The 115,005-nt window shown below is 33.0% G+C and overlaps 1 protein-coding gene across 2 annotated transcripts; it reads right to left on the bottom strand.

Annotated features, from left to right (window-relative positions):
- Window positions 1-570: 570 nt before the first annotated feature.
- Window positions 571-89,023, bottom strand: LOC140443817 (cGMP-dependent 3',5'-cyclic phosphodiesterase-like). 2 transcript variants are annotated; one of them, XM_072535280.1, is made up of 12 exons: window positions 88,864-89,023; window positions 77,215-77,338; window positions 65,292-65,513; window positions 54,214-54,490; window positions 31,881-32,279; window positions 24,934-25,256; window positions 8,876-9,189; window positions 5,310-5,487; window positions 4,970-5,101; window positions 2,184-2,270; window positions 1,938-2,110; window positions 571-909 (listed from the first exon to the last, which is right to left on the bottom strand). In XM_072535280.1, the coding sequence occupies exons 3-12, from the start codon at window positions 65,487-65,489 to the stop codon at window positions 693-695; spliced, it is 2,298 nt and encodes a 765-aa protein (XP_072391381.1). In that variant the 5' UTR covers window positions 65,490-65,513; window positions 77,215-77,338; window positions 88,864-89,023; the 3' UTR covers window positions 571-692. The 2 variants fall into 2 exon arrangements, with proteins under 2 accessions (XP_072391381.1, XP_072391379.1); XM_072535278.1 differs by lacking the exons at window positions 77,215-77,338; window positions 88,864-89,023 and having other exon boundaries at window positions 65,292-65,915.
- Between the last annotated feature and the right edge of the window lie 25,982 nt (window positions 89,024-115,005).

The following is a 115,005-nucleotide window of genomic DNA, read 5'->3' as shown; positions in this document are numbered from 1 at the left end:
CTTTCAAAGGTATCATCTACAAAACGAAAACAATCTAATAATTGTTTTCTGAACTTTGCATTAACCGAAATGTACAAAATAAAGCTTCCAGAAAGATTTCTGTAGCTTCTACATATATAAGCTTACGTGTAGAGCTATAGAAACTTTTCTGGAATATTTATTTTGCAGATTTGGACTACAGCGATGGAAAGAAAAGAATAATTATTATCGTCAGAGTAGATAGCACCTCGGTAAACTACCAATTTAATGAAAAATACGTATTTACACCTTGGGTATCTTACTGTTTGGAGTTTGTAAATACCTGTGCATATCCGATGATAGGCAATAACCTTACATTTAAGAACTCGCAAATATATACAAATACTGGCAAAACGTTGTGCCCCTGAGACATAGACATACATCTAAGCTTATAGAAAGTTTTTCTGGAAGATTTATTTTGCATATATATATATATATATATATATATATATATATATATATATATATATATATATATATATATATATATATATATATATATATATATATATATATATTCGACTCACTCTAACCACAATTTTTAACATAAAACAACATGATAAACATTTATTAAAATATAACAAAAATAAATGTTGCAAAAATGCTTTGTATGTATATACACAAACACAACAGCACTACAATTATTGCACAAGTTGTACTTAAATATACATGTATTATTCTCCATTTGGACCTTGTTGTTCCTCCTGGGTCAAATTTTGTAGAGCTTCTTGTACGGCATTTTCGAATTCATTGCTTACTAACACTTCGTAAGATGTAGTACCTTCTACACATAAAGCACTGAAAACATTTTTTGATACTTCCCAGGCTTGAATATTTTTCAGTATGGCATCTACCAGACATTCTGCACTTGAAAATATCTTGGCTAGAATTCTATTAACAAAATAAATTGTAAATAATTTGTAAAAAAAGTATACAAATAGTAAATAAATGATAAATAAATTCAGTGAACAAGGAATTAAGGACACCTGTATTATTATTCTCTCTTCCGGGTGTTTCGTTCGTAGTTCTAAACCAGTTGGTACTCCATTATACTATCTCTCTTTCGCATATTCACCGTAGAGTTCCCTTCATATTTTCACACCAAGGAATCTCTCGAAGTTTTCTGTCATATGCTGTCTCAAGATCAATGAGTATCATACGAATATTTGTTGCTGTTTGTTATTGTCTCATTGCCATTAAAATTGCTATCTGTGTTGACCTACCTCACATACATCTAAACTAATTTTCGTTTTCTACTCCCTAGCTATTAATTTCTATCTCATATTTTCATATTGTGCATTTTTATGGCCCTCTAATGTGTATACTATTGAACATCCTCTTTGTTTTTGCATACAGGTGCTGAGATGCTCTCTATTCAGCTGGCATTTGTCCTATTTCTATAACTCCTAAAACTTATCCAATTTTTTGTTGGCCTAATGTCTTTACTTCTCTACTGATTTCGTCTGATGTAATCTTCCTCTATTTTATGTAATGTTTGTGCAGCTTCCTAATTTGTTATTTTGGGCACCATTAAAATTACTGCTTGTGCTGTATAATTCTGAAATTATTTTCTTACGGCATTTTTATATTATATACTAGGTTTTATGAGAATAAACCACAACGATTGATTGTAAATAATATGATTGTAAAAATGATTGTAAATAATATTACTGTAGGAGATTGCACGATGGTTGAAAATATTTTTTTAATAATAAGATCTACTGATTGTCTAGCATATATTCTGAGAGTAAGGATTTGAATATTGTAGTGCTACGTGTTGAAGAATACCACCTTGGTGAGCAAAGAAAATTATAGAAATAAATATAAATAACAGTTATTATCAAACAAAGATACGAACAAGTGTAAAATAGTTTAAGTATCTCTTTGTATATTGAATGTGGGTAAGAGAACAAATTTACCTGTATATACAAATACAGCAATCCGTCAAAAATTCCAACTGGTGATCAGGAATGGAAGCTTTTTCTCTATCCATCATATTGTCAGGTTCTTTGCCCATTTTCTTCATCATATCACCTTGAGTGAAAAATTCTGCGTATATCAGTTGGGCAACACTTTTAGTCTCACCCCAGTCCTAAAACAATGGACAAACATTATTAACTAGAGCATTAGTATTATCAATAATTTACAATAACATTCTACAATACCTTGGTTTGATCTGACAAATCTGCACAGGTCATCAGTAAACTGCATAAATAATATCTGTGTTCGGGATCTGTATTGTTATAACTCTCCTGAAAAATAAAAAATATATACAGTGCGTTCAGTAAGTGCAAATACGTTCAATTATGGTATGAATTGATCATTTTTTCCGATAAAGTTAGGACAGGTCTATTTTGTATTTCAATTCTCATGCAAACTTTTTTTGCAAAAAATTAATAATTATTCCCGCTACATTACAATTCATGACATCTCATGTCATTGATATTGATTTCAAACGGGAATGACACATTTTTCATCATTATTCTGGCTTTACGACGCGGCGTGGGTCCTAGAGAAATACACCTTGCTCCAACTGATTATGCAGGGAAAGATCCAAGGAAAGAGAAGCATACGGAGGCGTAGAATGTCATGGCTGCGCAACTTTAGAGAGTGGTACGGATGTACATCAAATGAACTTTTCAGAACAGCCGTCCCAAAAGTTCGAATAGCTATGATGATTTCCGACCTCCGCCGCGGAGAAGGCACTTGAAGAAGAAGAAGAAGTGGGTCCTAGCCTCATCAACAATTTCTCTCCAGTCGTCCCTATCCATCGTCCATGGGAGTCCATCGAATATGGGAATACGTCCTCCACCAAGCACGTATTCCCATATTTCTCATGTCTTCATCGATGTTATCAATGACACATTTTTATATCAAAAATTAAAAAGTACTGTTATGTTTCATTTTATCAATTAAAGATAAAATAAAATTTTTATTTGTTTATAGAACGCGGGCACATAAATTTGCAACGCCCTGTATGTCGAGTTGTAAATATTTGTTTTAAGTTAGTTTTAAGCAGTGGGTTTATACATAATGAGTTTTACCCTGAAGCACTGAAAAACATTAGTAAATATTTAAATGTGAATAGACAATTGTTTCCCAGTATTTGTAGATATTATATTTTAAAAGCCTTTTGTTTTGTTTCGCTGGAAAGGCAAAAGTCACCAGGTAGTTCTTGTATTTAGAAAGTATAAGATAAAAACGTTATCATTTATCAAAGAAATTTGTTTAGAAGCGATGCTTGGGGTTTTTCTGATGTAAAATGAGAGGTGGGATATAGTAATTTTCTGATTGGTTAGCGAGTTTGGAATGGAGATGAAAGAGAGTGAATGTTTGAAAGTTTGGATTAGAAAAGAATTATTATGTGATGGTCATCCGAGATCAGCAAGTGAAGTTTTGGCAACTGGTCCGTTAAGAAGAAAGTACCAGTTTGTTAATAGTGAGAAGTGGTTGGCTGAAAGGTGGAACGAGAGATAGGTCAAAGTTGAGAAGTCGAATACCTTCTTGATTCTATAAAGTCAAGTGAGTAAATCACAAGAACTATAACTATTAAAAATATTTGCGACACAAGTTAAAAAAATACTTGGGTATCAGGAGATTGTTAGTATATGAAAGAGAGAAGAGAATTTTGGAGTTTGTTTGAACGAGTACTGGTAAAAGAGGGCTGCTCGTGTTTTGGAGAAAGAGTTGCTGGCATGCTGATAGTTGGATACTTAGAACGGAGAAGGCTTTGATTGGTAGCCTAAAATAATCAACAAGAGGGAGCTGTTTTGGTCGAAAGGAGACATCGTCGTGTGTGATTTAAAAGGTCAGTCATTTATTTCTTGTGACAGAATTTTTGTATGTTTCAAATAAAAGACTCTATACCATCAGAAGATCAAAAATGATTGCTAGTTTAAAATATCATAAATTTTATAAAAAAACATTTTTACGTCAATGGATAATTTATTATGAATATTGCTTAATAAATTTAAAATTTTTCTTTTTATAATATTCAGAATTTTATATTTTTTGAGTACAAAAACATATGAACAAAGATTCCAATTTTTCAAAATTTTCATAGGAAATATAATTATTTTACGAATATTCAAATTTCTTATTTATGTTGTTTTATCAATGTTATAAAAAAACAAACCCATAAATATTTGGTAGATTAAAATTAATTTATGTGGTACAATTTTCATCAAATCTTAATATTATTTCTTTTGATAATAAAAGATATTTATTTCTATTTATTTCCTTTTCCTATTTTATCCCGATAAGGAACAACTAAGATATACGGGAAGCCACGAGAAAAGATAAGTATAACCTAAGCTGATTTAATTTTTTTGTATAATAAAAAGGCACCCTTAGATTATTTTTTTATGTATGCTTTTGCGACAGTTAGATAATTAATTAAATAATTAATTAAAGAAAATAAATAGGTAAAAAGGTTAATATAAAAGTAAGAAAAAGCAAATCATAATAGTACATATTATCTTAAACATAAAAAGTACATGTCGTCGTAGTAACTGCAATCAGTCGTATGGAAACAAGTTGTTTTCGGTTTACCAAACACTCTTTATTTTGAACGTGTTTACGGTTTCACATACCTACAAAACACTGCTAAGACCGGTCCTCGCATAAGGGCGGAAACATGGACTATAACGCACAAGGATGAAAGACTTTTGGGAATATTTGAACCTAAAATATCCCTCAAAATATTTGGAACTACAAACGGCCAAGGGCAGTGGCGCAAAGATATAACTTCGAATTATACTGTACCGTACATAGTGATCTAGATTATGAAGAACTAATTTTGGACATCGTACACAATAAGATCGAAGGGTCCGTTGCTCAGTAACGGTAGATTATGGGCAGGATTGTTCATAGAAGTGAAAAACACAATAAAGAATTGTTATAAACTAACAAAAAAGAAACAGGGAAGATAATAGAAATATATTTTGCTTACCTTCGCCATAGTTAACTGTCGTGAATGTATCCTATAATGGACGGCAAGATCGGTAGCGAGAATCATATTTTTTATCAGATCTAAACATATAATGTAGTCTTCCCTGTTTAAATTTTCTAGAAAATTGCATCCCTGAAACAAATAATGTAATTAAATCGATTACCAATGATATAAAATGAATGAAAAAATAAAGAGAGTTCGTGGACACCCTGTATAATATATTTTTTTTTATTCGTACGCTAACGATTTGCGGATATAAATTTTTTATTTATTTTAATGTTAAATAAGCACGCAGTTAAACTGAAAACATCAATTTGATTACACGTATAATACAACTTACCTCCATGTTGAGTATACACAATGTTTGTGATAGATGATGTCTTTCCATCACTGAACCTTCGCTAGAATATAAACTGGCTAATACGGTATCTGATTGTTGCTGGAATGCATTCGTTGTTCCTCTATGATCAATATCATGGCACAAACATGAGATTAAATAAGCCAGGGATTCCAATTTTCTATAAAAAATGTGGTTGTCATTAATAAAGTTAACATCCCTAAAACTGACCAGTTTTACACTAGTCACAAGTATTGCATAACTTTAAAAACATTAAAAAAAATAAAATAAATATCAATGTTAAGAACAACACTTTCATATACATACGGGGTTGGGATAAAGTATGGAACCAACTAAATATCTTGGCCCGTGAGGTAGTGCCATAGAGCCATAACACTACCTTATTTTTGCACAGAAACATATTTTTAACTTTAAAACGTCTTGATGCCAGTTAATTTTTTGTGTGTATTTCTTTTTATCTTCGTAGATTAATAAAAATCTGGCAACTGTGTGCGTCATACAAGCTCCGCCACTCACAGTGAAGGTTATTCGACGGGATAATCTTGTGCCATTATCGTATTGGAGCGTATGAAAAGAGAAAGATTTTTCGAGCATTCTATGTAAGTGACACAGATAGAGCTATATTGGAGTTTTATTAATACGATAAATGAGAATCTTTGTGCCGGGCTCAAGAAGCAGATCGACTATAGATAAAGTCACGTTGAGATGGCAGTGTACGGATATAGGATAACAGCGTTGCCAATTCTACTGCCATTGTAAGTTGTGCTACTTTTGTAAAATAAGCAGGGCCAAACTCACGGTAAACTAAGATATGTTTAGGTAAGCTAAAGTTGTTAATAGAAAATTCGTGAATGAAATAAATGGTAATAATTCCTAAAATGCTTTTATACATAATACCGCAGTTAATAGGGAAAAAAATATGAAAAATATTCTACAGGTTTTTTAATGTTCTAAACGGCAGATAAGGGATAACTGATGATAATTCCTTGAAGAATTACAGCCAATTTTGCTTTGTTTATTTTTTAAAGAAAGATGAAGTTTGGAAAAAATCATTTTTTTGCCTATTTTGTTCCTCGTGCATTTTAGGGAAAAATGTTTCAAATAAATGTTGCAGATCTTAAACAGTTTTTTAATTTTTTAGTTTGTAAATTAAAATACATAAACAAATGACTGAGATAATTGCAAAAAACCCCTAATTGAGGCCCCTAGAACACAAGGGTGTAAGTGCAGTTGCTTATCACTTAGCAACTGATATCTAACAACAGGCACGTACTTTTGGCTTCAAACTTTCTACATTAACAACAATAACACCATCAAAAATTACATGTCATTGAAAACATGCTGAAAACTGAAAAAGTGCTACCTAGGTTTTTAAATTTATATCGAACTTTGAACAAAGATTTTTCAAAACTTTGTTTTTGGCACTTACACCCCTTGTGTTCTAGGGACCTCAATTGTGCACTAATTTATTAAATGTTCATAACTTTATTTTTTGCATAATGACGTCTAATATAACTACTTGAAATTATGTCGATTAATGAGTTATTTAAGTGTGCTACATTTCAACCAGATCAACTAAATATTTTATTACCTTTACTGAGAAAAGAATACCCCCGAAAAACAATTTTCAATCATCTTCATTTTCATAATCTAGTTCATCTTCAGAGTCATCGTTTAATGAAATTCTAATAGGTTCAATGTCATCTTGAATGTTGTCTACTGTCCAAAAATTATTCTCCAATTTTATAACATGGTTTCCAATGTCCATTGTTCTGTACTTTATCATAACCTTCATAAATCAATGTTTTAACGTCGTTTTGTTTGAAACTTGAATTCTTAGAGGACACGTACCGTTTCACTTCACTCCACACCATTTCTATTGGGTTCAGTTCACAGTGATAAGGCGAAAGTCTTAAGATATGTACATCTACGCGGCATTGTTCGTCACTGTGATTCCTGTATTTTTCACCAATACAATCAATTTTGTATTTGTCATAAATATTTTTAAATACATTAGCAGTTTTCAGAAGTTCATTTTTTAAGTAATCTTCTTCAAAATAAATGTCCTTTTCATAGAGCCACTCCTTAATTTGACGTTTCACCCAATATTGTTTGGGAAAATTTAATTTCCTAGAGTGATAAGATGCATTGTCCAAGATAATGACATTCTTTTTATTTTTTGGGAGATTCGGTATTAACATCTCTTCAAACCATTTTTCAAATAGATCTCCGTCCATCTCTTCATGGTAATCTTCAGCACCTTTTTTGGCAAGAAAAGTGATGTCAGCACCTTCAACAAATCCGTCTTTGTTTCCTGCATGGACTAAAACAAATCTTGGTCCTTTTCCGGTCGGAGTTTTTAAACCTGTGGTAAGTCCATTTACGAAAGCCTGTCGGCTATTTTTTATTGTTGTATCTTGCCATACTTGCCCATTGGTTATTCCAGTATTAACCCATGATTCGTCCATATAAATGATATTGGCTCCTTCGTTCCTCAGTTTCTTTATTTCCCGGAGATAGTGACGCCTCCAAGCGACTATTTCTTGTTTTTCTATTAATATTGAATTTCTACCTTGTTTGCCATATATAAAACCCATGTCGTGCAATAGTCTTCTCAACGTACTCTTGGAAAAATTAGGAAGATGCTCCATTTGCTTAATTTTTTCTAGTACTACGTCAAGGGTTGGAGGAATATTGTCCATAAAAAAACCGTGCACTACTTGTCTTATTCTAGACCGAGTTGCTTCATCATATCTATTCTCACGACTATTCAAATAACCGGTTCTTTTTTTTCTTATAGGAGTTACGAGTGGACCATTTTTACTTTCACTTCTATATCGGAATATCGTTCGCTCAGAGACTGCAGTCATAGCAGAAACTTCCCGCACTATTGTTGACACACTTTTATCATTATTACTGTTTGATAAATAGTTAAAAACATTTAACACTATTTTTTTGCATTCACTATTTAACAAATTACCGTTTTTGAATTTTATTACACTCGCGGCCATTTTGACACTGACACGACACAAACGTCTGATATCAACTCAAAATTCTTTTAATGACTCTCAAGTATTTACCTGAATTTATAATTGCTGGCATTAGACAATAATTTTGAATTTATAAATAGGTATATTTTTTTAATTCTAAATTATTTTTTAATGTCTGTAACTGTCAATGCAGGTAGAGAAAGTGTGTCATTAAAAGGACATTAAGATCAAAAACGGATTATACAAATAATTATTTCATTTCCACGAATTGTAAACAATTTTGAACAGAAGATATAATTCCGAAAAGACCAGATTTCCGAAATATAACTTTCTATTTTTAAAATACCAACAGAAAAATTATATAATTAAAAAAATGTAGTATTTTTCCGTTTCACATTCATAAATATTTCCGAAATTATAATTCTTTTATAGGAGCCGGCCCATAACGTACGATTGTAGGTACGATTAAAAACTGACAACAATGTAGTTATTTCTGGCATATAGTGAATGTGAATTATAGTATAGTAGTTGTGGTACATTATATATAAAAGAACTTACGTTAAATACTTTTTTTCCACCAAACTGAAATTCTTCAAAGCCAAATAGGCAAAATGTGTGGTTGAAAAAGCGTGAATCCAGTTGTGATACGGTAATTCCCTATAACCTTTTTTAACATACAGTAGAAATCTTGTAAGAACATCTCTTTTAATTCTGAAGTGATCGAATAGATTCAAATTATCAAACATTTTTAGTATATAACAAGGTATTTCTCTGTGAAGTACCCTTCTAGGTACAAATGAAAAACTATCAAAATCGGGAACATTATGATAGCCTTCACACAGAAGAACATCAGCAACATCTTGGTCAGTAACCTAAAATTAAATGAACATGATTTAGAATGGCTTCTAATTGATATGAAAAACATTTCATTAAAATATATTAATTATTATTAATAACGAAATTATGACAACAAATTAAAAAAAACTCACTAAGCTACGGATCGCCGAATAACATCCTGTATCAACAGAAATAGGACAATTATATATATTTTAATAATTTGAATAATAAACTATGGCTGTATGCAGTAACTACTACAACATAATTATTTTTATTTCTACACAGTATTTCCACTGTGATATTCGTCAGATATTCAATTTTGTTTTTTAACAACTTTTCTAACTTTGTTAATTGAACTAAATTTTTAAGTATCAGTTAATTTGTAGTTATCAATGTATTTCTTTTATTTCATACCGTACATTCATTTTACCCTTTGAAATATTATTTATATTATTATCTCTTTCAGATATATCTTATGTATAATATGTCGTGTTTTTAGTGTTTACCGCGGGATAAATAAATCATAGTTTATTAAAAATGTATTGCAACTTTTTTAGATTATGATTAAATCTTCTAAATAACTAGTCATATTTGTATAGCAGTTTTAATATTATTGAGTCAGGCCCTGATCCCACCGCCACATTGGTATGATCGTTAGCCATACCTACTGACGCCGTTTTTAATACACACGTTAATATGCTCATAGCTTCTCCATAGATTTTAACTAGAAGGGTGTAAGTGTGTATGTGTATGAATGTTCAATCAAAATCTACAGTTAATGACAGCTGTTGCTGCTATGTCATGTACTCAGTTGATCCGAGTATTTATTTGGCTATATCTAATTCCCACCTGTCCTATCTATCTATCTATATAAGGATTTTTACAGATGTCGCCGCCTTCCTTCTTTCAGCCAACGTCTCCAGTCCTTTCTGTTCTGTCATTCTCATTCTCCAATGTCTCGTCTTTCCATGGCCTCGTCCACTTCATCCCTCCATGATCTTCGGGGTCTACCTCTTTTCCTCCTTCCTATTGGGCTCCAATCCGAAATCTTTGCTATCCACCTTGTATGATATGTTCTTCTCACATGTCCATACCAAATTAAACGTTTTTCTTCGATGTAGCTGAGTATATCTTGTTCTACTGCCATTCTTTGTTTTATTTCGTCATTTCTGATGCGATCCATTTTTGTCACTCTGCAGCTTCTTCTCATGAACTCCAGTTCAGTTGCTGTGATTTTGGACCTGTTTCGTTTATTTATTACCCAATTCTCTGCTCCATAGGTCATTATACTGCGTAAGGAAGGTGTTATAAATTCTCTTCTGTGTATTTCTGGTAATCTGTCTATCCCACAGTACCCCGTTCATTTGTTTAATACGTGTTCTTGTTTGTGCTAATTTGCTGGTTATCTCTTGCTCGGTGGTTCCATTTTTTGAGAGTATGAATCCTAAATATTTGAATTTGTCAGTCGTTAATTTCCCTATTATCGTCCATTTCCAAGTTTCTCACTGGTTCTTGCTCTGTTGTTAAATATTCGGTCTTTTCTAGATTTATTTCCAGTCCATTTTTTGTGTATTCCTTTTCTAATTTTCGGAGCATATAGCACAGATCTTTTTCATCTTGAGCCGTTACCACTTGGTCATCTGCAAAGCTTAATGTGTACAAGAAGTTGTTCCGGATTGGTATTCCCATCCCTTCACATTTCCTTTTCCATGGTTTTAATATTTGTTCAGGTTTTATTAGGTTTATTCAGGTTTTATTAGTCTTCTTCAGGCATGCAGGACTTTGTGGGAATATACTGTAACGGTCACGTGGGGAGCAAAAATCCAACCAAAAAGCCAGGGAATGATTCAAAATTACTTCTGTTGCATAACATTTTTTTTGTAGCAAGTTTCCACTCTAAACTTTATTGAGTATTGAGAGCTAAAGTACCAAATCACTGTCAAGTGGTCATTCGTTAGTTCTACTTGTTTATTGGCATACAGTTTCTGTATGCTATGTACTAATCTGCATAATAATTAAAACTAATTAATAATAAACTATTGCAAAATAAAAGTACTTTTCTAAATTTTTCTTAAAAACAATGTCAGAATTTCTACGAAATTACTTAAAACTGTACAAATATTTGAATATTAATAAGAAGTCATAAAACCTGAGAGATATATAAAATGTTAAACAACAAAGGTTGTTTAACAACTGACTCCCTAAACCTAAAACCTCCAACAAATTTTAACAGAATTACCAAACCAGTCGCAGACACCAAGACAGATTTTGTCTAAGAAACCAAAAAAGAAAGAAAAATAAGCCCCGAAAAAAACAAAATGAAAGAAAACCATGGGCGCTATGAACAAAAATAATAAACCAAGGCTCAAAAGAAATTCCAGACATAACAATAGACGAAATACATAACACCCCTAATAAGATGAAAAATGTCAAAGCGCGGGAAAAGAACTGATAAATAAAATACAGAAACTATTTAAGCTAAGTCTACATAAACAAGAAATCCCTGAAAAATAGAATAACGCCATATTGATCATCCTCCTCAAAAAGGGAGATCCAGCTGACCATGGGAACTACAGACCATTAGCCTTAGATCAGCTTTTTAAATTATATACACGCATAGTCACCAACAGGATGTGAAGAAAACCCGATTTGTATCAGCAAATACATAATCGCTAGTCCATCATCAGAAATATATATGAAAATTCAACAGCTACTATAAATCTTTACGGGACAACCAATAAAATCGACATCAGGAGAAGGCGACACTATGTCCCCAAAATTGTTCTTAACAGCATTAGAATATGCTTTCAAATTAATGGACTAAAAGGACAAAGAAATCTTCATTAAAGAAGAATACTTAAATATTTTCGGATGTCTTATAAGAAGCTGAAGACATGCTGGAACAATTGATTTCATCAACATTAAAAGTGGGTGAACATTCCCAAATTCTAAATCATTGGACAGAAGATGGTAGTAAGAAATGTCAAGTGATAGAATCGAGAGATAGATGGTTATGCAATGTGTGCATCATTAAAAGTACTAGATTAATACTGCGGTTTTGACCACCACAACAGAACACAGAACTAAGTTTTTAAGAGGTGGAACTTCCCTAAACAGGATCCCACCTCTTGGGTTCCTCTCCCAGCTTCATGTTCACTTTAAAGTACAGTAAATAAAATGTTGACTTCCTTTTTAATGTTAGGAATGTATGTATTTATTTTTAAAGCAGCGCAATCAGATTTTGCGAAACAAGAATATTTTTAGTATAACCATAACTACTACAGCGTTCAGTTAAATTCAAGGAGTGAACTGCAATTGGCAGAGTTGTGAAACTGAGCGGTGAAAAAGTGGTGAAACTTGAATTTGACGAAGATACTTTTAAAATGTGGCACCCGTGGCGTGATAATAATTCTGCAGCTGAAGAGCCAGTGGAACCCTCTAATCAATTGGAATATTTTCAAAGCTGTGTAGTAAAACGTAAGCGACATTTTCAATACCTATCTGATGATCCCAAACATATGCTGAAACATGTTTATGAAGGATTGTGTTCTAAATTGTCTAAATCAGAGGCAAATGCAGAAACATGTTTTTTTTAAATCAGAGTGCCCAAAGCAATCTGCTACAAGATTATAGGAAAACCTCTTCTTCTAGACAGAGGATGAGAGGAGAAAGGATTGTGGCAAATTCAGACAAATAGAACCATACTTAAAGAAACCTATAATCAGAATAATATGCAAAATGGATGCGGCTAATATTTTTCCAACTATTGGAAGCCTTCGAAGTGAACTGGTTCGAAAAGACATTCTCTCGTGTTCAGCAACAACACTGATGATTTCTTAAAACCCATAATTTTAAGTATTTTTTTTTGGCATAGACTTTTAGTCATTCAGCCAGACTCAACATGGTAGAAAAAAGGTTGTCTGAGTTTATATTAAAATAAATATACAAAACAGTAAACAGGTAAACAGGGTCACTCTCTTCTCGCCTAGGGGCCCATCAAGGCATTTTTTTTACATACAACACTAGGCCACGGTAAGAAAGGAATTTAAACAATTGGGTTAGAGACAAAGGTTACGTTATTAACTAATGTATAATTATTTACATGGTTATTTTACTATCTTATAAAAACATAACTAATAAATCATACACTGCTCTCGAGTCTAATGATAATAGGTACTGAAGGTTCCAAGGGGCTAATATATTGTGTTTATGTAAATTATTTATTAATCTGGATGAAATTATAGTATTTCTGGGGCAACTGAAAAATACATGATCTAGGTTTCCTTTTTCTGTACAAAATTAACATTGATCATTATCTAAAACCTTAAGTTTAAATAAATGTTTGGGGTAACAAGCATGCCCAAATCTCAGTCTTATGATCGTGGTAACATATTTTCTAGGTACATTAAAAAACTTATACCAAGGAGTTTTAGGAATATCTGTTTGAAGAGAAGTGTATCTATTTGGGCTAACAATGGAATATTCCTTCCATATATTATCCCACCTTTCGTATAATCTTAATTTTAAGGAAGCCAGAAAGTCGCAAGCCGTGATTTTATACGAAGTTTCTCTACCAGACATAATACTTTCTCTTGCTAATTGGTCTACATGTTCGTTATTTTCCAAACCTATATGTGCTTTAATCCAAACAAAAAGTACATTTTTGCCCCTTGTTACTAACTTTTGTTTGATATCCTTAATTTTGTAAATATAAGGGCAACTGTACGTATTTGGCAATCCCGGTTTCCCAATAGAGTTCAAAACTGATAAAGAATGTGATAATATCACTATATGGTCCGAGTTACTTTCTGTTGCATAAAGTAAGGCCTCATATATTGCAAGAGCTTCTGCTGTAAAAATAGAGATCTGGGATTTCAACTTAAATGTGCGTTCTATTCATTCCAATGGGATAAAAAAAAGCGCATCCAGTGCCGTTTGATGATTTGGAGGCATCGGTATATATAACGACGGAGTTTTCGAATTCCGATAATATTGAGTGAATAATCTTTCTATTTATGTGTATACTGTCACTATATTTTGGTACCATGATATCTGCATTTGAACCATGATATGTTGCATATGAGATGTTTTGAAGTGTATACGTAGCTTTATCTATCTCTTTTAATGCTTCCATATTATGTTGCAGAGCTTCGCAGACTAAAGGCGATTTCTTTTTTTCCCAGTATTTAGTAGACAAATCATAGCAATTCAGAGTGATGAGCTTTGTGTAAAACGATTGATTTTTTATATATGTCTTTACCAGAAATTTTTCGGTCAGGAAGTTTCGTCTGATATTTAAAGGTGGTTCCAAGGCTTCCAAATACAAGGGTTGAATTGGTGTGGACTTCATAGCACCTAAACATGTACGTAGAGCTGAATTGTGTATTACGTTAATTTTATTTAGCAATACATTACTGGCTGATCCATAAAATATGCTTCCGTAATCCAAAATAGAGCGAATATACGCTCTGTAAAATAATAAATTTACGTCTACATCAGCACCCCACCACGTTTTATTAATCGATTTAAGGAAATTTATTCCCTTGTTGCATTTGTTTAACATATCCTCAATGTGATCCTTCTAAGTCAAATGTTTGTCAAGTGTCATCCCTAAATATTTGACCTTATTTTTTTAGTGGATTTTGATGCTCTCTCTAATTTTAAGTAAAAAACTATAGACAAGCGCCAAACACTAATGGAAAGTACTAGAATAATTATTTCTTTAAGAAATAATTATATCAGACAGATAACTGAGTATCAAAAAATGAAACGAAATGTTGTTTATTTAGATGAGACCTGGTGTGATACTCATGACAGGACAGAGAATTATAATTTTACACTGTGGTGGAGAAAATAGATGGATCGACGATGTATTATTAATATCTGCAAAAAAATTAAAGACGCGTCTCTAGATTATCATAAAGATATGGAAAGTTTAATTTTTGAATCATTTATTAAGTATTTTACAAAAAAATATATACATATAACTGTTTTCCAATACCAAATAAAGTGTGAAAACTTAACTTTTTAACAAGAGTATTTAAAACTGTTGTAACGGGTTATTTGAATAATTAATATTTGAATAAATAACTATCTTCAATGATGTTAGAATCCTGAATTTATTTATTCAACCCCAATTGCTGCATAAAATTATTCAATGAAATGTATGGACATTAAATTTAATTATAATAATCAAATATGTAGGTAAACGTTTATGTTCAAATTACAGTGTATGGTAAAATTAATAAACCATTTCATAAATTCAGAATTCTATTTTGGTTCGCTCTATTTTAGACTAACTATAAATAGTTATATCGATAAATCCAGATCTCATTCATGCGATGCATAATTCTCACAAACTGAGCGGTAGCAAATCGCTTAACGAAAGTATTAAAATTTCTATTCAAATATGGTATATTTAACAGTATAATGCTAGTTAATAATATGAACTTCCGAAACTGCTTCCTTATATAATCCGCTTTTATTCATTTAACTTATAGACGGTAGAAATATCTTCCAGAAGCAATAAAAAACATTGATTGAAGCAATGAGGATGGTTTAAAGGAAAAAATTGGGGAAAGTTTCTAATTAGATATAATACTTCAAGATACCAACACTTAATACGAATATTACGGTTGTAACTAAAACAAAAAGCGAATAACAAAGAGCCGAAAATTAAGGATGATACGATCATTTTAGAGCAGCGTTCCAGAAGAAAATATTACAACCTGTAAAGCTGTCAACGAAAGATATTTGTTGCATTCTAATAATTTCTCTTGTGCTAGCCACATTATAAATATAGCGTCGGTTCATGATCTTTCCGGTCTAAAATCTTATTATCCACAAGGAAACAAAGTTCCTGTATTTGGCTGTATACCATATATTAAAAAATTTTGAATAAAATCCTTTATAAAAAGGTATATAAAAAACCCAGTTGCTTTGACAAAGTCCTCGTAGACATACCGTCTCAGGACTCGCAACTAATGTAGAGTCATATGTCGCCATGTTACCAATCCAACGGTAACTTTAACATCTTAACTGTAAATTAGACATAATGTAAACCAAATTTTATTTAATAATTTTTAAAGGGTTTTTACCCACATATTTAGTGGCTACATCCATGTATGTTTTGTCAATTCAACATAGCCCAACTGGGTTTTTTATATACCTTTTTATAAAGGATTTTATTCAAAAATTTTTAAAATCTTATTGTTCTTTTGCTAGTTATAATTTCGTTCAGATTATCCCGGACAAGGGTCCGACTTGTATCGCTTTTTGAAGATAGGTATTGTGGTATTCTGTTTTGTTTTATTATTTTTTGGATTATTTTTAATAGTTGTTTGGTCCTATCTGGTCCTCCGTACTTTAGGAGATCGTTCGATATTCTGTCCTCTCCTGGTGATTTCCTATTTCCTTAATGCTTCTTTACCTCTTCCTTCTCAATGTTTATTTCTTCTTTTGTAGTCACTAAAGTGCTGGTAGTTCATTATCGTCACCTTTAGCAAATAGTGAGTAGTCATTATTGTCACCTTTAGCAAATTAAGTGGTCTGCCTATGTTTCCTTCTGAATTTGTCTTGTTTTTACTAGTTCTTTTATCGCTTTTCTTTGTCCTCCGATCATTCTCCATATTTCTCTTTATGTTCCGTAGAAGTCGTGTTCCATTTGTTTTGAGAAGCTCTTCGAGTGTTCCCTTTTTATTTGTCCGGCTAAACTATTCGTTTCATTTCGGATTCCTTTATAGTGGTTGTATGCCTGTTGTATATAAAAAGACTTTCTTCTTTTCTTCATATTTTGTCTCTCTAAACCCTGGCGTTTTCTTTTTTGACATATTAGTGTTCGTTACTTTTCTCTCTCTACGTGCTTCTGTTGCTACGTTAATTATGTTATTTTTGACTTTTTTCCGGCTTATCGTTTTCTAATATTTCATTCTCAGCAATCTTCTCTGATATTCTTTTTCTGTATAAGTATTCGGTGAACTCCGTGTTTCGTCATTCGCCTCTTATTTTTGTTTGTGTTGGTGCCGCTTTCTTGGGTGTAATTTATTTCATGATGATTCTTATTTTACATAATACCTGGCTATGGTCGCTACCTACATCACCTGAGTTGAAGCATCTTAAGTCGATTATTTTTGATGGATGTATATCTCTGTTGGTTATAAAATAATCTATCATATATATTTGTCAACGGATGTTATTGAATGTATATTTGTGTTGGTCAAAAAATGTGTTGTTTATTCTTATTTATTCATCAGTTCTCCATTTTCGTTTTTAACGTTCCCATTATGTTTTTGCTTAATTCCTGGTATTACTTGGTTGCCTATTCAAACGATAAAATCGGCCAGTATTGTCATCTTTCCTCTGACTAGCTGTACTATTTGTTGTAATTCGTATTAAAATCCTTCTCTTGTTGTTTGAGGCTTGTTATTTTCTGGCCGTATACTCCAACGATGTTCAGGTCTTTCTTCTCCATTCTGTATTTCTGTATATATTCTGTAAGAATGTATTGGGAAAACTCCGATGATACACATAATATTTTAGTAACGAATTCTATGAGACGCAATAGATTTGAAGAGATATTTAGATTTTTTCATGCTGCAGACAACAACCACCTTGCCGAAAATGATAAATTGGCCGAGATTATACCTTTCATCGACAAATTAAATACAAAGTTTTTAAGATTTGCACCCATTGAAAATCAAATTTCTATCGACGAATTTACGATTCCTTACTTTGGTCGTAATGGGTGCAAACAATTTATTCGTGGCAAACCAATAAGATTTGGCTATAAAGTATGGGTAATGGCTTTATCAAATGGATATTGCCTAAATTTTGACATATAGCAAGGCCGAAAATCAACAACTGGTGCTGATAAAAAGTGTGGATTAAGAGAAAGTGTGGTGTTGACCTTTGCAGAGATTTTGCGAAACACATACACAGATATAAAATTTTCCTTCTATTTTGATAACTTCTTTAGGAGCATATCTTTGATATCATCAATTGCAGAAATGGGGTTTAGTGCCACTGGAACTGTACGCGAAAACAGAACAGAAAAGTTTCCTTTAGAAGATAAAAGAAGTATGACAAAACAACCAAGAGGATATTATTGTAGCTCTTTTGACGACAGCACTAAAATTGCGTCTGTAAAATGGAAAGATAATAATGTTGTCACCATATTATCTAATGAGCATGGAATTGAGAAAATCCAAAAAGCAAGCCGATGTTCAGCAAAAGAAAAACAAAAAATTCAAATAAATCAACCATTTGTAATTTCGCAATACAACAAATGTATGGGAGGAGTCGACTTGATGGACAACAATATCTCGAACTATAGAATAAAAATACGTGGAAAAAATGGTACTTTCCAATATGGATATGGATGTTTGTGTAACTAATGCTTGGACACTAACACGATAATTTGGATATAAAAATTAAAACTTAGAATTTAGAAGACATATAGCTCGTACATTATTGTCTAATTATGGGAGACCAGCCCGTTCTACTGGACCTCAAAATATTGCAATAATTCCTGCTCCATCCACATCAACACAGCATCTAATTATTACTGGTGCTCAAAGAAGAAGATGTCGTGTATGTTCAAAAAAAAAACTACAAAAGCATGCGATAGATGTGAAATTCCACTCCACGATAAATGCTTCAAAGATTATCATACAAACTATTTTAGGCCTTAATAATATATTTTATAAATAATATATAATTAAATTATGCCTGCTTCATTGTTTTTATTTTAGGGAGTAAATGTTTAATTTGCACAAAAGGTATTATTTTTATTTTGTACCCCTATGTGCCCAACGGGTCGTTAACGACCCAGCCTGTTTTTCAAATATCAGTTTTTGAAAAAAAATTTTAGTAATTTTTCTATGCATTTTAGGGTATTTTATTAAATTCTTGAGAAAATCATTAATATATTTCACAAAAATAGTTGTGGGCATAAATGAGCTAACGGAAAAAATAAAACTAACTTCTATCACAAGAGTGAACTATAAGTAAATACTTCAACTTGGCTTAAGTTGAAGTAGTTATTTATACATAATAAATCCTATACATCGTAATACTTTAACTTAAGTCAATGAAAAAATTAAATAAATACCAAACATTCAGCATACTTATGTATTAGTAAAGATTCTATCCATGCAAAAGGAAACTACTTCAAAAAGCATACGATATAGTCCGTAGATAAATTCTGTGGTGGGCGCTCAATAAGAAAAGAGTCGCCTGTGAATATGTGAAAATTGTGAGATATATGTATTAGGAAATAACAACTAGTGTTCTGACCCGACGGGTTTGAATTACAGGTCTGGATGGATGAAACAGTCTGATAATAACCTGTTTCAATTAGGTTTCAATGTTTAATAAGGTCAAACGCCCGAAAAAGTTTCTATTATGAGAGGAGTGCTACGGGGATGTGTGTTCTCTCCGCTTTTGTTTAATTTATATACAGAAAAGGTTTTCGGAGAAACTGTGAAAGACAGAACAGAATAATTGCCGAGGTAGTAATCGTCAAAAACTTAAGCTATGCTGACGATACAGTTTTCCTAGCAACAAAAGAAATAGTAGAGCGAACGCAATCATTCAAATATTTGTGCTGTTGGGTGAATGAAAAGGGTTACTTATCTTAAGAAATCAAAAGCAGAATAGAGCAAGCCGGAACCACAGAATAATAAACAATCAGAATGCCCGCTCTGCTTGTCAAGATAAGTACGCGCATCTCGTTCGCGCAGACGGAATCAGCCATGTTTTAAACGGAACCAGTGCTGTTTATTATTTACGGCAACCATAGACATAATATGCACTATTGATTCGTACTTTTAATTGAAGAATAATAATTACAGTTCCGTCATAGCTTGTCACAAATTTCTCAATCCGAGTCTATGTTTCCGTTTAAAATATGGCGATAGCGTGCTGACACAATTCAAATTCGGCATCTGAGAGTGGGCATTCTAATTGTTATTTATTCTGTGCCAAAACATCATAAGAAGATGCAAAAGGTATTAACCAACAGAGCGCTAAAAATTCCCTTAAGAATGCGGTTATTACGTTGTTATGTCTTTAGCATTCTGCTATATGGAATGGAATCATGGACTCTCAACTGAAACAATGTCTAAAAGCATTTAGTGTGTGAGATATTTTCTTAGTCGATATTTGAAAAATTTTTATTAGAATTTCATTAAAATATATTGTTGCTACTACCTGCCGTTGCTACGCCTATGATGGAAGAAACTCGAATGAACGATTCAAGTACACGTGTCCTGACGTCACGAGTAACCTGACCGAACCGATGTCTAATCTAGAGAATTCAATTGTGACTCGAAGCAGAATCGAGAAATTTCGATTGAAATATAGGAGCGGTTTACAAAATATACAGTACGTAAATCTTTCAGCTGGACATAGGTAATCTACATTGAGGTAAGTATGGCAATTGCGCTTTCTCGAATCTATGCCACACTAAGCGATAGCCTACAATGCGATTGATAACTTAATAATAAATTGAAACAGTGAAACGAAGAGTAACGTTTTAAAATGTTTATTTACACTTCTCCAGAAAAGGTTCAAATAATTAGATGGTATTATCAAGGTAATTCTTTGACAGAATGTGTAGATTTAATTGATATTACTTTCGAAAATAAACCCATACCTTGTAGATAAACAATTACAAATATTGCAAATACTTTTGAAACACATAATTGTTTACAAGATTATACAAAATGTCACAAAAAAGAGATGTCTCCGGAAAGACAGCAGGAAATCGAAAGGAGAGATGAATGTATTTGTGCTACCATTGAGGTGGACAACTCCAGAACCACTAGAAGTGTCGCCGAGGAGTTGGAGGTCTCGTATACCACAGGTAATAAAGTGTTAAAAATATGGCTGTAAGAGTTTTAAATATTCGAAAACTCAGGAGCTATTTCCCGGAGATCAATTTCGTAGAATGGGGTTTTGTGAAGCTGCAATGAATGCATCTCACGAAAACGATAATTTTATAAAAAATATCCTTTTCACAAATGAATCGTCATTTTCAGTACGGGGTCATCACAATCCTTCCAGAACGAGGAAAGTCTTCCCAGTCTCAGGAAAATTTACATCAAAATAATGTATGTAGTTCGTCCATTTTTCATTGAGGGAGTTCTAAATTCAGCTAAACTATCTTACTCTTTTACGAGATAACATTATTTTAGCTATTTCGGATCTCCCATATGTACTTTTAGAAGATGTCTGGTATTAACACGATGGCTGTTTCGTTAATAATGCGCGTATTGTGAGAAATTATTTAGTTAATTACAAATTAATAAAATTGTAAAATCGGATACCAACTTCAAATTTTATAGAGGCGTTTCCAATCTAAATGGGTCACCCTGTAGGATTAAATTAATGTAAAGACAAATCCAAAAAATAATCAACGTTCATATACAACGAATGAACCACTTCGAAACATTAATTTTGAATAGTACATTACTTTTTGTTTTGCAATAATTATTCATCGAATGGAACAAAACTCAATCATCGAAGAAAGATTAGTTTTTATAATAACAGGACTTTCGCAAATCATCTGCCAATCAGCCCGATTTGGTACCGAATGATCGGGGTCTATAAGCTATATTCCGCAAGTGTTCCTTCTCAATGTCAAAACCATGAAATAAAAAATGTGCAATTACGAAATGTAATATCCAGCTTTTTACGACCAAATAGAACACTCAAGACACTTTTAACTTTTAATTAAATTAAATTATGAAATAAAAAATGTGCAATTACAAAATGTCATATCCAGCTTTTTACGACCAAATAGAACACTCAAGACACTTTGAACATCTAATTAAATTAAATTAAATTATAAGTAATGTGTACTTGTTAATGTTATTCTTTAATAAATTTGGAACGAATAAGATAGCATTAATGAATAGGAAATATGGAAGGGAACACTGGAAAAAATATACAATGTGTACCATTTAAAAATATATCTTTACGTTATTTCATAGTAATGGCGCACCCGGTATATTTCTAATTTACTCATACACATTGCTTAACACGTTAAGCACGGGTGTACTAAGTAAAAAAAGTTCCGCATGGACGGGAGTTTTTTTTTATTTTTTGTTAAATAGAATGCTCAATATGTATAACTGACATATAGTTCAGTTCTAATATTGCAAAATTTTACGTATTTTTTATCATTTTTCTCGTGACATCACATTAATGTCTCGCCGTCTTTCCGAATATATCGGCCTACAGAGACGGCGAGACATGAATGTGATGTCACACTTTGCGCATGTCAACAAGTTGGTTTGTGTTTCTGATTTCATTGACTACGCACATTTCATCATTCTAAGTCGAAACATCAAGAGAGCAGCATGGCTAACGGTGATTATGAACAAGAGCAACGTAGGCTGCAAACATTGTGGGATGAATTGTTATCTGATGAAGACGATAAAATAAGTGAATTTGAGGACGTTTATTTATTCGATGAGTATGTACCTGATAGTAGTGACGCAACCTGTAGTGATGAAGAAATTCCTACAAAACGTGCAAAAAAATTTGAAACCACTGAGGCGATCAATGTTGAAAGAGAACTTGCTCCATCCACGTCAGTTGAATGTATCAGTGAACTTACAACTGAACACGACAACAGTATGGTGAGTAAGCTTAGTTCAGATCTTTCTTTTTTGTTGGCGACATTGCTATTATAAATCAATTGAAAAATTTTTGGATCACAGCAGTTATTTTGTTACAGATTGATCAAACTATTGAAGATGTGATAGCTCGAAATATATCCGAAGACGCCGATGAAGAAAATAACACTACCCAGGATACTCAAATAGTATGGGGACCCGTTGATGGTACTTCACTAAGAACGTTTGATTTCTCTAGTGTTGATATTGGAATTAAAGCTGAATTCTACGATAAATATGAGCAGACTCCATACGACTTTTTCAAACTATTTATTACAAATGAGATTATTGACCATATGGTGTACCAAACCAATCTTTATGCCGAGCAAGTGTTGAGAGAGAAGCAGAAGCCAAAAGGCCACGTAAAGGAATGGGTTCCCACTGATAACACAGAAATGGAAATATTTCTTGGTGTAATTATTTGTATGGGTTTAGTTCAGCTACCACGTCTAAAAGCTTATTGGAGCACTAATTTTTTATACGCTAACAAGGTAAAAGATCTCATGCCAAGAAACAGATTCGAACAACTCCTTCAAATGTGGCATTTCAACAATAACGAGGATGTGAACTTTGCAAATGATAAACTTAGAAAGTTGACCCCACTGATCAATAAGTTGATAGAAAGATTTCAGTACGTTCTTGTGCCAGGACCAGATGTATGTATTGACGAAACTCTTGTTCCTTTTAGAGGTCGTTTAAAATTTAAACAGTACATTAAAAACAAAAAGAACAAATTTGGAATCAAATTGTACAAACTTTGTACAACTGGTGGATATACCTAAAATCTACAAGTGTATTGTGGAACTGATGGTATCAGTAATGCAACAGCGAATGTAGTCATGAGTTTGATGGACAATCTTTTGGACAAAGGTCGAACCCTCCATACGGATAACTACTATACTAGTGTGGATTTAGCATCTAAATTATTGAACAGAAAAACACATCTTGTTGGAACTGTAAGGACGAACAGAAAACTGAACGCGAAAGAAGTTGTGGCAAAAAAACTAAAAAGACATGAAGTATTTGCCCAGGAAAGTGGTACAGGTGTCGTTATGATGAAATGGAAAGATACGAGAGATGTGCTGCTATTGACCACCAAACACACCGATGAGGTAGTGGGAGTGAGACAACGTGGAAAAGAGATAGAAAAACCAAAAGCCATCGCGGATTATAACAAAGCCAAAGCTTATATTGATCTTTCGGATCAATTGAAAGCATATTCGCATTCTCTTAGAAAGGGAACGAAATGGTACCGGAAGTTAGCAATCGAGTTAATTTTAGGTTCTGCTTTAGTGAATGCATACTTGTGTTATAAGGAAATAACGAAAAATAAAATGCAGATTACTGAATTCAGAGAGCATCTTGCCTTGACACTTTTAGATGTAACTCATGAGCTTGTATCGGCCAAGAACATCCAAAATGATGAGCGTCATGTATTACAAGAGCACGCTAAAGGTCGATGTGTTGTGTGCTATGCTTTAAAAAAAGAAACTTTAGGACGGCAAGAAGCACAAAGCAAAACTCCAAGAACGAAATGGCAGTGCACATCTTGTAAAAAGAGTTTTTGTGTTCCAATGTTTTTTTGAAACGCATTCTGCTACAAAATCAAAGTAATGCGATTTTTTTTTCATTTATATAAAACTATGTCTTTATTTTGTAACTGAGTTTTTGCTAATAAATGTTTTGTTTACTTTATATGCATTTTATTTTTGAAATACAATATCTCCTCATTGATGACACTCAGTTGACTGTAAGTACTGAATGTGTCTAAAAATTCCAGACCGGTTCACATTAGATGTTTCTATAGACGGCTATTTATCGCCTCCCATAAATTTATCATTATCGTGTGACTTTACAGTGAGCCACGCCGTCTTATTTTCTGTTTGACATGAGACGTCTATTGGTGTCACGCCGGCCTAAGTTTACCGGACAGTGAGACATTGCGTTGATGTCTCACCGTGCTTAACGTGTTAATTTATTTAAAAAAAAAACATTGAGAGATTTTTTTGTAAACCTGTCACGAATCGAATTAATAACAAATTTTGGTATTTTTTCTACACAGCTTAATATAATAAGTTTTTGAATTAAAAAAATACATACCCGCATATGATACATCATTAGCTCATTTGATAGCTGACTCCTGGCCTGTGTGTCTTGTATTTTCTTGTAAACAAGACTGTGCATTATAGAGATACCGCAATAAATACTGAAAGCGTTAGCGACCTGTTCGTCAAAATAATCGAAATTTCCGTCAATTTTATTACAAAGTTGTGCCACCCCAACGATACCGTCTTCATCCCTAATTGGAAAACACAGGATGTTTCTTGTTTTGAAACCTGTAGCTTCGTCCATTCCTTTATAGAACAATGGATGTTTGTAAGCGTTTTTTATATTAAGCGTTTTACCTGTAGCTGCCACGTGACCTAGAAATAGAAGTATGACACATGTTATTCCAATTAAATTTTGTATAATTATGAACAGCTACTGGTGCAAAATAAACTGTAAGTAGATGTAAAAATTATGACGACTGTAATCACGAGAGTCTTTGTAAAAATGGAGTCGTGAAGGTATCGCTTTAAAAATAACCGTCATTTTAAATTGACATGAAACTGGACACACATTGTTCATAAACTTGCATTAAAAAAAATGAAATTCTGTATTTCTGTTCTTTCTACACATTCCCGTAAAATCAGTACGCCACTGGCAAATTAAAAACTTGTTCATTCTTACGCCATTTCTATCATCAACAAATATTTATTGTCCATACGATATGGTCATTCAATTACAGAAGCACTCAATGGTGTACAATTAGCTTCTATTTTGAAAAAACATACAGATGAACAATTCCCCGTTCATCCCAGAACTATCCATAAAATATGTTTCTCTCCACTTTTACAAATAAGCTTACCAAGCTCTTCAATAACTTACAAGTTAAAATTGCCTTAAAAAAACACCAGAACTGTAAAAAATTTGTTTTCGAAAACCAAAACTCTATTGAGTCCTTTAGAACACACTAATGTTCTACCACATACCCTGTGCAAAGTGCAACTCCTGCTATATTGGCCAGACCAGGCGCTCACTTTAAGGTCCACAAACTTCTCACAAAAGGGACATTAGGACATCTAAATCCACTTGTGCCCATGCACAACAATGCCATTTCAACCAAACACCAAATCAACTTCACAAATGTCAAAATACTTTGTAAACAATAAAATTATCAAAGAGATTCTTCCTAGAAATGTGCAAAATCCTATTAAATCCAAAAATCCAAAATAAAACATATTTGAGTCAGATGTATCATTCTCTCAATAAACAACAAATAATAACCATTTTATAACTCTATTTCTTTTTAAAACACATAGTCAAAAATTGTTTTGGCATACAACTTTCCATATCGAGTCAATTATTGCACGAACCCCATATCTTGGTGTGCCTATCCGTTACGAATGTTGGCGATCATCATGGCAATCTTTATCTTATCTGCAGCAGCACGGAAAAGCTACACAGATGTTGTATTGAACCAGATTCTGAGGTTCTTTAACCAAGATGTTCTTCTTCTTCCTGGACCTCGTTTTCCAAATATTTTTCCTTGCAGGATGGCTTGAAGGAAAGCATATTTGGATTCGTTTCGCATATGTCCGAAGAATTGTAACTTTCGAGATTTGATGGTGGTCAGTACCTCTCGATTCTTATTCAGTCTTCTGAGGGCCATTTGTGACTCGGTCAGTCCACGGGATCTTAAGTATTCTCCGATATAGCCACATCTCAAATGCTTCCAGTTTTCTGCACATATCTTCGTTCAAGGTCCACGATTCAACACCATAAAAAAGGACAGAGAAGACGTATGTATCCCGTATACCCGTTTGTATCAAGAGAAAGGTTGTGACTCTTAAAGAAGGCCCCCATCCGATTGACGGTGGATCTAGCTTTTCCGATGCGTGCTCTAATCTCCTGGTTGTTGGTCTATTCTTCATTTATTATGGTGAAGAGGTGGTTGTAGTGCGTCACTCTTTCTACAGGGGATTGGTTGACGTAGAGTTGACCTTCTGTTATCCTTTTCTTGCTAATTATCATAAGCATTGTCTTCTGAATGTTTATATTCAGTCCATATTGTTGACTGTAATACGTGATTTTGTTCATAAGAACTTGTAGGTCTTCTCAAGTTGTCCGCAAATACTATGGTGTTGTCTGCATATCTGATGTTGTTTAGCCGGTAACCATTTAGTAGAATACCTTTTTCAGTTTCGTGCAAAGCTTCGTTAAAGAGTACAGATTGAAGATTAGAGGAGACAAAATGCCTGCCTTGCCTCACTCCATGCATGATTTTCACATAGTCAGTGCGTTCACCTTCAACTCTGAGATTTGCTGTCTGATTCCAGTAAAGATTTCTAATTATTTTCAGATATTGGTTGTTAATTCCTGCATCTTTTAGTATTTGCATCATCTTTGCGTGCTGTACTCGATCAAACGCTTTCTCGTAATCAACCAGACATGCGTATACGTCGCAGTTGACGTCTCTGGATTTCTGGAATAAGACTTATACAGAGAACAAAGCCTCTCTAGTGCCAACAGCATTTCTGAATCCGAACTGGTTGGAGAAAATTTGACATGAGGCTTATAGTACCCTGCATTTTTTGGCTCCTGGTTTTTTTGGAATTGCAATAAACTCAGATTTCAGCCATTCTGTTGATATTTCTCCAGAGTTGTATATTATGTTGTTGATCTTTGCGATTATTGCTAGTGATTCGTTGTCCAGTTTGAGTAGTTCTGCTTGTATATTATCAGGGCCTGCCGCTTTGCCATCCTTTAACTGTGTTATTGCGGAATAAACTTCCTGCTGTAATATTCTAGGTCCATCATTTAACCCCATATAATCTAACTGTATTGTCTTCCATAAGATACTCTCACCTACCTCTCACGAAATAACGAATGGACATGCGCATTGCACGATCGTCTTGTTTACCAACGGAAAATTTCCAAATTCAAGTACTTAGCGTCTTTTTTAACATTGATTAATGAAGCCTTCGGTAAAAGATAAACCACAAAGACAAGAATTAATGAACAGTAGTGCTTGTTTTTCGTTGAGAATGTTTAAGTATTCTTTACGAATATATTAAAATGTGTGGGGGACAAGCAGCATTCTTGCTTTAATCCTTTCGTAACTGTGAAAGCTTACGTTATTTCGCACTAACTTTTATTTTGGCCTTAGTATGGAGATATAGGTTTTTAATTGCTTTAATTATCTCAATATTTATATTGGTTTCTTCAAATGCCTTTCACAGCTTTTGGTGTGGAACACTGTCGTATGCCTTTTTTAAGTTCAAATAAAGCAAATGAACTTTTTGATCCAACGCTGTCTTCTCAACCACTTGGATTACACAGAAAAAGTGGTCTGTCGTGGAATTTCCTGCTCCCAAACATGCCTTTTCTTCAACTTCCATATCTTTATACTCCCCTTCAATCCAATTTTGAAGGTTCTTTCCTATAATCTGCTAATTGTGCTGGCAACCGAGATAACGCGGTAGTTCGCGAAGTCACTTCTGCTGCCTTTTTTAAGAATTATCCAAATTATACATAGTTTCAAGTCTTCAGTTCTGTTTCTTTGAAGATCTGAAATAGTTGGGCTAGAGGATAGTACATTTAACAATTCCGGTTCGTATTTGATGAGTTCTGCGGGGACACAGCGGCGGGCGAGCCCGACGACTGCACGGGACTCCAAATTTTGAGAGGCGCCGAAAATTCTAAAGATACTGGTGCACGACATGAAGCATGTACGTTATCAAAACAAACAGGCAAATATTCATTTCTAATATTAATAGTTATTTAGTATGATCTGTTGTCCCAGAGAAACATTGTTAATAAAGCCTTACAGGCCAATTTAATGCATTTAAATGCTGTTAATTTATTACAATATTGTTCTAAATTGTTTCAACTTAATTAATCTCGGTCCTTCGTCACTAGAACTTCAAATGCGCTCGTTATGATATTCCATATCGCTACCCTAATGCTGATAGGTCGTAACCCAATTTTAGAAAATTTTACAAGAGGCTCAAAAAACTGTATAGCATAATTATAAAAGATTGCTTGTGTAATGTTTTCTTAAATAAATAATTGTGTAATGGCTACTAAGTGAGTTTATTGTAAAAATATAAATTTGTTTAATTTTGATCAGGGTACTAAGGGATACGACATATTGTAACCAACGTCATGGCGGCTTACGAGTATATCGAACTCTTAGAAAATGTAGTAAGTTATTATAACTCAAGGTGTTCTCATAAAAGTCTGGTTTACGTCATTTTAAATCATAATCCTTATTTTTTTATTTTTATTAATTTCAAATACAAACAGATACAAATGTGTGTTTACTTTAAATAAAATGTAGCAAACTAAGCGAATACCATTTAAACAACGTTACATTTAACATTTTTAGGAATAATTAAAATAAAACAACTAAATAAAAGTTTAAATCTTGGCTTTCTTTTTTTAATTTTTGTTATTGTCTTTGGTGATTAAGTCTTCGTGAGGCAGCGTATCATAGAAGTAGTGCACATCTGCAGGTAATACAGACTTTAGATCTTGAAGGTCCTTCGATTTCTTTATGGTTATTTTTAATCTATTCGAACAAAGCTGATCGTAAACCAAATCGTGATTGACGGTGTTCTTTCTCTGAGGAAGGAGTTCATATTTTTGATCATGGGCCACTTTGTATACCTAATATATCCCCATTTGATAGGTATTTTAAGCCTCTAAGATCTGTTACCTCCAAATCTCCTTTTGATTTACCTGGACGAATTGAGCTGTAGCGAAAGTTTTTAGAGTCATTGTAGTTTAGAAAAAAAGTGTGGGTGAGATAGGATACTTCCAAAGGTTCAGGATTCTTCCTGGCTTCTGATATTACCGAAATATAGTCTGAGGGTAGGAATATTTGCCGATTTTTTAGTCTTCGTTCAATTAGACTGTGGGTAGAGTCACACTCCATCTGAGTGTGGCCTCTTTCTAGAAATTTTTGCTCAATCTCGACTTCATACTTGGAAGCTAAAACCGATAAACCATTCGCAAGGACGAAATTCCTATTCTGATAACCACAGCCGTCCGAGAATATTATAACATTTTTCTTTTCAACGGTCAAATATTGTTCTAGATGTTTTATTAAACACGTAGTGAATACAGATGAATCAAGGTCTGCCTCAGTCTCATTCCAAACGAAATTCATGCTGCGATGGTTTTCCAAGTTATATACTGTAAAGTTATGTACTTGTAGCTTTGTTTTATAGTACAAAGAACTAGTCTGTAACACTGGACACAATTTGACTGCCTGCACATCAACGACAAAACAGTAAATTTCTTTATGGATGGCTCTGGTTTTATCGGTTTCTTTTTCGACGCGTGCTAGGTCTTTTGCTCTAATGTGGGATGCGTATTGTTCACCTGTAACCTGTTTCATCTTGTAAGATGAACATATATCACATTGGTCCTTGCGTGGTTTAAACAATGCTAAATTCATTTCGTCAAATTCTGTAGAGAATTTACAATTTGATAATGGTACCTCCCTGTCTTTACATTGTTCTTTATAAAGATTATATACTTCAGTTTTCGATTTGAAATTATGTTCCAGGTATAACTTTCCAGTAGACTTGCGGCAATAGTGGCTCTCTATTTTAGGCAGCCTGTTCAGAAACTCTCGTAAATTCTGTACTCGCAAAATGTCCTGTTTTGCTTTTGGTGTAGACTCTCTTTTTTCTTTGATCCTTGTTTGCATCATGTCACAACTTTCTAGAAATCCATCTTTTCGTGCCGCACTTACCCAGTTCTGTACCATCTTTTCACCTACTCCTAGTATGTTAAGAAACATCAATTTGCAGACTTGTAATTTATCGCCTTTTACTGTCAGAAAGTATTCGTAGGTACCACTTCGCCTGGAAGGTCCATCTACATAACATCTTTTTTCTCCTTGTATGTAACCATATGAGCGAAGAACATCCTTTTTTGTTCCCAGGACATTTCCCAAAATTTTAAAAATATTTATTTTCTTAAGTTTTCTGATATTGTTTGGCAAAAGCGAGTCGGCGCGGTAGCGCAAAACTTCGAGACACAGGCTGGCTTCATTTTACGTTCAGGGCGTAGAATATCATGTTTCACAATGTTTTGTATCCTTCTATAATCAGTATATTCCCTTCCTAACATTATTGACTGTTTTGTCTTGTTTTTATCCCAGTTCTCCGGATTCGCAACTTTGCGCCTTTTCATTAATCGGACTTCTTAATCTTCTGAATCTTCGATGTTTTCTTTGAGCCTCTTACTTTTTAAGTCAATATCTTCGGGTTCTTGTACATTTCTTTGACCGCCCAGCTCTGCGTCATTAGCTTCTTCTGATCCTTTATCTTGTAAGTGTTCATTGTTGATTTCTATCTCGTGTTGTTCGTTGTCTAAATTTTCATTGTCAGTTTTTCTTTTGGATCCTTGATCTTCATTTTTATAATGGGAAAATCAATGACTTACCTATTTTATAGCTGATTTATAAACTAATTTTAAAGGTCAAACGAATTACTACCAACACGCTTTGCCATTCAAGCTACACTGTGGGATAAGATGAGTTGGAAGTAAACAAACAACGCGAGCGGGTTAGGACTTGTTAGAAATCGCGGGAATGGCCACCTTACTATTTTATTTAGGTTACGAGAATTTAACAGCATATAGGGATGCACGGTTGGTTGCCTTTGAAACAAAAATATGAATTTTCAATTTTTTGTGGGTTACGATCTGTCAGCATTAGGCTATCGATATGTTGCATCACTTGTCAGTAAATAACAATAACTAATTAAATTTTTACACAGTTCTTTATTGTGTAATTTTGATTTTTTGCCTTTTTTACTATTTTGTTCAAGAATTTGTCAAAATTCGGGGAGATTAAACCGAACTGTATATTAAAATACTACAATTAATAGTAAAATATACTCATAGAATATAAAGATCATTACATTCAATAGAAAGCACCAGTAAGATTAAACCAATAAAAAAACCCTAAATTAATAAAAACAATGAATTACCTGCAATACCCTGATCCTTCGCTATTCGCACTTCAGTACTTTTATCCGTCGGACTCACACCATCAAAAACTTTGGCTACAAGGTGCATATGATCTGGATCTAGAAGGAAGAGGGAACATCTTTCGGCATTCGTAAGTCTTCTGGCCTCTGACATAATTTCTTTTAAAAGATCATTTAAATGTCCGAGATGAGAAAATAGCCTTCTGGCAACTGAAAGTAAACTCTGACATTGGTTCTTTAATCTCTTTTCTTCTTCACATTGTCTCGTATTTAACAGTAGTGTCAATGTATAATTTAAGGTTTCATTTACTAACTTCGTTACAAAACAGGAATCTTTTGGAGTATTTACGAAACATATTAAATATACGGGACTAACGACTAGCTTTTTGGTAACGTTTGCTGGAAAAAATAAAATTTAATGATAACAACAAGGTTTACTATGATAAAATTCTATTCTATCTTCACAAAAATGTGGCATTGTTTAAAAAAAACGCAGACAGAAGTGAATACTTCTTATAAGGCGTTATTACTGTATGTAGGTTAATGAAATTTTATGTCTTCTTATTACTAAATTGTTAATATTTCTTTATAATAACACCACACATTTAAGTTCTTTAAAATTGTAAATAATAATAATAATAATAAATTGCTTTTATTTAGTCTGTAAAAATTTACAAACAAGAGATACATGAGGTGAAGTCTAGCTAGAGCTACTCCACTTAACCTCAAGTTTACAAAGTCAGTTTGAAATAAGTAGAACATTAAAAAAAATGATTTATAAATTGACATAAATAATAATATAATATTGAAATGGTAGAAATAGTCATGTGGCTACTAGAAAAATAAGATAAAGAAAATAATTTGTGATGTTATGTGATAAATGATATTAATGATAAATAAAAACAAACAAAAATTCTAAAAATTCTAATGGTAACAATAACGACAACAATATACTATATAATAATAATAACGTTACTGCGATTGTAGTAAAAATTTCTTATAATGCCGCTTCATGAAATCAAGAGATTTACCTCTTAAATTTTTTGTTAAACTATTAAACACTAAAACAGCATTGTAAGTAAACGATCGCTGGACAATAGCTAGTCTATATCTTGGCAGCATAAGACTATGAGGATATCTCAGATCCAGATTATGAGCGTCTCCACGTAAAAATCTTAATTTTATCTTTAAAATTTTTTTTTTTTTTTTTTTTTAATTTCATTGAAGTGAATACTTATCGCTCGGTATGCTTGTTGAACAAGCCCGAAATAATATTCAGCGTGATCGAGATTCGTGTAGCAACCTTGCGGTATACAGTAATATCTATCTATATAAAAGGCTACGATAACACTTCACACGATTTGTCCAGTAAACTAACGGCGCCATCTAGGAAAGAAATATAAACTACCATATTTCAATCATATTTTGCTCTTGAAACGATACGTTTAATTAATAATACTGTATTAATTACATATTAATATAATTAGTAATTAATTTTAATAACATTTTTAAGGTAGAATTTAATACAAAATAATTTTAAACTTTATATTAGTTTAGATATAAAATACTAATGCCATATGAACAAAGAAATCTGAATTAATCAATTTTGACGAAAATTGCTAAAGATATAGGTTACTGTAATTATAAGGTAAGATCAATGACTTATAATATATATTTATATGTCACTCGGTAAGATAAACATACACTAAGTCGGGTTGACACGATCCAAGTGTACTTGGTTAAAGTCTGCTTGGACGTTGCTCGCGCAACACTTGGAAGCTACTTTGATCGTGTCACCTATTCATTCAAGTACACTTGTATCAACAGGTTCTATCCAAGTTAAGTAGGACGCTGGCCAACTTCCTTGAATCCAAGTAGTGTGGTATTGTAAAATTAAAATGGAATCGGTGTCAAAAAATTGAAAAGCTGAGGAAGCATTATGGAATGTACGAATAAATAAGGATGCTAGAAGTGCGGAACTTTTTCTTTTTTATTCCTTTTTTCTGGATTTCAAGATCATGTATCAACATATCAGCAACCACTAGAACACCTTCCACAATCACTTCCGCTATCTTTACAATGGTAATTTGACATCCATATAATAAGTCATTTAACCATAGCAACCAACTTGGTACAAGTACACTTGTACAAGTCCACTTGGTCCAAGTTGGAATCCAAGCATTATTGGTTCGTGTCAACCAGCTTTTACTATAAAAATACACTCGCGATCATAAAATCCGGGTCATCTTGAAAATTTCAAGTTTCTTAAATATTTTTGCTTTTGGTGCAGTAATAACCTTTTTTTTTTGGCTAATGTATTTTTTATTTGTCATCAATGTTTGTTTTGAAAGAAAGAAAATGGTTTTTTATTGTTTTTATTAAAAAAACAGAAAACAAATCAAATTGTTGATAAAACAGACATACGAAAAAAAATGGAAAATACAGAACGTGGTAGAAAATCAGTGAAATTTCAATGACCAATATCATGCATTGCCTCATCTTGCTCTAATAACCTCTTGCAGACGACCGGGCATACTCTCAATTTTTCTCCGGATTACATGTTGTGGTATGTTATTCCACTCCCTCGCTAACAGATCCTTAAGCTCCTGTGCGTTGTTAGGAGGAGGTGTATGGGTTTGAATACGTTTTTTTAAATCGTCTCAGAGATGTTCGATGGGATTCAGGTCCGGAGACCTAGCTGGCCAGGGTACCCTCGTAATTCCAACTTCGTTTAAGTATTACATACTGACCCTGGCAACGTGCGGTCGCACGTTGTCCTGCATAAAAACGGCGTTTTCTCCAAGCCCTGCCATATTGGGCATAACATGTTCTTCCGGAATCTCCGTAATGTACCTTCGTGCAGTTAGGGACCCATTTTCGATGAAGAGTAATTCTGTGTGGAAGTCGGAAGATATACCTCCCCAAGCCATGACCGAGCCTCCACCAAATGGCATTCTTGGAGCAACGCAAGCTTGTGAAAATCGTTCACCGGTTCTCCTCCAAACTCTTACACGTCCATCGGATCCAGTTAGGCAGAAACGGGATTAATATGAGAATAACACTTTGCTACAATCGTTAATTTCCCAATGCGCGTATTGTCGAGCAAAAGCTAGTCGTGCAACTCGAGGCACCCGGCGAAGTGGCGGTCCTCTAGCCATTACCCGAGAAGATAGTCAAGAAGAATGAAGTCTTCTTCTGACTGTTGCAACACTAAAATTGCGATTTCGTACTTCCTCTAGACGATTTTGATGCATAACCGCATTTGAGGTCCGGTTTCGTAAAGTCTGAAACACAAGGAAACGGTCATCTAGTGCCTTGCTCGTTCTTCTTCGTCCAGAGCCAGGTCGCCTGGTTAGTAAACTTGCCTCCTGAAAGCGTTGAAGCACTCGTTGAAAGGCTTACGCCAACAATTCTTGCGACTTGCCGTTGAGTGTGACCGTCTTCCACAAGTGCAACAATTTGTGCCGTTTCAACAACAGTCAAAGGCATTTTTGTCAAAAAATAAACACTAATATTGGCACTAATAAACACTAATGGTGGCAATAATAAACGTTTGTCCGTTGCATTTGAACAGAAAGTCGAAGTACAAACGAGACATTTAAAACAAGCGGAGTTAAAGGTAGCGTTCATTTTGGGAAGTGTGCACTTTACCGCGAAATCGGCACTATTGGAATTCTTTGTTACAAAGGAAATCGCAACAATTCTCAGAAACATGCATTAGTTTGTATTTGTGTTATTACTATTTACGATAAAGCTCGTTAAAAATAAAATATCTGAGATTTTCAAGGTGACCCGGATTTTATGATCGCGAGTGTATAATGACTTTTAACAAACGTCAACGCTTTACCAAAATAAAATAAAAACTAAATAAGATTAAATAAATTAAATAAAGGTAAATAGACTTAAATAAAATTAAATCGAGTTTAACAGAATTATTTTTTTGAGCGTTTTGTGGTGGGGGTAGAATAGTTCGTCGGATCGTGACGTATGATACATCACTGGAAAGCAGAAGCGGTAGCGAATATGTAGACAGAAAAAACACACATTGCGGATTGCTAAGAGGACATTACATCATATCTCTTTTGTGTTTGGTCCGATTGGAGCGTGTGATACGTTAAATGAAAGGGAAGGATATCACGAATATATTAAGATAGAAAAAACAAACAAAGTGACTACCAAAATAGCACTACACAGTATCTTGTGTAGCGATGTATATGAGATATCATAAGGCACTATGGATAAACATAGATTTACCATAAGACAAATTTTGATTATTGACTTACAGAAGACCTCAGGCTGAGTACAAAATAAACAACTGAAAGAATCATAACATGCAACATAGCAAATAAAAGGGAAGGATATAACGAATATGTTTAGATAGAAAAAACAAACAAAGAGACTATCAAAAGAGCACTACACATCGTCTTCGTTATTATTGAGCGTATAGCGTCATACGACATATCACATGACACTATGGATGATAATAGACATATTTGCTTTACCTATATATAAAGCATAAGGTAAATTCGCTTTATTGACCTGAACAGGGCTCCTGACTGATTACAAAATAAGCCATTGCCATCAATACATATATATATATATATATATATATATATATATATATATATATATATATATATATATATATATATATATATATATATATATATATATATATATATATACAACGTATAGTAAAAAACCATGATAGGTCAGAAGTGCACTAGATCATACTTTATACTCGAGAACGACTGGATCAATTTGGTAAATTTTGATTTTGAAATATTTGCAGAAGTCTAAGGAAGTTTTAAAGTGTGAGAAAATATGATGAAATTGCAAGAAAAATTTTAAAACAATTTTATTTTCACATACAAACAGGTATATATACTTCTTTGGATTGACATAACTAAAACCGGGGATACCTTCAGGTATATTTACTGTTTTTTACTTTTCACGTGAATGACTGGCGTTCAATTCCCCGCTGAGGAGAAATTTTTTGATTTTTTAAATCCATTAACTTATAATCTTTTATTATTCTGCCGCGTATGTCATTCACTTGATGTTCCACTTCTGTTTAGAGCTTTCCGTAGGTAGATAATGTGATGCCTAGATATTTAAACACCATCACTTGTTCTATTATCTGACCTTCCAGCTCCAATTTACATGTTGGTAAATTTGCTGTTGTAACCATACATTTTGTCTTTTTTGGGGAAATTAACATGTTAAGTTTTCTGGCGCTTATATTAAATTGGTGCAGCATACGTTGTAAATCATCTTAACTTTGAGAGGGTAGTATTGCGTCGTCTGCATAGCAGATTATTTAAGCAGACTTTATTTTCAGCAGAATTTATCCCATTTGGTATCCTTTTTCAGTTTTTACCTTTTTTATTATTTCATCCATAATCAGGTTGAACAATAGAGGACTCACGGAATCTCCCTGTCTTATCACATTACAAGCTTTAATAGGGTCAGTTGTTCTTCTTCTACTTTTAATTTTATTGTGTTTGGTAGGTATTTTCGATCGTTTTGATTATTCCTAGAGGTATCTCTCTTGCGTCCTTTAATTTGACCCGGTCAAATGCCTTCTTAAGGCCAACTAAATATAGATACACCAGTTTGTTCTGTTTTTTAATTTCCTTAATGTTTCCTTTACCTCTTCCTCCTCAGTATTTATTTCTTCGTTTGTCGTCACCTCTGGTATTGGTGGTTCATTATCGCCACCTTTCCTTCTGAATGTGCTTCTTTTTTATTAGTTTGTTCATCTCTTTTCTTTGTCCTCTGATCATTCTCCATATTTCTTTTTGTGTTCCATAGAAGTCGTGTTCCATCTGTTTTGAGAAGCTCTGCCAGTGTTTCCTTGTTATTTGTCTAACCAAAATATTCGTTTCATTTCTAATTCGTTTATAGTGGTTGTATGCCTGTTGTGTTTTGTATTATAAAAAGGCGTTCCTGATATTCAGTTAACGAAATTCAAACGACTATAACGCTACTGTCATGTAGACAGACAAAAATTTTCTAAGATGAGGCGTTTTAGACTAAGTAAACAAAACTAATATAATTTTTTTTTTAATTTCATATCAGTAAGAAAGAAAGCTGAAATAGTTTTTGTTTATTTTCTCATTAGTAAGGCCAACAGGGGAAATAAGCACTGAGTCTGTTGTAGCAAATTTTGTAGTAAATCTTGCAAGCGGACAGATTGATAAATTAATCGACAAGGGAATCAATAATTTGCATTCCACATGTCGTTCATCATGGTAAAAAATCTTAGTTAATTTAGTTCCTGGTACTCAAAACCGGGTAAAGAACTAAAACAAAAAGACGGTATTAGATTTAATTTCGACGCAGCAGAGCAACTGCATATGTCGCTCTGATGAGACCTAATGAGGTTGAAATACGTATAAGCGGCTGGCGGATGCCCTGTATCGAAATTAAATCTAATACCGTCTTTTTGAAAAGTTTTTATTGCAAAAAATAGCAACTAAAAATCCAATACCAATCGACGTGTCTACGCGTTTTTTTTAACACGCCCCCATTTATTTCTTATCGAATTTATTCCATTTGGCTCGAGGTATTAAGGAGTATAGAACACCGCTGAGTGCTAGATTTTTATCGGTAAGTTATTCAATATACATTTTTAGCCATGAACTACATTTACTTCATATGATAAAATATAGGTATTTCATTATCTTAAGCAAAGATAAATCTACTATAATAGTTCCATACTAATTAAAAATCCATTACAAAGAAAATAAAAAATATTTCGTTTTATAATCTACATTTTGTGTAACGGAGATTAAATTTACACTTCAGCTAAGTATATTTGAATTGCTAGTAAGTGGATAGTAATTATCAGTGAAAACTTATAGATAAAAGATATCAACAATGTATATAAATTTCCAAATATTTCTGTGCAAATACCTACTTGTTTCTGATTCCTGAGTTTAAAGAACTGTCAATTTACAATGATCTCATTCAACAAAATAATAAAATCATAGAACGTGAAAAGTCACAAATCGTACACTTTTTTTACTTCTCCGTTTGTGAACGAACGTAAAATTCACGTAAAATTCTCCAGATCTTATTTTTAAAATACGTAGACAAAATATTTTACAACTTTCATGAAATGTCAAAATAAAAAAGGATAATGAAATTGCTTCAAATATTAAAATAATTTGGTATCGATATCAGAAACTTATGCTTAAAGCGAAGGCCGACTGTACCAATAACCAACGAAACCTCACACGAGTTTACTGTTGTATTTTATCACCATAATCATTACTCATCACATTAACACATACTCATATTCAGGCATACCATCAGTAGAATAGACGAGACATAAAATTCAATGGTGAAAGTATTAACAGTTTACGACTTACGGACGTTAGCGTCTTAATTTTCCTAAAGAGAAAGATGGGATAAGCTATGATTTACTGGGAGCTACGGACGATAAACATTATGGTGTATATTCGAAACATTAAATGGTTTCCTACTTACTGCATCCAGTAAAAATAGTACGCATGAAGTCTTCTTCTTTTTCTTTTTATATAGACATGACTGTTTGTTTTTCAATGTGCCTTCAGTAAGTTGTCGTTCCATCGTTTTCGTGGAACTTTTCTTCCTACAGATCGTCTTCCTATTGAGGAACCGTCTCTTGCCGTCTTTACTACTCTGTTGTCATTCGGCTTATATTATCGTTCCATTCTACTCTTCTATTTCTTACCCAGTTCTTGATGTTCTCCACCTTGCATCTACATCGTATATCTGTACGTCTAGCTCTGTCCCATAGTGTCTTACCATCAATTTTTTTCATTTCTGCTGTTTCTAACATCATTTTTACCCTCTCTGTGTCAGGTCTTGTGTCTGCCGCGTATTAGTCCAAGATCCCAGAACGATCAGACATAACTTATTTTCACACAGATGAAACCTTAGAGTCTCAGTAGCGTCTCGCGTGATTTGAATACCTGCGTATTTATGAAACTTGCTGAGTGACACCTGGGCAGTTACCAGGTGAGAAAGGTAACTAAAAATAAGAGCTATCTTACTTAAATTTACATAACTGATTTTTATACATATTTTGTAGAATATTATTTTGAAAATACTGCAATAACTGTCAGACACTTGTCATGGACCAGAACTTTTGTCAGACGCTTTAAAGCTCCACTAAAATTAAATTAACTTTACTTACTTTTACATGTCTGATTTTTAAATATGTTAATAATGGAACTATAATAAACTTATATTTAATCAGTCAGACAAATTAGAATGACCAAACATCCCTTAAACACAAAAATTAGTTAACCCGAAGTATGAGCGCGAGAGTGCTGTGCGCATAAGCCTCAGAGTAAAAAATTCAAACACATTTAGGATACTTCTGTTTTCGATCCGATTAGATATTTTTGCATCTCCATTTTAATATAATGAACTCTAGCATTAAGATAAATATTAAAGTAAATTAATGTATTGAATATATTTGGGATAATTAATTAATTCGGAGCAATTTGGTTTCATAAGAAATTATATTTACTTTATTGTAGAAAAGATACCAGTTAGGATAATTAAAAAAAAATAATTTTTGTAAAAAAATGTTCAACTAGGATTAATTGAAACAAACATTTTTTATTTGAAACAATCATATTCATTGTCGCAATTATTAGAATTTTCATCATTCAACCAATCATGATGCTGCTCATCCGAGTCATTATCTTCATCATTATCCGTTATGTTGTTGCTGACTGGTTCTTCTGCAAAAAATAGTTCAAAGAATTAAAAAGCAGAAAATCACAAACATAATGAATTCTAAACCTGAAATCAAAATATAATACCTGAAGTTTGAAGGAATTCACTAACGTTTGCTGGTAATTGGTCACCATCAAACCAATGAAAGTGATATTGGTTTTCTTCTACTCTCCACCCATTGTTTTCATGAGTTAAAATGGTTGGTTGTTTTGCATTTGCATTATTCCATATGCTAGAAATGTAATTAGCACGGCGGAATTATTGGAATAACTCACTTTGGCATGGTGGTAAACTGCTAGCATCAAAATTTTTTAAATTTTTGCGGTCGAATTCTTCGTTAATATTAGATACGCTGTAATTATTTAAAAACAATTGAAGCCGGGCAGCATTAATGTTGCACGTATCAGGAACACTATAAATTTCGCAGATAAATTTTTGGATTATTTTGAAAATATCTTTTTGGATGCGCTCATCGATAAGCAACTCTGATTCTCCAAACTGCATGAAAGCTCGCTGATATTCATGTTTCTTCATTAATATATTGAATGGTCTTTGTTTACCCTTTTTAAAAAAGGCGGGATTAAAGTCACATCCAGTTAGAGCGTGAAACCCTGGCAAACTTCTACATAAAGATGGTCCCAAGTACTCGTAAACCTTTGTCAAATTAATGTATTTCTGGTTATTTCCGGTGCCTGCGTTTAACCATACATTCGAATCATTTTTTAAATTATGCATATGTCCTAACATAATTATCGCAATGTCAGTATCAGAACATCTAATAACAAAATTTGCTTTAACGTCTACATTACAAATATGAAAAACTATTTTAGTGTCAGCTTCTTCATGTTCAGGACACGATAAATTGTCATCAACATTAGATACAACTTTATTATTATGAACGATGTAAGAATGACATTGTTTAGAATTAATTAATATTCGTTTTTTCTCAATAAATGGCACCATTTCATCAGATGCCCAGTGTTGAATAAAAAAATCAACGAGGGCCTGTTTGAAATTGATATTTTTAAGTTCTTGCGAAAAATCTGACGGTCTAACTTGATCGGGACCAGAAATGTTGAAATCTAATTGAGTAGACTCACGACGAAGGCCTCTTTCGTAGCCTTTGATCGAAGGAGAGAAATATTGATCAAAAATAACGTCGTATCTTGTCGCTTTTAGCTGCGTTACCATTAGAAGCATTTGTTTAGAAATACCTCCAAAAGTTTTTGAAACATTTCTCATGGTATGAAGCAAAAAGAAACCATCAATTAATAAAATATCTATTTGAGTAGGTGAGTCGTGCTCTACACTTTTCTCCAAAGATTTCATCAAAGTTGATTTCTGGGTTTTGCAAATGAATCCATCAATATGGCACATTGATAATGGCATTGGAGTAATAGGATAGGACAAAATTTTCTCCATATCTACTTTATAATCTATAGATATTCCAAGAATTCGTCCAAAAAGATCTCTTTGCATTCGTACCTCTTGCACTTTACCACCTGCTTTGGTTTTTTTCTTTTCGGAGTAATCCAGTGTAAAGTTTTCCAATCGTGTCTTCTTAATACTTCTTTCGAATCTACTAATATCCAATTCACACTCAGAAATGAACGTTTGACGTTTAGCTTCACCATTTTTCTCTATATGAAGCAAAAAATTTTCTACGGGCTCCGACGCAGCTTTACCCGATGATATATTCATTAATAAATCTTTTGGCATTTGTGAATCGAATGGGTTTATAAATAAATCAAAAGTTTCAATAAATTTTTGCAACAGCTTAGCATTAATTTTTATAGCATGGTTGGTGCATGTGATGCATGGTTGATGAAACATCTTGCTCCTTCTGCAGACCCAAATCTTTGTACACTGAACTGATTATTGTAGATCTAATATCATGACTCCGGGCCCATCGTTGACGTGCAGAAATTGAATTCGTAAAATGTATTATACCAGTGAGTTTCCTTGCAGCATCAGTGTTTATTGTTTGTTCAAGAACAAGATCAATAGGTTGTTTAGAAAAAGGCTTATTGGTTCTTCGAATGCCAAAAAACCTTCTTGGAATTCTTCGTACAAATTAGGATGAGTTTCAGCAACGTTTAATAAATTTGAACAATACCTAACAGTCCAACGAGCATAGTTTTGTTGATTAAAGATAAAAAACAAATTCGTGATCTTTGGTAATACGTACTTGAAAAGATCAAAATCTCCATTTCAAATACTTCTAGATAGAGTTAAATAATAGTTGACCAAGTTTATATATATTAAATAAAACTGCGCTGTTTTACCATTATCACCGTTCAAAGTCTGTTGTTTGTAAATGTAATAATTATTTAATAGTTCTTTCAAATCGTCATTTTCAATTTTAAAAGATGACACGAGTATTTTGCAGACGCGTAAGTTCTTTAATAATTGTATCCGATACTTCTACATTTTTAATATCCAAAAAAGATTTAAAATGTAAAATCTCCAGACCTACTGACATCAACGGATGAAGTCTCTTACACCGATTGAAGTGTTTCCCTTCCTGAAATCCAGCAACTGATCCCGAAGCTAACAAATCACTTTGCACCATCACGTTCTACAAGCCGCAATCTGCTATAAATTTTCCTATAGCTTTGAAGTATGACATCATGATATGGAATGGTCCCAAATGAATAAATAGGTTGTCAAACTTAGGTGCTTCAGTAGCTTGAATTTGTAAGGCTATTTTGACAATTGCAAGATCATAAGTAACTTGAATGCAAGATTGTTCAACTTCTTCGCAAATTTGTAAGCTTTGCTCCATTGTTTCCAAAATAACCGATGTATTTGTAGGCGACGAATTTATCGGAGATAAGCTTTTTAAAGCCATTCCGAGCTTAATATGCTTTGACGTCTTACATTTACCATTAAAGACAGCATATACAGCATCCTGGCTCAAAGATTGAACTAATCGAATACATTTCTTATTATTTTTTCTTTGGCTGTTACTTCCTGCAATCAGAGTAAAATAAAATTGAGATAAGTTTTCCGGCACTGAAACTTCACCGTCTTCAAGATTCTGTACAGATACTTTAATAGGTAACTTTTTGTTCTCAGCTTGTAGCACTGATTTCCTTAATATTAAAGCAGCTTTATTCAAAATGTCCTGATCCTTTAAATCATCCAATAACTCCTCATCAATAACATAAATGTGTTTTGGAGCAAGTATCTTCTTATTTTGACACATTAGGAACTTGATCTCCTTCATAAATATTTTGTTTATTTTTGTCTCTAAGTTATGAGGAGTGAAATTGCCCATAATTTCTTTAGAATTTTCTGCTTCGTCGTTAAATAATTCCATGTAGTGTCTGTGGACATAAGTAAGAAAATAACATCGTCCTTTTTCTATAACATTTTTTTGTATAAAACTACAAACTTCATCAAAGACAGCTTGATGACGCTGACGAAGAGTGTGCCAAGGCGTTTTAGTTGTATTTTTCTTTGTCGATATGTTGTATAAATATTTCAATTGACATTTGTTGTGGTAATATATTGTTGAATCCGTTACAGCTTGCACTTTCTCAATTAATTGCTCTGAGGCTTCCTCGTCATCTTTTAATTTTTTTAAGAAATCGTTTCTATCACACGCATGCAAAGGTAGTCTCTTCAGTTTATGTCTTTTAGTTTTTTGGTCACAATAAATACATGTCTGGTTTGTGTCAGTATTCATATCACTTTTAAATAAAATATTATGAAAAGAGGAATCAAGATCACATTCAACTGCAATACTAAGATCTTCCAAATTACATGACACTGGTTCAACTGATTCTAATTCAACACTCGACTCAACACTTGGCTCAGGTATTATAATAGATTCAAGTATAGTACTAGCTGGACTTGAATTTGACACTACATCTAAATCAAGAACTGTAGAATTATTTTGTTGACTTGAGGTTGATGCTGTACATAAATCATTATTAATATTAGAATTACTTGGTAAGCTTGATGTCGACGTAGCTGATATATTTTCAACAATACTCGATGCATCTGTTTTTATAGCACTTTTTGATTTTTCTGAAATGGCGGAATAATACTTCTTTGGCAAAGCAGTAAAATTTTTGTAACATTCTCGATGATAACCATTATTATACGTATCATCCGGTAAAACTAAGTCTTTGAATTTTAGGTTATGGATTATTCGCTGTTTTAATACAATTTTCATTTTTTTAAATGTCTCTTCAGTAAATAACTTTAATGCATTACTGGATTGTTTACAAAATATACATTTTGAATTGTTTTCTTCCATGATTTTCACTAATGCAAATAACTTAATATTACTCACAAAGTACACGATATAAACAACAAAAACATGTGCTCTGACAGATTCGAATTAAACTATAATAGATATTATAGGTTAGGCGCAAGGGGCACATACACAGTAGAGTGACAGATTGTGAGTTAAAGAAGGAGAACCGAGATATTATAGACGTCTCACTAACTCTGAAATGCAAGCACAGCACTCTCGCACTTATATTTCTGATTAACTAATGTTTGTGTTTAAGGGATGTTTGGTCATTCTAATTTGTCTGACTGATTAAATATAAGTTTATTATAGTTCCATTATTAACATATTTAAAAATCAGACATGTAAAAGTAAGTAAAGTTAATTTAATTTTAGTAGAGTTTTAAAGCGTCTGACAAAAGTTCTGGTCCATGACAAGTGTCTGACAGTTATTGCAGTATTTTCAAAATAATATTCTACAAAATATGTATAAAAATCAGTTATGTAAATTTAAGTAAGATAGCTCTTATTTTTAGTTACCTTTCTCACCTGGTACCTGCCCAGGTGTCACTCAGCAAGTTTCATAAATACGCAGGTATTCAAAGCACACGAGACGCTACTGAGACTCTAAGGTTTCATCTGTGTGAAAATAAGTTATGTCTGATTGCTCTGGGATCTTACTCTATATGTCATTATTGGTCTGATGACTATTTTGTAAATTCTGCCTTTCGTTTGTTTCCCAATGTTTTTATTTCTCCATATTGTTTCATTTAGGCAGCCTGCAGCTCTGTTTGCTCTATTCACTTGATCTTCCACTTTAGTTTCGAGCCTTCCGTAGCTAGATAATGTGATGTCTAGATATTTAAACTCCATCACTTGTTCTATTATCTGACCTTCCAGCTCCAATTTACATCTTAGTAAATTTGCTGTTGTAACCATGTATTTTGTCTTTTTTGGGGAAATTAACATGTTAAATTTTCTGGCGGTTATATTAAATTGGTGCAGCATATGTTGTAAATCATCTTCACTTTGAGATTCATATTGCGTCGTCTGCATAGCAGATTATTTTAAGTTGTTTTTCTCCGATTTGGTACTCTTTTTTAGTTTTTACTTTTTTTATTATTTCATCCATAATCAGGTTGAACAATAGAGGACTCAGGGAATCTCCCTGTCTTATCCCATTACTAGCTTCAATAGGGTCAGTTAGTTCTTCTTCTACTTTTACTTCATTGTGTTGTTCTGGTAGATACTTTCGATCGTTTTGATTGTTCCTAGAGGTATCTCTCTTGTGAGATTGCGAAATGCTTTCTTAAGCTCCACGAAACATAGATATAGCCTAGAATTATGTAAAATGAGAATCATCCTGAAATACTTCCCACCCAAGAGAGCAGCGCCAACACAAACAAAAATCAAAGTCGAAGGACTAAATACGGAATCCACGGAATACTTATACAGGAAAAGAATATCAGAAAATATCGCTGGGAATGAAATATTAGAAAACGATAACATCGGAGAAAGCTGGGAAAAACTCAAAAATAACATAATTAACGCAGCAATAGAATCACTTGAAGAGAGGGAAGTAACTAATACCAACATATCAAATTCTTTAGTTAGACAAATAAAAAGGGAACACTGGCAGAGCTTCTCAAAACAGATGAAACACGACTACTACGGAACACAAAAAGAAATATGGAGAATGATCAGAGGACAAAGAAAAGAGATGAACGAACTAATAAAAACGAACACATTCAGAAGGAAACATGGGTAAACTACTTTCGATCCCTATTTGCTAAAGATGACGATAATGAACCACCAACACCAGAGGTGACGACAAACGAAGAAATAAATATTGAGGAGGAAGAGGTAAAGGAAGCATTCATCATCATCAGCTGTTTTGAGTCCACTGCTGGACATAGGACTCCCGTAAATAATTCCAATGCATTCTATCTTGAGCACCTGAATTCAGTTGTGCTGAATACGCTTGATGTCATCTGACCACCATCTGTTGGAGGAAGTCCTCGATTACGATAAGCATCGTGTCTAGGTCTCCATTCCAGAATTTTCTTCGTCCACCTTCTATCTTTTAATCCTGCAACATGCCCCGCCCAGTTCCATTTCAATGTTGTAATCCTTTGAACTGCGTCAGTAACACCAGTTTCTCTCCTAATTATTGTATTTGATACTCTGTCTCTGATGGATATATTCAGTATTGACCTCTCCATCGCTTTCTGTTTCACTTGTATTTTATTGATTACTTTTCTGGTAAGGGTCAATGTTCAAAGACCTTCCTTTACAAGCACATGGAAAAATCTGATCTAAAGACTTCTCTCTGTTTTCCGTAAGCCGCCCATGCCAGTCCTATTTTCCTGTTTAGCTCCTGTTTAAAGGAAGCATTAAAGAAATTAAAAAATAGAAAATCACTGGAAGAGGACAGAATACCGAACGAACTTCTAAAGTACGGAGGACCATATCTGAACAAACAACTATTAAAACTGATCCAAAAAATAATAGGACAAAACAGAATTCCTCAAGAATAGAGATCAAGCATGCTAATACCTCTCTTCAAAAAGGGAGACAAATCGGACCCGGAAAATTACAGAGGAATTAATTTATTAATCAAAACACCAAAATTAAGGCATAATAACAACAAGGTTTTAGGTCAGGAAGATCATGTACCGACACTATATTTATAATATGGCAAGTGCAAGAGAAATCATTAGAATATACATGAAGTGGTCACCAAAATCGAAGAGATTACCGAGATTAACATATATAAATCTCTAGCCACTACCTGGAAGCCAGAAATAGTAAAGACTCATTCACACCCTACTATATACAGCGGCGACTTCAACAGCCACCACGAAATGTGGAAGTAAATATGTATGTAAAAAATGGGGAGGCACTTGTCGAATATCCGAAAAGCAAAACACATATACAAGCACATAGCTTGATATGATCGTTCATGGGTAATCTTTCATTTTTCCGACTGTATCTAGTTTTTGATGCAGGAACATTTAACCCTATACTGCGCAATGTAGCAGATTTGCTACACACTTTTCAGCTGTGTAGCATATACACAGTTGTGTATATGCTACACATTGTTTTCATACACAGCTAAATTTAACAACAACAATTCCATCATTTAGCTGCGTAGCATATTAGATAAATTCTAATACATATGACAATAAGGTTGAATATCGTGAGTGATATTACTTGCACCTAAAATCGGTTAATTTGCTTAAGCTATTTGACTTGTGTTGAGAACGTATCAAAAGTGTCACTAAATTTTCATTGTTTTTAATAAGTTGTTGATTTAATTCTACTTTGAATCAAAGTTTACATCAAATATAAAAGTTATTACTTATTTTGAAGTTACATTACTGTCGACAAAATTTTATGATTATTAAGGTTGTATCATCATCATTCAATCTTCGCTTATCCACTGCTGGACATAAATCTCCCTCATAATTTTCCATCTATTTCGATCTTGTGCCTCTTGCATCCAATTCCTATGAAAACGTTTTAGATCGTCAGTCCAACGTGTTGGTGGACGACCTCTGCTTCGGTAGGCATCATCTCTTGGTCTCCATTCCAGTATCCGCTTTGTTCTTTGTTAAGGTTGTATACAGGGTGGTCCTTAAGTAATTGTACAAAAAGAAACAGTAGATTCTACACTTTAAAATATTACGATTTAAGCCAAATTGCTTTAATAAAATGTTGATATTAAGAAAGATACAGGGTGTTAAAGTGCAAAATTAAAATTTTATTTTTCGCTATAACTTTCATGTTTGTAAACATTTATGTACAAAAATTTAGAACTGGGTACTTTTAAATATGAGAAATTAAAATTTGATGCATACTTTAATGTAACTGATAGAGGGCGCCACTTATGCCAGATATGTGATATAAATTTACACTTAACTTTTTTGCTCTTTAAGTTACCTGTATTTGGGATAAAAAATATTAAAGTTTCATTATTTTAACAAAAAAAAAAGGTATACTTGTTAATAACTTCAAAACTCAACAGTTTTCGAGATAATCGCATTTTAAAAATCAGCTGCATAGTTCTGATCTAAGGCAATTACTCCAGGCAACGAAGAAAAAATAGACAAAAACATTAATACTTCTGAATTTTGGTATAAAATACCTTTAACTAAAGTTGATAGTGAACGAAATATTAAATAAAATAAATATATCAGCAGGATAATTAATAATAGGATTTGACAAAATAACAGAATAATAGGATTTTACATCAAACATTTTACGTTTTATGTTAAATTAAAGTCATAATCAAAACATTTTGTTTACAAACAAAATTAAGAAATAGTTAAACTAAATAACATAACTTTTTGTCAAAGTAAGTGTTCGATATGTCCACCATTTTCTTTAATTCATTTGTCAATATATTCCATAAAAGATCGTTTCATATTAAATAGCATCATTGGTTCTAAAGAAACTGCTGCAGTATTTATTTCTTCCCATAGTTGGCTGCGAATGTTTATGGGATTCTTATAGACACGTTGTTTTAATGCGCCCTATACACCAAAATCAAGCGGATTAAATTCGGGGCTACGTAATGGCCATAATGTATAATGGATGAATATATCGATGACATTACTTATTTATATAATTACGTTACAGCTTATGAGTAACTATAATTACATCTCGAACAAATGGCCTATTATGATTTACTAACGAACTAATATTATGCTGAACTAAATTGCCTATGTGTTTACTATATTTATAACAATATCGGTTATTAGAACAACGATGACGTTTTTGTAAAAATGCTGAGTCTTTCAGGTTAGATTTGTAGCAAAAGTATTATGAAACAGGACACATATGTGTTATTAAATACCTGTGCTCTAGTTTCTATTTGTCCTAATAAAAATGAGTAAACAATTTACGTAATGAACAAGAAGTATTCTTTCCAAATTTTTTATGAATTAAATAATTATATCAATATCTCACCACATTGCCAAGGAATATGACTACCACGACCAATCCAACGGTCAGAGAAGTTGTATTTAAGTATGTTGCATAAACCACATATTTTGGGTTTTTAGCATTTTACAACAGAGAAAAAGTAATACAACGCCATTATAGAAACTTAAGAAGCGATAGCAAAGGGAAATTGTAAACATGATGACGGCCAACGTCTGAATACGGACACGGCACCTAAAGAACGAGATGAAATATCTTTTTTCCAATAAGGCATTGGATATATAACAAAGCATTTTGTGATTTTACATTATTATCTTTAAGTTGTTTTAATAAAAAAAAACTATGAATTATGCTTATCTACAGGTATTCAGTGTTTTACTGCACAAATATCAAACTAAGAATTATTGTGTAGCGGACTTATAAAATGCATTTATCTCGAAAACGGTTGAATTTTCAGGTTACTATCAAGTATACCTTTTCTTTGTAAAAATAATGTATCTTTAATATTTTTTAACACAAATAGAGCTAACTTAAAGAGAAAAAAAGTTATGCGCTAATTTATGCCACACATGTGGCATATGTGGCGCCCCCTATTAGTTGCATTAAAGTAAGTATAAAATTATAATTTATCCTACTCAAAAGCATTCAACTGTAAATTTTTGTCCAAAAATATTTACAAACGTAAAAGTTATAGCGAAAAATAAAATTTTAAATTTCCACTTTAACACCCTGTATCTTTCTTAATATCAACATTTTATTAAAGCAAGTTGGCTTATATCGTAATATTTTAAAGTGCAGAATCTACGGTTTTCGTTTGTACAATTACTTAAGGACCACCCTGTATATAGTGTTTTTTGTAGGGTAATTAGGACTACTAGTAGGTCTCTGGTAGTAGGCTCTAGAGCGACTGTGAAAGTCGTCGAAAAAAATTTTGAATAAAATCCTTTATAAAAAGGTATATAAAAAACCCAGTCGGGCTATGTTAAATAGACAAAACGTTTTCGGAATAAATATTCCATCATCAGTGTCTATAATCTATTTCTAATGAGTGTAGAGTAATAAAATCTCATGAAGTATTCAAAAGCGCTACAGGGTAATCCGTCAATAATCCGTCAATAAATTCCGTCCGCATTGCAAAATTCTGTCGTTTCATAAAGAGCAGGTAGGTATCACCCTGTTTTAAGGGATTAGTCCATTGTTATCGACAGATAAACACTGAGCCAGAGGCGCGCTAGTGGGTTAATTGACAAAAGAATATGCATTCTTAAAAATCATATTAAAGGAAATAAAAATGTAATACAGCAGAACAGTGTTATTAAAAAAATATAAAATGTAACAATAAAATATATACGAACCGAAATCGGGAAATACTCACAAACACACACGAATGAACTTTACATATTGAAACACTTGTGGGGAGTTTAAATCAATTTATTCACAAAAACTACAAAAACTTTACTGGATACGTTATTACAATTCTACATCACTATAGTCTTCATCCGAAGAACTGTCATCATCCCCTGGTGTTATAATTATAGGGTCAACCACCTGATCGACCAAGTTGTCCAGTTCCCACATTTTATCTTCCTCTTTTAAAACATGCTGGATTGCTTTTTGCCAGTTTTCTGATGTGATTTCCATAATGGCTTGATCAAACAATACCTTGACATCTTTCATTTTAAATGTGGTATTGTGCCTTGCAACATATCCTTTAACTTGTGCCCATATAAGTTCTATGGGATTTAATTCGCAATGATATGGCGGTAGGCGTAGCAGTTACTTTATACTTTTCTGCTACATCTTCTACCGCATATTTTATGAAGCGAGATTTATGTTGTTTTACTACGGCTAGTAGTTCCTTCTGTATTGAATTCGTCTCAAACTGAATACCTTTATTTGACAGCCAGTTAATAATTTCTTGCTTTCTCCAAGCTGAAGTTGGTACCTTCTCTATGCGCCTTGAATGGTAGCTTGCATTATCCATAACCACGACCGAATCAGCTGGAAGAAATTTTAACATTTCCCCGAAGTAGTCTTCGAAGACATCCGAATTCATGTCCTCATGATAATCTCCCGTCCGACACGACTCAAAGCTTAACAAACCTTCTTTTAAAAATCCTTCTTCGCTTCCAATGTGAGCAATTATAAGCCTCTTCCCTTTTCCCGAAGGCACTTTAATACCCGTCGAAAGGCCTTCTATGAAAGCTTGGCGAGCACTTGTTACATTTTTATCTTGCCACATTTTTTGGACTATATAACCTTCGTTTATCCACGTCTCATCAAGATAAAAAATTTTCTTGTGCTCTCTGCGGTACTGTTTTATAGTTCTCAAATATTTTCGTCTCCAGCAAATGATTTCATCACTTTCCAGTAATAGTGCCTTTCGATTGTGCTTTTCCCAGGAAAAATTCATACTTTTTAAAGTTTTCCATAAAAGTTTTCTGGATATCAAAGGAATATCGTTATCTTGGCTTATCTCCATTAGTATTTTGTCAAGGGTGGGTATTTCCTTTTTAAAATAAAACGAATGAACTTTTCTTCGAATGTCACGTTTGGTGTCTTCACCTAAGATTTTTATTGGTCTTCCTGATTTTCTCTTGCATGGACTTAACTGGCCTGATATCTTTCTTTCTCGCAATAATTTAAAAATCGTGGACTGTCCAATTCCAGTCATTCGGGCACATCGCTCAACACTTTCTTGCACAGACAAACTAGGGTGATCGTGTTTTATGCAATCATATACATTTAAAATTATAACTTTTTCACTAACAGATAGCGGAGAATTTTTTACACCTCTTTTCTTTGGAGTAAATGTCGCCATTTTATCACTTTTTCACTATTTCTATATCACAATATTACTGTACGTTTAATTGGTGTAGTAACAATTACTAACTCGAATGTCGAATGTCGAATGATAATAATAAAATAAAAGAGGGATTATAATGAAAGTGTAAGTAAAACCTCATTACGCGTTATTAGTCTTCATGTTGATTTATTTTAGTTCTTAGTAATATTAGGAGGTGCGTCATACCCTTATCAGTTTCTTCTAATGCTTTTATTCGTTCAGTAAGGAAGTGAATTTGTTTTTATAAATAAAAATGTAATTAGCTTTAATGACCATATAATGGAATACGAGTTTGAAGAATAAGTTAATCGAAAAATTAAATAAAATTGGTTATCACAAAATATCCAAAATATGATATTTTGAGGTACATCAATTTTTGACGACGAAGTTGACATCCGTCCATTTGCCTACGCCCATGACGACACCGAAATTCAGGCAAATTTTATGACACTTCATGATTTATTACTCTACACTCATTTGAAACCAATTATAGTTAATACATGGATGTAGCCACTAAATATGTGGGTAAAAACCCTTTAAAAATTATTAAATAAAATTTGGTTTACATTATGTAATAATTTTATTTAATAATTTTTAAAGGGTTTTTACCCACATATTTAGTGGCTACATCCATGTATTAACTAGACAGTGATGATGGAATATTTATTCCGAAAACGTTTTGTCAATTCAACATAGCCCAACTGGGTTTTTTATATACCTTTTTATAAAGGATTTTATTCAAAATTTTTTAATATATTATTGTTTTATATTTTTAATAAGTGTAGGTAATATATTTTAAGTGTAATTGTTATTTTTATCTTATTATGTATTAATGTTATAAATTGATTACTTTTGTATGTCTTAGAGCTTTCCCTATTTTTGAATAAATAAACTTCTACTACTAAAAGGAATCCTGGAAGCTCCGCAGAAGCAGCTCTTTAAGACTACCCCGACCAGTACTGAGGGGCACTCCAATCACAGGTTCGGGTCCCACAGGCAGAGTAGATGAGCCCTGTCTTGCCAACGGGTCACCCCGTTGGTTCCCTTCCAAGCCTGTGTGTCCTAGTACCCCTACAAAGTTAACTCCATTATTCAGCGCAATATCAGCAAGTGCTCTCTTGCACTCAAGAATCAGTTTAGAGCTAACTTTGGGCACTTCCAAGGCCCTTAGCGCTGTTTGACCGTCAGAACAGATAGAGATGGTCCTGCCTGAGCAAGCCCTATCTATTATTTCTTGAGCACATATCAGGATTGCAAATATCTCGGCCTGAAAGACTGATCCTTGACTCCTCAAAAACTTTCCTATATTTGTCAAAGTGTAGTAAAGCCGATAACCATCAAACACCAGCTAACCATAACGGAGCTTTAAGTATGTTTCTACGTAAATATAATAACATTCCTTGTATCGGCATGTATTCAACATTCATATAATTTAAAATTCTGCACCCTTAAAAGTGTACACATATAATATTGGCATAATTTATACATGTATATTTTTTATCCGACAGCACATTAATATTGGCAATTTTATATTATTATTATTATTAAAAATAAAAACAACATACCTTTCCTCTCTTTGGCAATCACAGGAACAATGATAAGATTGTGTTCTCCTTCATCCTTTATAACCTCATCAATCATAATTTGTATTTTTGGATCTAAATTATCACATTTTAACCCGCTATCTTTATATACTACTAAGTTGCTTATTGTGTCTTCACATAAACAAGATCTTATTGGAGTTTCTAAAATTTTATCTTGCACTACTTGAATTATCGCCTCATCTGACACAGTAAATAAATTTATAAAAAATACTTTTTTAGCGTCTACTTCAGCTTGAAACTAAAAGCAAATATTCATTAATTGGACAAAAAATTCAGTTAAAACAAACAATACACATATGATTTACACAATATACATATACATTTTGTAATAACATGTCTTATACAGGGTGTTGCATTACTATTTGAAAATATTTTAATTTCAACAATTCACTTTCCCATTTCATACGCCTCTGGTAGCAACCAGAAATGTTTATTTAACATAATTTAGTAGATTTTATAGTAAATACAACGCCCTGCCAAGTATGACAAGGATATGTCAAATAGTTTTAAAGTACTGGGTACAAATAGTTTTTAAATTTTTAAATACAACACCCTGTAACTCAGTAAGGAGTCACATTAAGTGATTTGGGTTAAACCCTAATATTTTAAGCTCAGGAATCTACAGTTAAAATATTTCCAATGACTAATGAAACACCCTGTATGTTGGAAACTACCGAAAATTCATATCGGTGTAACCTTGAAGGTCTAAGGCATTAATACTTTTAAGATTTCTTTCCTTCTTCAGGAGCTAAAGTACAGGATGAGAAGTACGGGGAAAAAAATTAATTAGAAAACATAAGGTATTGTCTATTTAACATTCATTTTACCTAATCTTATGGGAATATGGTCCTTAACTATACCCTATCCAAGGTCGCGTGATCACTCAATGCAAGCATCGACAGGCGCTCGAAACTAGACCTTATGGGAAACTGTTTACACCGTCATTATTTGTGTTATGATACTATAACTTAAATGTTTTATGTATCATGATTTGTGTTTCACTTTCGCTGGCTGGTGAATTTTGTGAAAATGTTTAAAATTAATGTAAATCAATAACCTCTAAAAAACGGTATAAATATATTATAGCAACATTGTTAGTTCGTTTTTGTTGAGCGGTGTAAACGTGGGAAAAGTGAGAACATAAAAAGAGGAATATTTAAGAGTGCGTGCCATTCACATGATCCTTCCATCTTTTCAGCGGCTCAACTATAGACAATAGACGATGTCTACTATCTACAATTTTTAATCATCTCTTACATTAGCTTTTTACCCATTCAGTGTAAGAAATTGCTGCGATGTTCTCGCTATGAGATTTATTTCTTAAAAACAAATTTTTCTAGTCACTCACAGGAGATGTCAATCATGCGTCATGCGATCCTAAATGTTCATAGCTAGATTTCTTATCTTTACAGTATTTACTAACTGGCAATGGCTCAAAAAAAATTATACTCCGGATCAAATGGTTGCAGCGCTTCTAGCTGTTCGAAGAGAAAGATCAGTTGATGGTAAGGAAACCAAAAGAGATACCAAATTTGTAAACGGAAAGCCTGCGCCAAAAAGGTATAAAGGTTTTTAGGTAGGCATCCTGAAATTTCTGAAAGGATTACACAAGCTTTAACATCAGTCAAAGAAGGGGTCACAAAATTACAGATTCGAAATTTGTTTGAAGAAATTAAGAGATACCTTATAGAAATAATATATTGTATATTGCTAACCAACCACACAGACTTTTAATGCGGATGAATCGGCATTCTTCCTTTTGCCAAAAGGAGATAAAGTTTTAGCAAAAAAAGGGCGAAAAAATGTTTATTATGCAGGAAGAGATGAGAAGGAAAATCTAATCTAAGAGAAAATTGACCGATTAGGTTTGTTCTTTGTCGATGGCTATGTTTCTCATATGACTTTGCATCTGTCAACTTTTTATATCAAAAATAGAATAGAATTGATCGCTCTGTACCCCAATTCCACGCATTTACTACATCCAATGGATGTAGGTGTATTCCGGCCGATGAAGAGTGCCTGGAAAGATGAAGTACAAAAATGGAGCCTAAATAATTCTGGAAATAAGTTACAAAAACAACATTCTGCACCATTATTGAAGAACGCATTAAAATCCATTTCTCAGCAAACCATCGCGAATATGTTTAAAGCTACTGGTTTGTGTCTTTTACTGTTGAAAATGTCAAATTAGTAACAAAGGTAAAGCAAAGTAAGAAATAGTAGGAGAAGTAGATAGTAGAAATTAGTAAAGAGAAATTACAGCTTTAAAGATTGTCTTTCAAATTTTGACTCACTTCAACGATGTGGTGAACAACGACTATATATTTTAGACAAAAATATTTTTATTGATAAATCACTGATGCTTTGGTATGAAAGGTACAAAACCTTTCATAAATAAATAATCTATTCCCCACCGTTATAGCACATTTTTCGTTCGTGTCTCATAAGCCACCCTCCATCAATTTGTATGTAAAATGTATGAGTAAAATTGTATATATATTTCAAAAACAAGTTACACAGTACAAATTATAGCATAGCTGGTACCTAGGTGTAGACTGTTAACTCGTATTTTGTATTTTTTAAGAAGACAAGAAATAATGTTGAAAGCACTAAAACCTTAACCTTAAAGGGTACACCAGTGTGAATGTGCAGGGCTCCTCAATGTATAAGACTTGTAACTAATCTGCAAAGATTATGTTAATAATATTAACAACTTAAATTAAATAAAAATATCATCACTAGAGCCTGAGATAGTAAGTCTCTGGAGAGTTTTCAAACACACTGGGTTTAGGTGCAAAATAGAAGAAAATAGAAAAGCCTTATGTGAAAGAGCTGGTGTCATTCACAAAAGAATAAAGTTTCTAGGAAACTATAATAATTTTTAAAAAGAACACGCTTCATTTGTTTATTTAGACAAAACATGGATTTTTGCTAAAGGTGGAATAAAACGGATTTGGCAGGACGAGAGTAAAAATCCATAAAACACACTGATATTGAGGGAAAAATGTATAAAACAGTTGGTGATCAACTTTTTGTAGCAATCCATAAACTAATAATATTTATATGGCAGAATGAATTGGTACTAGAAGAGTGGCTAAAGGGAATAATATGTTCGTTGTATAAAAAGGGTGATCAACTGGAGTGTAAGAACTATAGAGGCATTACTCTGTTAGCATCTGCGTATAAAATCTTCGGCAATGTATTGTTTGAAAAACATTTTACAAAGGATATTGTTGGTCAATATCCAATGAGGATTTTTTGCTGAAAAGTCAACTACACTTCAAATTCAAGCACATACGCAGAGTCTAGAAAAGTCACTAGAATATAACATAGATACACACCATCTCTTCGTCGACTTCAAAGCAACCTATGAAAGTGTAAAAAGAACTGCATTATATAATGTATTGGGATCCCACCTAAGTTAGTTAAGTTGACCCAACTAAAATGCAAAACGTAAGTTCATGCGTTAGAATTGAAGGAGAAAAATCTTTGTTCTTTGACATTAATAATGGTCTAAGACAGGGGGATGCGCCGGCGTGTCTCCTCTTTAATATTGCCTTGGAAAAGACAATTAGACAATTAAATATTAGAATGAATTTAACTATTTTTAATAGATCGACGCAAATTCTCGCATTCGCTGACGATATAGTTATAGTGGGCAGAAGTATGAGAGACATGGTGCAGTGTTTTACAAGACTTGCGGACGCGGCAAGTGAATTAGGACTTGTAGTAAACGAAGAAAAAACTAAATATTTGTTGGTTTCTAAAAACCCCCGACATATCCAACAGAGAATTCAAATTAATAATCATATCTTTGAGCAAGTCAAAGAATTCACATATCTTGGATCGCTAGTAAACGCAACAAACACGACAAGAGACGAAATAAAAAGACGCATAGCAATAGCAAACAGAACTGTTTACGATCTCCAGAAACATTTAAAAAATAAAAATATAAAACGTGCAGTAAGGCTCAATATATATATATAAGACCTTAATAAGACCGGCTTTGATATATGGGGCTGAAACGTGGGCGTTATCTCAAAATGATAAAAGACTTCTTGGTACTTTTGAGAGAAAAATTCTTAGAAAGATTTTTGGGGCCGTAAATGAAAATGGGATTCTATGGCGACGAAGACACAACTTTGAACTATATCAGTTATACATCGATCCAGATATTGTGAAATTTATTAAAGTCCAGAGACTTAGAAAGGCTGGACACACTGATAGGATATCAGATCACGAATACACGAAGAGATTAACATTTTCAAAACCAGAGGGCACAAGAAGTAGAGGACGACCAAGAAGGAGATGGATTGATGATGTGGAAGAAGACCTACAGATTCTACGGGTCAGAAGATGAAGGGAAGTTGCCAGGAATCGACAGGAGTGACGACTTCTTTGTGGGCAGGCCAAGATCCACAATGGATTATCGAGTCACTTATGATGATGACTGAGAGAAAGAGACATATTGCATGCGGGTGGAAAACTTGCTTTTATTGATGAAGATAAGTCTTTTCGTCAAGAAATGGGGGACTTAGCCTCACGTTCAGTACTGGTAGTTTTAAAGAGCTTCTTCTGTGGAGGTTCCAGGACTCCTGGGCCAGTTGTGGAGGGATGAGACAGGCTACGCTCCACATACTGGGGCCATCCAAAAAGTCTTGCAGCCTAACTTCTCCTTCTAGACTGTAGAAGATGGTCTCTGATGGTCAGTATGCTTAGCAGCCACTGTAGACTCAGGCGGCACCTTCATCTGCTTGGATTAGCAGATGGTCCACAATGCCGTCTTTGTAATGAGGAAGAGAAAACCTCTCACATATCCTCTGGAAGTACCCGACACTGGTCTATCATATGTGGTAGATCCTGGGTTCAGTCTTTATTAAAGAGACTTGTGTCTTTCTGTGAGACCACAAGGTTACTAAAGGATTAGGCGTTAAGAACTGCAGGAACGGATCAGACATGGAGCTGATTATTGCAGATACGAAGATACCAGAAAACACTCACTGTATATATCTAGAGAGAACTCTATTTGAAGAAATCCTCTATCAAGACAATAAACAACTTTCTTTTAGTGTCTTTCCTTTCATGGTTGTTACTTAATAGTCTGACAATATTGTAATTACCACTATTTTTAATTATTGGACTTATATTCAGCTTTAAGAAATAATTTAATGTATATAAACTAATTCTGTAAATTGGCTGAAAGACTTCTGTCAATGGCCTTTTGTTACATAGTATTAATAAAGTATATTTTCTATCTCTCTCTCTCTCTCTCTCTATCTATCTTTATCTCTCTCTCTCTCTCTCAAAATGGCCTGATTATCATGATAACATGAATACAGAGATCTTTGTGAAATGGTTGAGAAAAAAACAGCTTCCAAGTTTACATAACCGTCTGTTTTATTTTCGGATAATGCCAGATAATTCCCCTGGTGATGACGGAGTAATGATCGAGGTGATTAACATAGGTGGAAATAAAATTATCCAGGCTTTGGTCAGATTTTTCATTGAATGCATCTGCCAAGGAACAACTCCTTCTCAATGGAACAATGCAGTCATTGTTTTATTACACAAGCAAGGAAACATACCAGATCTAAAAATCTACCGTCGTATCAGTTCTTTCACACTATAAACATTTCATAAAAATTATCAAAAAAGACTAGACGCTAAGTTAGACTTTTATCAGCTTAGAGACCAAGCTGGATTTAGATCGGGATACAGCACTAACGACCACTTACTAGTGATAAAGAACCTGATACAGAAGTCTGCAGAATACAACAAACCGTTGGCACTGATATTCGTGAACTACAAGAAAGCATTCAATACCATAAGCCATCAAAAAATGTTAAAAGCATTGACAGAATGCCGAATACACCATCGCCACACTAACATAATCAATATATATTTATCAAAATGCTACAGCTAGCGTAAGACTATCTGAACAAGAAACAAATAAATTCTGTATTTAGCGAGGAGTACAGCAAGGAAACACCGTCTGTTCAAAGCTATTTAAGACGCTTTTAGAACATACTTATAGGCAGATCTGAACGAACATGGTATCAACATATATGGAGAGAAGCATTTGAGATTTGCAGATGACATCGTCTATATAGCCGATCATATGGATAATGCAATAATAATGTTTGAAAAATTATATCATGCTTCTTTGGAGGTCGGCCTAAAGATTAATATAAACAAGACGCAAATAATGACTAATATGATGCTACACCGAAATATTGCTGTTGATGGAAGGGGATATTGTGCAGACTGCATCAGGATTAGCCTGGGCAGCGTTTGGTAAATTAAACTACATATGTATTTAAATCTAACCTGCCCATATGCCTCAAAAGGAAAATCTTTGACCAATGTGTTTTACCTGTACTCCCTTATGGAGCGGAAACATTAACACTCACAGAAAAGGTAGTGAATAAGATACGCGTGATTCTCAAAAGATGAAATACGCCATAGAACAAAAACAACAGGTGCCGATGGGCAAAACGTATTATCGAGTGGAGACCAAGACAAGAAGCACTATGGAACAAAGGACGCCCACCAACCAGATGGACTGACAATCTGAGGCGTGTTAGCAATAATGGTATGCAAGCCGCACAAGATAGAAACAGTTGAAAAGAGCTGAAGGAGACCTATGTCCAGCAGTGGACGCACACAGGTTGATGAATGCCCCATACCATTCAGAAATTTTAAATAAGTCACCAACAAATTCCTCTAGAGCAGATAAAAGAATGGTTAACGAATGAAAATATTTTGGTTGCTCAGGACTCTTTCAAGCTGGAATTACTCCAGTTAGCCAAAAGGAATTAAAAACTGTGTTAAGACCATTGTGACTTTACCATTGTGAATTCAATCCCATTGAACATATTTGGGGACTATGCAAAACTTACTATGATAACTGTATTGGACATAAGAATTAAAGTCACGCAGCAGTTTTGGAAACATGGAAAGAAGCATTGAATACTGCTACTCCTGCAATTAGGGAGAAAGTGTACGGAAATGTGGGAAGTTAATAAAAGAATGTTGAATGCATGAAAATGAAATAAATGTAAAATTAATTTTCAGTTAAAACCGTGTTTTTGCTTGTCCTTGACAGTGCTTCAAATATTTGGAGAATTTTAAAACTAAAATAATAGGAATAACATCATGGCTCTCAAAAAAATAGATGAAAAAAATGCATAAAAAGATGGACGATAAGTTTAAATATGTATTTCTTACTTGTTAGTTCTCATCAATAAGATACAGACTTTAGAAAAGGTAATATTAAATTGAGAATTAGTTATCCCGTAATGATCGTTTCCCAAGTTAATTTTACCTCTTCTAACTAGCTCTATTGGAAAAAGTAAGTTTGTATCAACAGAAGTAAAAAACCAGTGTACATAAAGGGGATATATTTAAATCAATAATGCCATAAACGGTTGAGACCTGACTGGTATGGCATGAAACAAAAAGATTATTGGAAACATCATTAGTGAGAGTATTATGTTAAATAACAAACATAATATTAAGGGTCTGTGCTGAATAATGATAAAAGGCAAATATACAAAATTGCAGATTATAATGGAGATAAAAAAATTAGTGCAACCAGCACATAATCTACATGACCAAAAACTTAGTAATAAAAGTAGCTAGAAACAAATCATACATTGGAAAAAAATTGATGTGAAGATCAAGAAAAAATTATCATGCAATATCTTAAACTTAAATATATCTCACAAAGAAAATGAAATTCCTGTAGTTGGCTGTATACCATCAATCGCAATAGGTTTTATTTAAAGATCACTTATAAAACGTATATAAATATAAGACCTGAGTCACACTACTAAATATTTAGGTAAAAACCCTTAAAATGGTACAAAATTTGTTATTTGTTAAATCTTTTTTAAAAAGTTGGAATGATGTTAAAGATTTTAACAGATACCCTGCATAGCAATGTAAGAACTCCCAATTGGGGGTTGCTGACCCTGAGACAATGTCTCTATATGCGCTCTAGTTGCCATCTAGAGCCCATACAGAGACATCATCTAGGAGTAAATACACTGATGATGGACTTGTTAGTCTGAAAAGGTTCTGTGATGTAGCGCGAAAGACTCTTTTATATACCTATAATTTTATACCTTTTATAAAGGATTTTTAAATAAAACTTTTAAATATAACCATTATTGTATAGCACATGTTGACAATTTCACACTAAAAGCAAAATGAATTTAAAAAGAGCTGTAAAAAAATAATAGAGAAAGCTGTAAAGTACTGACTAAAAATAAACCACAATACAAAGTATATGGTAACGAGATCCACATAGCCAAAAGATGAGGCAGATAAAAAGTGCAAATAAGATAGGGAGAACAGTACCTACACATAAAAAAGTTAAGAGAAAATACAAATGGATGATAGAGTTAAGAAATAAAAGCTAAAATACAAATATGGAATGACGACAAGGTTCATGAAATCATAGGCTATCAACAGAATGAATTCAGAGCAACTGTGACATATTCTAGCAAATTTATTTTATTTACTTATTTCAACGGTAGAACCATTTAAGTACAATAAAACACAAAAAATAGTGAAATGTAAAGATCATGTACAATAAACATCAAAATAACAACAAAGAAACAATAAAAAAATAAAAATTTGTACATTAAAACAATATATCAAATCACAAAATGTAAAAAAATATCACATATTTAGATTAATTGGACTCTTTTTGAAAACATCAATGTTAAACAGAATGGATCCAATACATGCATGAAGTTTGTGAACCAAAAGGTGATTAATCCAGTCAAAGGCCTTTGAGAAATCAGTGTAAATGGTGTTGACCTGAATTATATTCTCAAATGCACATAACAAGTATTGTTGGTAATTGACAAGGTTTGTTACTGTTGATTTCCTGTTAGAAAATCCATGTTGTTCATGAATAATTATGTTTTTTCAAGCCCAGATGAGATTTATCGATAACAATTTAACAAGAAGTTTTGGGATTGCTGATTGAATAGTTATACCTCTATAATTAAGTATTAACACACTCACAATTACCAGATTTATAGATAGGTGTAAGAAAACATATTTCCAATATTCTGGTAATACAGATGATGACAATGATAAATTGAAAATTTGTTGTAAGGTTTACAACAATAAAAAATACAGTTCTTAATAAGTGCTGCAGGTATACCATCATGAAGAATATGTAGTTTTTAAATTCACAATCCCCTTAAAAACATCACTCAGACTAAATTTTAGAATCTGGAAATCCACACTATACTCCAATTCAAAATCAGGTAAATTATACTCACTATCATTATATGTACCTGAAAAATAAGTGACAAATAGATTGATTATTTCCTCACCATTCTGAGCTATTACATCCCCACCTTTATTAGACATTACATTTGGATAAGCACTATACAGGATTCCACGTTAAGAAAATAACATTAGGCTTATGGAGATCAGTGTTGCCAAAACTCTCAGGCATGTGGTTTACTAAATTGTTGATATATTTTTCGAATTTCCATTTTCAATTAACATTTAACTGTAAAGAATAACAACTGAAGAACCACAAAGCCTTATTATCATTATGTAGTCTCAGAGAATGATATAAAATCGCTGACATACGCACACTGTAATATGTTAAGTTGCAATTAGTAATTAGATATATGCATTCCAAGCGGTCCGTTTATTTGCTTTTATTCATGGTATATGATATTCTTACCGAAAAACAAATAAACTGTCATTACTATAATTAAAATAAGATAAAATAAAATTATCTTTTGTAAATACTATTTATTTAATTAAAATCATTTTCCCTACTTTTCTTCTCTTGTTTCGAATGGGCACTTTTGGTCAATTACGTTAAAAAACATTAATTTAATTCATGTGTGTGAAAACGAAAATACAAATTATACAACCCGGAATCGTGCTTGTGTTCATCGTGGCATCGCTGCGCTTCTATCGTCCATAAGAAATATATGGCCCTATCTCTGCAATGTTATTTTAACGTGAAACGCTCTATAGACCCACATGTAGCACTAACATGTCTCCACAAAGAGTGGGGATTACTTGGAAGATTTGCTTAAATATACTCTAAATAGTTCTTATAACATACTGCTTATAATAAAATGTCAGTTTTAAATAATTAGGGAATGAATAATTGAAAAATTTGAGAAAATAATAATAAAAGGTATATGGAGGGGTAGATATGTCATGAATGGACAAATAAAGTCACAATGCAATAATCTAAAAAAATAACACCTGTAAATACTCAGCGCATAAGATAAATTGCATTAAATAGGAAACTTATTGGAGAAAAAAGAAGATCATACAAAAATTGACGGATAGTATGAAAAACGATATTAATAACAATAAAAATAACAAAATGGAGAAACAAAGGAGTGGAACTTAAAACCTATAAATACAGAAGAAAGTGGTAAAAATAGCAACGGAAAAACTGAAAATATTATTCTTATACTTTTGTCATATCTTTTATTAATGTTAGATTTACTTCGCTGTATTTAATTTGCTTGGTACTCACATATTTTTCTGTTTTTTACTTATTATCCTGCTGATTCTTTTTATTCTGTTTATGTGCATTTTTTAATATTCTAGGGAATGTGATTAGAAGCAGGAATAAAGGGAACTGGATCTAATCATAAAAACAATATACAATCAAAATAAAAAAAAAATAGAAATATTATACAATGAAGAGACTTAAATAAACTTTCAAGAATAATAAACAGTTTTAGAAATAAAATAATAGAAAATATGATAAAATTGTTTAAAATAGCTTGTGACATTTCAGTGAAAAATTGTTTGATTAAAAAAAGTAAAAACATGTAGGAAAAGCACAATTTTCCAGAAACAAGCTTGGAATACCAATCTTAGTAAGCTGCCATAAGTCTAGTGTATATTTCTTAGAAAAAAGCAAGTAAATAACAATAGTCAATTAATTATTTGTGTATGTAAACAAAGATATTGTGCTGAGGTTATTTCAGTAATTTGTCATTATTTTTATTAATTTGAATGAAAGTAATACTTACATACATATTCATTTTAGCTTCTAGGTTTTTTGTATGTGTATCAGTAAGGTTTTCACATAATTGTAATATTTTTCCTGGGTTTGCTACTATAATTGTCGTCAGAGGATTTTCTGTTTTGTAGGTGATTTCCTCCTCATTAACATAACTTTTACAGTAAGGTGAGGGTGGAAAAAGATCGTTATTAGGTAACTGTGCCATTTTTGTCGTTTCTTATTGTTTCCACTGTAAATTTTAATCACAGAAAATTTAGATTAGCCACTGTGCCATAATTCAAATCGTTTGATGTATAAGATAAGATAAGTAATGAACTTTATTGATAATGTCATGGTGATACCACATAATCATATACCAAATGGTTAAGTTTACTTAATTCGGGAATTACGTCTCCATTAAATTAATTAAATCCATTAAAACCAGAATCACGGTGCTTTTAGGATCTCTATTTAGGACATTACACATACAAATACAACTGGTTCACTGTAGAGTAGAATTTTATATTTTGTATTCTGTGTACAATTTTGCGTTTAGAATTTGACAGAAGTGGTAGTCTGTGAATAGTAAATTTCTTAAAGCTAGGAACGTGACTATAATACAATTGAAATGAATGAGATTAAAAGGGCACCAAGGGGTTTCATTGAATTGACAAAATGGATTACAATCAGGAAATAAGCTTTATGTTTAAAATGTAAATATTTATGTACTATACTTAGCCGTTATTGATATTAATTATGATCATCAGTACACAAACGATAATATAAATAAACTGCAGGTTTGGCTTAAGCCCTAAATATTTTTATATGTACTTACAGAGTGACGGAAAGTTAAATCTCGGTGGATTTTGTAAATAAGTATGATAAAAGATAAAGTTTTTGATTTTGATATTAGTTTAATATAGTTACGAAGATTATGTTAAAAAATGGCTTTTGATATACAGGACAAGTAGGATAATCGCTTCAACATCACGGTTTCACAAAAGTTCATTAATTCCATACCTAATAATTTTATGGTTTTAGTTTAATAAACTATATTTACAGTAAATAACCTTTAATGACAATTTTTCAAAAATCCATTTCTAATTTCCACATTATTACTCCGTAATTGCTGTAGGTAGAAGCTCTTTATTCGCGGGGTATACCTATGTTCCGTAAATATGCCGCGAAAACAGAAACTGTGAATATGGAATGGTAATTTATATAGAGTTATAGGGGATACGTTCCTAGGTGACGAAATAAAAAAGCAAATACATGAAAAACTCAGTTTCATTGAAGTTTTTGACCATAAATATTGATTAATTAGGTAAATATTATCGTCAGGTTTAGGTAATTGTTTAAAGAAGTTAGTAATTTTGTTTTGGCAGTTTTTAAAAACTCCTTCAATTCAGAATGATATTTAGCTATGGCATTAACAATTTGCCTCTTAAAAATAAGGCTTTGTTCAATGGGTTGTGAATTTAACATTTCCTCCAAGTCGGTTTCAGTCAAATCTTCATCTTGTGATTTAAGCAACTCACTTGAGTCACAAGTCACTTGATTCTATTTATTCAAACCAATTTTGTCCTATTCCGCTAGCAATTTCGGCAATGTTTGCAAGTCAAGTTTGAACTTGCAAAGATTCTACCTCATTTCTCGCAGTCAGAACAGGCCATAATTTTTCCAGCATGATTTCAATGTGTATGGCTTTAGTTCTTGCAATGATTCTTTAATGTTTACGATGGATTTTGCTATGTCAAATTTCTTTCAGTATTCTGTAACAGTCATATCAGGATCACATTCTATATTGTTCAGTATCATTTTGAAGGTTCGTCTAAAGTAATAGAACTTAAAGACCTGGATTATTCCTTGGTCTATAAGTTGAAGCAAAGCTGTCGTAGTGGGGGGTAAAAATGTCACTTTTATATTTGTATACATAGTTTCAAGTTCGCGAGGATAACCTGGTGCATTATTCAAAACTAAAACTACTTAAACTTAAAAGTTTAAATTCTTTTATTTCAAATATGTTTTAACTTCAGAACCAAAACAATTCTGTAATCAGTCACAAACAATAGCGTTTGTTTTGATTTTTTAACGCACGAGGATTTAAAGATCTATAAAGCATCAATGGTTTAATAACACAATTTCCAGATGCATTAGAATAAAGCAGCAGTGTAATTCTATCCTTTGCTGTCTTAAATTCAGGTCGGACTTTTCGATTTTAGAAATGAAAGTTTTATTAGGCATTGTCTTCCAAAACGGTGGAGTTTTGTCTGAATTAAATACTTGCTCAGGTGTATATCCTCCACCAGCTACCAGGTTCGCAAATTCTTCTGGATATCTTTCTGCCGCAGCGATGTCTGCAGATGCGGCTTCTCCAATGATTTTAAGACTATATAATGATTGTCGCACCTTCAATTTATTGAACCAACCTTTCGATCCTTGAAATCCTCCATCAGTACATTCACCACCACCACTACCACCAGGTTCTTTAAAATGTGCGTAAAGACTCTTTACCTTTTCCCGGACTATTGGACAACTAATAGGCATCGTTTTTCGGTTGCGGTCTTCGATCCATAATGATCCACTTTCATTTTTTCTATTGCTGGATCACGAATAATTTTTGCTGATAGTGAAGTTGAAGCTACAGACGATCTTATTTTATCTTCAGATTTTTTATCGATTCTACAGTTGATTCGTTGACATTGATTTAACGTGATAGGGATGCAAACCATTCTCCAAGATGTAAACGATAAAGCATTTCTATTTTTACTTTAGACGGTAACACTAATTTTTTTCGCATCGAAACTCGTGTTTTATTTTTTTAGTCGACATTATAAATTAGAAAGACAGCGAAAGAGACTGTTACTGGATCACAATTTTTTCTCTGTTGAACTGGAAAAATAAAACAATAAAACACGCAATGCAAAGAACGGAACGTCCAATTATATATATCTATATATATATATATATATATATATATATATATATATATATATATATATATATATTTGGTTTTTTTTATAACGTCTTACGACGTTGTCCGACTCCCAAACGCCACTGTATCCTGTCTTGAGTCTTCGTCCAGATTTCGAGCGCTAATTGCTTTCCTAACTCCCAGGTTCCAGCTCTGTGGTGGTCTTCCTCGTTTCCTCTTCTCTGGGGGTTGCCACATCATCGTTTTTTTAGGCAATCTTTCGTCCCCCATTCGGCTCACATGCCCATACCATATGAGCTGTTTTCTCTCAATATCCTCAACTATAGTGCCCTCTATACCCATTTGTTGTTTTATCACTTCATTCCGTATTCTGTCGGCTCTTGATACTCTCATCGATCTTCTGATGGCATCCATTTCCGTGGCTTCGACCTTTTTCTTATATTTTTCGGTTATTCTCCATGTCTCACCTCCATAAAGTAGGCTAGTTTTAACCATTGTCTCATAGATGTTCCATTTTCTTTTCTTTGATATTTCTTTACTCCATAGAACTCCGTTCAAACATGCTATAGCTCTTCGTGCTTGTACAATTCAATGTTCTATTTCTCGTTCGTCTTTTCCACTACGGTCGAAGATGACGCCCAGGTATTTATATTCGTTGCATGGTTCGTTGTTCTGCTTCAGCTCCAATTGAGAGGTATTTTGTCTTTTCTAAATTGATATTTAATCCCCATTTCTGGTATTCTTCAATTAGTTTTCTAAGCATGTATTCCATGTCATCTTTGTCATTTGAGATCACCACCTGATCATCTGCAAACTGTAAAGTATATATGTAATCCTGATCGTTCAATTGTATACCCATTCCTTTGACTTTCCTTTTCCATTATTTCAGAGCTGCAGAAATATAAATCTTAAATAGAGTCGGAGAGATACAACATCCTTGTCTGAGACCCTTAGTAACTGCAAATTTTTCAGCTAAGAGGTTTCCGAATTTCATTTGGGAGTTTGAACCATAATATAGATCTTTGAGAGCACTAACCAATGTTTGATGTATGTTTGATGTGCCCAGGACTTTGATGTTTGACGTCCAATTATAGCAGAATTTAATACTTGATGTTTTGAATAAAAAGTTTATTTTACATAAACATTCTGTTTGTTTATATTCTCAAAAACATATACCACGGATAACAAAGGATAGCAACAAGTTCTCACAGACACTGTCTAAGGACTAACAACCCTTACGTTGCCTGTGATTAATTCTTTTTGTAACTTAAACATCATAGTTTTTAAGTATCAAAGATGTTACTTAAAACGAATCAAACTACATTTAAAGGGTTTTTACCCACATATTTAGTGGTTTCAAACATCTAAATCCAAATAGCACTGATGATGGAATAGTTATTCCGAAAACGTTCTGTGATGTAGCCCGATAGGGTTTTTAATATTATATCTTTTATAAAGGAATTTTTTATATAAAAATTTTGTGATACATGGTATACAGCCAACTATAGGAATTTAGTCTCCTTGTGGAAATTATTTGGATTTAGGGGGTAGTGATGCGTCTCAAACAGCCTCTCCTACTCAAATGTCAACCTCACCTTCACGTTGGTGAACCCTGTTATCACAAACGAGGCTCTGACGACCGAGTATCAGCGGTATAACTGTAACACCCGGAATTAAGGAAATGTAATTCCATTAAGAATGAGTGGCCGACCCATCTTTTCCGAGGGGTGTTGGCTGAACTAAGTAGGCCGCTAACCTCGGTTACAATGGTGGACACGACACATTCTTCTACCCCACCAACCCGTCTGACCAGCGTGGTGGGATATGGCCAAAACCTCCAAAACCAAACATGTCGATTGCAACAGAAACCAGGAAGGTACCCCAGGTGGGTAGGAATTTTATAATTTTATTCCACAGTCCCAAACCGTAACAACGGTCTGCCCAGAAGATTCTTGGGGGGGGGGGCAAGTCGACATTGAAAAAGAAGAAGAACAAACAACTCCATATAGCAACATACAACATCCGCTCCATGGCAAAAGATGAAAAACTCTACGAACTAGAAGAGGAATTGGAGAACTTGAATTGGGACATAATAGGACTGTAAGAAGTTAAAAGAAGAGATGAAGGATATGTGGACTTCCATTTGGGCAACAGACTCTATTATAAAGGCAGGGAAGACTACACATACGGTGGAGTAGGTTTCTTAATCAACAAGAAGAGAAAATCTCAAATTCAAATAATTGACAGCATATCACACAGGGTTACACACATGGTCTTAAAACTAAATCCAAAAACTAAAATAAAGATCGTGCAAGTTTATGCCGCAACTGAAAAAGCAACCGATGAGGAAATAAATTCTTTTTACGAAGACCTTAAAAAAGCTATAGACAACAACAAAGAATCCAAAATAATAATAATGGGAGACTTTAACGCCAAAATTGGAAGTAGGATTGAAGACTCTGAAAGCAAGATTGGAAATTTTGGATTGGGCACAAGAAACACAAGAGGAGAAAAACTCATGGAATTCCTGGAACAAGAAAACATGTATGGTATGAATACCTTCTACAAAAAGAAACCTAACAGAAAGTGGACATGGGTCGCACCTAACGGAACTACCAAAAATGAAATAGACTATTTTCTCTCCAACAACAAAAGAATATTTGAAGATGTCACAACAATAAACAACGTAACAACGGGTAGTGACCATCGTATAGTTAGAGCAAAAATAAATATTAACATGAAAGAAGAGAGAAAAAGGATTTAAAAAAAAACAACGAGGATAGATGCCTTTAAACTAAGAACAAATGAAGAGCAATTCCGAGAGGTCTTAGCGGATAAGTTCGAATCTGATCCTTCACATAATCAAGATCAAATTGACGAGATTAATAAAAACATAAATAAAAACCTTCTCGCAGCATGACTACAGGTCGCAAAGAAAACAAGGAGTAGGTAAAGAAGACAAAATAAGCAATGAAACTAAACAGCTAATGACGGAAAGAAGACAACTACTAGCGCAAAACAAACGCTATACTCAAGAATGCAGAGAACTTAATAGAACAATTAGAAAAGAATTAAAACGCGATATACAAAAATGAAACGAGAACTTAATAGAGCGAGTCATTGAAAACAACAGAGGCTTAAAATGTCTAAGACCCGCACTGGGAGTTCAAAAAATCATGAAAATTAAAGACGCCAAAAATAAGGAAGAGAAGGACAAATATAAAATTACAAATATTGTCAAAGACTTCTACACATCCTTGTACAGCTCGCAAGGCCAGCCTAATGAAACAACAAAGGAGAACGTCAAAAGAAAAATAAAAAACGTGGGATCAGAAGTACTACCAAATATAAAGGGATTCGAAATAGAAAGAGCTTTAAAAGAGCTAAAAAATAATAAAGCTCCAGGACACGACGGTATAATTGCCGAGCTCTTGAAAACAAGCAAGACATTAACAATCCCTGTACTAACAGAGCTATTTAATAGATGTCTCCATAACAGCAAGATCCCTAAAGACTGGAACGAGAGTCTAGTAATACTCTTACACAAAAAAGGGGACAAATGTGATCTACAGAATTATAGACCTATATCGTTGCTTAGTCAAGTATACAAACTATTACCAATAGTACATCAGACCAACTGCTGACAATGAGAACATTGATAGAGAAGGCAAATGAACACCAACTACCCGTATTTCTTGCCTTTATCGACTATGAAAAGGCGTTTGATAGTATCGAGATGTGGGCCATAGAACAAGCTATTATTAATTGTAGAATAGATTCTAGATATAGGCAACTAATACATACAATATATGAAAATGCAACTATGATAGTACAACTAGACGAAAATACAAATCCCATCCCCATTAAGAGAGGAGTGAGACAAGGAGACGTAATATCGCCAAAGCTTTTCAACCTAGCCCTAGAAGACGTCTTCAAAACTAAAAATTGGTCAACCTATGGCATTAACGTTAATGGCAACAAGTTAAACCACCTCAGATTCGATGACGACATAGTGATTATAGCGAGTACATTCGAGGAACTGCAAATTATGATGGGGGAACTAGCAGCCAGCTCCCAATACGTCGGCCTAAAAATGAATATGAAAAAAACAAAAATAATGACAAACACAGATGACCCCAGACGTATAACTATAAATGGCAGTGAGATAGAAGAAATCCAGGAATATATCTACCTAGGCCATATCCTTAAACTTGACAAAGAGAACCAAAGTGCTGAAATTACTAGAAGAGCAAGACTAGCATGGGCAGGATTTGGAAATCTTAGTTGGATACTTAAGAACCGCAAAATACCCCAATACTTGAGGAGCAAAGTGTTAAACCAATGTATCCTTCCTATCATGATATATGGATGTCAAACCTGGACCCTAACCAAAGCAAACATGAATAAACTAGCCACAACAGAAAGAACAATGGAAAGAGCAATGTTAGGTATACGTCTGTCAGATAAAAAGAGGAACAACTGGGTAAGATCCAAAACAAAAGTCGAGGACATAAAAACAAAAATTGCCAAACTTAAATAGACAAAAAGACCAACGTTGGAATACTACAATACAACATTGGAGACCTTACGAAAGTAAACGACCAAGAGGAAGACCACAGATGAGATAGGTTGATGACATTAAAAGAATAGCAGGAACAAATTGGAAATATGTTGCTCAGGATAGAGAACGATAGAAAGAGTTGGGAGAGGCCTATGTCCAAACATGGACGACAGAAGGCTAAGAACAAGAAGAAGTAGAAATTATTATACATTATATTGAATACTTCTTCTTCTTCTTAAAGTGCCTATCCGTTCCGGATGTTGGCGATCATCACGACTATCTTTACTTTATTTATTGCAGCGCGAAACAGTTCAGTGGTAGTCGTGTTATACCACTTTCGTAAATTTTGAAGCCAGGAAATGCGTCTTCTTCCCGGTCCTCTCTTACGGTCTTATTGAATACTCAACATTGTCAATTAAATGTTTTGTTGTTTGTTATTAAAATCATTTAAATACATTTGTCTGTTTAGTGGTTTTTTTCATTGATTTCCCTTTGACGAAGAAGAATAAACTCATTATAAAATAAACAAACATGCTAGTGTTGTAGTAAACACATACATTTAAGCAGGTCTTTATGACACGATTCTATATCAAGTTTAGAAGGCTGCGGGGTCTATTTATTATACGTCATGGATTTATTCAGTCTGTATTGTGGATATGCACATTAAGTGTGTTATATATAGATATATTCGTATTCGTACAAACGATAAAATTGTTTTATCAAAATGGGTGTTCTGTTCGGGCAACGTTGAGCGTGCTTTGCCCATTTGTCGTAGATATTTGTGAATTGTCAGCAAACAGAATTGTCGAATTTGGAACGATACCAGATCTTGATCCAGTTGAGATTCAAGAGTGTCCCGTGTGTCCCGAAAAAGTTACTGTTTGGTGTGGATTTGAGCTGGTGGCCAACTTCTTTTGACCTGAAGTGGATGATAATGACACCAACGATACGTGTTTTAACAGATCTTCTTTCACAAAATTAATCGTGTTTTTGAATTTCGCTAGCCTCTTTGAACATCCATGGATTCACTTGGGATTAGTCAAATAAGTATTTAAACTCATTGGACTACAAAACGAATGTATACTGAACCTCAAATGTTAATGCGCTAAATTCTTGGGGTGGACAATAGTTCTGGTGGATCTTTGGCAGATCGTATATGTTCTAGTATCGTCTTTGTTGGTTTGAAGATGAATCATTAAGTTTTGCCAAGTATTTTTAGTACACGGTAAGAAAACGTTTTTTTTTTTGGTTCTCGTTATAGGCCGTTCTGGATTTGACTCTCTCTGGTTATCTAGACCCCTCTACATGTAGAACTGTTTTGTTTCAGCGCGTTTTTCAAATGTTTACATAAACTCTCTTCCCAAATATTTAGATTCACTTATCGAAATATTACCTTATCGAAACGTGTGAGTAGCACGTTTCGATAAGATTTTTGTGACTCGTATCTATTTTTTGTTTGGGGTGATAACTCGAGTTGCTTTTCAAATAACGGACGTGATAATTTTACGGACGTAATTTATCAAATTTAATAAATTTGTTAGTTTGTGTTTCCCATGGTTCGTTCTGTATCATGCATGTAGCGGACAACATTATAGGTTTTTATCTGCTAATTGTAGGACCTGTTGTGCTAATGTCTCAGTAATACTGGGGCTCAACGGAGTTTCTAATCTCACCCCGGAGGGGAGATATTTTGTTTTCATATATAAGTAGGGAGTTTTAAAAACTTTCTAGTTTACTAATAAAGGCATTTCAGCCGAAAATAATTAAGACAATGTCGAAAGCTATCGATTAATTATCGATTGGTTCTGTCGATTGTAAGAAATTTACGAAACAGGAACATAATATCGGGAAAAATAAATTTTGTTTTAAGATGTACAGGAAAAAATATAAAGATTATTAAACCGTTGCTTTGTTTCTTAAACGAAGTTTAAATGGAGAAGATAATTTACAACTATTTGAAGTTTGGTTCTACTTTGATGATTTCCCGTGACACAATAAATTGTCCAGCAAGGTCTATAACAGATTTTCACACAATTATTAAGTGTAAAAAATTTAAATAATAAAAAAAATTATTTTCTAGGACAAATTAAACACTTTATATGAACATATAAAAATTATACTGAGCAGTAAAACATAGACTAGTAAAAAATTGTATTATTGTATACGTGATTAACTAATAAGTGTCATAATTAACCTTGAAATTTGTTACATCACTTTAGTTGAAGTTAATGTAATTTGTCTGTATAAAATCCTTTTAATGTTTGTTACATACGAATTGTTAATAATAAAATAAACTTGACATTTTTGAATGTCAAGTTTATTTGGCAGTCATATATTGTCATCGTCACAGACAACACACATACACACTCATAAGTAGGGAGAACATTACTAATCGGACTAATCCTATACATTTTCGCCCTACAAACTAATTACCTTCTTTTTACGGTACGTATCCGTTCTGGATGTTGGTAACCATCATAGCTCATGCTTTCTACCATCTAATTTATAAGTAGATAGAATTATGCTTATTTATGTATTTTCTCGCTACATATAAGTCTTAACGGGACAACGTTATAGCGAAGGAATAGGAAATATTTTTATATATGCGTTTTCTCTCTATTATAATATCAGGAGCAAGTTGTGTTACTGTTATGGTCAGTCAAACACACTGAACAGAGTGTCACCTGATTGGTACATCGCTTTAGCAAATCAGGTGCATTTTTCTGAACAGTGCAACTCGCTAGTTGAGTAGACAAAATTAGTCGACAGGATTGGACCAATGGTATGCCGTGACCTTAGAGCTCAATGACGAGGCACGTAAACCAGCTGTAAATAACCACGCATCGAGACCCCTTCGGCAATGTCCCCAAAAAATAATTTTCGTCTTAACTGCGGACAACAGCACAAATCGCTAGAATTCCGCACAGCAAATGTTCCTATTTGCTCAAACTGCCGAGACAATTACCCTACCTATTCTCCCAGATGTCCTATAAGAAAAGCTTCACCAACTAGTCCACATCAAACCCAACCCATTACTTCCCCTAAACAAACTCCAATACATGAATGAATACATGAACTCTCCTCAGACATGCTGTCGTTAATTTAGTTTATGTCTATGGCCCTTTTCAACGTCTTTCCAGAAATAGGAATGACGAACGTCGACCATAAATCTCGATTTACCCAAATTCCATAACCGCACACATCGCATCGACTCTTCTTAGCTTTTTACTGATCGTTAAAATCAGCGTATAACATTGAATGTGCCAATGTGGCAATTATCTTCGAAGTCATCCTCATGAACGTATCACGACATTTGAAATAGCTGAAATATTTAAAAATTCATACAGTCGCGTAGCCACACCAGCCAACGCCATTAAAGGTTTTGAGAATAGGTACAGGAATATTTCCATGTAATCCTGAAAATTTTACCGATGAAGATTTTGCTCCAGGTGAATCATTCATATATGAAAAAGATAAAAAGACACTAGACCAAGAGAAAAAAGTGGATCAGATACGGAGAAAAATAATAAGGAAGTTAAGGAAAATAAAGAAAGTTCGACACATGACAAAAAGTTTGAAGTATCTTTTGTTGACATAATTCCACCACCAGGATGCTCAAAGGATGACTCAGTTGGAAATAAAAGATCCAACCACAAAAGCAACAGGAAGCAACATTCCGAAATAATGACATCAACACCAATGAAGTTACTTCTAGCAGAAAAACAGCGGAATAAGGAAGAGCAAATGAGAAATAAAGCCAGCAAAGGAACCAAACGAAAAATACGCATTGAAGGGTTCAGTCCTCCGCGAATAGTTCCAAAAAGAAATTGTATAAGAACACAGAAGATCACAGAAGATATATCAGCTGAAGATGAGGATGATGACGATGACCGTGATAGGGACGTTAACGAAGACATTTGCAAAATATGTTGCGAATTCGGTAAAAACAGAGAACTCTGGATCCAATGCAGCATTTGCGGCCAATGGGCACACAAAGACTGTACCAGTTTCGAAGGCAAAATTTACATTTGCGATTTCTGCATTTAATTATTTTTTAATTGCGGGTAATAGTGGCAGTGGCCACTTTTACCCCTCGACAGCGGGTAAATATGGCCACCAGCAGAAGTCTGAAAAACCGTTTGTTCTGTTTAAAAATTTTTCGTAAATTTTTCGAGTTTGAAGTACCTACTAAGGTTTGAAGTCTTATTTACGTTAACAGTATAATTTTTAAATCTATGTAGGTAGCAGTGTAAATAAACCAAAATGCTTAGGTGGCCACTATTCCCTCCCTTACCCCTAAAAATTGAAATTTTAAAATATGATTGATATACATTTTAGCAATACATTACAAATGTCAGATACCTATTGGCTATGAATGTTTGGTGCAAAATAAGATAACTATTATAGTTAGATGAACATGGTATATTTTTGCTATTAACTAACTGGAATATTTACCTTTTTCATTCTTGTGTGCGGCAGATATTATCGACTATTGCTGATTACAAAGGTAGATACACAAATTGTCGTTTTACATACTTAGTTATGCAATTTAGCTTCGTTTACCCAGTGTATACAAAACCTGAAAAAATAAGAGTGCCAAATAAAAACTGATGATAAATAATAATTTTCTTAAAATGTCTGTAAACATATCTTAATTGATGATTAAAATTTTAAACACCTTTGGTTCTAAATCATTTAGAACTTTTAAGGTGATGTGTATCCAGTTTTTGTTAAATTTTTCAGTAAATTCAAATAAAATATCAAAATATCCTAAAGTAATGGGAAATAAATAAAAACACACAAAGAATGCAACAAACATAAAATCTCATCATTTATCAATTTTTTTGGCATGCAAATTTTGCCGTGGCTAAAAATCAGCGCTAGTGTAAATTAAAAAGAAAGATAATTAGACTTCTTCTTCTTCTTCTTCTTCTTCTTCTTCTTCCTTATTGTATGTAGGCTTTAAAGTCTGTTTCTTCTTTAATATTAGGCTCCTAAATTGTTTAAATTGTCGCACCATATTTTTCTTGGTCCGCCAATACTTCTTCATCCATTTGGTGACTTATCTCGTGCTATTCGTACTATCCTATCCTCTGCCATTGTACTAATGTGTTCGTTTCACTCTTGTTTCCGTTTTGTCACCCATCCATTTATATCTTCTCTATTGCATGCTCTTCTTATGATTTGCTTCTCTCCCTATCCAACATACTTTTCCCTGATATTCGTCGGAGTATTTACATCTCTGTTGTTTCTAGTAGTCGTTTCGTTTTAGATGTTGTTATATTTTTGTTTTTTCTGCTGATATTATCATATTGTATTTCATAGCTTATTGTATGTAGCATTAATTATGTAGTATGTAGCTATATTGTATGTAGCATTAAAAGAATCAGCTACAAAAATGGGTTTAATAATAAACACCTGTACAAAAAGGGTGTACATATGTGAAATTATGAATATAATTTCAGTTAATAAGGACTGTATTACATAGGGCTGGTTCAAATAAATTAGGATATGTGGTAAAAGGTTATACAGATTATAGCAAATTAAGTTTAATATAAAGTCTTACCAATTCTTCTGCTGCACATACACACGCTCGCGGTATTTAGAGGCTTTCAGTCGCGGTTGTTCTTCATACGGGGAAACTGTCGGGTTACCGGTTTCTGAACACGTCTTTCGCGGTACTAACACTGAGATCACACGAGATATAGCACATTTGCGTCTGTACACGATTTAAAATAGTACTTGCGGTATTTTTCGCGTAACTATAAGCGAGAGAGATAATTAGAGTGGAGAAAAAGCTTGGTAAGTCTGTACCAAGCGATAGGTAGCGATAGAGAGATTATACGTCTGCCTAGTAGGACTCAGCAGACGAAAGAGAGGACGACTGTTTTTAGCAACAGTCAGCAGTCAAGAGAGAGTGTCCGTTATCATCGAGAGACAACAGGCAAGAGAGTGAGACTTTCTTTGCTATCTTACAACTGTCTGTATTTCTAATGGAGTGGGGTTAAAATGTGAGTAGGAAGGGTTGGAGAACGGGAAATAATTGTAAAATTGTGGTAGAATGGTAGCTAGTAATACAGCGAAAAAATGACATGATTTTTCGCATGTGAAAAAATTGAACATACTGGGGGCGGGCGAGAAGAGTTACGCCACTGGGATAGGGTATCAAATAGTTACTTCGAGAACGAGGGTAAACCAGTATACATTAGGGGTACTGTTGTAATGAACTAAGATAACTAAAAACTATTTAAAATCTAGAGAAACTAAAGTCTATAGGAACTATATACATGTTTGGCAGAAAGTACCACTATTGGTTAAAGGGTAACCTAGCTACTTTCTTTATTGACCTAAGATATTCGCCAGTAGGTGTGGATACCCTAATAGTTCGAACAAGAGAGTCTTTGCCTGGGAGCACTTCGATAATCTTTGCCAGAGGCCAGAGGAGTGGGGAAGGCTCTTCATCTTTGATTACTGCCACATCACCTATCTTTAGAGGATCAGTAGCGATGTTCCACTTAATCCTACTTTGTCGTAGTAGCATATCCGATACAAGCAGTGGAAGCGTCAGGCATCTGGGAAATGGAAATTTATATATTGATTGGAATGTACCCAATAATGATTTCCAATCCGAGATCAATAGGTCATTCAGTATATCACTGTCCCAGTCTAAGGGCAATGACCAGATACATAGTAAGCAAGATTTAGAGTGTACTCTAAAAAATAAGAGTTTTCCTAAGGAGTTATACATTCGAGAAACATAGGTACATAATTTTCTTTTTGTTAAGGGAGGCGCCTCTTCACAAATAGGCAACTTAAAAGAAAAATCGTCTTGATAAGGTGACCTGTTAATACCTAGGACCTTAGAGAAGCTACTAACTAAGTCAAGATTGACTTCTGAAGTGAAGATCATAATATGCTCATTTGAAAAGGCACGAGAATTTGAATATATTTTATAAAGTTGGAAACCGTGAATGTTCAGAAGCGAGCGTAGTTGAGAGTAAGGTATGTGTATCCTTTCCAAGTTATTGGCGCTGGTCAAGATATTGTCGATATTTGCATAATTTTTTATAGTATGAGAGGCTACTGAGTATGTGGTTTGGTTAGCAAAAGTTTGAACCTGAGGGACAGTAAACAACGGAGTAGGGCACGTTACAGTAACGTTCACCATATCAGGAGGCGGCAATGCAGACTGGGCCTCCAGTAACAGAATATTGTTGGGCACTGCAGGAGCTGTTGTTACTTGGCCCTCTACGAATGGTAGGGCCACGGTAACAGAAGAAAAGGCAGGTTCTACTGAATCTAATGAATTAGATTCTGAGGTGGTATGAGTAAGAACAGTTTGTATTGAGGGAAATTTGATGACATCCGTGTCAATACGGGGCTGTGAGAGGAGTATTTGATTTTCGTGTATTAGTGGAGGAACTATGGATTTATTCCGAGGAGGGATAATTTTCAAAAAATTGACATGTACATCACCTTCTTCACAAGGTGTTGCAATTGATAATAAATCAATAGATTTTTGTGTAGGAATTTTATTGAAATGTAAGAAAGTGGGAGTGAATATATTCTGAGCTTGAATAGAGAGTTTATTAACCTGTCGTATATTTAGAGCATTTAAAGTTCCAGGTTGAGAGATATCTTGAATTTGTATACGAGTTTGGGGAGGTATATTTGCCAATTCCGCTTGCACACCGCAAGAAGGCGGTACTTGAGTTAAGTTTTCAATAACCAATGGAGACAAATTGACAGTTTTTAGAATAGGAGTAGAGACTAAAACATTTTGTGTATGTAAAACTTGACTTGAAACCAAGGTATTGGATTCTTGTAATATTTGTGGGGGAGAAATGTTAAGAAGCACGGGAGATGCAGATATTACAGTTTCAGTAATCATATTTTGTTCTGGAGTAGTTTGAAAAGTGACTGTTTGTGCTGGTAACACATTTTTTAAGAGAGGCTGGCCTATTACATCTTGAGTACTAATGTTATTAGAAGTGTTTTTATAAGTCGGCTTTTGAAGCTCTTGCGTCTGAGCTTGAACAATTGCAGAACCAAACGAAGTACTTATAGTTATTTCTTTCATCTGTTTGAACTGATTGGGGAGGGAGTCAGAGTAAAATGTATTTTTAACTTCTTTTTGGCCATTTATATTCAAATCAGTACTTTTAACAATGTGTTTACTGGAAGTATTCGCCTTAAATTTTGTATCAAATTTAAAAGCCTGTTTAGCTTCCAGTTTTTCTTCTAAGAAACATAAAGCATCCATATATTTTTCATAAGTAATATCTACTTCCTCACTTTTGAGAATAGTTTCGTCGTCAGCCAGGTTTTCCAAAGCATCCAAATACGATTTATAAGCTGCTCTAAGCTGAGTAATATATTCCCTAATTCTACAATTAGAGAGGCCTTGTTCATTTGAACTAACAACGTTCGCAATTCTGGCGATATTTCTTTGTGAAACGTGCATTGCATAAAAATATTCTGCAATTTCTGCCATTTTGAATTGGAGTAATTATAGTTATATAGAGTATAATAAGAGTGTACCAGACAGAAATGAATGATAAAGAGAATAAAACCTAGCGACCCTTGGAACGAGTAGAAAGAGCAGAGAAAAATATGTATATATAAGAGTGTAATAAGATTATCAGTTTCTTGTTTTTATTTGTGTGAAAATTATATTGGTATCGTGAATTTAACTTAAATTAACACTAATAGAGATAATTTTCATTGATTTAATAAAGCAATTAATACGCAAATACTTTCTAAGAGCAGAGATTATTGTAAAAATTTAGTTTGTTATTTGCTAGGGATTAATGACAATAACAGCGGAGAATTCTTATACACCCTCACTAGTGATTATAGAAAGATACTTAATAACGAGATCTTGCCAATCCATCAAGATATAGAGGCTGCCAACGGTAACTGTCTACGCTCCAGACGACCGCCAATAAAAACAGCACAGATTACTGTGGAAAATGAGTTAAACTTAACGACCACTTGTATTCGAGAATAGATAGATAGATAGATAGTTTATTTGACTGTAAGTTACAACAAGGTTTACAGCAAGTCAAAACTAAAATTATAAATATAAATCATTACAAAAAAATGAAAACAATACACTAAAAATATTTAAAACATTAAAATACATATAAAAAGTACAATATGAATAATAATTATCATAATATAATTAAAATAATATTAAATTTGGTTATGTTGCAGCTTGGGCATTCACAGATACACTCTGGTAATATTCACCTAATGTATAAGGACACATGGTCACTAGGTACTCTTTGACTTGGTTTATAAAAGCTGTAGTTGAATGAATGTTTTTAAACTTTTGAGGAAGTTGATTATACAGTAGTAAACCAGAGACAGTAGATGACTTCCTACTTATTTCTAAATGTCGATAGGGTACTACAAACTGTCTCTTATTTCTTGTGTTGTGTGAGTGAATATCACTGTTACATAAAAAAGTTCTTTTATTTTTATGAATTAGTATCAATAATTCCAAAATGTAAATTCCATACACTGTTAATATATTTAAATCTCTAAATAGGTTTTTACAAGCACCTGCAATACATCTGACAATATGAATGGATGGAACAACAAAATAGCAGTTTAGCCCACAACTTAGCTCACACAAAAACTACCAGTTTTTAACTTACCACGCAACACATGGACTAAGCTGAACCGAATCAGAACCCAACACTGCGCGGTTACATGATGCACAAATGGGGTAAACGACCATCCCCACTCTGTGACTGCACACAACCCCAAACTATCTGCACATTACAGAACAGTGACCCACAAGATCCTATCAAGGCAGGTCAGAGGATTTCCTAATGGCGACTCCAGGGTCGATAGAATATATAAATAATTTCGATATTCGTTTGTAAACATATGTATTATGTTTTATACAAAATATACTTACATAAATTTAAATGTAAATGTGTCAAGTGCCATACGATAAAAATAAAATAAAAATAGGGTTTGCTAAGTACTCCGATACTGTAGAATCTTAATAGGGATTTCCGTTGAGTCGAAAACTATTGTGGTTACACAACATAAGTAACTAAGAACATATTGTTGAAAATTCGTGGTGGAAAAACCAGTCGAGATTGGCACCATGTAATATAGTAACAATAAGAAATACAAAAATAAAGAAATATTTAAAATAATTATAACTTAACTTTAATTTTGAAAAAAAAAACTCCCTAAATGAAGTGCCTATTGGGTTTCGACTCTGGATGGATTAGAGGTCCATGATCGATGCTCGATGCTCTTTTAACTTTTAAGGGCAATAATAAAGCGGCACTTTAGGAACAAATTATTATAAAATAGTTCAAAATATATAACGGGTTTCTTTATTAATGCAGAAATTTTGTTAAGCGGGATGCTAATACGAAATATCACAAAATTAGCAAAATAAAAATAAAATAAATAAATTGTAACGTGGAGGATTTTTAACAAGTTACAATAGAAATACAATTAAAACGTACTAACAAGTCTGTCCTTCGAGGTGAAAATCGAAACGTCAAATATACTATATTTTCAATTTAAATTGTGATTTATTTCTATTAAATATATAAGTCTGTCTATCTCTATCTATCTGTCTAATCAAAATTTGGTGAATATATATTAATCCACAGTGAAGTAGCAAGAGAAAACATGGCCGACCAAGGTATAGAAAGTATATAAAAATCAGAGTCGAAGGACCAAATATCCAAGGAATACTTACAGTATTCTTACAGGAATACAGAAAAAGAATATCACTTAAGATTACTAGGAATAAAATATTATAAAACGATAACAACGAGAAAAGCTGGAAAAAACTCCAGAAAAAAGCCAGAAAATTTAACATGTTAATTTCCCCAAAAAAGTGCATGATTATAACAGCAAATTTACTAAGATTTAAATTGGAGCTAGAAGGTCAGATAATAGAACAAGTGATGGATTTTTAAATATCTAGGCATCACATTATCTAGCTCGGAAAGATCGAAACAGAAGTATAAGATCAAGTGAATAAGCAAAAAGAGTCGCAGCATGAATGAAACAATATGGAGAAATAAAAATATCGTGAAAAAAAATGAAAGGTGGGATTTACAAAACAGTCATCAGACCAATAATGACATACGCGTCAGAAATACGATCTGACACAGATAGGTCAAAAACGATGTTTAGAATAGCAGAGATGAAACCCTTAAAAAAATAATAGGAAAACACTATGGGACAGAGCTAGCAGTACAGATATACAACGTAGATGCAAGGTGAAGAACATCAAGCACTGGATAAGAAATAGAAGAGTAGAATGGAACGGTTATATAAGCCAAATGGCAATAAACAGAGTATTAAAGACAGTAAGAGACGGTTCCCCAAAAGAAAGACGATCAGTAGGAAGACCACGAAAAGGATGGAATAACAATTTACTGGAGGCACATTGAAAAACATCATGTCTATATAAAAAAAGAAGAGGAACAAGATTTTATAGATCCTTAGACAAGATTACTCAGGACACTTTTATATTAAAACACTGCAGTGTTTCTGGTCCCAAAAGAAGTAGAAAACAAAAGGAAGGAGGAAACAAACTAAAATACATTTGTGTACTATACATTATGTTAAAAAAGGGATGGTTTAATTGTTAATGTGTGTAGAATTTTATTAGTAAAGAAAGACAGAATTTGAAATATTGTCAAAGGCTTCAAAACATGTAATGAAATTCGCTTTGAGATATAGTGAAAGGAAAACATGATAACAAACGACTCTATTCAAACGTCTCTAAAGTGCTGTGAATCTCTTACACAATAACATTACTGTCATTTTTTTGTAATTATATTATCACAGAATATACCGAGTGGAGTATTCTGATATTACTGTCATTACAAAAGGTTTCACAGATTTTACTTTCCAGCAGCTAACTGTACGAAAACTGGAAAATGTTTAATAACACTGTAAGTAGAAATCTGCAAGTTAAGGAATCGTTTTTCATACTTTCTTAGGCAACAATATAATGTTGGTTTTGATACACCAAAAGCTGATACTGTTCCACGTGTCTGCAGTTTAAAGACAAATTAAAAAAGCCTTAGGATGCTGGCATAAAAAATGGGATAATGGCTCATCAGCATGTACACAACATTTAAGCTAAGTGCTTTCGTGAGCTACTGAGGAGAAACCAAGATTATCTTGTCGTAATGACGTTCAACTTTGATTGCCAAAAAAACTTAGTACTTCCAAAAATGGTAGACCAAGCTGCCTACTTTAGTATGCAAATAAATGTCTTCCATTTTGCGATAGTTAAAAGAAGCTTCAAGCGGGATGGAACATCAGAGAATGTCCAATGACATAGCGTCAGCTTTATATCATACTTTTAACATTTGAATTTAGTAACAATGCAAAAAATTGTTGCTCAAAATCAGAACTTTACAGTGATTGGAACGTTATTCAATCGAGTCTCTCATGTATAAATAAAGTAATTTTTCTAGTTGTACGACATTTGTACATTCCACCAGACATACTTTTTGACCAAGTTGAAGAAAACTATTAAAAAAAATACCTGAAGTTACGTGTTTTGAACAGAATATTAAAATAAAAAAATATTGGGGCAAAGTCTACAAGTTATTACTTATACCAATAGTAATAGATCCACAATTCTTGACTGGAAAATTAAGGTTTAGCTTATTATGAAGCCAACAGCTCAATGGCATTTTAAATTTTAAATTTCAAAAACTCACTTGGAGTTAGAGGGAAGATTTTCTATGAAGACAATTTCGGTACCAATAAATATTTGCTAAGAGGCGGACAGAAACTGCGTATACAATCTACAGCTGTGGAGGTAGGTTTACCATTAAAATAAAATAAAAATAACAGTATAAGTAAACTGATTAAAGAGCATGATAGGGACTCTTGGATAAAAATGATGAAACATTACTTATCCTTTTTTAAGAAAACCTTCGACGAAAATCCTACAACATCTTCATAAAAAGAAGCTAGTTGTCTAACAAAAGGCTAGTTGTCTAAAAAAAACTGACAAATTCTGGTTGGGAAGAATACATATTTCAATAATTCAAAATATTTTCAAATATTTTGAATTTTTGCATATTATTGGTGTATGCCTATGACCACATATATTTTTGTTTAATAAAAAATATCATTAATTTAAAATTTTTCCGATTCTTGTCATTTTAAGCAAGAGAGCAAGAGGTTGTGGTTAAAACACGACAGGTACAATTTTAACGAAAACTCAGATGTAGTAGATTTAAGGGCACCATTTATTAGGTGTAGAAATAGTCAAATAAAAATAATATACTCCGGTGCAGGCTATGTTGTTGTCAGATCATGGATGTCTACATTGTAAAATAGCGTGCAACCTATCCTCCATGCTAAAGCATGCTGGACGAGCCATACAGCCTGTAGTCAACACCCCGATGTATGAGCGGGAATACGAAGTGTAGCAATTCTCATACGCTTGAAACGCACCTGGTGCATCATGAGGGTGTTTACATTTTACTCTTTTTCAACTAGTCTTAAGTAAAATGTCTAATCTTTTCTATCAGCCTCTCTTGGCTAACTCTTGTTTCTTTCGACACCAAATGGTTATTAGGCTTCTGAGGGCAAACGGGTCTCTATATTTCTTTCTACTATATACTCTTCTACAAACAAAGTGAGAGTAGTCAGACATGGCGATAGGTTGGACAGTGGCAGCGGGCTGTTCCAAAACTGATCATGCTGCGAGAGTGATAGCCACAGAAACAACATATATACAGCGGTGCAGAAGGCAATAAACCACTGCACTATTTTCCCAAGAGAATTTTTTCCCATAACGATGAAAATTTGAGTAAGTAAAGATAGGATGTGTAGCGACCAGATGGGATGTGTAGCTGCACAAGAAGAAGACATCAACGGGTTCTATGGTCGTCTAGAAGAAACTGTTAGCGCTATTCCTAATCGTGAACTAATCATAATTTTAGAAGACTTTAACACCAAAGTAGCGTCATCTAATGAAAATATTGAAGGAGTGCTGGGCAAAAATGTGCTCGACAGAGAAATGAGAATGACGTCCATCTAGTGGAGTTGTGTGAAGAACAACATCTTACAATTACAAACACGTTCTATCAATATCATCCACGAAGATTATACACATAGTGCAGCCCAGTTGGACGAGCAAGAAATCAAATAGACTACATCCTAATAAGATCAAGATGGAAGTCGTTGGTCATCAACTGTAAAACATATCCTCTCGCAGACAGTGGAAGCGATTATCAACTCCTGGTATTGAACGTTCGACTTTGTTTTAAACTCCTCAAAAGAAGACCCCTAAGAAAAGTGATGTCTCTAAATCCATCAAAAATCAATGACTTCCAACAAAACCTAGAAGGAGCTCTTTCTTTAGACAAAGTAGAAGTGAACCTGAAAGCACTTGAATCTATCTCAACGATAAAGTAATCGAGGCTGCAAAAGACTGTGAGGCAGCGGTTTCCACGGGCCGTAAGCCCTGGATATCCGATAATACGTGGACTGTGATTCACCGCAGAAAAGAACATAAAACTAGATACAGAACAAACTATGAATACAGAACGTTATCGAAAGAAATCAGAAAACAGTGCCGCAAAGACAAAGCTGATTACATCTCTCAAATATGCAGAGAGATAGAGAAACATGGCCGTCGAAATGAACCAAAATTTGGCTTACTCCAAATTCGTTTTAATGGGCATGTCTGGTTTTGCATTTAGATGACTGATATTGAAAAAACGTAAATAAACCACATTTACACATTATAACAACTGCTAGAAAAAAAAAACAGATGTATACAATGGTATATGTGGACTGTAGTACCGAGATCAGAACCATGGAAAGAAATGCATGGTTTAGGAGTACCGAAAGAAGCCACAAAAAATTCAGTATTAAAATAATCCATCACTCAAAACTATTTAAAGTATGTATACTGATAAGCACACTAAAAATATTTTTTTAAAAATGTTAAGAAACGGGGATACCAGTGATAAACGATCACTTACACACATTAAGCTTTGAACATAATCAAGTAGTGATTGTATAGGACCCTGAAGATCTGAGTTACCTATATAATGAGAAAGCTTCAAGAAGAATACATTAAAGCAGGTCTTAAGATTAACACAAAAAAATAGAAGAGAAGAGAGAGAGACATAATAACGAAAAAATGTCAACAGAAGAGATAAACAACAGCTAGGAATAACAAGGACAGCAATAGGAAAACAGGTAGAATATACACCTCAGTATGAAAATACAAATACACAAAATATTAGAAAATGAAGTAATAAGTAGTAAACAAATAGCAGTACCGTAGCTGCAATAGAGATGTAGCGCTTTCGAAGATGCTGTTGAGTAACGAGAATATACAGAATAAAAAACGATGAAATTAAACAGAAAACGTCGCCAAAAAAAGGAATATTAACATATATAGAAGGGAAAAGATTAAAATATTATGAGCTTGCATTAACAAAATGGAGCCTCATAGCCATAGGCACAAGGAAGAGAAGTAGATCTAGAAGATCCTGGAGTATCATGGATATCATCCTCAAGCTAAAACATTATTTCCACGAGATGTAGAGTAAATACCTACCTAACATGTAGGCGTAAACGTACAAATTAAGAGTAAAGACATCAAGTAAACTGAAGATATTTTAAATGTATTTATTTCGTCAACTGTTAAAAAAATCATGAAACTCTAACTCATCTTTGTGAAGCAGACATTACCGTTATTAAAACTCGCTATTATAATAATAAAACTAACCGAATGTATTAAAAATATGAAAATACATTTGGACAACATGATACGAAGAAAATTAGATGAACGAGATTCCGGTTCATCATCATGTTTTATGAAAAATAGGAATAACATGAAAAAAAGGTAAAAGTGGTTTAAAAGACGATGGGCCTGTTTTAAATAAACACGCACATTTAAACTAATATTCAACTTAAACTATTATTATTGTTTTCTGATGAAAAGTTGAATTCTTTTAGTTAGACTCAAAAAATATTGTATTTAAAAAATATAAAAATATTTAATAATAATAAGTTATCACCTCAGTCAACTAAAATAAAACATTAATAGAAAAGTTTTATTGTGCATACCTTCAATTATTTGTCATCAAATTGACCTAGTTTTTATTTTAAGAGTATAGAAAAAATCCGTAACACTCAACGATAGACACGTTTAGTTTGCGATCCTTGTGGTCTTAATGGGATACTCGTCAAAGAAAACACTTCCGAAACTTCTAACTTTCAAATAACACGGGAAGCGGTGAAATACAACTAGTGACTAGTGCGCCAATGGCTAGTTTTGTTTAAGTAATCGATCGCGAGTTTGCGTGTTGAGTTTTATTAATCGAAAGTAAACAAAATTGATGTTGAGTTTTTACGATATGTTTACTTAACATTTCCATCATAGTAAATAAATATCAACTAATTTCAAGTAGAATGCAAAGACCCTTCAAACTGATTAATGGCTCAATTAGGTAGTTAGAGCGGGATGACACAATATTAATACAAAAGATAATTGTTAAGTGAAACGCGTAAAATAATCGCAAAACATGGAACCATTGTTATGGTGATAACGAATGTAGATAACGAGAACATTGAGAGAAGGTTTCGTGTCTTTATTGCTGCATATCAATCATTAAATTAATTACATCGAACACTGGAATCCGTTTTAACTAACATAAAAGTGTATTCTCGTACCATAGATTCCGCTCATCAATACTTGAATTATTATAAATAAATGTCCTCTAAACCCATTAGAATCATAGATTTATAATACCTACTAATTAGTATCTACCTACAAAGCCATTAGAACATATTATTATCGACTAAGAGATTGAAAACTCCTATAGACAACCAAGCAGGTTGGATGGCTCCGAGATGGAATCTCCATTATTTGACCTACAGATTAGAAACTTCCGTCCATTCAGAAGCATCGTTACATTAACGATTATGCTCCATTGCTCTATATGCATATATATATATATATATATATATATATATATATATATATATATATATATATATATATATATATATATTATATATATACTCCCTCTATAACAAACACGGTTATTACGAGGTTTCGCTTATAACGAGGTACATTATTTCACATTCCGTGAAATTTCTATTGACCTATAACCCTCTATAGCGAGGCAAATTTGGTTATAACGAGAGAAAATACGATCGAAAAACGTGTTTTTTTTACGTTTTTGGCCCGGCCGTGACCATAAATAAATACCTTTTTAAAGGGCCCCGCAATAAACTTAACTGCCACCCGCAATAAACTTTACAATAAATACAACTGTTTCACTTCTTTAGAAAATATGATAGATAGAATGATACTGGACAATTTAAAGCAGTCAAAAATGACAGACTTCTTCCAATTGCAGAAGCAATAGTTTATGTTATTTTATACTTGAAAATATGCTTTATACATTATGTAGTTGAAAAAAAAATTAAAGTAGGATTTTTTGTTTTAATCTATATCATTGACAATAAAAGTAAACAACTCTTTTGTTTTAATGTATTTCATTTATAATAAAAGTAAACAACTTTTTTTTTCAAAAACGCCATTCAAACAATATTTAGCATCCTAGCATCCTATATTGCTCCGAATGGCTTCAATATAGGAAGTTAATGTTTTAGAAAAATACATATTCATATGTATGCACAGTAATATTGTTGTCTGATATAACGAGATCGGCTTATAACGAGGTAATTAGTCTGTCATTTCAGTTCTCGTTATAGAGGGAGTCTACTGTATATATACATATATCGAACTTCTTACACAATACCCTATCTCCCCGTGTCAGACATTCTATAGATAAATTCACATTCAGATGGTAGCGTTCCAGAGATAGGCCTGTACTTTCTATATGCCAGAAATAACTACATTGTTGTAAGTTTTTAATCGTACCTACAATCGTACGTTATGGGCCGGCTCCTATAAAAGAATTATAATTTCGGAAATATTTATGAATGTGAAACGGAAAAATACTACATTTTTTTAATTATATAATTTTTCTGTTGGTATTTTAAAAATAGAAAGTTATATTTCGGAAATCTGGTCTTTTCGGAATTATATCTTCTGTTCAAAATTGTTTACAATTCGTGGAAATGAAATAATTATTTGTATAATCCGTTTTTGATCGTAATGTCCTTTTAATGACACACTTTCTCTACCTGCATTTACAGTTACAGACATTAAAAAATAATTTAGAATTAAAAAAATATACCTATTTATAAATTCAAAATTATTGTCTAATGCCAGCAATTATAAATTCAGGTAAATACTTAAGAGTCATTAAAAGAATTTTCAGTTGATATCAGACGTTTGTGTCGTGTCAGTGTCAAAATGGCCGCGAGTGTAATAAAATTCAAAAACGGTAATTTGTTAAATAGTGAATGCAAAAAAATAGTGTTAAATGTTTTTAACTATTTATCAAACAGTAATAATGATAAAAGTGTATCAACAATAGTGCGGGAAGTTTCTGCTATGACTGGAGTCTCTGAGCGAACGATATTCCGATATAGAAGTGAAAGTAAAAATGGTCCACTCGTAACTCCTATAAGAAAAAAAAGAACCGGTTATTTGAATAGTCGTGAGAATAGATATGATGAAGCAACTCGGTCTAAAATAAGACAAGTAGTGCACGGTTTTTTTATGGACAATATTCCTCCAACCCTTGACGTAGTACTAGAAAAAATTAAGCAAATGGAGCATCTTCCGAATTTTTCCAAGAGTACGTTGAGAAGACTATTGCACGACATGGGTTTTATATATGGCAAACAAGGTAGAAATTCAATATTAATAGAAAAACAAGAAATAGTCGCTTGGAGGCGTCACTATCTCCGGGAAATAAAGAAACTGAGGAACGAAGGAGCCAATATCATTTATATGGACGAATCATGGGTTAATACTGGAATAACCAATGGGCAAGTATGGCAAGATACAACAATAAAAAATAGCCGACAGGCTTTCGTAAATGGACTTACCACAGGTTTAAAAACTCCGACCGGAAAAGGACCAAGATTTGTTTTAGTCCATGCAGGAAACAAAGACGGATTTGTTGAAGGTGCTGACATCACTTTTCTTGCCAAAAAAGGTGCTGAAGATTACCATGAAGAGATGGACGGAGATCTATTTGAAAAATGGTTTGAAGAGATGTTAATACCGAATCTCCCAAAAAATAAAAAGAATGTCATTATCTTGGACAATGCATCTTATCACTCTAGGAAATTAAATTTTTCCAAACAATATTGGGTGAAACGTCAAATTAAGGAGTGGCTCTATGAAAAGGACATTTATTTTGAAGAAGATTACTTAAAAAATGAACTTCTGGAAACTGCTAATGTATTTAAAAATATTTATGACAAATACAAAATTGATTGTATTGGTGAAAAATACAGGAATCACAGTGACGAACAATGCCGCGTAGATGTACATATCTTAAGACTTCCGCCTTATCACTGTGAACTGAACCCAATAGAAATGGTGTGGAGTGAAGTGAAAATGTACGTGTCCTCTAAGAATTCAAGTTTCAAACAAAACGACGTTAAAACATTGATTTATGAAGGTTATGATAAAGTACAGAACAATGGACATTGGAAAAATTACGTCAACCATGTTATAAAATTGGAGAATAATTTTTGGACAGTAGACAACATTCAAGATGACATTGAACCTATTAGAATTTCATTAAACGATGACTCTGAAGATGAACTAGATTATGAAAATGAAGATGATTGAAAATTGTTTTTCGGGGGTATTCTTTTCTCAGTAAAGGTAATAAAATATTTAGTTGATCTGGTTGAAATGTAGCACACTTAAATAAATCATTAATCGACATAATTTCAAGTAGTTATATTAGACGTCATTATGCAAAAAATAAAGTTATGAACATTTAATAAATTAGTGCACAATTGAGGCCCCTAGAACACAAGGGGTGTAAGTGCCAAAAACATAGTTTTGAAAAATCTTCGTCCAAAGTTCGATATAAATTTAAAAACCTAGGTAGCACTTTTTCAGTTTTCAGCATGTTTTCAATGACATGTAATTTTTGATGGTGTTATTGTTGTTAATGTAGAAAGTTTGAAGCCAAAAGTACGTGCCTGTTGTTAGATATCAGTTGCTAAGTGATAAGCAACTGCACTTACACCCTTGTGTTCTAGGGGCCTCAATTAGGGGTTTTTTGCAATTATCTCAGTCATTTGTTTATGTATTTTAATTTACAAACTAAAAAATTAAAAAACTGTTTAAGATCTGCAACATTTATTTGAAACATTTTTCCCTAAAATGCACGAGGAACAAAATAGGCAAAAAAATGATTTTTTCCAAACTTCATCTTTCTTTAAAAAATAAACAAAGCAAAATTGGCTGTAATTCTTCAAGGAATTATCATCAGTTATCCCTTATCTACCGTTTAGAACATTAAAAAACCTGTAGAATATTTTTCATATTTTTTTCCCTATTAACTGCGGTATTATGTATAAAAGCATTTTAGGAATTATTACCATTTATTTCATTCACGAATTTTCTATTAACAACTTTAGCTTACCTAAACATATCTTAGTTTACCGTGAGTTTGGCCCTGCTTATTTTACAAAAGTAGCAAAACTTACAATGGCAGTAGAATTGGCAACGCTGTTATCCTATATCCGTACACTGCCATCTTAACGTGACTTTATCTATAGTAAGATTCGATATCGTTTCACTTTTTAGAAACATTCCTATATAGACGAAACTCTAAACATTCTGAAAACTAAATACAGTATCCAGCAAGACCATTCATCTCTCATTAAACATTGTATGTCCAACACTTATTTCATCTTCCAAAATCAATTCTATAGACAAATAAATGGTGCCTCAATGGGCCCCCCACTATCTCCAGTAATTGCCAATATCTTTTTGGAAGACTTCGAGACCCGAGCACTATCCACATCAATGCTCAAACCCACATGTTGGCTACGATATGTTGACGATATATTCGTCATTTGGCCCCATGACAGAAATGCTTTGGTGTCTTTTAAAACCCATTTGAATGGTAGAGATACATTCTAGTATCCAGTTCACGACGGAGGTATAAACTTATTCATCCCTACCGTTTCTCGACGTTATCATAAAGAAAAAACAATCCCAAGCTTTTCGTCACTCTATTTATCCATAATTCACACATACCAATCATTACTTGCATGCCAACTCCCATCATCCCCCTTCACAAATTAATTCAGTTATTAATACGGTTGTCTCCAGATCAATACGCCTTTGTGATGATGCAAGTCGACCCGCTGAACTCTCTAGTTTAAAACAAGCCCTCATATAAAACAGTTACCCCGAAAATCACATCAATAGGAGCATCCATAGACATCAATTTCCCACTCAATCTCTACCCAAAGACTCAGACCCTCATCAAACGAAAGCTTTTCTTCCTTGCATCAAAGGTGTCACTGACAAAATCGCCAAAATTCTAAAATCAAGAGGAATAAAGACAATATTTACCCCCTAACAAAAACTTTCATCCCTTGTCCGATCAATCAAAGACAACATTCCAAATGAACAATACGGAGTTTATGAAATTCCTTGTGCAGACTTCTCCCGATCGTATTTAGGCCAAACAAATCGTAAAATCCAAAATAGGATTTATGAACATTCCATTTCTGTTCGCAATTCCGACTCAATTTCAGCTCTAGGTCAACACCATCTTCATACAGGTCATAAAATTGATTTTGAAAACTCCAGAACCATAGCCCCCATCCGAAAAGCCATGGAAATTGAAAAAAGGCCAAATTGTCTCAATAACAAAGATGACGGCATACGGTTACCTTCGACTTGGAGACCTCTCAGAAAGAAAATACCGTCCACTCCACCCGTCAATCAAAATCCTACTCTCAGAAATGTTCGCATGAACCCCCGCGCCAATCCCCTCTCTGGCCATAGGCCAACCACTACCCAAGCCACGTCACCGTCGAGGCTATAAATAACCCGTCCTCTATTTCTAGCACCAGTAATGCCTTGATTATTGATCAGTGTAGTAGTGTCTAAGGGGCTGGGAGACTAAGACCACGGAAGCATGAAGAAAACATCTAAGATGATGTCTAAAGCTCGGCGCAATGATAATCGACGCGCTTAAACCCACAAGACTGTTGAGTTTAATATTAATTCCTGTAATAGTAGGTATTAATCTTAGCTGTAGGCTTTTGTTTTAAAACGTTTTGACACAAAACACATATTTAAAAAACTTTTACAAACTAACGTTTAAATAAAATTATGTTATAAAAGCATTACAGAATACGTCTTATTACAAAAATTCCAAGTTATACATATTCATTCTTATCAATTTTCTAAACACCATGACAAGTAACCTCAATTACTCACCCTGATGATGCAAATAAAGATTTGCGAAAGCTTGGTAAACTAAAAAGAGTACTTGTTTGCCCTGTCTTCAGCTGCTTACCAAAATATTTGTGTTTGTAGTCTAACTGATCAGCGTTGATTACATGCGTTTATTTTTTCAGTCATATATATATATATATATATATATATATATATATATATATATATATATATATATATATAATATTATATGTATTTAAATTCAATAAAAACAAAAAAATTGGAATATCTCGGACATATTACACGTGGAGAGAAATACACCTTGCTCCAACTGATCATGCAGGGAAAGATCCAAGGAAAGAGAAGCATAGGGAGGCGTAGAATGTCATGGCTGCGCAACCTGAGAGAGTGGTACGGATGTACATCAAATGAACTTTTCAGAGCAGCCCTCTCAAAAGTTAGAATAGCTATGATGATTGCCGACCTCCGCCGCGGAGATGGCACTTGAAGAAGAAGATATATATATATATATATATATATATATATATATATATATATATATATATATATATATATATATATATATATATATATATATATATATATATATATATATATATATATATATATATATATGGCCAAGGAGGACAAATTCTTGTTAAACTTCCCGTATTAGAATCGGTATCAATAAAGTGTTATGAATCATTTCGGCCTATCCCAGGCTCATCAGACACTTGGCCTGATATAAATTCAAACTCGGAAAGTTCAACGAATGTCTCCTGAAACTTCACCACTGCAGTGGTTAGCGTACAGAGGCGCCATCGGCTTTGGCGGCCATAAACGAAAACGATATAATAATAATAAGATTTAATCTTTTACACATTTCGGATAGCCCAGAGGACTATCGACTTCGATATTATTATATCGTTATCGTTCATGGCCGCCAAAGCCGGTGGCGCATCTGTACGCTAACCACTGCAGTGGTGAAGTTTTAGGAGACATTCGTTGGACTTTCCGAGTTTGATTTGTATCAACCCAAGTGTCTTATGAGCCTGGGATAGGCCGAAATGATGCATAACAATTTATTGATACCGATTCTAACACGGGAAATTTAACGAATTTGTCCTCCTAGGCCATATATTTGGCGATTTAATTCAACAAAGCGATAGCAGCTTTTGCTAGAAGATTTATTCTTTTATATTATATATATATATATATATATATATATATATATATATATATATATATATATATATATGTATATATATATTGTGACGATTGGGGTTTATAGAAAATAATTTATAAGTTATATACTACATAATATTAGATATTTGGTTGTTTTAAATAAGTTATATACTAGAGAATTTAATAAAAATATATTTATGTGAGGGCATTTTTAATAAATTAGCATATAATAATTGTAAAAAGTTGTATTTTAGTAATTGTAATGTGGTAGATATGTTTGAGTGAGCCATGTGCCTAGGCAACCAACTACACAGTGAGTGATAGACAGATATTTATACTCGAATTGACAGATAGAAATTAATCATAATACGAATATAAAGTGGGGTTATAATAATATATTGTTTGAATTGTGTATTTTATTAAATTAGAGTGTTAGTTACTAATTTGAATGTTTATTCTGATCTGAAAAGCCTAAATGTAAACAAAATTATTAATAGAAAAGAATGGAATTCTCTGGATCTCCGGAGATGGCCATGTTTGCGAAATGGTTTGTTCCAGAAAATTCAGACAAGTAGTTAATGGAACAAATTGGAACATGATCTCTTACGAGATGGTTCTGGAATATCAAAAAGGATATAAATACCCGTGATTTGGATTCAAGATGGCAGTTTTTATTCAGAAGTCAGGCCAGTTTATTATAGAAGTTTTTAGTCAGAAGTCAAGCAGTTTAATAAGAAATATGAAAGTTAGTTGGAGATAGTCCAATTGTTTAATATAGTGAGTTAAATGAAGATTAAAAATTATGCATATAATTTAATGCACATTTATAATTATACACAAATAATTATTGAAGATAAAAAAAGGTATATTGGAAGAAATTAAATTATATTATGGTTGGAGATTAGTATAAATCAACTTATAATAATTGGATATTGGTATATTGAAAAGAAGAATAAATATAAATGCTGTTTGCTGGTTTGGTTGGTGGTGTATAAATGCTGGTGAAGAAAACTATATCTTAAATTGGTAGAAGCTGATAATTGGAAAAAGTAATTTCACAAAAAACAAGGATAACTGAAGTACGAAGACATTCAGTGGTGATTAGAATCTATATAGTAGAAAACAGTTCATTTAGGCATTCAGTGAAAGAAAGGTACAAAATTTTGTTAATATAATTTAGTTAGTGTCATAACAATTTCAATTTTGAAGATAGTTTTGTTTAAATTTTAGATTGTATATAGAATTTAATTAGTTTTATAAGAATATCAATTTAAAGATAGTTTATTTTAAATTTACATTGGCTAGGTTAGATATATATATGTGTGTTTCATAATAGTTATAATAAAGATAATTTAAAAAAGTACTTACAAGCTAATTCTTTGAGAACCGCGATAAAAACCCTATAAGTATATTATATTATTAAAAATACTCATTGCTCATCATTCAAACAAAAAACACATCATAACAATTTGGCACCCAACGCGGTGGCTCTCTATTTAAAAGAATTAGTTTGGGAAGATAAGTGCTCTCATATAATTAAATTAATTATTAGTAGAAAGAAAAAATTATAGATTTTATTTTAATTATATTTGAACAAGTAAAGTCTCAAAATGTCTCAATGAAAGAAAGGTACAAGAAGCAAAAAGAATGAAGAAGATGTGGAAGTAGAAACACAACCTATACAAGAGGAGAGTTTAGTTCAAGTTCCACAAGATACTGCAGAAATGAATCCAGAAAGAGAGGAAAATGTCAATATGGCAGCTTTGATGTCATTAATGATGCAGATGAACAAGACAATAGAAGAGAATTCAAAAGAAATCAAAGAAGACATAAAAAAATTGGAAGAGAATTCAAAAGAAGTCAAAGAAGACATGAAAAAAAAGGAAACAGAAAGTGGATTAGTGAATATAATCAGGATATGTTAGAACAAGTAATGCAGAAAGTGAATAACCGAATTAGGAGGAAAGCTGAAAAATATATCAGAAGACAAAATCGAAATATAAAAAAACCAATCACATTTCAAAAAGGAGACCAAGTGTTAATTCGTTAACTTAGAAAAAGTGATGTTAAAGAAAATCGTTGTAAGAAATTACAACCAATGTTTGAAGGTCCATATACAATTGAAAATCAGAATGGACTAAATAGTTATGTGTTAATAGATGCAGAGAACAGACTAAGAGGCATATTTCATATCAACGACATTTTTCAATATCATGAAGAGATTGAATAATGTTTTCTATACCTTTAACACAAATATAATAACACTAATAACTTACTGATGTGTCCATTTTGTTCAATAGACTTGATTCGTTAAATGGTAGATTTCATTATTTTGAATCAATTTGACATCGTACTTGTTGAATTTTGTATATATGGAAATTAATTTGTACCCTAAAAATCATAATTTGGGGTTAGACACAAAATTGATACTATAATTGCTATAAAAATGTCTTCTAATATAATAAAGTGGAAAAACTTACCAATTTATATTGATGAAAGTTATTTTGAATGGAAATAATTCCTAGATTTTGTCTATAAATAAACAGAACACAATATCCATTATATTTTTAATTAAGGTTATATTTTATTCTCTCCATTTGATATGACAGTTTGACCATAGAATAGCCGAACTGTGATCCGTTGTTCTTTGCTTTGACATAGACAGCGAACAGGGATGTATTTAACACATTTAAAAAAAAAAAAATTGAATTATTAATTTATTAAATTTAATAAGGTATGAGAAAATTAATATTTAAAAAAATAATAAGTAAATTATTTATTTTAAATATTATTTTTGGGGTATTGTGACGATTGGGGTTTATAGAAAATAATTTATAAGTTATATACTACATAATATTAGATATTTGGTTGTTTTAAATAAGTTATATACTAGAGAATTTAATAAAAATATATTTATGTGAGGGCATTTTTAATAAATTAGCATATAATAATTGTAAAAAGTTGTATTTTAGTAATTGTAATGTGGTAGATATGTTTGAGTGAGCCATGTGCCTAGGCAACCAACTACACAGTGAGTGATAGACAGATATTTATACTCGAATTGACAGATAGAAATTAATCATAATACGAATATAAAGTGGGGTTATAATAATATATTGTTTGAATTGTGTATTTTATTAAATTAGAGTGTTAGTTACTAATTTGAATGTTTATTCTGATCTGAAAAGCCTAAATGTAAACAAAATTATTAATAGAAAAGAATGGAATTCTCTGGATCTCCGGAGATGGCCATGTTTGCGAAATGGTTTGTTCCAGAAAATTCAGACAAGTAGTTAATGGAACAAATTGGAACATGATCTCTTACGAGATGGTTCTGGAATATCAAAAAGGATATAAATACCCGTGATTTGGATTCAAGATGGCAGTTTTTATTCAGAAGTCAGGCCAGTTTATTATAGAAGTTTTTAGTCAGAAGTCAAGCAGTTTAATAAGAAATATGAAAGTTAGTTGGAGATAGTCCAATTGTTTAATATAGTGAGTTAAATGAAGATTAAAAATTATGCATATAATTTAATGCACATTTATAATTATACACAAATAATTATTGAAGATAAAAAAAGGTATATTGGAAGAAATTAAATTATATTATGGTTGGAGATTAGTATAAATCAACTTATAATAATTGGATATTGGTATATTGAAAAGAAGAATAAATATAAATGCTGTTTGCTGGTTTGGTTGGTGGTGTATAAATGCTGGTGAAGAAAACTATATCTTAAATTGGTAGAAGCTGATAATTGGAAAAAGTAATTTCACAAAAAACAAGGATAACTGAAGTACGAAGACATTCAGTGGTGATTAGAATCTATATAGTAGAAAACAGTTCATTTAGGCATTCAGTGAAAGAAAGGTACAAAATTTTGTTAATATAATTTAGTTAGTGTCATAACAATTTCAATTTTGAAGATAGTTTTGTTTAAATTTTAGATTGTATATAGAATTTAATTAGTTTTATAAGAATATCAATTTAAAGATAGTTTATTTTAAATTTACATTGGCTAGGTTAGATATATATATGTGTGTTTCATAATAGTTATAATAAAGATAATTTAAAAAAGTACTTACAAGCTAATTCTTTGAGAACCGCGATAAAAACCCTATATATTATATTATTAAAAATACTCATTGCTCATCATTCAAACAAAAAACACATCATAACAATATATATATATATATATATATATATATATATATATATATATATAATATATATACATATATATATATATATATATATATATATATATATATATATATATATATATATATAAAAAAATTTTTCGCTTATTTTACTAATAACATTTCTAAGTATATTACTGTAATGCCACAGTAGTCAGTATCTTTGCCTTTCACGCGGAAGACCGGGATTCGGTGATTGCGTTGCGGAATAGCTTGGTTGAGGTTGCTCCAAAACACTTGCCCCGGTATGCAACTAAAGAAATTCTTCTTCTTCTTGGACCTCTCTTGCTCTCGATGTTTCCCTGAAGTAACCCATTTTTATTTCGTTTTGCATATTTGCTAATATTCTAGTCGTCGAGATTTTACTGTTATCAGCAAGTCAGGTTGACAATTCATTCTTCTGAGTACTTCTTCGTTAGTAACTCTTGCGGTCGCTGGAATTTTGAGAATACGTCGATAATCTCGAATGTCACGCCTCGACTCCTTATAATAGAAGATAGTGAATTTAATACGAAATTAGGCGTCTTTGAGTTGTAAGCTTATTTGCCAAATAATAAATTCTTCATTTTTATAAATAAGTACGACTTTTTTTCTTTCGATGCGGCATTTTATTTCCTGAGAGTGATCCATTTTTCACTCAATGTGCATCCCAGATATTTGAACTTTGACACTCGTAGTACCTGATTATATGCCCATGGTATCGTGTATTGGTTCTTCGATTTTTTATTTATTTTGTTTACTAGGAAGTTACATATTTTACTGAATTTGTACGTGCAAGTAAAATCTACGAACCAAAACCTTTTTCAGTCAAAAAATTGTTGTCCCTACTCCCCCTTTCCAGTTTTTATTTGAAATTTTAAGTAATGAATCACCGTAGAGTTGGGTGACTTGAAATTGTTGGGGTGCTGTTGCCATCTATTCGGTAAATGCTCAAACTTCAAAATTATTTCTGAAGTATTCTACAATGATGAACTGATATATTTACTTGCAAAAAGTTGTACATAATCGTTTTGTTTCACACCTAAAAAATACTAAATAAAAGGTAAGAAAACCACGATTTTTGATATGCTATATAATTAAGGTCATCAACAGGTGTCCGTATCAGCACATTACATGTAAGGATGAATTAGAAGAAGCCTTAACAAATATTCGTAATGGTAGATGGACATTGGCGGAGGCTTCAAGTAATATCGGTAGGTATATCAAAATAAAAATATGAAAACTTATGTAGGTCAGACTTCATTGACAAAGGAGAAAGAAGTGGTTTTAAAAGACGCTGTTTTATTTGCTGTGGAGTGGGGATTTACCTTAGATAAAGACAATATTAAAGATCTCGTTCGAAATTATCTAGACAGACAATGATGAAGATTGGGATCTTACACCTACAACAGACAGGGTAAAATTTGGTACTACGCATTTATTACTCGTCATAGTGAGTTATCCATTCGCCTATCAGAAAATATAAAGCGAAGTCTGTGACTTTGGATGTTACTTTAAAAGACATTCCTGATAAAAATATCGTAAATTGCAATAAAATATGTTTCACCGATGATCCTGGACGAACCAACGTTGTTGTTCGACGCACAGCTAAACACGCCGAAAAATTTTGGTCCACACAAAATCTTCAACGATCAAAATCTTCCAGTGACAAAACAATAATATTAGCTTTGTTCTTTTATCGCCCAATAGCATGCATCTAACGCAATCGCTGGATGTTTGCTATTTTAGACCTGAAGGGTAAACGGGGATCTGTTTTGACTAAATGGAAGCAAACACAACCTGGCCCTATAAGGAAAGATCGATTCCCAGGTCTACTGAAAGAAACATTAGTAGAACCAGGGGCAAAAAATGCTGACAACATAAAAGCCGGGTTCAAAGCGACAGGACTTATTCCTTTCGATCAAGAAGCTGTTTTAAAACGAATCCCTTCTCAAGATAGACCTGTTGGAGAAATTACCAACGTGTTAAAGGATATGTTTGAAACGACAAGATATGTAAAACCAATTATGTCCGGCAGACGGAAGAAACTAAATGTTGCTCCGGGGGAGGGCATCTGTGTAGAAGATTTAGAAGCACAAAAACCAGACGAGACAACGGTGGAAGTGCGACTACCTAATCAAAAGAGAAGTGTTAAAAGAAATCCGAAGTCACGCAAGTCTGATAAATACAAACTTTTTTCTGAAAGTGAAATAGATGATATAGAACTTGAAGACGAGACCGACAAAGAAGAGTTCAGCGATAATGAGCACGAAAATAATAATTTACAAATGCGAAATCAAGAGCAAGATAAAGAAGACAAGCAAAATAAAGAACCTGTGAAACCACATTCATTTCAATGTGGAGAGTTTATTCTCGTGAACTTTAATACAGAGAAACGGCTTGTAAAATATATTGGAGAAATCTGCCAAGTCATAGATGAAGAGCACCTTCAAGTCAAATTCTTACGAAACATTGTGGGTAAAATCGAAGCATTTTTTTCCTATCCTGACGTAATAGACGAATCGACCGTGAACAGAAATGAAGCCGTTCGTCTTCCAGCTCCACACCTTCTTCGCCGAGAACGTTTCAAATTTTTGACAGATTTGGTTGAAGCTGATAATGTTTTATAAACTAATAGGTTAGGTAATTGCATCAACAAAAATATTGTTAACTAAGATTTAAGTCTAATGCAATATAAACTTTTTGAGAATACTTAATTTGTTGTTTTTATATTTTGTCAGAATAAACGTTTTAAAGTAAGTGATTTCAAAAATTTATTTCACTCTGTAAAATAGTAACAGATTTTTTTTTAAATTTAAAATTTGATGTCAAGTGACCTATAGAACAACTTTATTTGCCATTTACCCTGATTTTTTGCTTATATTTCAAGTCGCCCAACAGGCTTGAGAAACACGGTTTTTATTTTTTTTGTTATTTAAAAAAAAATTATATAGGTTCTATTCTTTGTCAAAAGTATTACTGAAATAATGTTTAAATTGTAGTCAAGTCACCCAACTCTACGGCATTTGTTTTTTTAATAACTTAATTTTTTTAATTAATCCAGTGATCGCAATCTATTTAGGTAGTAGTTTGTATATGTCCCTTTTTAGTAATAAATAAATACATTTTCCTGAAGTTACTTTATTTTATTCACACTATAACTTTTTTGCATTATACAGGGTGTCATAACTATTGGGACATAGACTAAGGACAGGTTATTTGGGCCAAAATATGGCTATTGGGCTAAATATGCCTTAATAAAATGTTGCTGAGAAAAAAGATACAGGGTGTTAAAGTTAATTTTTGTTTTTCGTTTTTTGCTAATAGTTTCCCTGTATATTTATAAATTGCTATCAAAATTGGCACAGAGGCATAATCTTAGACAAGAAATAGTATTTTATTTACAATTCCACTATCAAATACCAAACTAATAAACAAAGTAAGTTAGTAATAAGAAGTAAACGTAAGGTTTCGGTTTTGACGATAAATCAAAACTAAATACACTTTAACTTAAAAGAACTCACAAAAACTCAAACTAAATGTTCTACATGGTCTCCTCCAATTTCTATGCCTTTTCTAATTCTTTTTATAAAGGATTTTCGGACGTTAAAAAAAATATTATTCTGTCCCCTTATAAAATTAGCTGCATTTTGAATGTATCTCCAAGTTCATCTCGTGTATTAATTTCTTTGGCATAAACTAAGGACTTCATATGTCCCCAAAAATAAAAATCTAGCGGGTTGTACTCAGGGCTTCTTGGTGGCCATTGAAAATCACTGCCTCTGCCAATCCATCGTTGAGGAAATACGTCATTAAGATGATTTCTAACAGCTAATGAAAAATGAGGTGGCGCTCCATCCTGCATAAACCACATTTTTCTTCTTACATCCAGTGACAGATCATCTAAAATATCACTAAGAGTATTTTCCAAAAAGAATAAATAAGAATCTCCATTTAAATTCGGAGGAAGAACATTAGGCCCTAATAGTTGGTCGCCTATAATGCCACACCAAATATTCAATTTAAACTCATGCTGAAAATGTCCAGCTTTAATAGCACGTGGGTTTTCTTCTTTTCGCCAATTAAAAACCCCTCGTCTGAGTCGTCTGGTAAAAGTTGCTTCGTCGGTGAACATAATATTCTTAATAAAGTGTCTGTCATTACGATGTTTATTCAGAATACGTTGGCAAAACTGTAACCGACGTGGAAGATCTGTTGGAAGTAAATTTTGAACAGGAGTGAAGTGATAAGGATGGAGGTTCTCTTTTTTTAGAATTCTAACAATAGACGACTGACTTACTCCTGTTGCTGCTTATAGATGTCGTGAACTTATTTCAGGATTTTCATCTACTCGAACCAAAGTTCATGTTCTTGATTATGTGTGATTTGTTTCGTTCGACCACCCCGATTTTTAGTGGGAAATGACCCAGTTTCACCTAAACTACGATATAATCTTGCAAAAGTTTTGTGATTTGGTTGCCTTCTGTTTGCGTATAACATTCCATACCTTCTGGCTGCCGAGCGACCGCAAAAATTTTCTTGTGCTTATACGCAAATCATATCTCGCATTTCTTCATTAGTAAAATGATTGTGACGAGGCATTTCAATCAAAAAAAGTAATGATTACTTTTAAAAAATGCAACATTACACTACACTGTCACATCAAAAATAATTTACTCTGAACAAATGACATTTACCAACAACAATTATCTGACAGTCCAAAGCATACTTTTCATAAATGAAATTTGAAATCCTTTTTTAAGACTCTAAGCAGTTCGACTGCGTTTTTATCGAAAACGGTTGAAATTATCATGTTTGAACAAGAGTACCAATTTTACGTAAAAAGGATGTTTACGTCATATTTTCTAATAAAAATTACTAAAAAGTTTCATCAGAAAAAGTTTAGACTCAATTTGATCATTAGGAATGATCCACGTGGCGCCCTCTATGACAAAACGTAAAATTGTAAATAAAATACTATTTCTTGTCTAAGATTATGCCTCTGTGCCAATTTTGATAGCAATTTATAAATATACAGGGAAACTATTAGCAAAAAACGAAAAACAAAAATTAACTTTAACACCCTGTATCTTTTTTCTCAGCAACATTTTATTAAGGCATATTTAGCCCAATAGCCATATTTTGGTCCAAATAACCTGTCCTTAGTCTATGTCCCAATAGTTATGACTCACCCTGTATAGGTAATCATGCCAATTTGATTAGTTTTGCTTATATAATTCTTTGACGCCCCATCTTTTGCAGTTTATCTATCTATTAGGCATATCCTTACACATCCCAATGGCGCTCCCGATTCTGAGCAACGAGGTCTAGTGTACGATCGGCTGATTACCACCGTATTTTCTTCTCTTTGACCACTTTGAGCTAATTTTCATTACAGTACAGAGCCAATTTAGAAGGCATTTCTATATTCCCAAAATATTGTTGTTCAGTGAATTGAAAAATAGTCATATAGTATGAGAACATCGTGTGAAGTTTCCCATGCACAGTTAAATCATCAAATAAAAAAAAAATCGGTTGCCTGTAAAGTCGGTTTTACGGGCGAAAATTTTACGTGACAACGTCTTTTTCTCGGTAGAATATTTATTGATATGAATATTATTAAATTGCACAATAGGAACAAGGAATTGAATGAAAATAAGAATTGCACAAATGTTAACTATAGAAATATATTTTGTTTACTAAAACATTGTACATGTAAACTAAAACTTAACTAATTTCTATTTGAGTGATTTTGTTGAGGATAGGACGATGATAGGAGAAATATGAAATGAAAGGAAGTGTTTCTGCTGTAATGTGTCTTGAACGCCAAGAACGCTCGAGAAAGACAGAGACACAAGCACGCACCGATTCAACGCGCCTAATTCTCTAGTGCTGTGCGCGCAGCGGACCGATCATGTTTGAGTGGGAGAGAGACGCAAGGCATTCGCCGGTCCGGCGGGCCTCTCTCTCGTTCGGTGACTCACTGTAACAGACGTGAGCGGGCGTTACACTTTTTTATGAGTGACTCCGAGCCACAACCTAATTTAAGACGTTGTCACGTCAAAACTTTTTGCAGTAATGATTAGAATAATCACAAATCAAACACAGATTTATCTTTAAATATTTATTAATAAAATATTACTTTAATCTTATTGGCAGTAATTATTTATCTACATGCTTTAAAAATATTTAAATCATTTGACACCCCTACCAAAAATTTTTGGACGACCCGTAACCAGTGTAAATATTTATTAAGTAATCAATTAGGTCTTACCTGCAATTTTTGATGGGAGCAGTTATATTTTACATATTATTTATATTTTAATCATGATTGTAAACATGTTTAGCCCTAAAAATCGAACGCAACATCTTAATATATAAGTAAATTGAAACAAAAATGTTAAGTTAGACTAGGGCAGATAATATACTTAAAAATATAGAGTGTTTATTTATCATTGTACAAAGGTAAACCGAAAATTGATCAAAAACATGACTTAAAACCAGAAGTTTGCTGCATTAAATGATTTTTTTTTGTTTTACTTAACTTTATATATTTCTTTAAATGTGCTCCGGGAGGGCAACATTTCGTTTCGACCAAAAATTTGATTTTATAAACCCCAATAGCGCATTTTTACTTTGTAGTATAATTCAAACTACACTACAGTACAATCTTTGATAATAAATATGATTATTTAACCCTCTGATGTCCACGCAGCGGTACTCCGTACCGCATTTTAACGTTTTAATAATAACCAATATTCTTTCGTACACGCCACTGTCTATTTAGATATGCGCGAGTGACTATGTCTGAAATATTACCTGCGCCTGCAGTTGCTGGTCATGTAAGTAAAATTTTTTTGTTGTGTAGTTTTTTAGCACTTAAATTAATTGACATACTTTTTGCCATTTTGGGGGTACAAAAAGGCCAATAAAGTATTTAACAGAGATTGAGTTGCAAGAGATTGCGGAAAATCTGTCTGATTTTAAAGATGATATTGCTGATTTTAGTGATTCAAGTGAAGAAAAAATTATCGAAAACTATCGAAAAATCGAAACTATCTGGTAGCGATGAAAAGGATGATATAAGTCCGATACAAGAGCCAGACGATGGTGATTACCAATTTTATAAAGGCAATGATGAAGAGACAATTTAGGAAAGTACCGCAATAGATTTTTGCCATAAAACGGGAGCAAAAAATATCTACAAAGAATTTCCTGGACCAAAATATATATTAAATTACTAATATATTCGCTCCGTGCGTGATTGACGCGACACCTACCGCCTTCATTTGACAGTTTTGGACCTACCAATTTTCAGGTTAAACATATGACAAATGTTTGACATTGTTAAATACATGCGAAATTGACAATTATTAATAATTAACTTTTTAATTATATTTTTTCAGATTATGTACAAAATAAATGTAGTATTAAAAACTGGGTTTCTCAAAATTCATCATAATATATCTTTTCAACCCCAAACGGAAAAGAAAGGGAAAAATCTAATACTGGCAAATCAAGTTTTTCACGTGAAAGAGCATATAATTAAAAACAGTATAAGTAAAAGTTATGATATAAAAGCTAAAGTCATCAGGCACTCTGCAGTTAGCTTGAAGCTTTATAAAATATCATTTAAGGTAAATTATTTAAATTTTTCCTATTTGAATTGCATAAAAATGAAGTTGTGATATTTAATTTTTCATATTAATAGAACGGATCCATCTTTTTCTTTCCTCTAATTTATATGTAATCTTTGGGAACCTATAAAAACTACACTTACTATTTTTGCTATTATTAGCACAATTAAATACGCAACATTTATTTGCACACATTTTTGATAAAATTTATGCGTAAAAAGGTAGGTCCAATTTTGTCATATTTCGCCGCTACGCACGCTGGCATCGTTTCAAGATACCCCTACCATGGTCACGCACGGAGCGAATATGGCAATCACATATATATCTTTAAATATATATATATATATATATATATATATATATATATATATATATATATATATACAGAAGAACAAATAATCTCTTACCAGAGACATAAATTTTAAATTAACCTCTCATAACGAAATAAAACCTTTGTTTGGGATCCTATTGTTGCAGTAAAAAAAGAAAATCATGTGAACGTTTAAGAAATGTGGGCAAAGGACGGAACCGGTATGATACGGGTCAGAGCTGCATTTGGTTACAAAATATTCATCTTTATCGTGCTCTCCGTTTCGACGATGTTGGGACAAGAAAAGATCGTGCACAAAATGATGAATTAGCTGCTACCTGAAGTATATACACAGTAGAGTGCACAGACTTCCTAAATAATTGTATGAGTAATTCCTGTTTGGGGGAATTCGTCACCATAGACGAAATGCTTAACTCCTTTAGAGGACGATGCGGCTTTGTACCATATATGCCACAAAAACCAGCCAAATATGGCATAAAACTCTATGCACTTTGCGATAGCAGGTCTTACTTTACCTAGAATTTCGAGATATGGATCGTACCAATGATCAAATAAACCATTCGATATAGTACAGAAAAAACTTCAGAAGAAATAATATAACTATGGATAATTATTATACTAGTTATCATTTAGCTGATTATCTCATGCAAAATGGCACATTTATTGGCACCTTGAAGAAAAACAAAAACGAACTTCCCAATTTCTTACGAATAAATTACGAGCTATTGGATCTTCAATATTCGGGTTCCAAGATAATATGTAGAAATAAAGCTGTAGTGTTGCTCTCTACCCTGATTGACACAGACCAAATAGACGAAGTTCCAGGAAAACCATTTATTATTTTAGAATACAACAGAACAAAAAGTGGAGTCGATACCTACGGTTCACTAAAAATAAGCTTCCTATACGACAGAAAGGATTACCAGAAGAAGAGCATTAGCAATATTTTTTCGCATACTAGATTTAACTGGAATAAATTCCGAAGTTATTTAAAATTACACCAAGCTAAATACGTTGCCACAAAGGAGAAGATTCTTTGTTGAATTAGGTTTCTCTCTGATGGAGGACAATTTCAAATTGCCAAAAAAACCCATCAGCACGGCAAACCAAACCGGTGCCATAGATGCAGTGCGCATAAAAACAATAAAACAACCGTTTCCTGTGACTCATGCTAACAATTTGTTTGCAAAAATTACAGTGACAGAAAAATTCAGGGCAATATGTGTTTATATCCGTCAATGGAGGAAGACTAATTTAGTTATTTTGTGTTTAGGTATTTGTCCTTTGGGATATTTTGTGAGAATTTTTTTTATTGTAAACGTTTTCTTTATTCAGATTATTTTGTAGAACTGACTACTTGTACTTTTTATTTTGCACCAAAGTCGTTAAAGTTATACAATATATTGTTAAAAAACGCTTTTTTTGTGTCGTTTAAAAGTTTATCGTAGAGTTTTACCTGACTTTTCGAACAAAATTTTGATATTTTTAACTTCTAAGACAATTTTTTTTCTATGTGCGACATGAGATACCGCAGTGTGTCCACTCATACCAACTTTACGAGACGTGGCTACCGGAGGGTTAATTCAAACTCAAAGCACATCTAAATAAAAATTGAAAAAAAAAAACAAATTTTCTCTTCGTTACCAAGTTAAAGCCCAACTGGGGTTAGACTAAAAATAGCACATTCCGTCATATATTCAACCAGTAAGTCCATATTTATACAATTTGAAACACAGTAAAACCACTTTTAATCGAAATACCGTTTAACTGAAACAGTTCCAGAAAAATAAAAAAAAATTGTTTTAAATTTTTCGCGCCAAAATAGCGAAATATTGCTGCAACGAAGTTGTGAACATAAAAGGAGTAAAAATATGAAAATGTACATATATACATAATGTTAAGACTTACTAAAGTATGCTTTTTAACCTAAAAGTGTAATTTTTACTTTGATCTTTTTTGGTTATCGGAGGTTTTACTGTATGTCACCGTAAGTTATATGAATTTACTCTTTTGTCTACAAGTTTTATTATAAGTTATAAACTGTTGATTTATTTTTCTGTTACTTCATAGGATAGCCTCAAGCTAGTTATTTCTTCTTCAATTACAGATTTCTCACAAACATTGGCGTGTTTTTTTTATTATTTAGTTCGTAGATGTCCAGGCACAAAATGTCCAGATCACTTTTATTAAACACATCAGAAGCCAAACAATACTTGGCAAATCAACCTGTTTGCGAACTTGCTGTATACTGCTGTTACCAACTATAATGATACTATATGGTTTAATCGGTTTAAAAATTGTGGCAAAGCTGTTGACAGGAACACGCGTTCTGGTCGTACATTGATCCCAACTTACTGCAAAGATTTTGATATCTAAGAACAAATGTGTTTTTCTAGAGTATTTTTTTTGGCGCTGAATCCAAATCCATTGATATTTTTTCCTATCATGTACAGTTTTTTTGCTATACAAATTGTATAAATACGCATTACATATTATTATCTGGTGATGAAATTGCCGAGATTGTTCAAAAATGTAAATGAGTGTAAAAAGTAATTATTTAGAAGTATTGATAAAGTACCTACTCGACAGCAAAGTTTATCTGTATACATTTAGCAACCCTGCTAATTATGGCGGGAAGTATTAGCCCGAAGATAAGTTTAGTCGATATTGAAGATACAGAAAGCACGTCAATTTAAATTCAACTGTCGTGATGTATGAAAATATAAATATTTTTTTTTTATTATTTTTTCTAAATGAATCAATCTCGGAGGTCGTCTGTGAATAGGCCTAATGTATTTTGCTATATTTTTGGGGTTAAAACAGAGACAACATATTACCAAATTTGTAACAAATGTCTACTTTTCATATTTTGGTGTAAAACTTGGTGATTAAGACAAGACATGGACTCCTCATACTGTTTGTCGAAGCATTGCGACTATGGTTAACAGGTATAAAAAGCTATGTCCTTTGGAATACCGATTGCCTGGACAGAACCATCAAATCATGTGGATGATTGTTACTTTTGTCTAACTAATATATGTGTCCACTCAGTTAAGAACAAGAAATCTACTGTTTATCCTAACTTTCCTTCTGCTATTAGACCAGTAGCCCATAGCGACACTATACCTGCCCCTGCTCCTGTTCTAAGAGTTTAGTGATGACTGAGAAAGTAGTGACAACGAGAACATTGTATCGCCCACCTAAACCTTTTATTCAAGACGAATTAAATGATCTAGTTAGAGATTTAAATCTCCCAAAGGATGTGCAGAAGTTCTTGGATCCAGATTGAAATCAAAAATCTGCTTGCGACGAGTGTCACTTTTTCTTGGTATCGTCATCGTGAATAAGAACTTACTCCTTACTTTCAAGATAGAGACGCAATGGTTTTCTGTAATAAAATTCGATCAATGATGAAAGATTTTGGAATTTACTATAAACCTACTGAATGAAGACTCTTTAGAGATTCATCAAAAGCTAGTTTGAAAGCTGATGAATCAAACATACTTCAAATGATAAAAGGTTGCTGGTGTGAGCACATATTCATGAATCTTAGGGAAAAAGGTCTTATATTGACAATCTGTGTTAAGTTGTTGTAGGTATTTATTAAGAGAAATATTGAGCGACCGGTTTCGCTGTTTACAAGTTATACAGCATCATCAGGCACTCAAGAAACTAAAGGATATCAGTACAAGGAATTATCGGATGACACACTTAGATAATTCCTTGTACCGATATCCTCTAGTTTCTTGAGGGTCTGATGATGCTGTATACCTTGTAAATAGCGAAACCAGTCGTCCAATCTTTTTCTTAAATAAATACCTACAACAAAAGAAACATACGACAATAAGAAAATTATCTTGGAAAATATCGAATACAAGAAAAACAACTGGTTTTTGTGAAGATTTCAAAATCATCAATATTCTTCTAGGTTTGCAAAGTGGACTTCTAAATTCCCGTTTTTTCTGTGCGAATGGGATACACAGAGATAGGTCCAATCACTATACAGTGAAACCTTGGAAAACAAGACCCAGTTGACACCAGGCTCAAAGAATGTCATAAATGGTCCAGTATTAAACCCCAATCTGCGTTCACCTGTACATATTAAACTGGGTTTAATAAAATCATTCGTAAAAGCGTTAATTCAAGATAAACCATGTTTTCAGTATTTGGGTAAGAAGTTTTCTAAGATAACTGAGAAAACAAATGCTGAAATTTTTGTGGGTCTTCAAATTCGCCAACTAATAATGACACTGACTTTAAAAAATAAAAAAAAGGTTCAAATCAGTTGTTTAAGGGGTTTCTTGAGAACTAAAAAAATCTAAATTACAAAGAAGAAGTAAATGGCTTGTTAAGAAGTTTCCAAAACATAGATTGTCTTACAAGTGTACAACTTCATTTTCTTCACTCACACCTGGACTATTTCCCCGATAATTTATGAGATTACAGCGAAGAACAGGGGGAGAGTTTCCATTAGGATATTAAATTAAGGAAACAACGTTATCAAGAGACTATAATCCAAACGAATCTACAACTAGAAACTCAAGAAAGAAGAAGTTTCTTCTTCTTTGACTTAATGGCAAGTAACATAATATTAAGCTGTATAATGGTTGTAGAAAATTAAAATAGAGTCAATTTTTAAATTGTAACCAATGATTTTTTTTATTTTCTTCGTCTTACTATTTTTATTTATTAGGCATAGCCACTATTCGTTCTGTGCAGCTGAGGAGAGGGGATATACGTCACGTTTAAAGCGCTCATATCGACCAAATTTGTCATCACCGTAAGATTTTTCTTACTTATAATTATACATAAAATTGTTCAAACGATAGTAGGTAATATTTGTTGTATAGCAATATGCTACAGTAAAAAAAGTGGTTGCACTTTTAAAATCATTAAAAAAACGTCAATGTGAACTGTAAATTCCAGTTGTAAGGTCTAATTAATGTATATAGAAAGAAAATTTTTTGTAATGATTATTCTAAATTAAATTCCACATTGTTACAACGTATTAACTAGTTTTATAAAACATTTCCATGAAACAATAATATACAAAATATAATTTCAGTTTACAAGTTAGGTTAGAATTAGAATCTCAAAAAATCATTATTGAAATAAATACTTAAACTCGTTTGTAGCACATAACTCTGTAATTATATAAATTGGTATAATTAATATAAAATATATAAATTGGTATTATATTATTAAGAACATATACATATTATGCTAGTACATAAAATGTTTATAATATATAAATCCAACTTTGTTTGTAAAAATATCCAAATTTTGAACTCTCAAAAAATCTATTTGTAATACATAAATACTAAAATAACGTTATTTATATATAAATAATTAATATACATTAATTACAAATTTTTGATTTCGTTACTGCAGATTTATAAATGTTTTTAATGGTGTAAACCTTATGGTGATGATAAAATAACCTATAGAGGGCGTTACTTGTTCAGCGGCACGGAGCGAATAGCAAATTTATCTTTTCGTACAAACGTTAGAAGGCGATTTGTGAAAAATTTGTACGTGATAGGAAAAATCCGATGACACATTGAGAATAAACACGGCAAACGAGTGTATGCATCTTGACAGCACTGTGTAATGAATATTATTGTGTCGGAAATAGAAAATCTTAAAATGGATATGGAGACGAATACCGAAATAAAGAAAAAAGGTAGTGGGATTGAATGTATTGGCAACTACGTTATATATACATTGAGGTACCACAGGAAAAACGAGCAAAGAGGTGTATCCATTTTAGTTAAAGAATAATATTAAAAATTATGAAATGACAATAAAAACGGGATGTTGCAGTTCTGACAGAGAACGGGACGTCTAGCTTTTATCACGGAGCGATGGTTTTTAATTTAATTTATTTGATTTTATCCTAATTTATTTTATTTCATTTTATGATGGAAACAGAGGTAGAGTAAAACCGAGGAGAAGATGAAACAACTGTGTGGCAGAAGACTTGATAGAAAAAGGTTTAGGTGAAGAAGACACGATGGACAGAAATAAGTGGCAAAGACGAGTAAGGAATAGCGACCCCCGAAAAGAGAAAAGCTGAGGAAGAAAAAAAAAGCAGATAGGCACGGTGTATATATAGTATAACAAATAAAAAACTATTTGATGTTTATTTCCTGATATTTTGTAAAAATTTTCCCAATTAAATATGTTGAAATTTATAAAATGAGGCTGCAATCGATAGTGTACAGTTAAGATTATTATTAGTTTGGTGGTTTTTTGCATTGCCTCAAATATTAAATATCCATGTCTATAATTACCTAGTTTAACTGTCCTGCTAAAAAATCAGTCTGATTTCAGTGTATCTAATCCATAAAATATATAGCTGCAGTGTTTGGCATGGATTTCCCTTGGTGGCTGAATTTCATATCCATGTAATATTAAATTTTAACTGATGTTTTATTGGGACAATTTTCTAGAGTGGCGTTGGATCGCCATAAAATTATTTTATCCGCATGTCACTTTTCTTACCTTTTAGTGATTATATTATGTTCCTAGAAATTTGACCCTTTCTTTCTATTCTATAGATGTCGGTT

Source organism: Diabrotica undecimpunctata, chromosome 6, assembly GCF_040954645.1.
Source record: "Diabrotica undecimpunctata isolate CICGRU chromosome 6, icDiaUnde3, whole genome shotgun sequence".
In the NCBI taxonomy this organism is placed as follows: Eukaryota; Metazoa; Arthropoda; class Insecta; order Coleoptera; family Chrysomelidae; genus Diabrotica; species Diabrotica undecimpunctata.
The sequence above is the reverse complement of the archived record's forward strand: the minus strand, read 5'-3'. Positions and strand labels throughout refer to the sequence as shown.

Coding starts and splice junctions, on each gene's coding strand:
- LOC140443817 (XM_072535280.1), bottom strand. CDS start 65,489: ATGGCACAGTTACCTAATAACGATCTTTTTCCACCCTCACCTTACTGT. Junction 25,257..31,880: donor GAAGGATCAGGGTATTGCAG/GTAATTCATTGT, acceptor TTCTATTTCTAG/GTCACGTGGCAGCTACAGGT. Junction 910..1,937: donor TGCTGTATTTGTATATACAG/GTAAATTTGTTC, acceptor TTTTGTTAATAG/AATTCTAGCCAAGATATTTT.